This window comes from Hakea prostrata, chromosome 8 (genome assembly GCF_041222555.1).
Source record: "Hakea prostrata isolate BN-2017 chromosome 8, UWA_Hpros_2, whole genome shotgun sequence".
Classification (NCBI taxonomy): domain Eukaryota; kingdom Viridiplantae; phylum Streptophyta; class Magnoliopsida; order Proteales; family Proteaceae; genus Hakea; species Hakea prostrata.
Genome location: NC_142607.1, coordinates 51,455,969 through 51,600,147, shown reverse-complemented (window position 1 = coordinate 51,600,147; position 144,179 = coordinate 51,455,969). Strand labels below are relative to the sequence as shown.

The window sequence follows — 144,179 nt, the reverse complement described above, 5'->3', positions numbered from 1 at the left end:
TTATCTGAAGCGGAGAAAACTCATGATCCTTATGAATGGAAGACATGTGAGACTCTTCAGATGTACCAGATAAAGGAGATATGAGATCAACCATAATTGCAAGGAGAAATTAAAAAAGTCCCCTAAAATTGTTGCAAATTGCAAAAAAATCCCTAAACTGTTTTTAGAATTACGAAAAAGTCCCTGAAATATTTTCAAAATTACTCCCACTAATTCACGTGAAAAGTATCTCCTCAGGTTACCGCCAATTGGTATATTGTTGAATCAAAGTATACCAGGAAATTTCCAGGAAAAACTAGAGGGATACAACTGGTCCGCTTAAATACCAGACTCCTCAGACAAAATTTTCCTAGACATGCACTTAATCACCCTATATACAGTTTCAGGATACCCGAAAAGAAAACAAACACGTGAATAGCGACTTCAAAAAAAATTTCTACAGCGCCTCTGTAGGATGAAAACAAAACCTCGCTCTAATACAATGTTGTAAAGTGAGGAATTTCTTGTCTAAAAGTATATTATTCACAAGACCCCAATAGGGTATTTATAGTTACAACCTAGTTAAGTCCTATACTAAGTAGGAAAAGGAAATATAGAAATAAAACTCTAGACTTATGAGGAAACATAATCCTATTCTAATTAGGAAACCTTAGTCCATGTTTTCAACAATAACAAAATTGCTACTATTTATTGCTCTATCAACTCTCTCCCAAAATTCAAATCAAATGGCTCTAGTGATTATTTATTGGGTTTTATGGAGATTAAGGGAAGAGACACTTTGTTTGAGAAATTATAGATGTATCTTCCAAATCCAATTCTTGGTTTCTAGAATGGCTTGGTTGTGATGCATGACTTCTCTAAAGCATGGAGATTTGTTAGTAGTTGATGCGTCCAAAATCTGCTCAGCCCTTAGATCTCCTTGTGATGACTTGCAAAATGAAAGCGTCAGATGTGGCCCGACCGCTGGGGTCGGGAGTCCACCTCCGAAGGCTAAGTCAGTTGATGAACTTAATCACAAATGGCTCTGTTAGATGCATAGAGCTAAGGAATGAAAAACTGGGAAAGTGATCTAGATCGTAAGCCTATGATAGTTTACGTCTACCAGTGTGTATATGGATCTGAGTCCTCTTTACCTCGTAGGTAAGTAAGGTTTATATAGAGTGTACCTTCGAATCTTCTTCGTTGGATGCATTTGAGCCTTCTTCGGATAGTCGTTGGATCCTAACAATTAGATCCGTTGAGTGATAGACTTCTACTAGTTTGAACTAGTAGAGGACTCCTGAGATAACCTCACGGTTATTCAATGATTATCCCTTCAATAATGATAAGTGGCAGCCGCCAAGTTGTGTCTACCATCATTAGGGTAACTAACCTAATCCATAAGTCGGATTAGGGCGTGCCTATTGCCGATTTAGTTTTCTTCCTCAGCAAGCTATCTTCTGGACCCAGCTCGCTCGAAAGCGAGTCGATTCCCTCCGTCTCGACCGAGGTCGAGGGTCAAACCGAGTACGAACCAGGTTCGATCATATTTCCTCCGTATCACGAGCCCCCTAGACCAAGCGTTCAGTCGATCCCGAGGGCTTGGTTTTTAACTGGGTTCTTCGTCAGGCAATAGTCTCTGCATATCCCACTAAATGTCATATCACATTTAATGCGGTGGTCACTTTTCCTCGAGCGTTGTGAGGGCAATGCCACGCGTCTCTTTGCAGGCGATCGATCATGGCTCACGTAACCCAAGCGACGATTTCCGAATGCCTGTTTCGGATTCGTGAGTTCAAACTTTCAAAGCGTCTTCAAATCTCGACCGTTGATGCTGAATCAATCTCGATCGTTCAGGTCCTCGAACACTCGTGTGGGTGCTTAAAAGCGGTTTGTTGTCTTCGTAGGTTTCATTCTTCTTGTTTGGAATTTGAACCTTCGTCGTCTGCTTCGCGCCTTCTCGCTCTCAAGCCTTTGCTTCACTGAATCAGTAAGTTTGCTGATCCTTTTGCAAAGTTTAAACCTCCTGTCTCCATTTTTTTTGTACCTTACTGAAACTAGTAATGGAGGATAATAGGGTTTCTTCTTCCCTGGTACCCAGTGTCAATAATAGTAGTGGTAACGAAGCTTTTGCTTCCCTTCCTTCCGAGCAGCCTAATAGTGATAATAAAACCCTAATTGCCCTCTGGCGTGAAATCGCAGAAGTTTCCCATAAAAGTTTAGAAAGAAAGGCCGAAACTCCTTCTGCCTTTCCTGAGTCTGGATCTTCCAAGACTCCTAGGGTGACTGTCGAGTCCTCTAGGCAGTCAAAACAAACTTCCAGGTCCAATGGCAAACTTGGTTCTTTTCCCTCCTCTTACAAGGAGGAAACCCTTCTTTCGGCAATCCAAGGTTTTGATTTTCCTTCTTCTTATCATATTAGGGCTCCCAATCCTGATGAGAGGGTTGATTCGACCCTTCCGGGCAAATTTTCCCTATACATAGATGCACTGGAAAGCGGGGTTTGCTTTCCTTTTCTCAATCCTTTGTTCTCAGCCATTCTGAATCACTGGGACATTTGCCCTGGAATGCTCCTTCCCAATAGCTGGCGTCTCATCGTCGGCTTCTTGGGTTTGTGTTTTGAACTTGGCGTTACGCCATCTCTTGCTCTTTTTGTGCACTTTCATTTACTTTCTATCTCCCATCCTCCCGGCTGGGTTGTACTCTCCAAGCGTAATAAGATTGAGCTTGACTGGAGGGGCATCATTCTTGCCAAAGGAACTTGTCCTTCTAATCACAAAGGATGGTGCGAATGATACTTTTTCTGTCGTGCGCCTTAGTCAGATCTCAACTTCCCGATCGTCTGGAAACAATATACTTCATACTCTGAAAGTAACCGGGTCCTCCCTTTATCAAAAGAAGATGAGACGGCTGTCAAGACGATCAAATCCTTTCCATGGTATTAGGAGATACATGGTCTTGAGGTGGAGTACAACTCCATCCTTCAGTATTGGGGCTTGGCTCATTGTGAGCCTCTTAACCATCATCCTTCAAATTTACAAGAGTGATATGTCTTTTCATAATTCTGATTCTTGTTCTTCTTTTTAGTGCCTCCAAGAATGAACCCTGAGCATCTTCGGGCGAAGGCTTCTAGGGCCATTGTGACAGCTGAGCAACGGTCGCCCCGAGCCCTAACTGCTGATCAAGAGGCTTCTGTTCCCTCTCCTGACCCTTTTTACAAGGGTATTAGGAACATCAAGCCCGTGGTTGACGCTTCGGGTAAAGGGAAGAAGCCAATGGTGGAGAGGTCAAATATCTCCTCCTCCGCTCGGACCAAAAGGAAGCACGATACAGTTGATGCTTCCTCCCACAAAAAGTCCAAAAATACCGAGGATTGTGAGGAGGTCTTCATACCTCAATGGACATTAAAGCAGACTGATAAGGTGACACAAGACCCTAAGAAAGCTGCAAAATGGAGCTCCCTCAATCTTCTGCCCTCCGATCGTCAGGATTTTGAAGCCCTGAACGATGATGCCCTTGTTAGTCAGCCCACAAGGTATCGGTCTTCCTGATTTTTCAATGATTTTTTCATAATCTCTTATGACTTCTTCTGAATATCTCCTCTTCCCCAGGAATGTTGTGTTGAGTATTTATCAGCACATGGAAGCATTGAGCCGGGTTGGTCGCAACGGCTCCTTACTGCAAAGCTGTGAAGAGAATTTGGCCAAGGCCAATTCCAAGATAGACCGGCTGACGGCAGCTGCCAAGGAGCTGCAGATAAAGCATGACGAGGAGATGAACTCCTTAAAAAGGGCTCTCAACTCTTCAAAGGCTCGCGTTGTTGCTGCGGAGCGCGAGGCTAAGAAGCAGAAAGCAGCTGCCACATTGTTCGGTGACAGACTTGAGCTTAAGTGCGCAGAGAACGAAGATATTCTGAAGTTGGTGGTTCCTAGCAAACCTGAGCATATCAAGCCGGAGCTTCGAAAGGATTGTGTTCGGAAGTACCTGAACAGCGTACCTTTCTCCAAACTGCTTGGTGCCTTCAACATCCAAGCTTACCGCTTGGGGTAGAATGACGTTTGGGAAAAGATTCTTGAATCCATCCCTTCCTTCAATACAACTCCCTTTCGTGAGGTGTGTCACAGAGAGGTCTTCGGGAAGTTAAAAATGGATCTCCCTGACTGGGCTCTAGAAGAGGATGATCCTTTTCCAGCTGACCCAAAATACGAGGAATATCTTGCTGACGAACCGCCTCTCCAAGAGGAAAAGTCACAGGCTGCTGTTGAAGAGGATTCTGATAATGACAATCCTGAGGAAGGCTCTTCTCAGGACCCTGAGAAAGGCTCTCTGTGCAGGACTCTTCGGGCAACAATGAGGAAGAAGCTTAGGGAGTTACCTCTTTTTTTTTGTTTTTTGTAAAGGTTGATCGTCCTCATTAATGAAGATACTTCTTTCATGTTTGCCTTAATATTTCCTCGTCTCCTATCGAAAGCTTGTCTTGAAAATCAAAATATAAATGATAATCCTTATCACTTAACTTCGTATTCCTCGACGAATGATAATCTTGTAAAGATATCATGAAGAGATGTTTTGGAAAGATGCCTTAGCCTTTATTCTTCCTTACTCCTTCATTTATTGCAAAGTCCACACGTTTCCCTTCATTTCCTGCGAAGTCCAAATGTTTTCTTGCCTTGGTACACCATTCATTGTTTTCAATGAATTGGTAATGCAACCATTATTTAAATGGTGGTGCGATGGTTAGAGGTATTCTCGTATCAGATGCCTATTTCCACGTGGCCTCCCTATGACCGTTGATCTTGCTTGTTGAGGATTTCGAAGCGTTTTTTCGATCTGGGCCATCGGTTGCCTTTGGCTCTCAACCATCGTCTTAGTACCTGAGGCTATTTAAATCCTTCGAGGGTACTCTCCATCTATCCTGCTATCTGCAAGTTAGATTTGCAAAAATGACATTCCGTCTTCTTGCTCTACTTCCATATTCCTCGTACTCCAACAATAATATCTGAACAAGTGAGCTTTTTTGGCCTCTCCTTCCCCTTGAGAAACTCCACAGTAGTAGTACTTGGGGTTTACTTAATGGGTATTCTGAGTAGTTCATTTCTGACATAGAACTAGGGTTTTCCTTTGTTCATTGTGTTGTTGGTTTTTTGTACTGATACGGCTTTTTCTGTGTATACAGTGGCTCCCAGAATAGATCCGAACTTTATTAGGGCAAAATCTTGTAAGAAAATCGTTCCAGTATCGGCGGCGGTTGGGGCCAGCGAGGTGGTTTCATCTTGTGAACCCTCTAAGCGTAAGGCGACTGCTGTTGGTGAATCTTCAAGTCAGATTCCCACAGTTTCTACTGATGCCACTCCTACGCTTCCTCTGCCTGAAGAGATCGCTCATTCTTCCTAGGAAGATCTTGATCACTCCGTCGCTGATGGCGCTGCTTATGGTGCTGCTGATGCCCCTGCTGTAGAGACCGTTCGTGCATTCCCGAAGGAGACCCTTCGGACATCTGAGGCAACTATGTTGGCATCTGATGAAGGTGCGGTCCCAGCAGGTGCTGCCTCTATTTCCAACTCTAATGCTTGTTTGGCATCCTCTTCCTCTCCTTTGGAATTGGAGGATTTTGCCACTAGGAAGCGTCATCGATAGGCAAGTGATGCAGCTCATCCTTCTCTTGATGTAGCTCATCCTTCTCATCCTTCTCATCCTTTGCCTGAATTAGTGTCAAACGAGTTTGACAAAGCGTTGGAATGTTGTACTGCTGCTCGAATGACTTCTGAGAGCACAGCTCTTTCCAAACTTCCAGACGAGGACTTTATGAAGTCAATGGTGATGTAAGTCTTTCTTCATTATCTTTTGATTCTGAAAGTTACTCTTCTGCTCCTGTTTAACTCGGAGTCTTACTGGTAACTTCCACAACCAAGTGGAAGCAGCCTCTAGGCTCAGTAGACTGACGAATGAGGTTTCCAGGCTTCGGGAAGATTCCAAAGCCAAGGATGCTGAAATTGCTCGCCTTAGGAAGCTAGCCTGGGAGGTTGTAGGAGAAAAGAATTCGGTGATCGAGGGTCTTCGTTTAGACTTGGATGATGCCAGGGAGAAGATCCGGCGACTGGAGCGAGAAGCAGGAAAGTCAGGAGCCAAAGGATCTGAAGCGTTACCTCAAAGGCAAGCTGTCATTCCTTTGCTCGAATCCCTTCCAGCTGACGTTCGCAGAGCTTGCATCTTCAAGTATTTACACAGTAAGCCCTTTGTTGACATGCTGAATGCTTATAACTTGCAGGCGTACCGGGATGGTGAGAACGAAGTATGGGAATCAATACTAAGGAAAAATCCTCATTTTGATACGACTCCCTACAACACTGTTTGCCATCCTGAAGTGTTTACCAACCTGGGTCTTCCTTCCCCTGACTGGACCAAAAATAAGACTGATCCTCCGCCTTCTGATTCAGATATTATGCATTATCTGGAAGATTCTCCTATTTATTCTCCCCTGGAAGGATTCAATTAGAGCTCGCCTTCAATGCAAGTTTGGTCGAGGACCATACTTCTTCTGGACAAGCTGGACAAAGAGTATGAAATTGCAGAGGATTTTGTACATACTGAAATGCTTTTGTAATCCCCGTTTCTCCTCTTCTTTTTATTGAATCCATGCTTCTGCTGCTTGACTCTTGTGTTTGTTCTGGCAAAGCTGTGCTGATCTTGTATGATTTCTTAATGATCACCGGTGATGACTTTCTTTTTTGACCGAAGATTGTATCCCAACTCTTGTAATCTCATATGTATGTTTGATATAAAGGTTGGCCTCTTTCGGTCTTTTGGAGAAATAAGAAATTAACTTCATCTTGAACTTTGCTAGTCACAATGCCTTTACTTAAAGATTTCCGGAGAAATACAATAAGTCCGAGAAGGAACTCACTCGGGTTTTAAACTGATGCCTTTACTTAAGGATTTCCGGAGAAATACAATAAGTCTCAGAAGGAACTCACTCGGGTTTTAAACTGATGCCTTTACTTAAGGATTTCCGGAGAAATACAATAAGTTTGAGAAGGAACTCACTCGGGTTTTAAACCGATGCCTTGTAGAAGGAACTCACTCGGGTTTTAAACTGATGCCTTTACTTAAGGATTTCCGGAGAAATACAATAAGTCTGAGAAGGAACTCACTCGGGTTTTAAACCGATGTCTTGTAGAAGGAACTCACTCGGGTTTTAAACCGATGCCTTTACTTAAGGATATTTCGAAAATTCAATAAGTCTTGAAGGAACTTACTCGGGTTTCAAACCGATGCTTTGTGGAAGGAACTCACTCGGATTTTCATCCGATGCCTTGACTTAAGAAATTCCGAAAAAATTCAATAAGTGTTGAAGGACCCACAAGGATTTTCATCTGATGCCTTGTAGTTGGATCTTGTGGTGTATGATGCCCCCAATCAAAAGATAATTTGTTGAAAACCAATAATTGCATTGATTGAGTTGAAATTGGTTACATCACGAACAAAATTGAAATCATCATCAAGGATAAAAAATTTTGAGATGCCTGGCATTCCACGAACGATCCAACTCTTTCTGGGTGTTGACGTTCTTCAGCTTGTAAGCTCCTGAACCGAATGGTTTTACAACCATATAAGGTCCTTCCCAGGAAGGGTCCAGTTTTCTTTGGTGGCGTGGATCTGAAGCTAAGGTATTTCTCAACACCAAATCTCCCGCTAAGTACCGAAGATTCTTTACTCGGGTATTACAATGTGACGCTATCCTTCTTTGATAATGTTGAGTTCGTGCTATTGCCTTTGCCCGAACTTCGTCCAACAAATCAAGACTATCAAGCAGTCCTTGCTTGTTCACTTTTTCTTCGAACTCTCTGTCCCGTAATGTTCCCGCCATTATCTCCACAGGTGCCAACGCTTCGGACCCATATGCTAACCTAAATGGAGTTTCTCCTGTGGGTGTTCGAACCGTAGTTCGATAAGCCTACAGTACATTATGTAGTTCTTCGACCCATAAGGCCTTGTCAGCCTCAAGTCTTCTCTTTATCCCCTCAAGCAGCGTTCGGTTAGTAACTTCTACCTGTCCATTGCTCTGGGGGTATGCCACTGAGGACATACGATGCTCGATCATGTATGTTAGACAAAATTGCTCGAATTGTGGACAGTCGAACTGGGTGCCATGGTCAGTGATGATAATCTTTGGAATCCCAAAGCGATATATGATTGACTCAAACACAAATTTCTCCACTTTTTTCTCAGTGATTGTTGCCAGGGCACTGGCTTCAACCCATTTTGTGAAGTAATCAATTGCTATTATCAGATATTCTCGTCCGCGTGACGCCTTGGTGAATTTGCCCATGATATCAATTCCCCACATCGCGAAGGGGATGGGATCTAGAATCGAGGTCATGGTTTCCGCTGGGCGCTTTGATACTGTAGCATGAATTTGACAATTGCTACATCGACGAACATACTCCATAGCAGCTTCTTGGATCTTAGGCCAATATAACCCAAGTCTTAGAATCTTGTGTGCCAGGGCTCGTCCACCCATGTGAGCTCCACAATTCCTTCATGAGCTTCGGCAAGAGCCGAGTCCGCTCCTTCAGGGCCTAAACATCTCAGAAGGGGTCCAGAATAAGATCTTTTGTATAATCTCCCATTTTGCATGACAAATCTTGCTGGTCGTATCTTGATCAATCTTGCCTCTTTCGGATCCTCAGGTAGTTTGTCATCTCTCAGATATTCAACTATCGGATCCATCCAGCAACGCTCTACTTCAATATAAAAATTTCTTTCTCATGATAACTTGGAAATGTTATCTCTTCAATGTAGACCGAAGGGTCTAGATTTTTTTCTTTGGCATTGACTAATCGGGATAGCTCATCTGCCACTGTGTTTTCTGTCCTCGGAATTTGACATACTTTCAAACTCCTGAATTCTTTTTGAAATGCCTGCACAATCTCTTGATACTTTTGCAAGCGAGGCTCTTTAATACCATACTCCCCTTGGACTTGGTTGACTATAAGTTGAGAGTCACTATAAATAGTAACCTCTACAATTGCCAATGCTTTTGACAACCTATGTCCAACTATCAGGGCTTCATATTATGCCTCGTTATTACTAGCTTCCAATGCAAATCTCAATGCATATCGAATGATAAATCCTGCTGGACTTTTCAATAGAATTCAAGCTGTGAAACCCAGCCCTAACCTTGACCCGGAAACCTTGTTATTTGTAGGTCCGATGACCCGAAGTAAAGTAAGAAGTAAGCTTTGGGCCATCCCAGTAGAGGACTTGGTGTCTGGCTTTGAATCCATGAAAGTTGATGATGAGGTTCTATTTATGGAAACTGAATCCTGATGAAGATCTGATTAGTTGATGGACTTGGAGTGCTCTCTATCTTGGTTTGAAGGCATTTCTACCTATTAGGTAAGTCACTTGACTTGTGTGCAAAACCCCTTTAGGATTGGATTTGATCTGGACCTTCAATTCCCTGTTTTGGTCTTCTTGTTGGTCGCATTGGTCGATCGGGGCCAGTCGACCAATCCACTCGACCAATGAGTGCTGTCTTTGGCAATTAGGTTGTTCTTGCTCTATTTAAGTCCAATCTCGAGTCCACTTCGTATTTGCTGCCTCCAAACTCTCTGGAACGAACCAAAGACCTCTGCAAGTCATCTCTCTTGCATCCTTGGTGTTTTCTTGACGGATCTTCGTCGAAACTCTTCTTTTTGCATCAAAAGGTATGTCTACTCTCTCTTCTTCTCCTCCATCTTTGTTTTTCTTTCCTTTTTGAGTTGAGACAGTAGAAGAGATGCTGCATTCTCTGTTGCAAACATCTCTGAACATGTTCTCATGATCATCCTAAGGATTTGAGGCTAGAATAATGATCTTAACCATGATCATTGCAAGCTTTTGAAGGAATCATGATCAAACCATGATCTAATCTTTGTTAAACTTCTAATCTGAATTCTGATCTCTTTGGATCTTCTATGTTGATCATGTTAGTAGTTAATTACTGTGTTTTCCTTCCATGATCCATAATCTATCAATTTCTAGTTGTTCTCTTCTACCTTACTATGTGTTCTTCATGATGCATGGTAGTTACATATATGGTAGGTTTTATTTCCTTATTTAGATTTATGCTTCTAAGCCTTATTCCATGAAGATCTAAGTATGTTTTCATGATACCTTTACCTGAAGCAATGATCCATCCTCCTATTGTTCTTGTCTTTGTTTTCTATTTCAAATTCATCAAGATCCATGGTTGATTTAATTATGGTAACTTTTTGTTTCCTAATTTGGATCTTGATATCTTGATTGGATTAGTGTTTTGAGGTCCCATATATGTTAGAATACTACTGATGTAGTCTACCCCTTGATTAGTACCCTTTTGAACCACCAAATTCGGATTTCATATCTTAAAACTCTGTTTTTTTAGGTTATCGTCTCGCATTGGTCGACTGATTGGTCGACTGGACCAGTCGACCAATCCACTCGACCAATGAGTACAGCAACTCCGGAATTGGTCTATGTTGGATGTTTTGGTATCTTTTCTGTTAGGGATCTTTCCTAATATGTTGTATATACTTGTTTAGGACCTTCTTCTCAAGTTTGCCGAGATCTTACTTGATTTCTTAGGATTCCTTTGCGAGTTATAAAAGGTAAGGATGGTTATTTCCTTAATTACATAGATAGCATGAATCTAGTTTCTATATTTGAATATCATAGATATGATTCCTAAATTAGATTCTTACAATGATATACTACTGTTGCATAACTTTGATTACAGTAGCATTACTTATTCATATTAAATTGATTCATGTATGATTTACTTACCAATGTTATAAAAGTGATTGTAATTATTGATTTCTTTCCATATATGAAGTTACCATATATGTGATGATATGAATTGATGCATGTGTATGCTTAAGTATGGTTTGGAAAGGAGAGGTGTCCTTTTGACACTTCTGTTCTTGGACTACTACGGGAATATTATGGGATGTTTCCGGAGATGCCCTCTGGACACCTTCCTAAACTGTTGGATGACATATCTAGGATTGTCTAGTAGTGTTTGGCTAGGATGTCCTGTTATGTCGACCCTAATCGGAGGGGTATTGAGACCGAACGACCCGTGGTAGCAATGGGGATTCATGGGCGCTCAAGACCGGTAACCAACCCGTGAGAGGACAGGAATCACATTGTGGGGGCCATTTATTGGTAGGGTTGCATATGGTTAGACTTGGGCTCACGGGCGCTTAAGACCGGTAACCAACCCGTGAGAGGACGTGAGAGCTTCCCGTTTACCATATGTGGATGATCAATAGGGTTGGTGAGTTCGTAGTCAGGGACTATGAGGACTCTAGTGTGAAGGATACCGGAAAGGATCGTCAGGGACGAGGAATGGACGTATCTCTGGATCCGACTTGATGTAACTAAGTAGAAGACTTGCATTTGGCTAGGTTTTACCCCGACATGCGCCAGTATTTATACCAAATGGTTGTGAGAGAGTGTGTTGACTTAACCCCCGCCAAGGTTTGTCCCGAGGGATGAAGGACCCATTACCAATCGGCTGCTCAAGACCGGTGAAATGATCCGTGAGAGAATCCAAGATATCTTAAATGGTTGAGGATGTGAGTGGACTTTCCTAAAGAAGTACGGTGCTATGACTTAAAGCATGTCTGCGCAATAGAGACCAGCATACATAGAGTTAGATTCATTCATTCATTGCTTGTCTCATATCATATTGCATTCATGATTGTTCCGGAATCCCGCCATTTATGTTATTATGGATTTTTAATCGCCTTACTGAGTTTCTTTGAAACTCATTCCTTTATTGTACAATGTTGTTAGACTATCCCGCAGTACCGAGTACTATGACGGTCCCTATGAAGAAGCGCAAGGCGAAGAGGCATATCTCCAGGAAGGTGATTGCGGTTACCACAATTACTCTGAAGATCCCGCGAGTGGTTATGCTCCGTACGATGCTTAGTCCAACCATTGAGTGGAAGCGTCCTTGTGCCATTTATGAGATTTACACTTACAAGGATGTTGTCTATAAAGTGGAGAACAATTTAGTTACCCAATGTACTTGCTACTGGGATTAGGTTTTGTCTAGTTTATTCTTTAGAGCTACTTTTCCGCTGGTTGTAAAGTGGGATTTTTGCCTCACTCTACTTATCTGTTTGATACTCTGATTATATCTATTATTCTGATTCATTTATGATTCATTCTTTCTTTATTGGATCTATGATTTATCTTCCACACTCTTGTTATGATTGTTCATGATTATGTTATTGTTTATGTGGGAGGTTGATCACTCGATACCTGATCTTCGGGCTGTGGATCACACTCTCGGGTATGCCAGATAGGGTACCGGCTGGGAGGGCGTGACACCAGCTCCTGCTCCATCCATATTACTCGAGCCATCCACATATACTTCCCAAATGGTTGGTATTATGGGATCTTCAATAGTGGTCTCCATTGGTGCAGTAGTTTCTACTACAAAATTAGCTAACGCCTGAGCTTTGATTGCCGTTCTGGGTTTAAAGCTCACTTGGAACTCACTGAGTTCGACCGACCAGGCTACCATCCTTCCAGACAATTCAGGTTTATTAAGAACTTTACTAAGAGGGAAAGTCGTAAATACCTCTATTGAATGAGCCTGAAAGTATGGCCGTAGCTTCCTGGCTGCTGTCATGAGAGCTAAAGCCTGCTTCTCGATCTGCAAATATCGTGTCTCCGCATCAAGTAACACATGACTCACATAGTAAATTGGCCACTGTTTCTTATCTTTTTCACGAACAAGTACTGCACTGACCGCTGAAAGGGACGCCGCTAGATATAGCTGTAAGATTTCCCCCTTCTTTGGTCGGGACAAAAGTTGTGGCTGTCCCAGTGCTTCTTTTAACTCCTCGAAAGCTTTCTGGCACTCTTCAGTCCAATTCGCTTCCTTGCTGCCCCTCAAATCTTTGAGTGGTTTGAAGAATGGTAAACATTTCTCCCCAAACTTGGAGATGAAACGATTCAAAGCGGCAATTCTCCCTGTTAAGCACTGCACATCACGAACAATTTTGGGAGCTTCAATGTCAATTAGAGCTTGTATTTGGCTGGATTAGCCTCAATACCCCTCCATGATACCATGAAGCCCAAAAATTTGCCTGAAGAAACTCCAAAGGCACACTTTTCTGGATTCAGCTTCATTTGATATTTTCGCAGCACTGAGAATACTTATGTTAAATCTGCGATATGACTTGCTCTTGTAAAGCTCTTTACTAGCATGTCGTCAACATAAGCTTCAACATTCTTCCCGATTATGTCCTTGAAAATCTTGTTGATGGCCCTCTGATATGTAGCTCCTGCATTTTTCAAGTCAAATGGCATGACTTTGTAATAAAAGCTTTCACGATCAGTCATGAAAGCCGTAAACTTTTCATCATCCTTATTCATAAGGATCTGATTATACCCTGAGTAGGCATCCATGAAACTCAAAGTTTCATATCCTGCAGTCGCATCTATCAAGAGATCAATCCGTGGCAATGGATAGCAATCTTTAGGGCAAGCCTTGTTGAGGTCTGTGTAGTCTGTACACATCCTCCACTTCCCATTCGCCTTTTTGACCATTACCACGTTGGCTAACCAAGTTGGGCATTCAATTGGTTCTATGAAACCAGAATTCTTCAGTGTTTTGACTTCGCCCCAAATGGCCTCGTATTTTTCAATGGAGAAATTTCTCCTTTTCTGGATAACTGGTTTCACCTTTGGATCTATCTAGAGTTTATGCTCTGCGACAACCCGATCAATTCTTGGCATGTCTTCGGCAAACCATGCGAATACATCACTATTTTGTTGAAGAAAAAACTTCAACTCCTCCTTGAACTCCTCCAGCTGCTCAGACCCGATATAAGTAATCTTTTTCTCATCCTCGGTACACAGCTGGATTTGCTCCAGCTTTTCTACTGGCTCGGGCCTTTGCAATTCTGCTTCTTCCCGATCTTCTCAAACTTCTATAGGTAGGGCCGTCACCTTCTTCAGGCCCTCCTTGTCCTTTAAGTAGGCAACATAACATTGCCGAGAGATCCTCTGATCAGAGGAAACTTGACCAATTCCCATGTCAGTCGGGAATTTTATCTTCAGGTGTTTCGTCGAAACAATAGCACCGATCTTGGACAAAGATGGCCGTCCAAGGATAACATTATAAGCTGGAAGTTCCCGAACTACCAAAAAATTGATTCGAATGGTAGTCTCCTTGGGAAAACTTTCAATAGATGAATCTAACTGGACAGATCCTTCCGCTATTGCAGATGATCCTGCAAAGCCATATAAATGCGTGGATGACGGTTCCATCAAATCCTCATCCACCTTCAGCTTTTGATACACTTCCTAAAAAATTAGGTCAGCCGCAAACCCTGTATCAACTAAAACTCTATGTACCTCTCGGCGCGCAATCTCTACCTTGATGACTATGGCATCATCATGAGGTAGACAAACGCCTCTTTCATCCTCCTCGCCAAAGGTGATAGAATCTTCACCATTTGGCCTCTTCCGCTTCTGCGTCTCTCCGGTTCCAACAAATTTAGATTTTGTCTTTAACCTCCAGAGTGATTCAGGTTCTGGGCCTCCGAAAATTGTGAGGATCGGTGATCGAGTAGCATCAATCACCTCCTTACCTTTTTTAGACTCGGAGCCTCCTTCGGTCGTTCTGAACTAACCGAACGATCTCTTTTAGGGGTAGCTTCACGTGGCTCCTCCCTTCTTCTGCTAACAAAATTGGACAAATGTCCCTGAGATATTAATCTCTCAATATCTGCTTTTAAATGACGACAATCATTAGTATAATGACCATATCCTTGTGGAATTGACAATATTTTTCTCAATCCTGTTGTTCCAGGCTTCAAAGGAATTTTGGGTGGCCACTTCAAAATATTTCTCTTTTTGATGATATTTAGAATATCAGCCCGAGGAGTATTCAATGGAGTATACTCACTTTTACCGGGAGATCTCTGCCGCCAAGCCTGAGGCTTTCCAACCCGATCTCGAACATTTTGCTTTGGCTTCTGTTTTTGCTCAGGAGCCTTTTGTTCTTTAGTGGAGGCTTTGTTGTCTCCTTGGCGCGCATCTAAGATCTCCATGACTTCAACCTGCTTTTGGCATCTCTATACCAACTCAGCATAAGTTGTAGGCATATCCTGTAGTAATAGCTCCAGGAGTCTTCGGTTAGTGAGTCCAGTGAATAGAGCAGTTTTAGCTACTTGCTCATCCAAATTCTCTATCTCCATTGTTACTCTATTGAATCTTTTCAGATACTCTCTGATCGATTCACTCTTTCCTTGTCTGATGGTAAACAAGATTTCTTCTGTCTTCTTGACTTGGATTCCACTCTGGAATCGCCTTATGAATTTGCGTGCCAACTCATCAAAGTTTACGATCCTTCCAGATGGGAGGTTCGAAAACCACTTTTTTGCTGCTTCGGTTAAAGATGAACCAAAAACCCTGCAGAGAATTTCATCAGAATTACCTGCAACTGCCATGGTCTGCTGATAATAGCCGATGTGGGCCGTAGGATCTTCGGAGCCATCAAATGTAGAAAAGGTAGGCAAACGGAAGTTGTGGGGAAACTGATATCCCGCAATTGGCTCGGCAAAGGGGGTTTTCCGAATAACTGAATAAATATCCTCAGTTATTCTTCCTCTAGCCAATTGTCCTAGTTTTTGATTGATATTGGCCAATTCCTGACCAATATGAGTCGAGTGATCTTCTGCATTACGATCACGACCTCGAACAACATGATCATCACGAGCTATCCGATCATCACGAATGGCCCGTCCGTCACGAACATTCCGCTCATCGCGAACTGCTCGATCATCACGAACGGTTTGTCTAATAGTCGGTGAGTGAGTCCTCACTCCTGTATCCAACCTTGTATTTGAATCGGTCGTACTTTCCTGTGGTTTGTCAAACCGATCGTCCCGCCTAGGTTGATCGTCGATTCTCCTAGGCCCTCGGTCACCTTCGCGAAAGTTCTGACCGATATTCTGATCTTCAGTAAATCTTTGATCCCGTGGCAATACACGCCTCCCTGAATCGCGATGATCAGGTTCTTGTGGTAATACCACTCGTCTGGTTAGCACACAGAGTGCTTGGCTCACCTCCAAAAGTTGAATCTTTACCTGATTCAATTGATCTTGGAATGTCCCCAGAGGATCATGTCCTCCTTGACCACCATCTACCTCAAGAGGAGGTAGACTTCCCTGGGGAATATCTGGATTTTTCTCTCCAGGAATTTGAACACCAGTATCACGTTGTGCAGCAGCGGCTGCGGCTGCTGCCGATCTAGTCACCATAGCTTTATAAGTCTTTCCCATAGACGGCGCCAAATGATGCGTCCAAAATCTGCTCAGCCCTTAGATCTCCTTGTGATGACCTGCAAAACGAAAGCGTCAGATGTGGCCCGACCGCTGGGGTCGGGAGTCCACCTCCGAAGGCTAAGTCAGTTGATGAACTTAATCACAAATGGCTATGTTAGACGCATAGAGCTAATGAATGAAAAACTGGGAAAGTGATCTAGATCGTAAGCCTATGATAGTTTACGTCTACCAGTGTGTATATGGATCTGAGTCCTCCTTACCTCGTAGGTAAGTAAGGTTTATATAGAGTGTACCTTCGAATCTTCTTCGTTGGATGCATTTGAGCCTTCTTTGGATAGTCGTTGGATCCTAACAATTAGATCCGTTGAGCAATAGACTTCTACTAGTTTGAACTAGTAGAGGACTCCTGAGATAACCTCACTGTTATTCAATGATTATCCCTTCAATAATGATAAGTGACAGCCGCCAAGTTGTGTCTGCCATCATTAGGGTAACTAACCTAATCCATAAGTCGGATTAGGGCGTGCCTGTTGCCGATTTAGTTTTCTTCCTCAGCAAGCTATCTTCTGGACTCGGCTCGCTCGGAAGCAAGTCGATTCCCTTCGTCTCGACCGGGGTGGAGGGTCAAACCGAGTACGAACCAGGTTCGATCATATTTCCTCCGTATCAGTAGTGAATTCTTCACTAAGAAAGGGAGAAAATTGCCTCTCAATACTTGTATTAATTTACTTCTACGTTGTGTTTATGGATTCCTATATCAAGGAAATGGCAGAATAAAAGATTCAGTAGGAAGTGGTGAAGATTGCCTTAGAGGACAGTAGACAATACTAGGGAACTCAGTGTCCATCAGATGAATCGATACCGATCAATTACATCACATGGATCAATTCAAACTCTAACTCCAAATTCACCACCCAGACTCCTTGAATCACGATAGGTTGTGGTTTTGGGGCAGGCATGATTGTCGCTCATCTTTGGATTGATTCCCTCATGCTGCTCTATTTCTCTTAGATTCATATTAAAATTTTCCAAGGAGATTGATGCTTCTACCATTGATATTTGCGTTGTTGTCATTGCCTTCAATGTAATTAGGATCCTTATCTATATTGTCATTACTATTCTTCTAATGGTCATTTCGTCTATAAGGGATCCTTCCTGCAATTTTTTGTTCTTTCAACTAATTATTCAGATTCAGTGGCTAACTGACCTTCAAGAAGATATCCACTGCTTGATAAAGGTCGTCGTCCACCTTCCTTGCTACCTTTGGCACTAGATTGGTGATTTCGATAAACTTGGATATAATGAGTTCCCCATAAGTTGCAATCTCACCAAGATAAGCATCCACCGTCTTCACAACCCTTTGAATGATTGGATCAGATCTCACTGAGATCACAGGTGTTGAAAACCTCCACACTCCTTCTCAACGAAACTAGAGATAATCCTGCGAAGCTCTGCAAATCAAACAAAGTCTCTCCATCATAATTGAATGTCAAGACCAAAAGATCGTCTACAATGACATGCTCCATAATAGCAGAGATTACTTTTTCCAAGTCATTCCTCCAACTGATTGAAGTGCTCAAGAAAATTGCAGAGCATAGCAGGTGGTAGAGGAAGTTCACAGGAAAGGCCGCTTTCTCTTGCAAAAACAGAGCGACGATGGATCCCAAAAGATCATGTTGTTGATTCTAGAGTTCCTGATCGTTTGGATCAGACAATGAGAAGTTGTCAGTATGGTTCTATATGAGATCCGGAAAAGATCTTTCATGTTCGACCAGATCGAAGCCTGACTGAGAAAAACTTAGTCCCTTGGCCCGAGCACAAAGCTATCGAGACCAAGTGACTGGGGGCTTATGTTATGGACAATTCGTAATAGACCTACCGAGGTCGACCAAAGAAGAACCGGACCGATCAAACCTTGGTTGGACCACGAATAAACATATGAAACAAAGGCACTAAGCAACATCAACAATATGAATCATATCCAACCTCCTTAATGATAGGGATAAGGATCCTGAGTAAGTCTAATAGTTTGAATTGCTATTAGAGTCCAGATCAAACTCCATGACTACAATCCAACTCAGCGGATAAGATTCCTCCTCTCCTCTAGGAAGTTAACAACAATTATAGAGTTTAAGTTGAACTCCATCACCGCATACCCACCTACTAAGCTATAAATACTCATACCTTCACCATTATTAGGTATGCACTGTTGGGTTACTCTATTTAGCATTGAGAGCTCTACAAGTTGTTTTCTTTTTCTAAAGCTATGTGCTTCCACTGACTTGATTGTCAGAGACGTTCCTCAACCAACTCGGTCTAGCAATTTTTTTGCAGGTTGTTTACTTGCGCTGCTGAACAAATTTTTGCAACAATAGATAGGTAAATCTATATAAACTGTAAACCTATTTTAACCAAAGGTAATTGAGTTCAACCCACTTCAATAGGTGTAAATCATCTTCTTCTTTAGCTCTACAACTTTTTGGATCAGGGCCTTGAATATCACACCATTTGTCTTATTGAAGGTGCGGATTTGAATTAAAAGGTTAATCCCAAGTTAACTTGGATGGTCAATTTTGAAGCAATAAGTTTAGAGTGATCAATGTTTACAACAACGACAATAACAATATGCCTTGTCTCAACTAAATCCGGGTTATATGGATTCTTGCCCTAAAATCAGTTCTATTTGAGGCTATACTGGATACAAGGCCTAAACTATTCATATCCTTCTCACCATTTCTCCTAAGGTTATCTTAGGTTTGACCCTAGCTTTTTTAGTTCCTTCAATTTGGATTATATCACTTCTTCATACAGGGGCATTTATAAGCCTACTTTTTCAAAGCTTATCACTTATGAACTAAAATAAGACATATGTAGATAATTTTAAGGGGCATAATTTAGTTCCTTTTTCATTTATATTATTTTTTTGGGCATTCGGTTTGAACTTTATTTTTCTAATTTGATAATAAGACATAGGTATTAATTTTTTTTCAAAAATTATTTTAAAAGATATAAAATAGAAAGAAAGATAATACAATGAAATGATGGCTAAAATGAGTTTGCAAAAAGAGAGAATTTTTAAGAGTTGTTATGAAAGAGATATGACAGTATTGGAACAATAGATTACCCAAAAAAAAAAGGGGCAATATTGGACAATAGAATAGATGAAGGAGAGGAACATTAATAACCAAAAACGTTGAAAATCCAAGTGGCAGTCATTGTTGATGATGTGTCTACGGGTTACCACTTTCTATTCATCATCATCACCCAAAACTTAGTGGTTCACAACCCTAAGTCACGGTCGGGATATTACATGCATAATCATTGTGTGATTCTTCTATATCTATGTATAATATTTCATTATCATTGATGCGTCACAGTTATATTTCTGATTCCGACTAAGCCTCCTCTTGATCTCGGGACAATGAGTCCTGTTAAAAAAGTTAGATGTAGGCCGGCTCGTGTGCCGGGCAATCGCCTCAGATGGCTAAGTCAAACAGTGAACAAGTTAAGATCTAGTGCAAGAGCTACACAAGATTATGTTCAGAATGTATTCGATGCTTACTGGAGGGGTGAGTCCTTGCTTTTATACTGTGTGTATTACCTTTTCTATATTTGGTAAGTTTTCCTGATGAGGGCTATTGTCTCTCCTGAGATTGTGCTCCCCTTTTGTTGGTCCCACACAATCATCCCTTAGTTGACCTTCCATCTTGAGTGTTGTTGCCAAATAAGTCCTGTGGACGTAGAGCCTTGACTCTGCCGGTCGGCAACAGTCCCGACCGAGAGTCCCGATCAGCCTCAGACTGGGCTTAAGCCAGTCGGGTAGAAATCTCCCCGTATCACAAGCCCTCTATCCCGTACGGTGTTTGCACCATGCGAGATAGCCTTTGGGAGATTCATTGTTGGGTGCATTTATTACCCTTGTGTGAAGTGACTAGCCATTATGCTAACGTTTTCCTTAAAGTTCGTGTCTAGCCCGATGTTGCTACATCAAATATCAGAGCTTATTGTCATTATGGCGGCCTCAGGAAGACGAAACATCCCCTTTTTTGGACCATTGATCTAGTAACGCCGCAACCGTTCGATCGAGACTAATAATGCCTCTTCCGGTAGTATAAATACCCCCTTCTTTGTTTCAATCCATCGTTTTCATAGCTCTCGATCAAGATTTGCTCCTGATTAAGTTTCGAGTTTCTCCAATCTTCTAAAAGTAAGTTTTCTATCCCAACTATGGTGCCAAAGAAACCCAAGTCGAGTTTGAGAGGTTTTAGGTTTCAGCCTCGTGTTCCCGTCCCGATCCATCGTGAAAGAAAATGTCGTCGGGATGAGGGTTACTTGAGTGAAGGTGATAGTGATCAAATAAGGGGTGTTAACTTAAACGAGGACTGTCTAAAAGACTTACATGAATAGTCCTCGGATGATGAGCGAACCCATGACTCGAGCGAAAGTTCTCCCGATGATGACCTCAGGGCCTATTATGAGATATTAGACATGAATCACGCCCAAGATACAGTCCCAATTGCTGAGGCCCGAAGGGATGAAGTTTTGGGTGGAGGGAATCAGGAGGCTTTTGTCTGTTGTTGCCTCTGATTCTGCTACTCTTTCTGCCTAGAGTGCTCTAAGGCCAGAATCCACGGCCACCTCTCAGGATCCTCCTGCTTCGTCTTCCTGCGTCTTCCTAAGGCCAAAATCTTCGGCTACCTCTCGGGATCCTCCTGCTTCGTCTTCCCATGTCTTTCTTCCTAGAATGAAGGGCCCTCCCCGTCCGCCTTTTCAACGTCCCAGTGGTTTCCAAGGGGCCATTCCTTGTAAGCCCGATAGAAGGACCTTAGATGAAGATGTGTTAGCCTTGGCGAAGTCACAGCCCCTGACTCCTTGGCATGTGGATTTTGTCCAGAATTCTTCAAGACCCGAGTTTTATCCCTGCTCTCTTTCTTCTGCCGACCTAGATAGGTTTCTTTTTAGTTTCAATATACCTGAGGGTTATGAAGTTATCATCCCGAGGGGTCATGAGAGGGTGAACAGTCCCCCGACTGGTTTTTACCCTTTGTATTATGATGCCTTCATTGGGGGGCTTCGTCTTCCTTTGCACAAACTTTTTCTTGACATACTGAATTACTATGCCATCAACCCGGCCAACTTAAGCCCCAATAGTTGGCGCAATATTATTGGTTTTGTTGGGTTCTGCCATAATATTGGTGTCTTCTCGACCTTCGGTTTATTCCACCACTATTATTCTTTGCACCCTCACACCCAGTGGAGCTGGTTTTACTTTGCAAAGAGGGTGTCCACTTCCCTTGAATTTCAGGGAATTTCATAAAAAAAAGATAGTCTCCCCTCCACGACCAAAAAGTGGAGGGAATTTTTCTTATTCTTTCGTCCTCCTTCTCCCGAGCCTTTTATTACTGATTTTCAAGAGAGGTCAAGGGATGATATTGAAGCTTTGAATGCCCCTTTTGACCTGGATCCCGACAAAAGAAAGGGTCGGTATTATTAACCAGGTGGAAGGGGACTAGTTTGCAGTCCATGGTTATTCCATGGAGTATGTGTTTGTGCTCCAATTGTGGGGCTTTTCTCTGGGTGAGCTTTCGTTTCATTTGCCTTTACTTTGTATTCCGCGTTCTAACATGATTATATTGCTTTGTTGTGCAATGTCTATAGACGTCCCGACTGAGGATCTCTTGAAGATGGCGACCAGGGGCATGGTTGAGGCCCAAAGGAGGAAGCCCCCTTCCAAGACAAAGCCCTCTGCTCAAGGTGTGGTTGTGGCCAAGCCTTCTGTAGCTGCGGCTCAGCCTTCTGCTGCGGCAATCGGGACTGTAAGGAGTCCCAAGAGGAAAGTGGCTCCTGCTCCTAGTGGGGGAAGAGGGGCAACAGTGGAGATTCCTCGCCCCCCGGCAAAAGAGTTCGGATTCTCAAGCCCGAGTCTCGCATTGAGCCGACCTCCACTTCACAGATGGTCGAGCTTGACTCAGTTTTTGGTGACCCGAGCGTCGCTGAGCGGTGGGTCGAGGGTGCCACCCTCTAGGCTGATCGGGAGTATTTGAAGAATCTCCTGAATAAAGAGTTCTTTGCAGATGGATACAAGTGATCTTTCTTCCCTTCTGATTTTGTTTTTTGCGTTTTAGCTACTCTTGACTAATGCTTTTTCTTCAAGTATCTGGTCGGGGCAGCTCATTGCTTTGCCGAGGCCCTAAGTCAGGCTCGTGATCAGTCCGAATAACTGAAGCTTTCTGAGCAACTTCATCAGAAGGCCAATAATAGCTCTGCCTAGGCGAAGAAGGAGCTTGAGGAGGCTTGGGTGCAAATTGCTAAGCTGAAGAAAGAGAAGAACGACCTTTCCAAAAGTAAAGGAAAATACAAGGGAAAGGTCAGTATGCTCGAGAAGAAACTCGGGAAAGCTACCGAGGACTTGGTGAGCTCTCAGGCTCTCCTGGCTGAGGAGAAGGAGAGGTAAGCTCATATGAGCAAGGCGTTCGAGGAATTGAAGGCCAAAGAGTCTCAAAGTTCTAAGAGGGAGGTGATGTATTTCGTGAGTAAATAGTTCAAAGATTTAACATTGGCTCTTTCTGCTTCCGCCTTCAAGAAAGGATTGAGACATGCCTTCAGGTTTACCCTCGAGCAGACTACACTCCTGGATCCCAAAAAGTTGCAAAATATTATGGATCCGAAGTTTTATGACAAGCTCCATCTTCCCTGGCCAGAAGATATTCTCGAGCTTCCTGTTCTCGAGTATCCTGATCCTGTGGATTATATTGATCTTCTTCCCGAGAAGCAGCCTGAGGATAAGACTGAGGATGAGGCCAAGGATGAAGAGCCCGAGAATTCTCAAGCTGGGGATGAAGTTAGAGGACCCCCGACCAACACCATTGTTGACACTAACGTGTCAAATGAAGGTTTGGTCGAGCAGCCTGCTGAGGGAAGATCTTCCCCAAGCCCATCCGTCAAGGATGACTGAGCTGTTCGGGATAGAATGCGTGTGACAATCCAAGATGGCCATCAACTCATTGGTAAGTTGATGGCTTTCGATCAGCACATGAACCTTGCTCTTGGCGACTGCAAAGTGTTCGAAAATGCTTCAATATATCAATCACTAAGTTTCGAACTTTGCCGGTGTGATCTTGTTGAAGTCTTTATGTCCTGAGGCATGTAACTCCTCATTCATGAGTCATGTAACTAGCTGTATCCCGATCGATGTAACTCCTTGTTCCCGAGTCATGTTATTAGCTGTATCCCGAGCCATGTAATTTCTAGAAGCATATTTTTTAAAGAAATTTAACTTACTCTATAATTGTTGCGTTAAATTTAACTTATTTTGTCTTTTTGAAATTTACTCGGGAGTAAAGCTATGGATTTTTGTGTTGTCTTTTATTTGCCTTAAAAAAGTACCAAGTCCTTAAGAAAGGTGCAAGGTGGCCGGGTTAGGCCCAGAATCCTTTATTTGGCTTAACAAAGAATCAAGTCCTTAAGAAAGGTGCAAAGTGACTGGGTTAGACCCCAATCCTTTATTGTCTTAACAAAGAATCAAGTCCTTAAGAAAGGTGCAAGGTGACTGGGGTAGACCCCGAATCCTTTATTTGTCTTAAAAAAGAGCTAAGACCTTTAAGAAAGGTGCAAGGGGACTGGGTTAGACCCCGAATCCTTTATTTGTCTTAACAAAGAGCTAAGTCCTTAAGAAAGGTGCAAGGTGACCGGGTTAGACCCTGAATCCTTTATTTGTCTTAACAAAGAGCTAAGTCCTTAAGAAAGGTGCAAGGTGGCCAGGTTAGACCCCGAATCCTTTATTTGTCTTAAAAAAGAGCTAAGTCCTTTAAGAAAGGTGTAGTTCCGAATCCTTTATTTGAAAAGATACAAAACTACTGATAAAATCTTCTCAGGCTGGTGGAGTTCCATAACCGATCAATCAGTTTTCCCGTTATTGGCTCTTTCAATCGGTATGCTCCCGATTTTGTTTCTTTGTCAATGATGTATGGCCCTTCCCACGTTGGAGTTAACTTTCCTTGATTCCTGGGGTCGGAAGCCCCAGTCCTTCTTAATACCAAATCTCTCGATCAAAATCTTCGGTCTTTCACTCGGGAATTGTAGTACTAAGCTACCCTCTTCTGATACATTTGATTTCTTTGTTGAACTCTTTCTCGGGTTTCCTTTAGGAAATCCAAATTTTCCCTTAGACCCTGGTCATTTTGCTTTTCATCGAAGGCGTTGTAGCAGAATGACCCGGCTAAAACTTCTACGGGAGCTAAAGCTTCGATTCCATATGCAAGGCAAAGGGTGTTTCTCCTGTTGGGGTTCAGGTTGTGGTTCGGTATGACCATAGGACACTCGGAAGTTCTTCAACCCAAAGTGCCCAACTATCATCTAATTTTTTTTATCCCGTCTAGCAGTGTCCTATTCGTGACTTCAACTTGTCCGTTGCTTTGTGGGTAAGCTACTGAAGCACACCGATGTTTAATGTGGTACCTTTCACAGAAAGCTTTGAAACCCGACCCTTCAAATTGTCTTCCATTGTCAGTCACAAGGACCCGAGGTATTCCAAACCTGTAGATTATCTTCTCGTCAAAGAACTTCTCCTTTTGCTTTTCTGTGATAGAGGCCAAGGGTTCCGCCTCGACCCATTTCGTAAACTAGCCAATGTCAACGACAAGATATTCTCGGTTTCTTGAAGCTTTTGGCAATTTTCCAATCAGGTCCATTCCTCACATTGCAAAAGGTGTCGGGCTAGAAATGGGTGACAGTGGCACTACTGGTACTTTCAGGACAGTTGCATGCCTTTGACATTGTTCACATTTGCGAACATACTCATGAGCGTCTTTTTGCAAGGTCAGCCAGTATATTCCCGAACGTAGTACTTTTTGTGCCAATGCCTTTCCGCCTATGTGAGTGCCACAAATATCTTCGTGGACTTCTGCCAAGGCATAAGAAGCTCGGGAAGGTCCAACGCATCTTAGGAGAGGCTCAGTGAAGGATCTTCTGTATAATTGACCATCTATGATGGTGAAGTGGATAGCTTAATTCCTAATCCTCTGGGCTTCTTTTGGATCAGCCGAGAGCTCATTATCTTTTAGATAAGTAATCAAGGGTGTCCTCCAGTCGGGATCAATGCTAACCTCAAGGACTTCAGATCCTTGTGTGCTCGGGTAGTCTAATTCTTCAATGTAAACTGTTGAATCCAAATTGTTGTAATTGGCTAAAGATAGCCGGGAGAGTTCATCTGCCCTTTCATTTTCTTTTCTGGGTATCTGAAGGAAAGTTACCCGATCGAAAATGTTTGGAGTTGCTCGACCTTTGCCACGTACTTCGCCATTTGCTCATCTTTCGCATTGTATTCTCCCTTGATTTGATTTATAACAAGCTGAGAGTCACTTCTTACTTCTAACTCTCGGGCTCTAAGTGCTCGGGCTACCCGTAGACCTGCAAGAACAGCTTCGTATTTGGCTTCGTTATATGAGGCCGAGAAATTAAATCTCAATGCATAGCAAACCGTTAAGTCCCCAGGACTTTGAAGAGTCAAGACCTGCTCAGAACCAAAGCTGCTACTTGATCCATCTACATGTAAAATCCATAGGTCTGACATCGCAATTGCTATCCTTTGGTCTTTGCCTTGTGGTAAGCTATTTTCCATAATGAAGTCAGCCAAAACCCGAGCTTTTATGGTTGTTCTCGGTTTGAACTCGATCTGATACTCGCTAAGCTCAACTGCCCACCCGACCATTCTTCCAGCTACATTGGGTCTTTGTAGAATCTTCTTGAGGGGGAAGTTGGTTGGGACTATGATTGGGTGAGCTTGAAAGTAAGGCCTCAGTTTTCGTGAGGCTACCAAGAGTGCCAAAGCCTGCTTATGAATGTCCAGGTACCTTGTTTCTACATCGATAAGTACGTGACTCACATAATAAACTGGGTTTTGTGTTGTTTCTCCTTTTACCAACACAGTGCTCACTGCAATAAGTGAAACAGCAAGGTAGACCATCAAATTCTCCCCGGTTACCAGTTGCGCTAAGACAGGGGTTGTCCCAAGTGAATTTTTTAACTCTTCGAATGCCTTCTAGCATTCATCCGTCCAAGTGATTTCTCCTAAGCCTGTTGTGGCCTTTAATGCTTTGAAAAAAGAATTACATTTTTCTCCCGCTCGGGATATGAACCGGTTTAGCGCTACCACTCTTCTAGTTAGGCATTGAATTTCTTTTATCGTTCTGGGAGGTTGCATTTCAATCAGGGCTTGGATCTTCTCGGGATTAGCTTCAATTCCCCTCTGGGAAACCATGAATCCAAGAAACTTCCAGGATGATACTCTGAAAGCACATTTCTCGGGATTCAGGTGCATTTGATATGTCCTTAAGACATCGAAAGTTTCTTCCAGGTCTGTTAAATGCTATGCCTGAACTAGACTTTTCATGAGCATATCATCAACGTAAACTTCCAAGTTCCTCCCAATCTGGTCTCGAAATATTTTGTTGACAACTCTTTGGTATGTGGTGCCTGCATTTTTTAAACCGAACGGCATCATCCGGTAATAGTAACTCTCTTGATCAATCATGAAGGAAGTATGCTTCTCGTCCTCCTGACTCATTAGAATCTGGTTGTATCCCGAATAGGCGTCCATGAAATTGAGAACTTCATGTCTGAACGTTGCATCGATCAGCAGGTCAATCCTCGGCAGAGGGTAGGAATCCTTCGGGCAAGCCTTATTCAGGTATGTGTAGTTAGTACACATCCTCCATTTCCCGTTCGCCTTCTTGACCATTACAACATTTGCCAACCAGGTTGGGCACTCGATTGGTTCAATGAATCTTGATTTCTCAAGTTTCTTAGTTTATGCTCTAATGGCCTCATGTATCTCCTTCGAGAAATTTCTTCTTCTTTGGATGACCGAGGTAGCATCCTTTTAAATCCAAAGCTTGTGTTCTGCCACTGTGAAATCCAGCCCAAACTTAGCTAGGGCACCCTATCTGTTTTGGGTAAAGAAGGGTTTGTTTAAATGTTGACTTTGAAGTTGGACCGTGATTTCAGTTTTGTTTAAATGTTGATTTGAAGTTTGACCGTGATTTCAGTTTTACTATCTTTGAAAATCTTAGGAAGCCATGTCAGACCATTCTCTTAGGGTTGATCCAATGTCCCAAAATGAGGGATGATGTCTTTGTGGGCCATCTCAGTAGAAGATATGGTGTTTGACCCAAAACCCATGGATATTGATGATGGTGTTTCCTTATGGAAACTTTAATTGATTTGGTGTTGAACTACTCACTAGTGAAGAAGAACTTGGTTGATGGACTTAAAGCTTAGTTGGACCTGGTTTGAAGACATCCCTCCATACTAGGTAAGTAGTATGATGCGTTGAAAGAAGCCCATCCAAAAATATTGAAGTTAGGCCCATTAAATCCCTATTTTTGAACAAGCTGTCTAGGCAGTGGCATTTTCGTAATTTTCTGTTTTGAAGGTTTTTAAAAGCTTTATTTCTTTTAATTTCGTGGTAAACATTCCCACTAGGTTTCTAACTCTCTATGGAACGTGGAAAGGACCTTAGACCTTCCTTTTTGGCAACCAATCAATCAGCAGGGTCAATTTGGTCAGTTTGGTGAAATCCTAGTAATTCTTGGACTCTGTGTGCTATTTAAAGAGGGGGAACTCCATGTTTTTCAATCCCAATCTGTTCTAAACCTTTGGAGAACGTGGGAAGAGCCCTAGGTCCTCTCCTTCGAAGCCAAGAAAGACCCTCAAACATCTGTTCAGATTTCTACATCGGTTTCTCTTCTAAAAGGTTAGTATTCAATTCGTTTCTTCTTTAATTCATTCTTTCTTCACTACTTCTGATATTCTGATTATGAGAAGCGTATTACACTGCTGTAATGACCTCTTCTCTAATTCTTTTAGCCCTAGAGTGAATTCCCCAATTCACTCTATGTTCTTGAAGCCATATGGCGATGATTCTTGAATTTGATTCCACCAACAATCTTGATGATACTTTCCCTGAATTTTCTACCTATCTTTATGATTGTGGGGAAGGTCTCATACAATTACCATGACCTTCCCTTGTGTCCTCATGATTGAGGAGTTGATCCTTGTTTTTCCTTGGACCAATTGGCAACCCTTCTATTTTCTATTAATTCATTGGATCCTCCCCAAGACTTTCTTTATTATGAATTCTTTATCTTTATTCCCTAGGGTGAATCCTTATTCTCCCTAGTCTTCCCATGAGATATTAGGATTTCTTTCCTTTGAATTTATTTACATTCTTTTCTCTCATTAGTACACCCTTCCTATTTCCATTCTTGATTTTGAAATATTAATGAGATGTTCCTTTATCTATCTTGGGTTGTTTTTGTAATAGTTAATTATGGGTAACTCTCATGGGAGGTAACCAACTCTTATGAGAGGTAACCATACCTGAGACCCTAATGTTCTTTTATCTGTTGGAAACTTCCCAACACCTTTTCAGATTGTGCATTCTTTGTTTCTCTTTTCCTAGGGTGAATCTTGATTACCCCTAGCCTTTCAATGAGAGCCATCAGTTTTGTTCTGAATCTGCGCACCGAAGAAGGGTGAATTAGTTGAAATAGCTAATGAACTCTTCTGCTCAATCCGAATATATTTCCCAAAACTAGACTTCTTGATGGACTTGTAGGAGAAAACCTCACTCAATTTGACCCCATATAACCTTTCAAATCCATGTCCGAAGTTGCTGAACTATGTCTGTCAAATCCTGCTTGCGCATCAAAGAAGATGAGCTTAGTTGGTGGACCTAATGAACTCCAATTCTTGATCTGAAAGTATTTCTGGAAACTAGACTTCTTGATTGACTCGTAGAAGAAAACCTCACTCAATTTGACCCTGTATAGCCCTCCGAATCCCTGTTTGAACCTTGCTGTTCTGATTGGTCGATTCATTGGTCGATTGGACCAACAGACCAATCAATCGACCAATGGTGTCTGAATTTACCAATTTGGTCCTATCTCTTCTATTTAAGTCTAATCTCGGGAATACTCCACCTCCTATGCCTCCTAAGCCTCTGGAATGAGTTAGAACCCTAATCTAATCAAATCCCTTGCATTCCTTGGTGATCTCTCTCAAGACTTGAAGTAATCTTCTTCCTCTTGCATCAAAGGTATGATTTCACTCACTCTGTCTTCTATCTCTGATTTTCTTTCTTTTATTCTATTCTTCATTGAGATCAGAAAGATGATGAAGCATTCTTGTAATCATCAATTCTCTGATCTCATTCTATTCTTTGAGATCTATGATCATCATCATGATCTCAACCCCAGCCAGTTGAATTCTTGAAACCCTAACCTTTGAAACCCTAACCTTGTGTGGTCATCCAGAGAACCTTTGGTAACCTCCCATGGGAGGGAAACCTCATGGGTAATATTTCTAGTAACCTAAACTATAATTTCTATGATTTTCTTGTTATAATTGGCAAATCATTAATTCCCTTTCATTCTATGATCTCAACCTTTTTATGGGAACCATAAGGTTGAAACCCTAATTTCTTGGGTTAAATCAAGAACCCATCTTTTGACCATGACTTGATGATTTTATCTTCCCATATGATTCTAATACATCCTAGGAAGTTCCCCTTCGAATTTCGGATCAATCCGACTTCAAACGAAGAAGTTATGGCCAAAACAATTTTCATTATTCCGTACTGACTTGATTGGTCGACTCATTGGTCGACTGGGTCACTAGACCAAGGCAATCGACCAATGAAGTCAGTAGCTTCAATTTTCACTCGATTTGATTCGTTTGCTCTCTGATCTTTTAGGTATCTTTCCTAATGTTGTATCTATGCTTGTTAGGGGTTCATTTGCCATGTTTGGTGTCTCTCTCTTTGATCTTTGGATTATCTTCGGCGATAATCAAGTAAGGACAGTTGATTCCTTAACTACATAGATTGCTTGTTCTCTGGTTTCTACTTTATGAAACTATGAGATTACCTACTGTTATTGTATTTTAATTCTGATCTCCTACTGTGGGAACAGTAGCACTTGTTTATATCATCTTTTTCATTATTTATGTTATATGAATTACTTATTACTTCTTAATCTGATGTTGCTTTTACATTCTCTTTTATATGATGAACTACTGGTTGTGTATGTCATGACTGTTTTGAGAATGTGTTTGCTTAAGTTTGGTTTGGGATTGGGAAGTGTCCTTTTGACGCTTCTGTCCTTGGACATCGGAGGGAATAGTATGGGATGTTCTCCTAAGATGCCCATCGACGCTTTCCCGAATCAATGATTGTCATACCTAGGGATGTCTAGCAGTGTTTGGCTAGGATATACCCCTGTTATATCAAACCCGATTCGGAAGGGTATTGAGACCGAACGACCCGTGGCAGCAATGGGGATTCACGGGCGCTCAAGACCGGTGAGTTATATCCGTGAGAGGACGGGAATCACATTGCGGGGGCCATTTATTGGAGGGTTGCATATGGCTAGACTTGGGCTCATGGGCGCTTGAGACCGGTGAGTTATATCCGTGAGAGGACATGAGAGCTTCCCGTTTACCATATGTGGATAACCAATAGGGTTGATGAGTCCGGTGAGTAATATCCGTGACTCTAGTGTGAAGGATACCGGAAAGGATCCCGAGAGGCGAGGAATGGAAGTATCTGGAACTGACTTGATGTAACTGAGTAGATGACTTGCATTGGGCTAGGCTTTTCCCTGACATGCGCCGGTACTTATGCCAAATGGTTGTGAGAGAGTGTGTTGACTTAACCCCCTACCATGGTTTGTCTGAGAGGGATGCCCGGACCCACTACCAACAGGAGCCGTATGCGTGACCTTCCCAAATAAGTACGGTGCTATGACTTAAAGCATGTTTGCCATAGAGACCAGCATACATAGAGTTTAGATGCATACATACATTGTTTGTTTCATATTGCATTGCATCTTGTTATGGTTTGCTTCCATGTTATTTATGTTGTTATGGATTAACTTGCCTTACTGAGTTTCTTTGGAAACTCATTCCTTTTTTTTGTACAATTTGTTGTTAGACTTCTCTACAGGTTTGGATTTCTTTGACGGCCCGTATGAGGAAGCGCAAGGTGAAGAAGATGAAGACTGAAGAACAAGAAGAGCTGACTGAAGATGTGGATTAGATATCTTTTGTTTCTTCTAGACTTATCTTTTACTTTACTTGTATTAGCTTAGAGCTTTACTTAGATTTCGATCTACCTTCCGCATATGTTTGTGGAGTATAATTCCGCTATACTCTACAGTTGTCTTTTGATTTGGTATCTTGTTGTTCCGCACTCTGATATTCTATAGTGATCCTTCTGAGATCCTTTCTTGACTTTTATTATAAATTACTTGAACATTATGATTTGTTCTTGCTTTTGATTATGTTATTGTGCAAAATGGATATGATCGTTCCTAAACTTGATCTTTTGGGCTGTGGATCACACTCTCGGGTATGCCAGCTAGGGTACCGGCTGGGAGGATGTGACAGCCACCCTCCTGTCTTTCCAGGCACGTCATTTGCCAACCATGCGAAGATGTCAGAATTGTTGTACAAGAACTTAGTCAGTTCCTTTTTGAAGTCTTCGAGTTGTTCGGATCCAATAAACATCCCCTGGTCGGGTAGATCCTGACTTAGTTGGATTCTTTCCAGTTTCTCGACCGGTTCTGCTCTTTGCATATTTTCTTCATCTCGATCGTCACAGACTTCAATGGTTAAGGCACTTCCTGAGCTTTCTAACCTCCGTTTTTGCTTTAGATAATTCACATAACATTGTCGGGAGGTAGATTGATCAGAATTGCACTCGCCCACCCCAGCATCAGTCGGGAACTTAAGTTTCATGTATCAGGGGGACACGACCGCCTCTAGTGCATTAAGGGTTGGTTGTCCCAGAATCACATTGTACGCAGATAGGTCTTTTACAACCATGAAATTGACCCGTTCAAGTGTGTCCTGAGGTGACGTCCCAATATTTAGATCCAAATGGATTGTTCCTTCCACTATCGTTGAAGATCCTACGAAGCCATAAAGAGGTGTCGTGGACAGGGTGAGAAGGCCGTCAGCCAAATTTAATCTTTTGAAGGCCTCATACAACATTAGGTCGACTGAGGAACCTATGTCAACTAGGACTCGGTGAACCTCCCGATTGGAAATATTCACTTTAATAATGATTGCATCATCATTAGGTGCTAGTACCCCGTTCAAATCATCATCAGTGAACATTATAGGTTTTGGGCACATTGGATTTTTCCTCTTTTTTGGTAAATGAATAGCTCCCACGAATTGGGCCTTCTATTTTGCCTTCCTGATTGACTCCATAGTCGGGCCACCCATAATAACATAAATGGGTGACTCGTCCCGACCTTCCTTCTCTTTTCCCTTATTAGCCTTTTTGGCAGTTTCTTCAGGACTGGTCGATCGGGCCCTTTTTCTGGGTTCGAGTGACCTTTCCCGGGTTTTTCCTGATCCTCGGACATACTGTCCAAGTTTCCCTTCTTGGATCAATTTTTCGATTTCTGACTTGAGGATTCGACAGTTGTCAGTGTGGTGGCCGTAATCTTTGTGGAAACGGCAATATTTTGTCATATCTCGATCTTCCGGTCAGGAATGTAATTTCCCGGACCACTTCAATGACTTCTTGTCCCGGATGTTCATCAAAATTTTTTATGGTTTTGCATTGAGTGGGGTAAAGCTTTCCCGTTTCTTATCATGTTTCCAACGGCTCTTTGATCCTTGTTCCCGATCGTTGGAACTGTTCTTCTCGTTTTCCTGATCAAGTCTTCTCTCCTGGTCCACCTTAACTCGAGCATTTATCACTTCATAAATGCTAGCTTGCTTTTCGCACTTTTGTAACACCATCCCGTATGTTTTGGGCTTGTCCGTTAGTAAGACCTCCAAAAGTCTCTGGTGAGTAATGCCGCTCCAAGTGCGTTGTACGCCACCTGATCATCAAGATCCTCAATCTCAATGGCTACTTCGTCAAAACGCTTCAAGAAGTCCCGAATGGACTCACTTCGTCCCTGCCTTATAGCGAATAGGCTGTCAGACGTTTTCTTGCTCCCGATTGTGCTTCTGAATTGGGCTATGAATTTCCGGGCAAGTTCCCTGAAATTGTGAATGGATTCTGGTTGCAAGCTACTAAACCATTTGATGGTTGGACCCTTCAAAGATGCTGGGAACATTCTACAGAGAAGTTCATGTTCCCGACCGAGAATAGTCATTACTAATTTGAAGTAACTTATATGCTCCTTTGGGTTGGTTTCCCCTTTGAACGGGGTAAAAGTTGGCATGATGAAATTTTGGGGGAGAGGCATATTCATGATTTCGTCTGAGAATGGTTCTCAATCAACCACCTCTAGATCCTCATCATGATCTCGATCCTTTAGTTTGCGCTCGACCTCTACCATCCTTCTTCAAAGGCGATTCTGCCTTACCCCATTCCATCTTATTCAACAATGCTTTCTCTTCTGGATTGTGACGAGCAACTGATACCCTCGATCGGGTTGCTTGTGGATGGCTTTCTCCTTGATGCTCAATCTCCTCCCCGACGACTTCTTTGAGGCAGAGATCCGGTTTTAGAGGGTACTGAGATTCGGTCAAGGACACTAACCCTTGTTCCATTTGGCTGACTTTGAACACGATCGGGTTCAAGTATGGATGGATTTTTACCCTCAGCCTATCTTCCTCTCAAGATTCCTCTCCTTTGTCGGGATCTTTTGGTATTTCGGGAAGGCTCTCAGTAGCCTTCCCGTCTAAGTGTTTCTTCTTGTCCCTACTTGACCTGATCTGATGGACCAAGCCCCGTAGCACCCCCTGCATTTCGAGCATTCCCTTCCGGAGTTCATCTTTGTAGTAGCATGCCCCTGGGGGCCTTTGGACGTGCCTTCCCCATTTTGATTTTCAGGGACCAGATTATCCTCAAGAGGATCCTGTTCTACTAGGGTTGAGCGTCCGGCCCCATTGTCTTGACGTGTTTGATCATCTAAGTTCAAGTTCTCACCAGCAATTTCTTGCCAAGAGCACCCATTATTAGCTCATCGTCTTGCCATGACTTGAAGATTGCCTTTCCCATAGATGGCGCCAAACTGATGCGTCACAGTCATATTTATGATCTCGAGACAATGAGTCCTACAAGAAAAGTTAGACGAGGGCCGGCTCGTGTGCCAGTCAACCGCCTCCGATGGCTAAGTCAGATAGTGAATAGGTTAAGATCTCATACAAGAGCTACACAAGATTATGTTCAGAATGTATTTGATGCTTACCGGAGGAGTGAGTCCTTGCCTTTATACTGTGTGAGTTATCTTTTCTGTATTTGGTAAGTTTTCTCGATGAGGGCTATTGTCTCTCCTTAGATTGTGCTCCCCTGTCGTTGGTCCCGCACAATCATCCCTGAGTTGACCTTCCATCTTGAGTGTTGTTGCCAAATAAGTCCTATGGATGTAGAGCCTTGACTCTGCCGGTCAACAACAGTCCCGACCAAGAGTCCCGATCAACCCTAGACCAGGCTTAAGCCAGTCGGGTAGAAATCTCCCCATATCAATCATAGTCCCATCTCTTTGAGAGCCTTGAAAGGATGAAGTAATATAACAATCCTAGAGTGCAAACAAGACTTGCAAATTAGTAGGACAATCCTCACCGTCAAGGCTCTTGATAAATGTAAGATTCCCATCATGTGGGAGTTGGTTAGTTTACACAATAAGTTAACTTGTTTAGACAGCGAAGCTTCCTTCATTTAGTAAATCTGGCACAATAGATCATGTTCGAGCTGGTGACAATCATAAGTTGCAATCGAATTTTGTTGATGGCATTCCCAATCAGTTTGGCTTGTAATTTTGGTTATGGGATTGTTAAACCTACTGCCAAAAACTGGGTAAAACTTTTTGAAGTATCTTCTTAATTACTAAGCTTACTCACTTACCCAAATGTGTAAACTAGGTTAGAATACTTATAATGTATTTCACATAAGGTGGGCTCCATTGATTGTGTTACATTTTGATTCAGTTTCTTTGTTGGTAATGCATGGTATTAGAACTCTGATATAAACTGGTTAGTGTGGGCTAATAGGAACACTTAGATGTTGATAGACGATCTAATGAGTTTGCCTATATAAAGGATGCTAGGTCCATCTTTTAAACCCTAATGCATCATATTATTCTCTGTACATAAAATGTTAGTTTAGAGAGGTTGTTTCATCGAGCTAGTGAATAAGGAGGAGTCTAGAGGAGAATATATAACATCAAGTTGATCATAGAATCAACTATAGGTTCATTTTTCGTGGGAGACTAAACAAAAAATTCCGCAGCGTTCCATCTCCAATGGATCCCAAAGAAGGTATCTTCAACATATTGTATTATTATTATCTAAACGTATTTTTTATCAATCTATTTGACAAGATTTAATCTTACATGTGGTATCAAATCATGCATATAAATGTTGATTGATGAATTTAGGGCTCCAAAATCAAACTATAAATTTTGTGAATTTTTCTCCCCTAGGTTTCTCTTGAAACGGTACGAATTTTTTTCCTATAAATTTTTTTTCTAGAAGACCATCACTTTATAGAACTTGAAAAAAACGAAGAAATCGATATATTATGGACCACCATCAGATGCGCGGCCATGCACTACAGGTATCCAGCAGGTCAATTTCAATTTTTTATATTTATTAATTTTATTTTAAAAATGTTGATGTGTCAATTTGACCGAATCAACGGGTCGGGTCCAACCTGACCCATGACCCATCTGGATGACCCAAAAACTGACCAGTCAGTGGTTTGACTGGATGTTTGTATCGGTTCAGGTGGACCCGTTTGATACTTGGTTTACTATCTTGCCCAACCCTGTTGTGACCTAGCTAGTCCACCCGCTAGTATTGTGAGTCAACTCATTTGACCAGTCAATGCATTTGATTTTGATTCGTTGGGTTTGGTCTTATTCGGTTTGGTTTTGGTGAACCAATTTGTTTTAAAAAATAAAATAAAAAAAAGAATGTTATATATTTAGTAATTTTTTTTATTTCTGGCCAAACCGTAAAGAATTTGAAGCTTGTTTTTGGGGTTCTATGTTTTGGACTTTTCCAGACACGGTGGAACCATTTTCAGGACCAAATTCCACCCCTATATACGTGAAATATGTATATTATTTTTATGTCGTTTTTATCCTTTGTCGTTGGGTGAATTTTTAACATGGTTCTTTTTTTGTCCTATGGTTTTGTATTATGAGCATGTTTATAAAATATTATGTAATTGTAAGATGTATATCATGCATGCTATCACGTTCTAAATAACCTAGTAAATAGTTAAAACAAATAACTACCCATAAAACTTCCTGATATGGAGAGTTTATGATCAGACCGGGTTCATACCTGGTCCGACCCTCGACCCCGGTTTAGACGGAGAAAACCGAATCGCTCCCGAGCGAACCGGATCCGGAAGATGGCTTGCTGAAGAAGAAAGCTTATTCGGCTGCAAGCGTGCCCTAATCTTACTTATGGATTAGGGTAATCACCCTAATGATGGCAGACTCAAGCTGACGGCTGCGGATAATCATTATCGAAGGGATAACCATCGCATAACCTAAAGGTTATCTCAGGAGTCCTCTACTAGCCCAAACTAGTAGAAGTCTATCGCTCAACGGATCTAACTGATAAGATCCAACGAATACCCGAAGAAGGCTCAAGTGCATCCAACGAAGGAGATTCGAAGGTACACTCTATATAAACCTCACTACCATACAAGGTGAGGGACGGATCAATCGATCAAAAAGAATACTATCTGAGACTCATGTTCAGATACATACTGATAGACCTAAACTATCAACGATCTGCTATCTAGATCACCTTTCCCAGTTCTTCATTCCTTAGCTCTGTGCTTCTAGCAGAGCCGTTTGTGATTAAGTTCATCAACTGACTTTGTCACATCCTCCCAGCCGGTACCCTATCTGGCATACCCGAGAGTGTGATCCACAGCCCGAAGATCAGGTATCGAGTAATCAACCTCCCACATAAACAATAACATAATCATGAACAATCATAATAAAAGTGCGGAAGATAAACCATAGATTCAATAAGGATATAATGAATCATATATAAATCAGAGTACTAGATATAATTAGAGTGTCAAAACAGATAAGTAAAGTGAGGCAAAATCCCACTCTACAACCAACGGAAAAGTAGTTCTAAAAGAGAATAAACTAGACAAAATCTAATCCCAGTAGCAAGTACAATGGGTAACTAAATTGTTCTCCACTTTATAGACAACATCCCTATAAGTATAAATCTCATAAATAGCACAAGGACGCTTCCACTCAATGGTCGGACTAAGCATCGTACGGAGCATAACCACTCGCGGGATCTTCAGTGTAATTATTGTAACCGCAATCACCTTCCTGGAGATATGCCTCTTCGCCTTGCGCTTCTTCATAGGGACCGTCATAATACTCAGTACCTGCAGAATAGTCTAACAAACATTGTACAATAAAGGAATGAGTTTCAAAGAAACTCGAGTAAGGCGATTAAATCCATAATAACATAAATGGCAGGATTTAGAACAAACATAAATGCAATATGATATGAGACAAGCAATGAATGAATGAATCTAACTCTATGTATGCTGGTCTCTATTGGCAGACATGCTTTAAGTCATAGCACCGTACTTCTTTAGGAAGGTCTCAATCACTCATCATCAGTTGGTAATGGGTCCGGCATCCCTCGGGACATTCCATGGCTGGGGGTTAAGTCACCACTCTCTCACATCACCATTGGTCTAAGTACCGGCGCATGTCAGGGTAAAACCTAGCCAAATGCAAGTCTCTACTTAGTTACATCAAGTCAGATCCAGATACGTCCATTCCTCGTCCCTGACGATCCTTTCCGGTATCCTTCACACTAGAGTCCTCATAGTCCCTGACTACGGACTCATCAACCCTATTGATCATCCACATATGGTAAACGGGAAGCTCTCACGTCCTCTCACAGGTTGGTTACCGGTCTTGAGCGCCCATGAGCCCAAGTCTATCCATATGCAACCCTACAAATAAATGGCCCCCACAATGTGATTCCTGTCCTCTCACGGGTTGGTTACCGGTCTTGAGCGCCCATGAATCCCCATTGCTACCACGGGTCGTTCGGTCTCAATACCCCTCCGATTAGGGTCTGACATAACAGGACATCCTAGCCAAACACTACTAGACAATCCTAAATATGTCATCCAACAGTTTAGGAAGGTGTCCATAGGGCATCTCCGGAAACATCCCATAATATTCCCGTAGTAGTCCAAGGACAGAAGTGTCAAAAGGACACCTCTCCTTTCCAAACCATACTTAAGCATACACATGCATCAATTCATACCATCACATATATGGTAACTTCATATATGGAAAGAAATCAATAATTGCAATCACTTTGTATATAATTGGTAAGTAAATCATACATGAGTCAATTCAATATGAATAAGTAATGCTGCTGTAATCAAAGTTATGCAACAGTAGTATATCATTGTAAGAATCTAATTAAGGAAACATATCAATGATATTCAAATATAGAAACTAAATTCATGCTATCTATGCAATTAAGGAAATAACCATCCTTACCTTTTATAACTCGCAAAGGAATCCTAAGAAATCAAGTAAGATCTTGGCAAACTTGAGAAGAAGGTCCTAAACAAGTGCATACAACATATTAGGAAAGATCCCTAACAGAAAAAGATACCAAAACATCCAACACGGACCAATTCTGGAGTTGCTTTGTACTCATTGGTCGAGTGGATTGGTCGACTGGTCCGATCGACCAATCAGTCGACCAATGCAGATAAATAGCCTAAAAAAAACAGAGTTTTAAGATATAAAATCCGAATTTGGTGGTTCAAAAGGGTACTAATCAAGGGGTAAACTACGTCAGTAGTATCCTAACATATAGGGGACCTCAAAACACTAATCCAATCAAGCCATCAAGATCCAAATTAGGAAACAAAAAGTTACCATAATTAGATCAACCATGGATCTTGAAGAATTCAAGGTAGAAATCAAAGACAAGAACAATAGGAGGATGGATCATTGCTTCAGGTAAAGGTATCATGAAAAGCATACTTAGATCTTCAAGGAAATAGGCTTAAAAGCATAAATCTAAATAAGGAAACAAAACCTACCATATATGTAACTATCATGATTCATGAAGAACACATAGTATGGTAGAAGAGAACAACTAGAGATTGATAGATCATGGATCATGAAAAGAAAACACAGCAATTGACTACTAACATGATCAATATAGAAGATCCAAGGAGATCAGAATTCAAATCAGAAGTTAAACAAAGACTAGATCATGGTTTGATCATGATTCCTTCAAAAGCTTGCAATGATCATGGTTAAGATCATTGTTCTAGCCATTAATCCTTAGGATGATCATGAGAGACAAGTCCGAGAGATGTTTGCAACAGAGAATGCAGCATCTCCTCTACTGTCTCAACTCAAAAAGGAAAGAAAATAAGAGATGGAGGAGAAGAAGAGAGTATAAACATACCTTTTGATGCAAAAGGAAGAGTTTCGACGAAGATCCGTCAAGAAAATCACCAAGGATGCAAGGGAGATGACTTGCAGAGGTCTTTGGTTCGTTCCAAGGAGTTTGGAGGCAGCAAATACGAAGTAGACTCGAGATTGGACTTAAATAGAGCAAGCAAGACCTAATTGCCAAAGACAGCACTCATTGGTTGAGTGGATTGGTCGGCTGGTTCAGTCGACCAATCAGTCGACCAATGCTGACAGCAATTCCAAAACAGGGAATTGAAGACCCAGATCAAATCCAATCCTAAAGGGGTTTTGCACACATAACAAATGACTTCCCTAATAGGTAGAAATGCCTTCAAACCATGATAGAGAGCACTCCAAGTCCATCAACTAATCCGATCTTCATCAAGATTCAGTTTCCATAAATAGAACTTCATCATCAACTCTCATGGATTCAAAGCCAGACACCAAGTCCTCCACTGGGATGGCCCAAAGCTGACTTCTTACTTTACTTCGGGTCACTGGACCTACAAATAACAAGGTTTCCGGGTCAAGGTTAGGGCTGGGTTTTACAGACTTAGCCTTCAGAGGTGGACTCCCGACCCCAGCGGTCGGGCCACATCTAACACTTTCGTTTTGCAGGTCATCACGAGGAGATCTAAGGGCTGAACAGATTTTAGACACATCATTTGGCGCCGTCTGTGGGAAACGACTTGAAAAGCCATGGTGACTAGATCAGCAGCCGCAGCAGCCGCTGCACAACGCAATTCCGGTGTCCAGATACCTGGAGTGAATGATCCAGATATTCCCCAGGAAAGCCAAAATCCTATCGAGGTAGATGATGGCCAGGGAGGACGTAATCCTCCTCCTGATACAATCCGAGATCAATTGGATCAGGTAAAGATTCAACTCTTGGAGGTGAGCCAAGCACTCCGCATGCTCACCAGACGAGTGGTTTTACCACAAGAGCCTGATCAACGCGATTCAGGGAGACGTGCATTGCCACGTGACCAGAGAATGGCTGAAGACCGGAATGTTGATCAGAATTTCCGTGAAGGAGACCGAGGACTTCGGAGGATTGATGATCAACCGAGGCGAGGCGATCGGTTCGACAGACCGCAAGAGAGTACAACTGATTCAAACACAAGGTTGGATACAGGGATAAGAAATCACTCACCCACTGTCAGAAGAACCGTTCGTGATGATCGAGCAGTTCGTGACTAGAGGAATGCTCGGGAAGGACAGGTTGTTCGTGATGATTGAGTAGCACGGGATAATCGTGTTAATCGAGGTCGTGATCATATTGCTGAAGATCACCCGACCCAGATTGGTCAAGAATTGGCCAACATCAATGAGAAACTAGGGTAGTTGGCTAAGGGAAGAATAACTGAGGATATTTACTCAGTCATTCGGAAGACTCCTTTTTTTGAGCCAATTGCGGGATATCGGTTTCCCCATAACTTCCGTTTGCCTACCTTCTCAACATTCGATGGCTCCGGAGATCCAACAGCTCACATCGGCTATTACCAATGAGACCATGGCAGTTTCGGAGTAATTCGATGAGATTTTATGCAAGGTTTTTGGTTCATCTTTAATGGGAGTGAAGCACAAAAGTGGTTTTCAAACCTCCCCTCTAGAAGGATTGTAAACTTTGACGAATTGGCACGCCAATTCATAGGGCGATTCCAGAGTGGGATACGAGGTCAAGAAAACGGAAGAAACCTTGTTTCTTGTCAAACAAGGAAAGAGCGAATCGATCGGAGAGTTTTCGAAAAGATTCAACAAAGTGACGATGGAGATAGAAAACTTGGATGAACAAGTAGCCGGAACTGCTCTATTCACAAGACTCACTAATCGGAAACTCCTGGAGTTATTACTACGGGATATGCCTGCGACTTATCTTTGAGTTGGTACAGAGATGCCGAAGTAGGCTGAAGTCATGGAGATTCTAGATGCGCGCCAAGGAGATAATAAAGTCTCCAATAAGGAACAAAAGGCTCTGAGCGAAGCGAAGCCAAAGAAAAATGTTCGCGATCGGGTTGGAAAATCCCAGCCTTGGCGCCAAAGGTCCCCCGGTAAAAGTGAGTACACTCCATTGAATGCTCCTCGGGCTGATATTTTGAATATCCTCAAAAGAAAAAAATATTTTAAAGTGGCCGCCTAAAATTCTTTTGAAACCCGGAGAGCAGCAGGATCGGGAAAAGTATTGCCGATTCCACAAGGACTATGGTCATTATACTAATGACTGTCGTCATCGAAGGCAGATATTGAGAGATTGATATCTCGGGGACATCTGTCCCGGTTTGTTAGCGAGGAGAAGGGAGGAGCCACGTGGGCCACGTGCGGCTGCTCCAAAGAGGGATCGTTCGGTTAGTTCAGAATGATCGAGGGAGGCCCCGAAGTCTAAAAAAGGCAAGGAGGTGATTGAAGCTGCTACTCGGTCACCGATCCTTACCATCTTCGGGGGACAAGAGCCCGAATCATTCCGAAGTCTCGAAAACAAAATCCAAATTTGTTGGAGCCGGAGAGCGCGAGAAGCGGAAGAAGCTGAATGGTGAAGATTCTATCACCTTTAGCGAGGAAGACGAAAGAGACGTTTGTTTACCTCATGATGATGCTATAGTCATCAAGGTAGAGATTGCACGGCGGGAAGTGCATAGAGTTTTGATTGATACAGGGTCTGCAGCTGACCTAATTTCCTACGAAGTGTATCAAAAATTGAAGGTGGATCAGGACTTGATGAAACCTTCATCTACACACCTATATGGCTTTGCGGGGTCATGCGGTAGCGGAAGGATCGGTTCAGTTGGATTTATCCATTGGAAGTTTTCCTAAGGAAACAACTGTTCGAATCAATTTTTTGGTGGTTCGAGAACTACCAGCCTATAATATGATTCTTGGGCGACCATCTTTATCCAAGATAGGTGCTATTGTTTCGACAAAACACCTGAAGATAAAATTCCCGACCGATATGGGAATTGGTCAAGTCTCCTCGACTGAAGATCTCTCGGCAGTGTTATGTTGCCTATTTAAAAGACAAGGAGGGTCCGAGGAAGGTTACTGCCCTCCCCATAGAAGTTCGAGATGATCGGGAAGAGACAGAGATGCAAAGGCCCGAACCAGTGGAGAAACTGGAGCAAATCCAGCTGTGTACCGAAGATGAGAAAAAGATTACTTATATCGGGTCTGAACAGCTGGAAGAGTTTAAAGATGAGTTGAAGTTATTTCTTCAACAGAATAAAGATGTATTCGCATGGTCTGCTGAGGACATGCCTGGAATCGATCGAGCCATTGCAGAGCACAAACTCTGGATAGACCCTAAGGCGAAACCAGTGATACAAAAAAGAAGAAATTTCTCTATTGAAAAGTATGAAGCCGTTCGAAGCGAAGTTGAAAAACTTAAGAATTTTGGTTTCATAGAACCAATTGAGTGCCCAACTTGGTTGGCCAACGTGGTAATGGTAAAAAAGGCAAATGGGAAGTGGAGGATGTGTACAGACTACACAGATCTAAACAAAGCTTGCCCAAAAGATTGCTACCCGTTGCCTCGGATTGACCTCTTGATAGATGCGACTGCAGGATATGAAACTTTAAGTTTCATGGATGCCTACTCGAGGTATAATCAGATCCTTATGAATAAGGAGGATGAGAAGTATACGGCTTTCATGACTGATCGTGAGAGCTATTATTACAAGGTCATGCCTTTTGGCCCGAAGAATGCAGGAGCAACATATCGGAGGGCCGTCAACAAGATTTTCAAAGAGCCGATAGGAAAGAATGTTGAAGCTTATGTTGACGACATGCTAGTGAAAAGCTTTACAAAAGCAAATCATATTGCAGATTTGATCGAGGTTTTCTCAAGATCTTTGGAAACATCAAATGAAGCTAAACCCGGAAAAATGTGCCTTTGGAGTCTCCTCGGGCAAATTTTTGGGTTTCATGGTATCACAGAGGGGAATTGAGGCTAATCCTACCAAAATACAAGCTCTAATTGATATGGAGGCTCCCAAAACCGTTCGGGATGTACAATGTTTGACAGGGAGAGTTGTTGCTTTAAATCGATTTATCTCCAAGTCGGGAGAAAATGTTTGCCTTTCTTCAAGGCACTTAAAGACCCGAAGGGCGTAAGGAAGCAAAGTGGACTCGAAGAGTGCCGCGAAAGCTTTCGAGGAATTAAAAGAAGCACTTGGACAACCACCGATCCTGTCCCGGACCGCAGAGAAGGGGGAAATATTACAGCTATATCTAGCGACGTCCCTTTCGGCGGTCAAGACAAGACTTGTTCGGGAGAAAGATAAGAAACAGTGGCCGATTTACTATGTAAGCCACGTGTTGCTAGATGCGGAGATGAGATATTCGCAGATTGAGAAGCAGTGCTCGGCTCTCATGATGGCCGCCAGAAGCTAAGGCCATATTTTCAGGGCTCATCCAATTGAGGTATTTACAACTTTTCCTCTTAGTAAAGTTCTTAACAAACCTGATTTGTCCGGAAGGATGGTGTCCTGGTCGGTTGAGCTCAGCGAGTTCCAAGTGAGCTTTAAGCCCGTAACCGCAATCAAGGCTCGGGGCATTAGCCGACTTTGTAGTAGAAACTATTGCACCGGTGGAGCCCACCATTGAGGATCCCATTATACCAACCACTTGGGAGGTATATGTGGATGGTTCGAGTAATAAAGATGGAGCAAAGCGCTGGAATTCTATTAAAAAGTCCAGCAGGATTTATTATTCGATATGCTTTGAGATTCGCATTTGATGCAAGTAATAACGAAGCGGAATATGAGGCCCTGATAGCAGGACTTCGGTTGTCAAAAGCATTAGCTATTGCAGATGTTACTATTTATAGTGACTCTCAGCTTATAGTCAACCAAGTCCAAGGGGAATATGGCATTAAAGAACCACGCTTGCAAAAATATCGGGAGATAGTGCAGGCATTTCAAAACCAATTTCGGAATTTGAAAATATCTCAGATTTCGAGGAATGAAAATTCAAGTGGTAGATGAGCTATCCCGACTAGCCAATGCCAAGGAAAAGAATCTAGACCCTTCGGTCTACATTGAAGAGATAACTTTTCCAAGTTATCATGAGAAAGAAATTTCTTATATTGAAGCGAACGTTCTTCGGATGGATCCAATAATCGAGTATCTAAGGGATGACAAATTACCCGAGGATCCAAAGAGAGGCAAGGTTGATCAAGATTCGATCAGCTAGATTTGTCATTCGGAATGGGAGACTATACAAAAGATCTTATGCTGGACCCCTTATGAGATGTATAGGCCCCGAAGGAGCAAAATCAGCTTTGGCTGAAGTTCATGAAGGAATTTGTGGAGCTCACATGGGTGGCCGAGCCCTGGCCCACAAAATTCTAAGACTTGGGTTATATTGGCCTAAGGTCCAAGAGGCTGCTATGGACTACGTTCCTCGATGTGGTAACTGTCAAATTCACGCTACAGTATCGAAGCGCCCGGCGGAAACTATGACTTCAATTCTAAATCCCATTCCCTTTGCAATGTGGGGAATTGATATCATGGGCAAATCACCAAGGCATCAAGGCGGACGGGAATATCCTGATAGTAGCAATTGATTACTTCACAAAATGGGTAGAAGCCGAGTGCACCGGCAACAATTACTGAGAAAAAAGTGGAGAAATTTGTGCTTGAATCAATCATATATCGCTTTGGAATTCCAAAGATTATTGTCATCGACCATGGTACTCGGTTCGATCGTCCACAATTTGAGCAATTATGTGGAACATATCTGATCGAGCATCGTATGTCCTCAGTGGCATACCCCCAAAGCAATGGCCAGGTAGAGGTTACTAACCGAACGCTACTGGAAGGAATAAAGAGAAGACTTGAAGCTGACAAAGCCTCTTGGGTCGAAGAGCTACATAATGTACTGTGGGCTTATAGAACTACGGTTCGAACACCTACAGGAGAAACTCCATTCAGGTTGGCATATGGATCCGAAGCATTGGCACCAGTGGAGATAATGGCGGGGACATTACGGGATCGTGAGTTCGAGGAAAAAGCAAATGAACAAGGACTGCTTGATAGTCTTGATTTGTTGGACGAAGTTCGGGCAAAGGCAATAGCACGAACTCAACATTATCAAAGAAGGATAGCGTCTCATTATAATACTCGAGTGAAGAATCGTCGGTACTTAGCCGGAGATTTGGTGTTGAGAAACACCCTGGCTTCCGACCCGCGTCACCAAAGAAAGTTGGACCCTTCCTGGGAAGGACCTTATATGGTTGTGAAACCGGTCGGTTAAGGAGCTTACAGGCTGAAGAACATCAATTCCCAGAAAGAGTTGGATCGTTCGTGGAATGCTAGGCATCTCAAAAAGTTTTATCCTTGAGGATGATTTCAATTTTGTTCGCGATGTAATCATTTTCAACTCAATCAATGCAATTTTTGGCTTTCAACAAACTATCTTTTGATTGGGGAGCATCATACACCACATTCAAGAACAAGATCCAACTATAAGGCATCGGATGAAAATTCGTATGGGTCCTCCAACACTTATGGAAATTTTTCGAACTTTCTTAAGTCGGGGCATCGGATGAAAATCCGAGTGAGTTCCTTTTGCAAGGCGTCGGTTTGAAACCCGAGTGAGTTCCTTCGAGACTTATTGAATTTTTGAATTATCCTTAAGTAAAGGCATCGGTTTAAAACCCGAGTGAGTTCCTTCTCGGACTTATTGTATTTCTCCGGAAATCCTTAAGTAAAGGCATCGGTTTAAAACCCGAGTGAGTTCCTTTTCAGACTTATTGTATTTCTCCAGAAATCCTTAAGTAAAGGCATTGTTTCAGACAACTAAGACCTAATACAACGGCGATTCAAGTGGCTAGCAAAGTTCAAGATAAAGTAATTTCTTATTTCTTCAAAAGATCCAAAGAGGCCAGTATCAAAACAATTACAAGAGCTGGATACAATCTTCGATCAAAGAAGAAAGTCATTATAGGTGACTGTTAACAAGTTATACAAGATCGACGCGACTTTGCTAGAACAAACATATGAGTCAACCATTGGTGGGGATTCAAGGAAAAGAAGAGAAGAAATGAGGATTACAAAAATATTTCGGTATGCATAAAATCCTCCGCAATTTCATACTCTTTGTCCAAGCTTGTCCAGAGAAGAATGGTCCTCGACCAAACTCGCATTCAAGACAAGCTCGTCATAATTGACTTCTTCTAGCGGAGAATAAACAGGAGAATCTTCCAGATATTGCATAATATCTGGATCGGAAGGTGGAGGATCAATCTTATCCTTGGTCCAGTCGGGAGGAGGAATACCCAAGTCGGTAAATACTTCAGGATGGCAAACAAAGACCGTAGGGAGTCGTATCAAAATGAGGATCCTTCCTTAATATTGATTCTCATACTTCGTTCTCACCATCCCGGACGCTTGCAAGTTATAAGCATTCAGCATATCAACAAAAGGCTTACCGTGTAAATACTTGAAGACGCAGCTCTGCGAACATCGCTTGGAAGGGATTCGGGCAAAGGAACAACAGCTTGCCTTTCGGTAACGTTTCAGATCCTTTGGCTCCCCGACTTTCCAACTGTTCGCTCCAATCGCCGGATCTTCTCCCCGGCATCATCCAAGTCCGACCGAAGACGACCAATCATCGAATTTTTTTCTCCCCGCCACCTCCCAAGCTAGTTCCGAAGGCGAGCAATCTCAACATCTTTAGCTTCAGAGATCTCCCGAAGCCTAGAAACTTCATTGCTCAACCTGCTGAGCCTAGAAATTGCTTCCACTTGGTTGTGGAAGTTACCAGCAAGACTCCTGCAAACAACTTTCGAGTTAGCAAGGAGCAAAAAGAAATTTTTCAGAATCGGAGGATAATGAAGAAAGACTTACATTACCAAGTGACTTCGTAAAGACTTCATCCTGGAAGTTTGGAAAGAATTGCGCTCTCGAAGTCATTCGAGCAGCAAGACACCATTCCAACGCTCTGTCAAACTCGTTTGACACTAGTTCGAGCGAAGGATGAGAAGGATGAACTACACCTAGAGAAGGATGAGCTTCATCACTTGTCACCCGACGGCACTTCCTAGTGGCAAAATCCTCCAACTCGAAGGAGAGGAGGAGGATGCCAAACAAGCACTAGAGTTAGAAATAGGAGCAGCACCGCTGGGACCACACCTTCATCGGATGCCAACATAGTTGCCTCGGATGCCCGAAGAGTCTCCTTCGGGGTGGTGCACCAACAAGAGCTCACCAGGAGCACCATCGGCAACGGAGTGATCAAGATCTTCCCGGGAAAGACGAGCGATCACTTCGGGCAAAGGAGGCGCAGGGACGGCATCAATAGAAACTGCGGGAATCGACTTGAAGATTCACCGCCGCAGCCGCCTTACGCTTGGAGGATTCACTAGCTGAAACCACCACACCGGCCCCAACCACCACCGAAAGGAACGATTTTCTTGCAAGATTTTGCTCGATAAAGTTCGGGTTGATCTTGGGAGCCACTATGCAAAACAAAAAAAAAAAAACCAGCCGTATCAAGACAATAAATAAACGACAAGAACAGGGGGAAACCCTAGTTTTCTAAAACTTCCGACAAACCAACAAACTAAACCCCCAAGTATAACTACTGTGCGGTTTACTCGGGGGGAAGTGGGGAAAGAGATGAGTAATCAAAAAACTCACTTGTTCGAAGTTGATAGAGCTCGTTGTTGGAGTACGAGGAATACGGAAGGTGCCAAAGGACGAAAGGTCGCTTTGGCACTTTAGCAAATCTAACTTGCAGAAGTCGGGATAGATGGAGAGTACCCACGAAGGCTTTAAATAGCCTCGTGTATAAGATGACGGTTGAAGGCTAAGGACAACCGACGACCTAGATCGAAATGACGCTTCGAAATCCGCAAAAAGCAAGATCAACGGTCGAAGGGATGCCACATGGAAACATGTGGAAGCGAGCACCTGATGCAGAGATACCTCCAATCGTCGCACCGCCATTAAAATAACGGATGTATTTCCGATTCATTAGAAACAATGAATGGTATACAAAAGCGAGGAAAACGTTTGAACTTCGCAGAAGGGAAACGTGCGGACTTTGCAATAAATGAAGTAGTGGGGAAGATTAATGCATCTTCCCGAAACGCATCTTCACAATATTTCTACAAGATTATAATTCGGCGAGGAATGAAAAGTTAAGTGATAAGTTTTATCATATATACTTTGATATTCAAGGCAAGATTCCGGCAGGAAACGGGGAAATTTAGAGGCCAACATGAAAAAAGAAATGTCTATTCATTAAATTGAGGGTAAATCTTTACAAAAGGACAACTCCCTAAGCCTTTTCTTCTTTGTTGCCCGAGGGACCCCGGGTCGGGAGGACTTTTCTCGAGACCATGAGAAGAGCCTTCCTCAAGAGTGGCATCGGCTGAATCCTCTACAACAACAACTTGAGACTCGGCTTGTGATTTCTCCTCTGGAAGTGTCGGCTCGTCATTCAGGTATGCCTCATATTGAGGGTCAGATGGAAAAGGATCATCTTCTTCCTGGGCCCAGACCGGGAGATCCATACCAACTTTCCCGAAGACCTCTTGGTGGCATACTTCACGAAAAGGAGCAAGAGTCGAAGTCGTGGATCGATCCAAGGATTCGCTCCCAAACGTCGTTCTGCCCCATGCGATAAGCTTGAATGTTGTAGAGACCTAGCAACTCAGAGAAAGGTACGCTGTTCAGGTATTTCCGAATGCACTCCTTCCGAAGCTCTGGCTTTATATGCTCGGAGCTTGCTAGGGATCACCAACTTCAGATGTTCTTCGAGCTCCCTACTTTTGATTTCAAGGCTGTCACCAAACAACGTGGCAGCTGCCTTTTGCTTCCTCGGCCTCGCGCTCGGCAGGAAGTGACACAAATTTTCGAAGCTTCGAGGGCTTCCTTGAGGGAGATCACTTCTTCCTCATGCTTTTTCTCGCATCTCCACGGTAGCTGCAGTCACTGGTCTATTTCGGAATTGGCCTTGGCCAATTTCTCTTCACAAGTTTGCAGCAAGGAGCTGGTGCGACCAACCCGGCTCAATGCTTCCATGTGTTGATAAAAGCTCAACACAAAGATTCCCGGGAAGGCGGAAGATATCGAAGAAGTCATAAGAAATTATGAAAACATAAGTAAGCAAGAAGACTAGTACCTTGTAGATTGACTAACAAGGGAGGTGTCATCCAGGGCTTCAAACTCCCGGCGATCGAAGGAGCAAGACCGAGGGAGCTCCATTCGCAGCTTTCTCGGGATCCCGAGTAACCCCGTCGGTCATCTTCGGGGTCCACCGGGGGTGAAGACCTCCGCACCATCCGTCGAAGCTTTGGATTTTTTATTGGAGGGAGCATCAATTGTGTCATGCCTCCTCTTGGTTCGGGCGGAGGAAGAGACATTAGACCTCTCCACCATCGGTTTCTTCCCTTTACCCGAAGCATCAGCTACAAGCCCGATATTCCCGATACCCCTATAAGAGGGGTCGGGAGAGGGAAGAGAAGCCTCTTGATCTACGGTCAAGACCCCGGGCGATCGTTGCTCGGCTGCCACAACGGCCCTAGCGGCTTTCACCCGCAGCTTTCGGGGTTCATTCGGGGAGGCACTGCAAAGAAGAAGGACAAGAGTCAGAATTCAAAACATATCACTTCAATCAAATCAAAGGATGATGGTTAGAAGCTCACAATGAGCCAAGCCCCAGTACTGAAGGATGGAGTTATACTCCACTTCAAGTCCATGTATCTCTTGATACCATGAAATGGATTTGATCTTCCTGACGGCCGCCTCATCTTCTCTGGATAAGGGAAGGTCTCGGTTATTCTCAAAAGAAGAAGTACACCTCCTCCAGGTGGTTGGGAAGTTAAGATCTGATGGAGGCGCTCGACAGAAAAAGTATCGTTCGCGCCATCTTTTGTGGTTAGAAGGGCAAGTTCCTTTGACAAGGATGCTGCCTCTCCAATCAAGTTCAGCCTTATTGTGTTTGGACAGAAAAACCCATCCGGGAGGATGGGAGATAGAAAGAACATGAAAATGTACAAAAAGAGAAAGAGAGGGCGTAATGCCAAGCTCAAAACACAAACCCAAGAAGCCGACGATGAGACGCCAGCTATTGGGGAGGAGCATTCCGGGACAAATGTTCCAGTTGATTCAAAACTCATGGAGAACAAAGGATTAAAAAAGGGAAAGCGAATCCCGCTTTCTAGTGCATCTATATACAGAGAAAATTCACTCGAAAGGGATGAATCAACCCTCTCATCAGGGTGGGGAGCCCTAACCTGATATGAGGAAGGAAGATCAAAATCTTGGACAGCTGAAAGAAGGGTTTCCTCATTGTAAATGGAGGGAATGTGAGCCAGTGTCCACCATTGGACCCGGAGGTTTGAGGCTGCCTAGAAGACTCGACAATCTTGGAAGATCCAGACTCGAGAAGGATAGGAGAAGTTTCAGTTTTTCTTTCAAAACCTTTTTGAGAAACTTCAGCGAACTCCTGCCAGAGGACAATTAGGGTTTTGTTGTCACTATCCGACTGTTCGGGAGCAGGAGAAGCAAAAGCATCACTGCTATTACCAACATGGGGTACTAAAGAAGCCCTATCGTCCACCATTACTCGTTTCAAGAAACTACAAAAAGAAAAAGACCAAGAAACTTACCGATTCAAGGTGAGACGGAAGCTTGAGAGCAAGAAGGCGCGAAGGCGGACAACAAAGGTTCAAATTCCAGACAGAAGAATGAAACCTACGAAGACAACGAACCGCTTTTAAAACTCCCGCACGAGTGTTCGGGAATCGAACGATCGAGATTGATTCAAAATCAACGATCAAGATTGAAAGACGTTTTGAAAGTTTGAACTCACGAATCCGAAATAGGCGTTCGGAAACCGTCGCTTGGATGACGTGAGCCACGACAGATCAACTTCAACGAGATATGTGGCCTTACACTCACAACGCTCGAGGAAAAGTGACCACCGCATTAAATGTGATATGACATTTAATGAAGCACGCAGGGATTATCACCCGACGACGAACCCAGTTAAAAACCAAGCCCTCGGGATCGACCGAACGCTTGGTCTGGGGGACTCGTGATATGGAGAGTTTATGATCAGACAGGGTTCATACCTGGTCCGACCCTCGACCCCGGTCGAGACTGAGAAAACCGAATCGCTCCCGAGCGAATCGGATCCGGAAGATGGCTTGCTGAAGAAGAAAGCTTATTCGGCTGCAAGCGTGCCCTAATCTTACTTATGGATTAGGGTAATCACCCTAATGATGGCAGACTCAAGCTGACGGCTGCGGATAATCATTATCGAAGGGATAACCATCGCATAACCTAAAGGTTATCTCAGGAGTCCTCTACTAGCCCAAACTAGTAGAAGTCTATCGCTCAACGGATCTAACTTATAAGATCCAACGAATACCCGAAGAAGGCTCAAGTGCATCCAACGAAGGAGATTCGAAGGTACACTCTATATAAACCTCACTACCATACAAGGTGAGGGACGGATCAATCCATCAAAAAGAATACTATCTGAGACTCAGGTTCAGATACATATTGATAGACCTAAACTATCAGCGATCTGCTATCTAGATCACCTTTCCCAGTTCTTCATTCCTTAGCTCTGTGCTTCTAGCAGAGCCGTTTGTGATTAAGTTCATCAACTGACTTAGCCTTCGGAGGTGGACTCCCGACCCCAGCGGTCGGGCCACATCTGACACTTTCGTTTTGCAGGTCATCATGAGGAGATCTAAGGGCTGAGCAGATTTTGAACGCATCACTTCCTAAATAATTATTTTAAAAACTAATATAATGTACGTAACAAAAGAACACCCATGGAAAAAGTGGAAATTCTCAACCTCATGCAAACTTACCAAAGCTTCAGTTTGGATGTTTAGATTTAAAATGTTGGAACTTCATAGATTTCAATAACAATAAGTTCGACCAGAAAAAACAATAACAACAGAGTTTCCCAGTTACCAACCATGACTCTTCTCCTCTGCTAGTTAAATCCAAGAACCAATTAGCTCCTCTTGGAGGCCCACTCTCTTCGTCATTCAAGTAGGTGACAACCCATGTCTAAAAGTTGACAAGATGAGACTCCTTTCTAATTGTATGATGGTTGGGAAGTTTTACATTACCCCCAAAGGAAACAAAATGTATTGGTAAGGAACTAGCCTGAGAAACCCCCATGGTTGGGCTAAGCAAACAATCAGCCCAAGAACCCCCGTGGTCGAGTTAGGCCACGATCAAGACGAGATAAATATGAAGAATCCCTGTTGAGGTAGATATGAAAAACCCTTGTGAGGTAGATATGAAGAACCCCTAACAAGATATATATGAAGTACCTAGATATGAAAAACCCATGTCTAGGTAGATATGAAGGACCCCTATTGGGATAAATTGGAGAACCACTATCAGGGAACATATGAAAAACCACTGTCATAAAGAATATAGGTGAGGAGAACAAATAATCCAAATATGGAAGACCATGTCTAAAGAGTCTCCATGGAGAGACTAAGTCAAAGGGGTCAGTTACAGAAGTAACCACCCCATATGCCATAGCAAGATATGAGGGAGTGAATCTTGGAGTAAAGGCTCCATTAAAATCAAGTATGGGAATGTGCTCCCGAAGGAAACTCACGTCACTCTTTACTAAGTGAATGAAAATCACTAAGTAATTGCCTAGAGGTAACGTCTATGTAAACCCCACTTATGGGATTCATGAGGTACAAAAAACTATCAACTACAATTGCTTACATTCTGGAGAACTCCTCTCGAGCCTTCAACTCTTGTGTCTAGACTAAATTGATCATCGGAAGTGGTTCCCCGACCTACCCATGTCGGGCTGCCCTAACTCTCACTATGAGAGCAGGTCATCCTTCTCCTTGAGTAGAATTTGAGAAACTTAGAAGATGTCATCCTATTACTTGTGAAATCCAGCCCTAACCCTCACCCGAAAACCCATTTGTTTGTAGGTCAGAAGACCAGAAGTGAAGGAAGAAGGCAATTGTGGACAATCTCAATGGAAGACATGGTGTTTGATCCAAAACCCATGGAGATTGATGATGGAGTTCCATACTTAGAAACCTTGTCAAAGTTGGAGAAGAAGATGCACCTTGAAGAAGAAGAGCTTGGTTGATGGACTTGAAGCCTAGTTGGACATGGTTTGAAGGGTCCCTCAATGCTAGGTGAGTTGCTTGTTGAGTTGGGAGAAGCCCCATTGAGAATTTTGAGGTTTGGAGCTTCAATTCCCTGATTTGGGCTTGCTGTCAACCTGGGTCGACTGGGCCAATCGACCCACAGTGACAGAGGCTTATGCGTGAAATCTCTGATTTTAGGGTTTTTGATGCTCTATTTAATGGAACTAAGTGGTTTTCAGCCCCACTTGTTTCTAAAGCCTCTAGAGAACGTGGTAAGCCTTTCTCAAGCCTTTTGTTTTGAGTTGTGGAAGATCCTTTGCTAATTCTCAAGTTCTTCGACGAATCTTCTTCATTAAGGTTAGTAATCACTCATACTTTTCAATTGATCTACTCTTCAATTGATTTTTTTCTCATCTCTGTGATTATCAAGATGGCTTTTTACCATTGCAAAAACCTCTTGTGAGTTGTGAGTGAATCTCCATTCACTCTAATGCTTCTATGATCTACACAACTTGATTTTAAGAAGAGATCTTGTGAAATCTTCATTGATGTGTGATCATTCTATTGTTTTGATTTCTAAAGCATGTTAGATTCATTCCTATGTTAGTTTCTAACTATGATCTACTATTATTATTCTTCTAGAGTGAATTCTCATTCTCTCTAGCCTCTCCATAAAATTCACGGATTGTTTTCTCTGAAAACCTAGTTTTTTATTAATTTAGAATTCTATCATTTTGATCATTGTTGATGCCTAATCTATGCTAGGTAGTCTTAGACTACTATTCTAGAGTTACCCTTAAAATTTTGGAGTATTTTGAATCCTGGAAGTTGAGTTTTGGATAAAAAATCCAGGTTTCTGTTCGTACAGTACCTTGGGTCGATTGCCCAAGCGACCCAACCAACCTGCCCACAGTGACAGGAGCTGAATTATTAGTCTGTCTTGATCTGTTTGACTTCTGATCTTTGAGGGTTTGTTTCTAATGATTGAACTATGCTTGTTTAGGGCTTCTTTGCTAACCTTGGACCTATCCTCTTTGTTTCTCTAGAATTCTTCAAAGTTATTTAAGATAAGGACGATTGATTCTCTAATAACCTAAAATGCATGTTTACTTGTTTGGAATTCGGATTGCATGATCATACTGTTGTTCTTATATTTTCTTATAATTATATTGCTGCTATAAGTACTGTAACTACTATGAAATCCAGCCCTAGCCTAACCCTAACCCTTACCCGAAATCCTTGATGTTTGTAGGTCCGAAGACCCAAAGTGGAGGAAGGAGAGATCTGTGGGCCCTCTTGGTTGAAGACATGGTGTTGATTCCGAACCCATGGACATTGACGATGGTGCCCCTTACTTGAATGCAATGTCAGTGTTTGATAAGAAGCTACACCTTGAAGAGGGGGATATAAGTTGACGTACCTAATGCACTTCCGGACTTGGTTCGAAGGTAATTCTCTGACCTAGAGTAGTTGATTGAGTTGTAGGAGAAAGCCCAATTGAATTTGAGTTGATTTGGCCTTCCATTTCCTTAATTTAAGTTGTTGTTCTTGCTTGGTTGACTGGGCCAGTCGACCAGCAGATTATTAAATACGAAAATCCTGATTTTCTTGATTATTTTATGCCTACTTAAAGGAACCTTGTAGTTAGAACCCTATTCTATGCTGAGACCTCCTAAGAACATGGAAAGAGTCTCCTAAGACCTCTCCTTGGTAGTGGTGAAGTATTCTTGCAATAATCATAGTCTCTCTTCTCAAATCTCTTCTCCAAAGTATGTATTCTCTCACTCTCTCTCTAATCTACTCTCACCTCTTCTCTTTCTTGCTGTTGAGATTATGAAGATGGTGCTGCAACCTTGCAACCACCTCTTCATGTGTTCTCTCCTTGCATTTGTATAAACCTCTATCAATCTATCAATGCTATGCTCCCTATATTGATTCTTAACCTTGCATTCTCTTGATTTTCTTCATAGCAACGTGATTTCATCTCCTAAATTGATTTCTTTAGTATGCTAAGTCTAATTTCTTATTAGTAATTGATTCTAATCTATTGCTTATCATTCCCTTAATTGATTCCCTAATGTTCCTTGCATTTGCAATTGATTTCATTGAAGAAGATGATGTTTAGCATTTAGAAGCTAGGGTTTCAAATTGGGGATTCTTAATTTGACCATTGATTGATGTTAAATCTTTGCTAGATAGTCTTCATTTACTATTCCTAACATTCCTTTCAAATTCGGAGTGATCCGAGTCCTGGAAGATAGGTTTCGGATCAAAAACCTCAATTCAGCCACAACACTATTCACTTGGTCGACTGAGTTAGTCAACCAGCCAGTCGACTAGCTGAACACAGCTTTGCTGCATTTGCCCAATTTAACCGTTTGACCTCCGATTTGCTTGATTCTTCTTCTAATATTGCATCTATGATTGTCTAGGGTGCAAGTACCAAACTTGGGACCATTCTAATTGATCTTTGGATTATCTTCAATTCGATTTAAGGTAAGGACGGTTATTATCATAATTACATAGATTATGTGAATCTTGCCGCTATGTTGGAAACTTAGTAAATTCACCTTCTTTGTTGTATTCTTAACATCATATGACTGCTGTATGTACTTCAAGATAGTAGTACCATGTTTATATATTCTTTTGATTATCATGGTTATTCATTCTTGTTAATTACATATGTGGTTGATCATGTTCTAAAATATCTTTCTATATGATGAAGTATCATTGTGTATGATATGATGGAATTGGGAATGTGATTGGATAAGTATGATTTGGGATTGGGGAATGTCCTTTCTACATTTCTGTCCTTGGACATCAGCAGGAATATTATGGGATGTTTCCAATGATGCCCATTTACACTTTCCCTGATTATTGGATGTCATACACAGGATTTATCTAGTGGTGTTGGCTAGGATGTCCTTGTTGTATCAGACCTAAATTGGAAGGCTATTGAGACCGAACGACCCGTGGTAGTAATGTAGATTTGTGGGCGCTCCAGATCGGTAACCAATCCGTGAGAGGTCATAGATCACATTACGGATACTCGTTAGAGGCCATTTATTGGTAGGGTTGCAAATAGCTAGACTTGGGCTCACGGGAGCTCGAGACCGGTGAAATGATCTGTGAGAGGATGTGAGAGCTTCCCGTCTATTATTTGTGGATGACCAATAGGGTTGATGAGTCCGTAGTCCGAGTTGGTTGTAGCCATAGGATACGTGACTCTAGTGTGAAGGATATTGAACCGAGTTGGTTGTAGCCATAGGGAAGTATCTGGATCTGACTTGATACGACTGAGTAGATGACTTGCATTGGGCTAGGCTTTACCATGACATGTGCCAATACTTATACCAAATGGTGATGTGAGAGAGCGGTGACTTAAACCCCTGCCATGGATTGTCCCAAGGGATGCAGGACCCATTATCTACAGGAGCCGAGTGACTGGACTTACCCAAGAAAGTATGGTGCTATGACTTAAAGCATGTCTACCATAGAGACTAGCATACATAGAGTTAGATTCATACATGCATCGTCTGTTTTATATCATCTTACATCATGCTATGTTTTGGATCATGTTAATGTATTATGGAATAAGTTGCCTTGCTGAGTTCTTTTGAACTCATTCCTTTTTATGCAAATGTTTTGTTAGACTATTCCATAGGTACCGAAGAACTGGATGGCCAATTCTATGAAGCGCCCTTTGATGAGTCACACTACCATCAAGGTGCTGGCGATCACGAAGACTACTGTGAAGATCCCTCATTGGATTATGCTTCGTACCAGGACTAGATCTTCCCAGGAGCGGATTTGGCCATGCCTTGTGTCTCTTGTTTATGTTTTCGAGGACATTTTGTAAAAGACTAAAGAAACATTAGTTTAGATGTTTATCCTTTAATTTCTCTCTTTTGAGACTTGGATTGTAAACTCTTAATTGTTATTTCGAACTACTTTCCGCTGTGATTCAGGGAGTGATTTCCGCTCACTCTCTACATTCTGATTATATTTATGCTTGGGTATCATTTACTTTCACACTCTGATTATATTGTCTTCCTATCCTTATTTTAATCTCATTGTTTATATGACATAACATTGATTATATTTGTTCATGATTATGTTATCGTGTATGTGGGAGGCATGGTTCCTCGATACTCAATCTTCGGGGCTGTGGATCACATACCCGGGTATGTCTGGTAGGGTACCAGTTGGGTGGATGTGACAACTACAGTAGGACTTGTTCATGTAATTCAATTGTTATTTTGATCATGTATGAATGGTTATTTCCTTGTGTATTGGTTTATTAATTGTGTTTGTGAAGGACTGATTTGGGAATGTGATTGCTTAAGTATAATTGGGGAATGAGGGATGTCCTTTTGACATTTTTGTCTTTGGACATCAGTGGAAGTGGTATGGGACACTTTCATGTGGTGCCGTTTGATTCTTTCCTAGATTATTGGTTGACATACCTAGAGCTTGTCTAGTAGTGTTTGGCTGGGATGTCCCTGTTATATCAGACCTGATTCGGAAGGGTATTGAGACTGAGTAACTCATGGCAGCAATGGGGATTTGTGGGCTCTCAAGACCAGTAACCAACCCGTGAGAGGACATGAATCACATTGTGAGCGCCATTCATTGGTAGGGTTGCAGTAGTAAACTTGGGTTCATGGGCGCTCAAGACTGGTAACCAACCTATGAGAGGACATGAGAGCTTCCCATTTATTATTTGTGGATGACCAATAGGGTTGATGAGTCCGTAGTTCGAGTTGGTTGTAGCCATAGGATACGCTGACTCTAGTGAGAAGGATACCGGAAAGGATCGCGAGAGGCGAGGAATGGACATACTCAACTCTGACTTGATATAACTAAGTAGAAGACTTGCATTGGGCTAAGTTTAACCTTGACATGTGTCAATACTCAAACCAATGGTGATGTGAGAGAGCAGTGACCTAAACCCTAGCCATGGAATGTCCAAGAGGGATGTAGGACCCAATTACCACTAGGGAACCCAAGATACCGAGATGGTTGAGGGAGAGTGATTTGAGACCTACCCAGAGGAGTATGGTGCTATGACTTAAAGCATGTCTGCCACTAAAAACCAACATACATAGAGTTAGAATCATAGTTGCATGTTTGTTCATCATGTTGCATCTTTTATGTTTTGTTATCATGCTATATATGTTATTGTGGAATAAACTGCCTTGGTGAGTTCTTTTGAACTCACTCCTTTTTGCAAACATCTTTGTTAGATCTATTTGCAGGTGTTGATGATTATGACTTACCAGCATATGAGTTTGCCATATGACCCATACTACTCCCAAGGTGCTGGCTACAATGATTACGAGGTGAAAACTATCATGGTGACAAAGGAGCGTATTAGGATTAGTCAAACTCATGTGCTAGTACAATGATATTTGGATATAGAGACCTTTACTTTTAGAAGTGTTCTCTATAGACTTGAAGAAACATTAGTTTATATTTTAATTACTTCTTTTTTTTTTCCTTTTATTTTGGGAATCGGTTGTAATCTTTTTTTTAGTTTCGATCTACATTTCCGTTGTTTCTGTGGAGTGGTATACTGCGATACTCTACATTTGATTAATTCTATTGGTATCATTTTTCTGCACTCTGATTATATTGTATATTCTTTGAATCTTATCTTGATCTCTCAATTAATATAGTTTAACCTTGATTTTTCCTTGTTCGTGATTATTGTAAATGGGGGGGGGTGTTTTCGTTATTTTTTTTTTGGGGGGGGGGGGGACAAAAATTGGGTAGGAAGGGGGGGGGGGGGGGGGGGGGGGGGATGTGATATAAAAAAAAAAAGAACCTAAGTTGGGTAGGTTTGTTTTTTGTTGGTTGGTGGGTGGGGGGGAGGGAGGAGGGGGGGGGGGGGGGGGGGTCCTAGTGGAGGACTTGGTGTCTGGCTTTGAATCCATGAAAGTTGATGATGAAGTTCTATTTATGGAAACTGAATCTTGTTGAAGATCGGATTAGTTGATGGACTTGGAGTGCTCTCTATCTTGGTTTGAAGGCATTTCTACCTATTAGGTAAGTCACTTGACTTGTGTGCAAAACCCCTTTAGGATTGGATTTGATCTGGGCCTTCAATTCCCTCGTTTTGGACTTGTCGTCGCATTGGTCGACCGATTGGTCGATCGGGGCAACGACCAATCCACTCGACCAATGAGTGTTGTCTTTGGCAATTAGGTTTTTCTTGCTCTATTTAAGTCCAATCTCGAGTCCACTTCGTATTTGCTGCCTCCAAACTCTTTTGAACGAACCAAAGACCTCTCGCAAGTCATCTCCCTTGCATCCTTGGTGTTTTCTTGACGGATCTTCGTCGAAACTCTTCCTTTTGCATCAAAAGGTATGTCTACTCTCTCTTCTTCTCCTCCATCTTTGTTTTTCTTTCCTTTTTGAGTTGAGACAGTGAGAAGAGATGCTGCATTCTCTGTTGCAAACATCTCTCGAACATGTTCTCATGATCATCCTAAGGATTTGAGGCTAGAACAATGATCTTAACCATGATCATTGCAAGCTTTTGAAGGAATCATGATCAAACCATGATCTAATCTTGTTAAACTTCTCGATTTGAATTCCGATCTCTTTGGATCTTCTATATTGATCATGTTAGTAGTTAATTACTGTGTTTTCTTTCCATGATCCATGATCTATCAATCTCTAGTTGTTCTCTTCTACCATACTATGTGTTCTTCATGAAGCATGGTAGTTACATATATGGTAGGTTTTATTTCCTTATTTAGATTTATGCTTCTAAGCCTTTTTCCTTGAAGATCTAAGTATGTTTTCATGATACCTTTACCTGAAGCAATGATCCATCCTCCTATTGTTCTTGTCTTTGATTTCTATTTCGAATTCATCAAGATCCATGGTTGATCTAATTATGGTAACTTTTTGTTTCCTAATTTGGATCTTGATGTCTTGATTTGATTGGTGTTTTGAGGTCCCCTATATGTTAGAATACTACTGATGTAGTTTACCCCTTGATTAGTACCCTTTTGAACCACCAAATTCGGATTTCATATCTTAAAACTCTGTTTTTTTTAGGTTATCGTCTCGCATTGGTCGATCGATTGGTCGATGGCTCACGACCAATCCACTCGACCAATGAGTACAAAGCAACTCCGTAATTGGTCCGTGTTGGATGTTTTGGTATCTTTTTCTGTTAGGGATCTTTCCTAATATGTTGTATATACTTGTTTAGGACCTTCTTCTCAAGTTTGCCAAGATCTTACTTGATTTCTTAGGATCCCTTTGCAAGTTATAAAAGGTAAGGATGGTTATTTCCTTAATTACATAGATAGCATGAATCTAGTTTCTATATTTGAATATCATTGACATGTTTCCTAAATTAGATTCTTACAATGATATACTACTGTTGTATAACTTTGATTACAGTAGCATTACTTGTTTATGATTAATTGATTCATGAATGATTTATTTACCAATTATATACAAGTTGATTGTACTTATTGATTTCTTTCCATATATGAAGTTACCATATATGTGATGATATGAATTGATGCATGTGTATGCTTAAGTATGGTTTGGAAAGGAGAGGTGTCCTTTTGACACTTCTGTCCTTGGACTACTACGGGAATATTATGGGATGTTTCCGGAGATGCCCTCCGGACACCTTCCTAAACCGTTGGATGACATATCTAGGATTGTCTAGTAGTGTTTGGCTAGGATGTCCTGTTATGTCGACCCTAATCGGAGGGGTATTGAGACCGAACGACCCGTGGTAGCAATGGGGATTCATGGGCGCTCAAGACCGGTAACCAACCCGTGAGAGGACAGGAATCACATTGTGGGGGCCATTTATTGGTAGGGTTGCATATGGTTAGACTTGGGCTCACGGGCGCTCAAGACCGGTAACCAACCCGTGAGAGGACGTGAGAGCTTCCCGTTTACCATATGTGGATAACCAATAGGGTTGATGAGTCCGTAGTCAGGGACTATGAGGACTCTAGTGTGAAGGATACCGGAAAGGATCGCCAGGGACGAGGAATGGACGTATCCGGATCCGACTTGATGTAACTAAGTAGAAGACTTGCATTTGGCTAGGTTTTACCCCCGACATGCGCCAATACTTATACCAAATGGTTGTGAGAGAGTGTGTTGACTTAACCCCCGCCATGGTTTGTCCCGAGGGATGAAGGACCCATTACCAATCGGCTGCTCAAGACCGGTGAAATGATCCGTGAGAGAATCCAAGATATCTTAAATGGTTGAGGATGTGAGTGGACTTTCCTAAAGAAGTACGGTGCTATGACTTAAAGCATGTCCGCCAATAGAGACCAGCATACATAGAGTTAGATTCATTCATTCATTGCTTGTCTCATATCATATTGCATTTATGTTTGTTCTGGAATCCCGCCATTTATGTTATTATGGATTTTAATCGCTTTACCGAGTTTCTTTGAAACTCATTCCTTTATTGTACAATGTTTGTTAGACTATCCCGCAGTACCGAATACTATGACGGTCCCTATGAAGAAGCGCAAGGCGAGGAGACATATCTCCAGGAAGGTGATTGCGGTTACCACAATTACATCGAAGATCCCGCGAGTGGTTATGCTCCGTACGATGCTTAGTCCGACCATTGAGTGGAAGCGTCCTTGTGCCATTTATGAGATTTACACTTATAAGGATGTTGTCTATAAAGTGGAGAACAATTTAGTTACCCAATGTACTTGCTACTGGGATTAGATTTTGTCTAGTTTATTCTTTTTAGAGCTACTTTTCCGCTGGTTGTAGAGTGGGATTTTTGCCTCACTTTACTTATCCGTTTGATACTCGATTATAACTATCTATTCGATTTATTTATGATTCATTCTTTCCTTATTGGATCTATGGTTTATCTTCCGCACTTTTATTATGATTGTTCATGATTATGTTATTGTTTATGTGGGAGGTTGATCACTCGATACCCGATCTTCGGGCCGTGGATCACACTCGGGTATGCCGATAGGGTACCGGCCGGGAGGACGTGACAGATTGGTATCGGAGCCCAAGGTTCGAGGAGATCCTAACCACAAAAGACAATAATCGAACATTCCCGAGTCATTGATCTAAAATGACTCTTCTACTCTTAGAAGTGAATAATAGAACACCGAATTAGAAACTTGACCTTTGAGGCATAACAGTAACATTTCCGAATAACATACCATAATTATACTTGAACAAATGTCACTAATGCAAGGAAAAGAAAGGTGCATAACATACAATAATTAAAGGGAAACAAAATGAACTTCATTAATTTCAAAAGTTTTTACAACGATTACATCCGAAATGCATAAATGGAAATCCTAAGGTACAGCCTATCTAGGTGATCTTCTCTCGATCTCTCGTATGCTCCGAACTCCTCCGCTAGCCGAGTCACCCGATGCTCTATCCTATCCCGTCGTGACTCCATCCTCTCGTACATCTGCTCCCCGTCCGACCTCCATCCTCTCTAGCATGGAAGTCATCGATCTCATCCGTGCTCCAAGATCCGAAGTCTCCGGAACCGCATGTGAAGGGCCACCCGCCTCGAAGTGTGATGAAGGAAACTCGTGATGCACAGTGCTCAGCCTCGTGCATATCCGCATCATCTCCGGCCCGATCATCACTATCGAGACCGATATCCTCTCCTCCATCCTCTCGACCCCCGATCCTCATCCTCCGATTCATCATCATCCTCACCCTCCGGACCAGGAGATCTCTCCGATCGCCGTAGTCTCATCCGACGAATGGTCCGAGTCCCAATAGAGTATCCCCGTGGAACCAGTTGTCCACCGGTGTATCCTCGAAACTCACCCCGAAATGCCCGAAGATCAAAGTCGTAGCCTCCCATAGCAAAGGTTCCGCATGCTAGGCCGCAGAACTAAGTCCAAGCATGACCCGCTGAATGATGTAGGAGAGATCGATCTCGAAGCCCATGTAGATGCGGTAGATGACTAAGGCCTCCATCACCGTGACCCGATGGTGATGTCCGGCTTTCGCATAATGTTTCGGCCGACTATGCGACCGATAATCCGTGCAGAATCCGTCATCCGTCCGCTGGTCCACGGAGTGAAGCATCGACGGCTATCCCATAGCGTAGAGCATATCTCGCGTAGCTCGTACGGCATCGATGGCTGTCCAGATCCGCTTCCCGCAGTATCCACACACACCGCCGTGGATAGTAAGGAACCCGCAAGATCTCAGCCGTTGTCCGGGTAGAGAAGCGAATCCGAGTCCGGAAGACCCCGCTCCCGAGGACAAGTCTAAGCGGATGTCCTTGGCCTCGAGCCTCCTCTCGTGTAGGTAAGGTTGCCGAAGAACAACCTCACTAGTTCCCGGTATACCGGCAGATCCTCGGTGAAGAGATGAGTCCACCGCAATGTGTCGAATCTCCGCCGAATCCTAAAGGCTCCGAGCTGGCGTAAGTGAAGTAGACGTCCCATCTCGATATTGCAAGAATCGAAGTAGGCCTCAGTACAGAACTCGGCCCGAGGTGTGTCAAACATGTCCGGTCTCCTAACCTCCCGTCTAGGCTCAAGGAACCCGACCTCTCCGCCCCTAAGAGCACCTACAATGCGACCACGACCTCTACCTCGTCCTCGCCCTCCCCTCTCGCATAGTGGGTATCCGTGGAAAGAGACAAGAGACAATTCCAGCTTAGTGCTACCTTAAGATTTGAGCCAAAAGGGTATTTTCGTAATTTTTTCGGAAAATTTCAAATTTGGGGGAAATTTGATTTGAACATACTAGCATGTGCGCAATACTTGGAATTTCATGTCTATGAAGTTTGTTTGATGAAAATCGATCGAAAACTTGGATTAAAGCGAAAAATTCAGCAAGAAGGAAATTTGGGGATTTTGCAATTTAGGTCAAAATTGGATTTTTGAAAAGTTGAAATTGGTTAAATCAAATTGTATGGACCTATCTACAATGTCATCTTGAGCATGTAGCATTTGATCTCGTGCGAAAATTTCAAGCGGTTTGAGAGAAAACGGAATTTTTCTAAAAGATATCGATTTCGGTATAAAAACATTGCGAGATGAACACCAATATGTTAAAACTTGTTGTCTATGCATGGCATTGTGTTTAAAACCTAGGGAATATGTTTCTAAGCATTCCTAAGCATGATTTCTAGCATTGGATACAAGTAAAGCATGGTTTTATTGAAATGCAAGCATGAGAAGATGAAAATGGAAGAAAGAATAAGAGATTTACCTTGTTTGTGAAGATTGTGTGTTGTGGTGTTGTTGTTGAAGCACCAAATCACCTCAAGAACACTTGTGAGAACTCTTGGAGACTTTCCCTAGAGCTCTCTCACCTTTGGAAGAAGTTAGAATGAGGTTGGAATGTGAAAATGAGGCTTATAATGCGAATTTTCGCATTTCGTCGCATTGGTCGACTCATTGGTCGTCGACGGGTCACGACCAATCACTCGACCAATGGTCACAGAGACCTCATTTGCTGTTGAATTTTTGGAAAATGTGATTTTTGCCTTATGGATTATTGTTTGATGACTATATGGATATATTTGAGCATGATTTAAGTTTTCAAATCATTTGGACTTGTGGTTTATGTTGAAACTTCAAATTCGGTATTTTGATGTTCTCGGTTTTGCAGTAATGGTTACTCCGAGAAGTGGGCGTGGTGAATCCAAAGTGGTCATGGAGGTGGTGAAATACCTCATGGTGGAGGTGGTGAAATACCTCATGGAGGTGGTGAGATACCAAATGTTGATCGTGGTACTCATGAGATACCCGGTGCCCCGAATGTTGGAAGTTTCCGAGATATTGCCAATATTATGGGCAATATGATGCAAAGCAAGAAGCAGCTCAATTCAACCAGATGTTGGTGGGTTTCATGACTCGCATAATGAGACCCGGGCTGGTGCTAATGTGAATCCTCATGCCGCAGCTCCCGAATGCGGGAGGTTTAGCCGGAACTCCTCATACTCGCCCGATGGAGAGTTTTCTCAAGATGCAAGTACCCACTTTCACCGGAGTTACCAAGGACCCCTTGTTTCCTAACAAGTGGCTTCGTGAGTTGGAGAAGGCTTTCCGACATCCGCAATGCTCGGAAGCTCGAAGATTCCCGTTTGCCGAATGTGGTTACAACAAGAAGCCGATGCATGGTGGATCTCCACTCGGCCTGTTTTGGAAGGTTTGCATGCAGGAGTTGTAACTTGGGAGCTGTTTAAAGAGGCTTTTTGTATGAACTACTTTCCCGAGGCGGTAAAAGATGCGAAGGAAGCCGAGTTCATGATTCTTACTCAAGGATCTCTCGTCTCGTGTTGGAGTACCAACAGAAGTTCGAGGAGCTTCATTTCTTTGCTCCGCATTCTCTCAAGGATGACCTCGCCAAAGCAAAGAAGTTCTTCAAAGGATCGCGCCCGCCATTAAAGCTTACCTCACAGCCCCAGCCTATAGTGAGCTATGCTCAAGTGGTGCAGTAACTCGAAGAAGTTGGAAGAAACCGAGAAGGAAAGTGCTCGTGTGCAAAAGCCCCGGCAGCCAAGGAATTCTGGTTTGGTGGATCGTAATGACCGTCGTTTTGTGAGACCCACACCCTACCCCACTCCTACCTTTCGTGCTAAGAGTGTAGGTCGTAACACGGGTTTTCAGCAGCCCGGCCAGCTTAGACAAAGATGGCGGAAACCGACCACCAGCAAGGCAAGTGCAAGTGCAAGGCCTATTGTTCGGAAGCCCTCTCGTTGCAGCCACCCCCGTTGGATCCAAAGAATCCCGTTTGCTTCTACCGCAAGCAAGCTGGTCATTTTGCTCGTGCTCGTCCGGGCGGCCCGCCCAAAGCAGCCCGCCCCCTGGTGAAGAGTGCTCCCGCCTCCTCCCTCCGGTAGAGTTTTCAAGATTTCCAAGGCCGAGCAGATCCAAGCCATGAAGTGATTACAGGTGTACATTGTTAGTTGCTTCTATTTCGCATTTGTCTTATTTGATACGGGTGCATCTCATTCGCTCATGTCATCTCGCATTCATCAAGAAGACTAACCTAATCCCCGAGAAGTTGTCTAGTTGTTTATTGATTAGTACACCCACCGGTCCTCGTTGTGAAACTAGATAAGGGGTTATCTAAATGTCCCGTGTTGATTGGTGAGAAGAACTTGGAAGCCAATTTTGTAATTCTTGACATGAAGGACTTCGATGTTATTTTGGGAATTGATTGGTTGACAGCCCACAAAGCCGTGTTCCTTTGTTCCTCAAAGAAGATTCAGGCCCATATTTGTGGAAGTCCGGTCTTTGAATTTCTGTGGTGAAAAGAGAAGGGTTTGTAAGAAGGTGCTGTCTCAGACCGATGCAAGTCTATGCCCTAGTGGATGATGCTTCATCCGAAGGCAAGGGTATAGTGGAGAAAAGAGTCGATGAAGTCGTAGTTGTCTGCGACTTTGTTGATGTCTTCCCCGATGATCTATCGAGAGTGCCTCCGGACAGTGGATGTCGAGTTTTCTATTGATCTCGTCCCCGGTGCCGCCTCCGGTATCTAAAGCTCCGTATAGGATGGCTCCTACCGAGTTGAAAGAGTTGCAAAATCAGTTGAATGAGCTCATTGATAGAGGTTTCAGTACAGCCTAGTGTGTCACCTTGGGGAGCTCCGGTCTTGTTTGTCAAGAAGAAAGATGGTAGTATGCGCTTGTGCATCGACTACCGTGAGTTGAATAAGTTGACTATCAAGAATAGATATCCGCTGCCCGTAATTGATGATCTCTTCGATCGCTTGAAGGGTGCAGTTGTGTTCTCAAAGATTGACTTAAGGTCCGGATATCACCAATTGAAAGTGAAGTCTAGTGATATCTTCAAGACAGCTTTCCGAACGCGGTATGGTCACTACGAGTTTAGAGTCATGCCCTTCGGATTGACCAATGCTCCCGCGGTGTTCATGGACCTCATGAACCGAGTATTTCATGATGTGCTTGATAAGTTTGTGATTGTTTTCATTGATGACATCTTGATCTATTCGAAGAGCGAAGAAGAGCATGCGAGTCATCTAAGTTTCACTTTGCAAAGGTTGCGAGAAAAGAAGTTGTTCGCTAAGTTTAGCAAGTGTGATTTCTGGCTTAAGAGAGTGGTATTCCTTGGTCATGTAGTTTCAGCCGAAGGTATTCGTGTCGATCCTGAAAAGGTCCAAGCTGTGGCTGATTGGGAAAGACCGAAGTCAAGAACGGAAATAAGAAGTTTTCTTGGATTGGCGGGTTACTACCGAAGGTTTATTGAGAACTTTTCTCGGTTGGCTGCTCCTATGACTAAGTTGACCAGGAAAGAAGAAAAGTTTGTTTGGTCCGACGCCCGTGAGAAGAATTTCCAAGAGTTGAAAGATAGATTGACAAGTGCCCCGGTTTTGACTATACCCGATAGTTCCGGTGGTATGACAGTTTATACCGATGCGCCAAAGATTGGTTTGGGTTGTGTACCGATGCAACATGGCAAGGTCGTAGCCTATGCTTCTCGGCAATTGAAGGATTATGAGCGGAATTACCCCACTCACGATCTAGAACTTGCCGCCGTTGTCTTTGCTTTGAAGATTTGGAGACATTACCTTTACGGTGAGAAGATTGCCATTTTCACGGATCATAAGAGTTTGAAATACTTCTTTACCCAAAAGGAGTTGAACATGAGACAAAGGAGATGGTTGGAACTAGTCTCCGATTATGATTGTGATATTCAAGATCACTCCCCGGGAAAGCAAACGTTGTTGCCGATGCTCTTAGTAGGAAGAACCGAAGAAGACTTTGGATTTGAATGCTTTGAGTTTACCATTGTGGTCTTCTATTGAGAGTTTTGATTTGGAAATCGTCCCCGAGAATTCTGATTTTATTCTTTCTCGCCATGACGGCAAGATCTGGTCTTAGAGATAAGATTGTTGCTCACAGAGTTCCGATCAAGAGTTTTTGATCAAAGTTGAGAAGATTTCTTCGAATCCCGAGTCGGACCCCGACTTTGGTATATCCATGGATGGTGCTTTGTTGTTTAGAGGAAGACTGTGCGTGCTCGCAAATGAAGAAGTTAAGAAAGAAATATTGAAGGAAGCACACCAATCACTTTTACTATACACCCGGGAAGCACCAAGATGTACAAGGACTTGAAGGAACATTTTTGGTGGATTGGTCTCAAGGCTGATGTTGATGATTTTGTTGCCAAGTGTGAGACTTGCCAACGTGTGAAAGCCGTTCGACAACCTCCATCCTGGATTACTTCAGCCTCTTCCTATTCCTAGTTGGAAGTGGGAGGATATCTCCATGGACTTTGTGACTAGCTTGCCTCGGACAAGTAAAGGCAATGACACCGTGTGGGTGATTGTTGATAGGTTGACCAAATCAGCCCACTTCATTCCTATGAAGATCACTCATACCTGGATAAGCTAGCAAGGCTTTATGTGGATAATGTGGTTCGTCCGCATGGTGTGCCATTGAGTATTGTTTCGGATCGTGATCCTAGGTTCACCTCAAGGTTTTGGAATAGTTTGCAGAAGGCCTTGGGAACCCAATTGAACTTGAGTACAGCCTCATCATCCACAAGCCCGATGGACAATCCGAGCGGACAATTCAGACATTGGAAGACATGCTCAGATCTTGTGTGGTGGATATGGGTGGTAATTGGGATGAACACCTAGCTTTGGTTGAGTTTGCCTATAACAACAGCTTATCAAGCAACAATAGGCATGGCTCCATTCAAGGCTTTGTATGGCAGTACTTGTAGGACACCTTTGTACTGGATCGAGACAGGTGAAAGAAAAGTCTTAGGTCCCGAAATGATTGAAGCTACGAGTGCTATGGTAGATATGATAAGAGAAAGGATTAAGTCCGCCTACCAAGACAGTAAATCTTATGCCGATAAGAGAAGGACCGATTTGGAATTTCAAGTTGGAGAGAAAGTATTTTCTGAAGGTTTCACCAATGAAGGGTGTGATGAGATTCAATGTTAAGGGAAAGCTTAGCCCTCGTTACATTGGACCTTTCGAGATTTTGGAAAAGGTTGGACCCGTTGCGTATCGATTAGCATTACCTCCGCCTCTTGCTGGTGTTCACAATGTGTTTCATATTTCGATGCTCCGAAAATACATAGAGAATCCGGAACACATTTTGCAGCAAGCACCCGAAGGACTTAGTGCTGATTTGACCTACGATGAAGAACCGGCTGAAATCTTGGATAGGAAGGACAAGCAGCTGCGGAATCGCACCATCCCTTTGGTGAAGATTCGGTGGAAGAACCATACCCCTCGAAGAAGCTTCTTGGGAGAAGGAAGAAGACATGAAGGAGAAGTTTCCTTACCTCTTTGGAAGCACAGTACGCTTTCAATTTCGAGGACGAAATTTCTTTAAGGGGGGGAGAATGTAAAACCCAGCCCTAACCTTGACCCGGAAACCTTGTTATTTGTAGGTCCGATGACCCGGAGTAAAGTAAGAAGTCAGCTTTGGGCCATCCCAAAGGAGGACTTGGTGTCCGGCTTTGAATCCATGAAAGTTGATGATGAAGTTCTATTTATGGAAACCGAATCTTGATGAAGATCGGATTAGTTGATGGACTTGGAGTGCTCTCTATCTTGGTTTGAAGGCATTTCTACCTATTAGGTAAGTCACTTGACTTGTGTGCAAAACCCCTTTAGGATTGGATTTGATCCGGGCCTTCAATTCCCTCGTTTTGGACTTGTTGCCGCATTGGTCGACCGATTGGTCGACCGGGCCACGACCAATCCACTCGACCAATGAGTGCTGTCTTTGGCAATTAGGTTTTTCTTGCTCTATTTAAGTCCAATCTCGAGTCCACTTCGTATTTGCTGCCTCCAAACTCTTTGGAACGAACCAAAGACCTCTCGCAAGTCATCTCCTTGCATCCTTGGTGTTTTCTTGACGGATCTTCGTCGAAACTCTTCCTTTTGCATCAAAAGGTATGTCTACTCTCTCTTCTTCTCCTCCATCTTTGTTTTTCTTTCCTTTTGAGTTGAGACAGTAGAAGAGATGCTGCATTCTCTCGTTGCAAACATCTCTCGAACATGTTCTCATGATCATCCTAAGGATTTGAGGCTAGAACAATGATCTTAACCATGATCATTGCAAGCTTTTGAAGGAATCATGATCAAACCATGATCTAATCTTGTTAAACTTCTGATTTGAATTCTGATCTCTTTGGATCTTCTATATTGATCATGTTAGTAGTTAATTACTGTGTTTTCTTTCCATGATCCATGATCTATCAATCTCTAGTTGTTCTCTTCTACCATACTATGTGTTCTTCATGAAGCATGGTAGTTACATATATGGTAGGTTTTATTTCCTTATTTAGATTTATGCTTCTAAGCCTTTTTCCTTGAAGATCTAAGTATGTTTTCATGATACCTTTACCTGAAGCAATGATCCATCCTCCTATTGTTCTTGTCTTTGATTTCTATTTCGAATTCATCAAGATCCATGGTTGATCTAATTATGGTAACTTTTTGTTTCCTAATTTGGATCTTGATGTCTTGATTTGATTGGTGTTTTGAGGTCCCCTATATGTTAGAATACTACTGATGTAGTTTACCCCTTGATTAGTACCCTTTTGAACCACCAAATTCGGATTTCATATCTTAAAACTCTGTTTTTTTGGTTATCGGCTCGCATTGGTCGATCGATTGGTCGACTGGACCAAGCCGACCAATCCACTCGACTAATGAGTACAAAGCAACTCCGAATTGGTCCGTGTTGGATGTTTTGGTATCTTTTCTGTTAGGGATCTTTCCTAATATGTTGTATATACTTGTTTAGGACCTTCTTCTCAAGTTTGCCAAGATCTTACTTGATTTCTTAGGATCCCTTTGCAAGTTATAAAAGGTAAGGATGGTTATTTCCTTAATTACATAGATAGCATGAATCTAGTTTCTATATTTGAATATCATTGACATGTTTCCTAAATTAGATTCTTACAATGATATACTACTGTTGTATAACTTTGATTACAGTAGCATTACTTGTTTATGATTAATTGATTCATGAATGATTTATTTACCAATTATATACAAGTTGATTGTACTTATTGATTTCTTTCCATATATGAAGTTACCATATATGTGATGATATGAATTGATGCATGTGTATGCTTAAGTATGGTTTGGAAAGGAGAGGTGTCCTTTTGACACTTCTGTCCTTGGACTACTACGGGAATATTATGGGATGTTTCCGGAGATGCCCTCTGGACACCTTCCTAAACTGTTGGATGACATATCTAGGATTGTCTAGTAGTGTTTGGCTAGGATGTCCTGTTATGTCGACCCTAATCGGAGGGGTATTGAGACCGAACGACCCGTGGTAGCAATGGGGATTCATGGGCGCTCAAGACCGGTAACCAACCCGTGAGAGGACAGGAATCACATTGTGGGGGCCATTTATTGGTAGGGTTGCATATGGTTAGACTTGGGCTCACGGGCGCTCAAGACCGGTAACCAACCCGTGAGAGGACGTGAGAGCTTCCCGTTTACCATATGTGGATAACCAATAGGGTTGATGAGTCCGTAGTCGGGGACTATGAGGACTCTAGTGTGAAGGATACCGGAAAGGATCGCGGGGACGAGGAATGGACGTATCCGGATCCGACTTGATGTAACTAAGTAGAAGACTTGCATATGGCTAGGTTTTACCCTCGACATGCGCCAAGCATTTATACCAAATGGTTGGGAGAGAGTGTGTTGACTTAACCCCCGCCATGGTTTGTCCCGAGGGATGAAGGACCCATTACCAATCGGCTGCTCAAGACCGGTGAAATGATCCGTGAGAGAATCCAAGATATCTTAAATGGTTGAGGATGTGAGTGGACTTTCCTAAAGAAGTACGGTGTTATGACTTAAAGCATGTCTGCCAATAGAGACCAGCATACATAGAGTTAGATTCATTCATTCATTGCTTGTCTCATATCATATTGCATTTATGTTTGTTCCGGAATCCCGCCATTTATGTTAGTATGGATTTTAAATCGCTTTACCGAGTTTCTTTGAAACTCATTCCTTTATTGTACAATGTTTGTTAGACTATCCTGCAGGTACTGAATACTATGACGGTCCCTATGAAGAAGCGCAAGGCGAGGAGACATATCTCCAGGAAGGTGATTGCGGTTACCACAATTACACTGAAGATCCCGTGAGTGGTTATGCTTCGTACGATGCTTAGTCCGACCATTGAGTGGAAGCGTCCTTGTGCCATTTATGAGATTTACACTTATAAGGATGTTGTCTATAAAGTGGAGAACAATTTAGTTACCCAATGTACTTGCTACTGGGATTAGATTTTGTCTAGTTTATTCTTTTTAGAGCTACTTTTCCGCTGGTTGTAGAGTGGGATTTTTGCCTCACTTTACTTATCTGTTTGACACTCTGATTATATCTATTATTCTGATTTATATATGATTCATTCTTTCCTTATTGGATCTATGGTTTATCTTCCGCACTTTTATTATGATTGTTCATGATTATGTTATTGTTTATGTGGGAGGTTGATCACTCGATACCTGATCTTCGGGCTGTGGATCACACTCTCGGGTATGCCAGATAGGGTACCGGCTGGGAGGACGTGACACCACTCGAGTAGCTCCAACAAACTGTGGACACAACATATTGGCACCATCTGTGAGAAACTAACAAAGAGCTATGGTGAGACGAACAACAACCAATCGAATAGCTCAAAATATCAATCAAGCTACTAATCAAACGGGAGGAAGTCGCATCGAGAAAGAACGCAATCAAGAAGGCGTGCAAGAGAAAGTTCCCATTCTCCTAGATTAGAAGAATAAGGAGGAGGTTCCGGAGAACCCCTCTCGAACCTTGGCGAAAAAAGAGACATGGAACAACAAATGCTTGAGCTCCAAGGAATGGTGAGAGGTCTTGTTCACTAAATCGGCATACCATCGGAACTCGGTCAAAATGCTCAAGAAGGAAGATTACGAGAGCCAATTCAACTTGTACATGACAAAAGACGTCTGGACAATGAGGTTCAAGAAGGATAGGACCAGCAAAGTAGGTCCAAGCAGCCAAATGAATGTGATTGAGAAAGGAATCAAGGGGTCCAAATCTGAGAACAACTACCCCAAGATATTTGAGCTCAAGAAGTACTCAATCGCTCATCCAAGATCAGGAAAACTCAAGATCTACTAAGGAAACTCCAATGAGAAAGAAGTTGGGAATGAGAAGGAGAAAGTCATGGAGCTAATTGAGGTGTGATTAGGTCAGGGAAACTAAGAGGCTCAGCTAATAGAACCCAATCACCAACCCCACCATCTTCTCATTACTTAGATCGTGAGACCATCCGATCACCCCAGGAAGGGCACTGCAACATGAATGGGCTTGGAAGACAGATGGACGAGTTGGAGAAGAAGCTTGACGATTGGGATCATGATGATAACTATGATGTTGTTGATCGAGAACCCTTCTCAGAAAAAAATTATGAGACTGCCACTTCCACTTAACTTCATTATGCTGACATTCATTCCTTTTGAGGGTAAGTCCAATCCTCAAGAACATATTAGTTATTTCATATCAACAAAGGCGGTAATTGGGAGATAGCATCTCTTGAAGAAACCTGCAGGGGGCTTCTCAACTCGTCAGCACAAAATCTAGAAATAGAATTGAAGTTCAGGCATGAAAGGTGAGGGAAAGAAGAAGAGAAATTGAAATAAATACAGAAGATAGGGGCACTCAGCAAAGTGAGCATTCCATCCACTCGAACAAAGTCGACCACATGGAATGAGGGGCTCATGTAGTGGTAAGGAACCAGCCTGAGAACCCGCCCCCCCCCCCCCACAATGGTCTAGCTAGGCAAGGAATCATCCTGAGACACCCCTTGTTCAGGCTAGGCCATGACCAAGTTGGGATAAATATGAAGAAACCTTGTCAAGGTAGATATGAAGACCTATGTCAGAGTAGATATGAAGAACCCCTATCAAGGTAGATATGAAGAACCCCTATTGGGATAGATGTGAAAAACCCCTGTGGGGAAGATATGAAGAACCCCTGTCGGGGAAGTTACTTAGAACTGTTGTTGGGATAATATGAAGAACCACTATTGGGATAGATGTGAAGAACCCATGTTGGGGAAGATATGAAGAACCCCTATCAGGAAGAACATAAGTGGGGAGAGCAAATACTCCATATATGGAAGACCATGATCAAAGAGTCTCCATGGAGAGACTAAGTTAACGGGGTCAATTATGGAAGTAACTGTTCCGTATGCTCATAGCGAGATATGAGGGAGTGATTCTCAGAGTAAAGGCTCCATTAGCGTCAAATATGGGAACTCCTAAGAGTGGGAACATGCTCCCGAAGGAAACTCACGTCACTCTTAACTAAGTGGACGAAAATCACGAAGTAACTACCTAGAAGTGACCTCTATATAAACCTTACCCATATGATTCACAAGGAATGAAGAACTACCAACTACTATCGCTTACGCTCTAAGAACCCCTCTCAAAGCCTTCAAACTGTTGCGTCTAAGACTAAGTTGATCGTCGGAGGCAATTCCTCGATCGACCCCACATTGTGGGCTGCTCTTAACTCTCATTGTGAGTGCATGTCATCTTTCTACTTGGGTAGTATTTGAAAGCTCCGAAGAGGTCATCCTACTACTCGGGTAGTGCCAAGAAGTTCTCAATGCAACACAAAAACTGGACTTGTTAAATCTGGTCCTTGAGTTGTTTCCTTGTCTAATCAGTATAGGTGCTCCCATTGATAGAACCATGACTTGGTGGGTCTTACAAGTCATTTATCTGTGGAAAGTTTTCAGCACCACCCCTTGAGATATCACCTAAAGTTAATGCCACCCCAGCACCCCGTAAGATTAATACCATCCTCCGAGTTATCTAATTTATCAATAGAACCCCTATGGGGTGAAAATATATAGACCTTTAACAATTATATATATATATATATATATATATAGACACTCCTGTCATTTCTAACTAAAGAAGTTAAATTTTTCAAGAAGATAAGAATAATAGTGAATGAGAAACTTTAGGTTTCATTTCTTCTTCTTCCTCTACCGTCTATGACTTCTTTCTCCCCCAATTGTAAATCCTCACAAAGTTTTGGATATACGATCCATGGGAAGTGTTTTTAAACTTAAGATGTTGAGTAACATTAAAAATTGAAAAATAAAAACCAAGTGAAACTAATGGTGCTAGTGAGGCCTGGTTGATAAATTGAATCACTCAGGGATTAACTCAAGGGGCTCGATTGGTTATGATTTCGACTCTCTAAGATTAAAATTGTTTCTTGGGCAATTAAAATCTCACTCGGAAGACGAGTTCAAGTTTTTAACCTCTCGCTCACAAAATTCTCCATTAAAAATCTCAGTGACAAGCTGATTCCACTGTTGTAAGAACGGATGTTACCCAACTTCCAATCATGGAAATTGAACTCCTCATAGTTACGGAATAAGACGAGTGGAGTTTTTGAAACAACGAAGTTAGACGAGTGCCGCCTTCTCCTCTGGTTAACAATTTAATGGTTATTTGGTCTCGTAGCTAACTCTATAACCATTACCATGAGCTCTGGTACTTTCTTTAATTTCAAAACTACCAGTAAGGAAACCTGCTGTTTTCAACTTGAGGTGGAAAAAACACAGCCATAAATGCTAGTCTCCTGAGAATCTATTCGTAAGAGATTCAACTTCATCACTACAGAACTCGTGAAATCTCATATTCAGACCTAAAGTTAAATCCCATATGGCCAATGTCTCCGTCCCTCCCTCCATGTGTGCATGCTTGTGTGACCCTTCTGATTTACGCCCACAACAATGACAGGTTAAACAAGGCTTCATTGGGATAGTATCCCCTGAAAAAAAGGCAAAAGTTCAGGGCCTTCAGGCAGAGAAAAGTGGAAGTTCTCAAACTCATGCAACTTCAGTTGCTTTGATGTTTAGATTTAATTTTGGAACTTCAGACTCAACAATTAGAGTAGAGTCAACAAATTACTAAGACCACCCTTGTAGACGCCAACAGGAAAAAAAACAAAAAAATCAATTGAGAACCTTAGACTAGGAAGAAGTATGATACATTATCTTTGAAAATAAACAAATGAAAAAGTTGATTGCAATTTAACATTGCTTGCTAGACATTAATTTCTGTTGATTTACACTACTTGCATCGCTCTCACAACTGAACCATCTTGCTTAGAACACCAAATATCAGTGCGTATTATATGATAAGAAAAACAAGGAGAATGACCACCACTAATACGAAAATCACCAGCACCCACCAACACTGTTTGAAAAAACAGAGACAAGGTAAGTAGGATGAGAAACAAAGACAAGTACAAACTGTTAGAAGAACAGATATCAAAACATGCATTATGCTACAGAATTCATTCATACCTAATTTGTGCATTTACCATGTAGATTCGAGGTCTAGAATTGACTAAGAAAATCAGTTTCCTAATGGCTCCTCAATCATCTCCTTGCTTTTTTTGTCCAGATTCTCATAAGTATTCACTATGCATTCTACTATTTTTCCCATAATTCTATTTGAGTGAGAAATTTACAATAGAACCAAAGGTTCTTATTGCCTTTTCTAACTGCATTTTGCTTATGTGTATACATACAGGTAATCTAAAATTGACAAACTTCATTTATCCCCCCCCCCCCCCCCCCCCCAAAAAAAAAAAAAGTATTATTATCCTTCATAAGATTCGTTAATATCAGGAGCGAGTATCTCCCATGCAACTGTAGCAGCTTCACCAGGGGAGAAAATCAATAGATAAAGCTTTAGAGCAACCCCCCGAAAAAGGAAAACATAAATAAATAAATTTGAAAAGGACCAGGGATTATCTAAAGAAAGACTCTAGAAACAATTTCTTACTTGACATTACCATTTCCAAAAGGGTGGGCTTGCAGTACAAGGGTCTATTAGCATTTGTATGTGCAAGTTGTACAGATGGCATAAGCTAGCATTACTAGTGCTGACTCTGTATTCCACACTATTTTCACCTTTTCTTTCTTATAATAGCTATCTTACAGTTCTCAGCAAGGACATAAAAGCATCTAACAGTCCAGAGAGAAACACATGCTCAGAAATAAAGCAATCCTGTTCCAGATGCTACATTATATTTGATGCTTACCCATGAAGATCCAGATTTAACATTCTTGTAGGCCTTTGAGAGTTGCCCTTTACCTTGCGTTGTTGCAGCAGATGAGGATTCAATGTTCGATTGAATGTCATCTGTTCCAAGGACATACAACATCATAAGCAAAAGTTCAAATCTTTTGGTTGAAGGGGGGGAAGGGCAGTGTTTCTGGGCAACAGGGAAGGGTTTCTAGACATTTAACAAGAATTACTTCAAGAAGCTTCCTGTCTTTACCTATCACCACTCCTTGCTCATGAACCAGAACAGCAAGGTCTCGAAATATCTCATTTGCTTGTCCAATTTCTTGTTGTATATCTTTAATTCCCTGCTCCCTCTCTTCTATTATAGCTTCATTGAATGCAACTTCATTACCCAGCAGTAGTACCTCTTGTCTGCACTAATCAGAATCTCAGCTCAAAGAGAAATAGGTCGTGAGCAAAATTTCATTCCTAACCATCCAAAGCTAGAAAAGCATGGTAAAAATGGTTTTCAAGAGACTCAAAGTTGGTTTGCAGATCCAGGGACAATGAAGATAACATACAGTACCAATGTTAATATAATTGAATAATCTAACTTATAGTATGCTTTGATATTGTTTTTCTAACTTTCTGGTGAAGTGTTTTGATACTGTTAAAACATTGTGCAAGGGTGCACAGCTCTGGTACCGTGAAGGTATACTTTTGGTCGTGGAACTTTAGTTTATGTATGGTTTATTCCTTTTACTTTTTTTCACTTGTACTTAAAGAGTCCAATTAACCTGTCATAGGCTCTAAATTCTCTAATATTCTGTCTTGACCTATTTCTTATTTTGTAATGTTTTCGGTTAGGAAACTTCTCCTAATCTGAGCTCTTTATATAAAGGCATTCTGGGGGAGAAAGCTGCTGCATGTTGCGCAACTCTCCCTCCCTTCCATTCTCTTAATTCTCTTCGTCTTTTCTCTTGCTCTCAGTTCTGGTTTCACAGGTGTGCTACCGTGTTATGGTATCAGAGCAGCGGACTCAGATCCAAAGTGCTCAAAATCAAAAACTTTCTATCTTGAGCATCTCTTTTGGTGTTCTCTCAATCTTTACTTTTTGTAGCTATTGTACAATCTAATTGCTGATTCTTAAATCAGATTATATCTGAGATGAAGAAGTAAATCTTCAAGGTCTGATTTACAGTGCTCAATTGCCAGAATGGAATTTCAGGGAATTTCTTTTCCAGAATTTTGTATTTCTAGTGTCTGCTGTTGCTGGCACTTAGGCTGTGTTTGGTATGATTTTTCTTTTTGGTTTTTGCCCAAGAAATTGTTTTTGGCTGTGTTTGGTACCATTTATGGCAACTATTTCTGTTTAAAAAGGACTGAAAAAAATAGAAAACTGAAAATAGGTAAAAATCTGTTTTTGATTTTCTATTTTCAACTCTTTCTGCAGTGGGTTTAAAACCCACGTGAGATTATGAAAGGATAAAATTGTGAATGTGCAATGTTTTATAAAACTACTTCTCTTCTCACTTGTCCGGTCGTTTCTCAACACCACGAACAGGGCTAGTGAACCTAGGGTGAGGTTCATGGCGATTGAAGGTCATGGAGTTCACATCAGGCCACCATGGGCAGGGCGAGAAATGCAAGTATGAATCAATGCCGAGTAACCCCAACAGTGTATGGATGCCAATTTTAGCTCTGACCTCAAAAGATTCATTGGGTGGCTTCTTCATTGATTACTTCCTCTCCAGAATCCCTGTTGAAAAGGAGAAGAGCTCAGGAAAGGCAGATGCGTGTCCCTTTGCTCATCATGTGGTTGTGGATGTGCTCAATAGTCCTCGTTAGAGAAGAACTCTTCTCTCATCTTCCAACTTTATATTTTCCTGAGTAAATCTCTCCATAAACCCTATGGTCACAGCAAATATGGTGCCACCCATGTCATGAGACATTCTCTATTTCATAATCTTTACCAGAAACATTACAAGTTCAAAATTAAATTGTTGGCTATCTCTGCATTTCCATCTGGAGTCCAATATAATTTTTATAATATTTTCTATTGTGTTTGCATTACCCTCTTGGTCTATCCATCTCTTCTTCTCTTGCACAGACCGAGACGCAGCATTTCTTCACGAGAAAAATTGTTCTTGGTGGAAATAGACTCTCAACAACTCAATCAAGACAAGATGTAGTATAACATATAAAGATCGCTATGGTGAATATATATTTTTCTGGGTTTGTGTGATCTTGGATATTGTCTCTAAACAGAGATTAGAAAATTCAGAGGGGAGGAAAGGAAGGGAAGACGAGAGGTTTTTGTTTGCATGTGAAGGGAGGAAACAACTTGTCAGCCACTCGGGCTCTAAGTTGAAGATGAGACTATTCCGACGGTGATTGTCATCGTCTTGGTTTTATTGTGATTCTTTAAAAGAACTGAGCTAAAAGATGGGTGAAGAAAGTATATATTCACCACTCTTTTAAAATATTACTGAAAGGATTTGTAGTTAGGTGATCACCAGAGGTTTCCAAATAATTTGAGTTTCAGCCAAAAATGGTTTTCACTATTGATTTTCGAAAAATAGGTAAAAATCAAAAAGAAAAACTATGCCAAACACAGCCTCAATAATGCCACTATTACTTTTAGGGCTTGCTAAGCCTTCCTAAAAGAGACACTTGACCCAAGTCTGGTGCTGTTTCAGAGGTCTGATTTGACCTACAATTTTTCTCCTCAGAGATTGTTGCAACCTCTGTTTCTGGAATTTTTTTTTAGTATCACTTTGGTACCAAGCAGGTACTTCTATTCCATCTACTTGTTTTGATTATTTGGGGGTTTATTTTGACAATGGGTTCGATAATTCCACTGCTAATATTCTTCTGAAATTGAGTTTATCTCAGCTCTTGTTCTGGCTCTGTGTTGGACTTGATGTAGTCTTATTCGCTGCCCCTGTTATTATCAATATCTGAGTCCAAATATACCAGTGATGTACTTCATGTTTGAATCACCAAAGTTAAACTGAATGGTGTGTCAACTTACTTACAGGCACGAGCAGTGGAAGCTCGCTAAAGTAAAAAGAAAACATATTAAGGAAGACACTTCCAAAGTTAATTTAAGGATCCTACTACTGCTATTGCCCATAATGAAGGATGACTGAGAATTCAATTGTTAAAATTTGGTTGTGGAATAGTGTTGATTCTGTTGAACCCCCTATTGCTGCCAATGTAATGTTTCATACATTGGCTCAATAAGTATGGGGTGATCTTGCTGAACCTACTCCCAAAACAAAAATATTTCACATATGAATTGTATGAGAGACTTCCACTTTCTCCAAGGGGACAAATCTCTTAGGCACCATTTGTTTGTTGGAATAAAGGTAGGGTGGGAAAAGTTTGAAAAAACAAACTTTTCCATGAAATCCTAAAAGTGTGGTTTGTTTGGTTCATAGGGTGGGAAAGCTGGCAAACAAGCTTCCTTGAATTGAGGAGCTTGTCTTATGAGGTGGCATGCTAACTTTCCCATCCCATGCCTTTTCAAAACCCCACAAAATAGGTGAAATTTTGTGAAAAAAGTGTGAAAAACAACAAAGTGGGACCCACATTTAACACTTGTCTACAAAATCCTTCATTTCCTTTCCTTCTCCCTCACCCCATTACATATGGGGCCCACATGTTTTTTTCCCCACCCCACATTTGCAAACAAACGGTGCCTCAATGATTGCTTCAGTACTTAGCTATCTTGAGGAGCCATAGGTAGGGGTGCAAGTTTGGCCCTGGCGGCCCGCCCCCCCCCCCCCCCCGGGTTAGGGCCAAAATATTCTGGCCCTGAACTAGGGCCAAGGGCGGGCCTGGGATTACTCTCTGGCCCGCCCAGCCCATCCCGGCCCGTCCCTGATTTTTAGCCCTGACCCAAGCCCTGATTTTGGCCCTGATTTTAGCCCTGATCTTGGCCCCGATTTTGGCCCCGATCCCGTCCCCGATTTTGGCCCTAACCACCCAGGCCCCGATTTTGGCCCCGATCTTGGCCCCGATTCTAGCCCCCGATCCTAGCCCCGATCTTGGCCCTGATATTAGCCCTGACCCTGATCCTGACCCTGATTTGAGTCTAAAGACTCTGGACCCTCCACCCACATGGAGAGGAATTAAATACATATATGTGGATACTTGACACGTGTCAAATTTTAAAAACATGATCATGTTTTGTAGAAAATTAATAAAAATAAACTATAACCTCATTACCATTGTAATAAGCATCTATTTGATTTTGGCCCTGATCCTGACCCTAATTTTGGCTCTAATCTTAATATTAATTTGACGATGATCATGTACTACAGTACTAGATTTTTACCCTGATCTTCATACTAACATTGATATGAGTCTTGATTTTGATATTTAGTCACTTTGATCATATTAGACTATAAATTCACTTTTTATATTATTTTTAAGGTAATTTTTATTTTTCCAACAAAGTCATTTTTAGTTCAATAAAATATGGATTTTGTTTTTTGACTAAGGCGAGATAATATATTATAAATAATAAAAACTATTACATAAAGAATTAATATCTAACAAATCTATACCCTAACTTCTCATCATGAATATCTAACAAATCTACTGTGATATTTCAAAAAAAATTATTAAAAACATATAGCTATGTTTGTAACTAAAACATTATTTTCTTTAACTATGAAAAAAATACTTTTTTTTTGTTGAATACTAAATTATTGTCGATTTACTTGTTAACAAGGTTTTGAATATGATTTTTTTTGTATTGAATAAAGATATCAATTTATTGAACAGTTGTGAATGAAAACACACCTACCTACGGCTTAAATTCTTGACTTTGAAGATAAAATTTTCATTTATCAGATTCCTTTTGAATTATGAATCTATGATGTTTCTAAGTTTACAAAAAGAGTTTGTGTGACATTCTCTATAATTGACTTGACTTTCAAATATGCCTAAATTTAATTACAATTCTTCTCTCTACTTATTCTATTTCATGAATAATTTTAACTCTTTGCTGCTGGAGAAAAACCAAAGGAAAAAAAAGAATAAGAAAGAGAGAGAGAGAGAGAGAGAGAGAGAGAGAGAGAGAGAGAAATACATAAATGGGTATAAATAGTTAAATACATATTGAATCTAAGTTTTGGATTATTTGTTGACATCTTTAATATTTTATTTTCCAGAATTGAGTTTGGAATTTAAGTATTTAATTACTTTAATATGTATTTTAATTACTACCTGTCTTACATTTGATATTTACGACCAAAGATATGGCCAATTAAAGCTAGGGACAAGGCCAATTAGGGCCTGGGCCAATCAGGGCCAGGGACAGGGCCAATCGGGCCGGGGCCAATCGGGGCCAATCGGGGGACAACGGGGGCCGGGGCCAATCAGGGCCAGAGATAGGGCCAATTAGGGCCAGGGACAGGGACAGGGCCAATTAGGGCCAGGGACATGGACAGGGCCAATTAGGGCCAATCAGGGCTAATCAGGGCCAATCAAGGCCAACCCATCCCGACCCGGCCCAATTAGGGCCAATTAGGGCGGGAATGGGCTTGGCTTGGCCCTGTAGGGCTTAGGGCCAGGGACAATAATTATTGGCCCTGAACTAGGGTCAGGGCGGGAATGGACTCAAATTATACCATATAGGGCTGGGCTTGGGATGCAGGGGCCGGGGCCGGGCGGGCCCGGGCGGGCCCGGCGGCAAGAAAAAACGCCCACCAAAAAAAATTATAAAAAAAAAAAAAAAAAAGGGTGCCAGTTCCATGTGACAAAATTTGTAGCCAGCCTTCATCCTGATTCTTAGGCTATTAACATGGTTTGAGTACTCAAGAGATATCTTGGTTTTTGAAAAACTGAGACGATTAGGTCCTAGTTGAGATCCGGTTCAATCTCGGTCCAACTTCTGTTATAAATATCCCCCAACTCTCGACTCGATTAATCTCTGTCATCTCATTCTTTTCCCCTGCTACTTTGTTTGGGGGCGGGAGTATTGGTCGACACCTACTAGACTTCATCAATAACACTCCTACAACATCTATATCAAATATTTAAGGAGTTTTCAACCAAAACTTTCAGGAAAGGTGAGATTTCATCCCTTTGGCACGAAATCATGACACCCCCCCCCCCAAAAAAAAAAAAAAAAAACTCGCAAACCTTACAAATAGGTCCACAAAACTCAACACCATCCCCTGGCTGTTAATGGCTGAGGGGGATTTTACCCTGTTAATAGATAGATTCAATTTACTAAATGAAATTCCTATTCTATCCTTATCCCTATATCTTCTTTAAACTGTTATTTTTAAGAGATGGATGAAGAGAAACTCTCTTCACTCATCTCTTCAATTCCCAAACAACAACCCTATCCCTCAAGAACCAGAGGAGACTGCAATGTTTGAAGATTAAAGAAGACAACACATTAGAGAAATCTGATGGTATAATTAGGAAGAGAATCACCTTTCTAGTTGATCGGCGTGTCATTAGAGTAGAGAGAATCTTCTCTCCCTCCTTCACAACTGAGCAAAGCTTTTCCATGCAAGCTGCAAAACCATTTCAACAAACAAGCACTAAGATCTAAGTTTGCCAGTCGAATTTATTAGGATTTTCCTTCAATAGAATCAGCGCTTGAATTATCCAAGCACTCCTCCCAACAGATCTCCTGAACTGTCTCCCAGCTTGTTACCGGAAATCTCAGTATGAACCGAACCCACCACCACTTCTCCGAAAGCCTCAGCCTCATCAATGTGAAATGCGCTCCACTGAACCTCCATCACACTTGTACCCTTGCACCCACCGCTCTTTCTGGTTTTGGAACCCGGTGCAACATCTCCCTCAACAACATTGTTGTTCACAATTGCATTTCAGGAGCAAGCGGAATAGAAGATACATCCTTTTCAGGTGCATCAGCAGAAGACAAAATTACAGCTTTGGAATGCTTTTCTTCTTTATCATCAATCCCACCTCCATCAGTAGAACCATCCAGGGCAATACGCAGGTTTGAGGAAGCTTTCACCTCATTAAAGTCCTCACCTTCGTTGCATTTCATGGATCTCGAGATGGGGGTAGAGGAGGAGACATCTGTCTTCTCCCAATTTTCAAGAACTGGCTGCGAGATCATATTTAGGGATCGATAGTGGGAAAGTGAAGAAGGTCAATGGCGGTGGTTGCCGGTGATGGAGGTGGAGGGAGGGGGTTCTCATGTGGAACAAAGGAAGAAGAGAGAGGGAAGGGTGAGGAAGATGGTTGATGGGATTCTACCTCATGTGTAAGTTCAACTTTGGAAATAGGGTTTAAGGGGCATTTGAGTCATTTTAATAAATAGGGGGCATTTTGGTCATATCAAAAAATGTTTGGTTCCAATCATTAACTGGAAACGGTCCTAAACGGTGCTAAAGTAGTCGACTTATTCGTAAGGTTTGCACAATTGGAGGGGTGTCATGAGTTTCTCTGTTAGAAGGTCAAAATTGGAACACAAGAGAGCCATCGTGAGTTAGCAGCAGGTGCTGACTCACGATGGGAAAATAGGCAAATCTGGGAGTCCTAGATTGATGAGATTAGGTGTTCTATTCCTACTTAAAGTTCTATAATGATTCTTATTGGGAACCTATTGTAAACAGCTTATAAATAAGAGATTTGTAAAGAGGAGAGCTCACGATTCTCACTCTGAGCCTCCACACCAAGCCTAAAACGATCTTCTTATTTCTCTCTTTTCTCTCTAATTCACATGGTAACAGAGCCATAGGTCCTCTATAATACCTTCGGTTCAAAACTTTTGAAGTTCGGAAACATACATGTTATCTTGAAGACCATCGCTGCAAGTTTGAAGGCCTTCTTGGCATCAATTTGGAGGGGCAGCAGCACCTGACGCTGCATTCTCTTGATTGAAGATTCGATGAGACAAAGAAGCTCTAAAACTTCTATTTCGGATTGAAGAATGGTTGTACAACTTCTAGTTTTTTTATCCCTGAGAGGTTAGTACCTCGTCCGAATGACTTGTTGATTGTTATCTTGAGTTTTTGGCTTTTTGCTGCTGCAATTCCTAATGGGTGTGTTTGTCTTCTCCGTGCTTTACACCTTGGAATTGATAAACTTTCCCCTTGTGCTATGAAATGTACTTCTCTTTGCTATTGTTGCACACAAAAAGGTTACCGATGTTTTGATCCTATCTCCAATCGTCAGTTTGTTAATGCCAATGTTACATTTTTTTGAGGACACACCATATTACTCTACTCCAGAAGGGTTTGTGTTGGTTGAGTCCTATTAGGAGTTCAATTTTCTTAGAGTTTTAGTTTGTGTAATTTTCTATTTCTTGTTACCCAAGTATTTATGTAATAGTCATTTTTCCATTTTATTATAAATAGAGGGCTTAAGATCACACAGATCGATTAAGTCATTCTACCACAATCGTTTTTCTCAACATGGCATCAGAGCCAAAAATCGATTAGAGAAAAAAAGGAAAGAAAAGCAATGATCGTGTCTCTCTCTCGATTCTGCAACTAGACCTGCTACCACTGCAACTACACCACTGCTGCCCTTCACCTCTTCGCCATACCTGCAACCATCGATTCTCTTTTATTTTCTTTCTTTTTTTTGAAACCTCAAGACTCCATCGCTTCTTCTTTTGGAATCGCAAGAGTCCATCGCTGCTGTTTTCCCATTCCCATCACCTTCCAGCAGTAGGAACTTTTTGTTTCTTCTTTTTTGGGAATCGCAAGAATCAATCTTGCAAGAGTCCATTGCTTCCTTTTCCCATTCCCATCGCCTTCCAGCAGCAGGACCTTTTTGTTTCTTTTTTTTTGGAATCGCAAGAATCAATCACTGCCTTCCAGCAGCAGAATTCACATGGCCAGACCACCTCAATCCTGGTAGAACCATGTCTTGGTTTTTCCCTTTCTAACCTACAGTTCTATTAGCCCAGAAAGAAAGAAAGAAAAAGAAAAAAATATATAATGATGTTTCAGGGGTCTCTTTTGTAAATTTAAATATTCTCAGGGACTTATTTTTTGCGAATTTGCAAATTTTTAGGGATGTATTTGTAATTTTGCATACTCTCAGGGATCTATTTGTATTTACATATTTTCAGGGGCCTATTTGTGATTTCACATATCTTCAAGGGCCTGTTTGTGATTTTCCATAACTTTAAAAAAAAAAAAAAGGAAAGAAAGAAATGGTGTTACTTACCCTATGCACCTTTTGAGTCCTATAACTCCCTAAATTTGATTGTTTCAGTTGTTTTGAAAGGGTGAAGATAGAAGAACTGCAAACAGTTTTTTTTGGGATAGCAATCCCTGATAGTACTACTGCCTCCACTAGCTCCAAACATTACCCCACTCTTCATCCTCTTTCGGTACGATTTAATAGAACAAATTATTTGATTTGGTATTGATATGCCTACCTTACTATTGCTGGAAGAAGACTTGTTGGACACCTTACAGACACCACTATCAAACCTCCCACCACAGGTGTTTCATAGGATAAATGGATCTCGAATGACTCTCTTATTATATCATTCATTTTGAATTCCATGACTTCAAATATTGCTCATGGATACCTATTACTTGATATTGCAGCCCAAATCTGGAAAGCTACTACTGAAACATATGGACAGTTGGGGAATGTGCACAGGTTTATAAGCTACAAAAGAAGCTTCATGAGACTACCCAAAAGGAATTGATTGTGGCCCAAAATTATGCTAAGTTGTGATCTCTTTGGAAGGAGTTGGATTATTATGGGGATTATCACCCTACTAACCCAAATGATGTGACTACAAGAAGCACATTGATAACATTCGAGTATATGACTTCTTGGCAGGTTTGAGTGAGGAGTACCCATCAGATTAGAGTGCAAGTATTGAGTCGTTCTCCCTTTCCTACACTAAAACAGTCTTATGCCATTGTTTAGTGTGAGGAAAGCCGTTGATTTGCCATATTTCACGCTCCTATTGTGGAGAAATCAGCCTTACAGTCTGTTAGCACTAAAACTGATTCGGCTAAGGAGATTATCAAGTGTGAGCACCGTCACAAACCATATCATACCAAGGCCAATTGTTGGAAGCTCCATGGGAAACCTGCTGATTTTGAGCAAAAAATAGCACAAAGAAGGGGAAAACCGAAAGCTAATCTTTTTGAGACAGTTTCCATAACACCCCCTGCAGACATTGGTTTTTCACAAGAGGAGTTAGCTACTCTGAGACATATTTTGTAGTCTTCTATTGCCAGTACAGCCTCTACTACTGCTTCATCCACTACCCATACCAACTCCTACCTTGCTACTTCAGGTAAGACTTATATTGGCTACCATGTTTCTTCAGTTTGTGCTCCCTAGATCATTGTTACAAGAGCACAAATTATATGACAGTTTCATCCTCCTTTTTCATACCTTATGTTCCAACTTCCAAAAAAGATAAAATGATGCATGTTTATGAGCTACAAAAGAAGCTTCATGAAACTACCCAAAAGGAACTGATTGTGGTACAATATCATGCAAAGTTGCGATCTCTTTGGTAGGAGTTTGGATCAGTATGGGGATTATCACCCCACTAATCCAAATGATGTGGCCACCTATAGGAAGCATGTTGATAAGATTCGGGTATATGACTTCTTAGCAGGTTTGAATGTGGAGTATGATCAGATCAAAGTGTAAGTATTGAGTCGTTCTCCCTTTCCTACACTAGAACAGTCTTATGCCCTAGTTCAGTGTGAGGAAAGGCGTTGATTAGCCATGCTTCATACTCCTATTGTGGAGAAGTCAACCTTACAGTCTGTTAGCACTAAATCTAATTCAGCCAAGGAGATTGTCAAGTGTGAGCACTGTCACAAACCATATCATAATAAGGCCAATTGTTGGAAGCTCCATGGGAAGCCTGCTAATTTTAAACAGAAAAGGGCACAAAGAAGAGGAAAATCGAAGGCTAATCTTTCTAAGATGGTTTCCACAACACCATCTGCAGACATTGGTTTTTCACAGGAGTTAGCTACTCTGCGACATATTCGGTAGTCTTCTACTGCCGGTACAGTCTCTACTACTGCTTCCTCCACTACCCATACCAATTCCTACCTTGCTACTTCAGGTAAAACTTTTACAAGCTTCCATGTTTCTTTAGTTTCTGCTCCTTGGATCATTGATACAAAAGCCACAGATCATATGACAGGTTCATCCTCCTTTTTCTTACATTATTCTCCAACTTCTGGAAAAGATATAAAGTTCGAATTGTTGATGGCTCCTATTCTTCCATTGCTAGAAAAGGGACCATTCAGCATTCTCCATCACTTTCTTTATCTAAAGTTTTACGTGTACTCTTTTTCTCTACTAACTTGTTATCTATCACTAGTCTTACACATGACTTGAATTGTAAAGTGACATTTTCCCATCCCTTACTTGTGTCTTCCAGGATCTAGTAACGGGGAAGGAGATTGGACGTGGTAAACTAGACAATGGACTTTATCTGCTGGAGCCGATTGGAGGATTTACTTATACTCTTATTGCATCTTCTAATTAGGTCCATTTAGTAATATTAGACCTTCATCAATGGCACCATAGGTTACGTCACCCCCTCTAGGAACTCTTAAGAAAGTATTTCGTGATTTAGTTTCTTCTTGTAACAAGGATGAATTTTTCTGTGAAACCTGCATTTTTACAAAGCAGACTTGTTTTACTTATTTACCTTCTCTTCATAATAGAAAATCTATTCCTTTTGTGCTAATTCATACTGACGTGTGGGGCCCCTACTGACGTGTGTCTGTTACTGGCTATAGGTACTTTATTGATTGTCACTCTCATTCTACATGGATTTATCTTTTAAAACAAAAACATGAGGTCTTCCGATGTTTTCGTGATTTTCATAATATAATTAAAACTCAATTCAATGCCATTGTGAAGATCATTCGCAGTGACAATGGCACCGAGTATATTGATGGTGAATTTCAGAGATATCTCTCTGACTCTAGAATAATACACCAGACTAGTTGTGTTGATACGGCTGCCCAAAATAGGGTTGTCGCTTTTAAAGATAGCCCGTTTAATTATGATTGCTATAAATGTCCCTGACCGATATTGGAGTGATGCTATATTCACTATCTCTTACCTTATGAATATGATGCCCAGTTGGATACTTAATTTTAAATGTTCTAACGAGATTCTCCAAGGAGCCTCTATTTTGTTCTTTCCCCAAAGGTATTTGGTTGTGTGTTATGCCAGAATTATAGCCCACCAGAGTAAGCTGGCTCTCCACAGCCCATAATGCATATTTATGGGGTATTCTGCTACTCCGAAAGGGTACAAATGTTATCGTCCTCCTTCCAGAAAGACTATTGTGTCTATGGATGTAATTTTTAATGAGTCTTGCCTTTACTATACACCTCTCTAGCGGGAGAGTCTTAGAGAAGGTGTTTTTTCCAACTTTAGACCTTCCTATCACACACAATGACTCCCACACACCACCACAACACAACTTAGGAGTTAAAGAAGAGTTTCTTAACCAGGGGGAGACTTCGGCTAGTATACTTGAGGACTCTAATTCTCCCCCTCCGTTTTCTGAACCATGAGAAGAACTTGCCGAATCACTCATGTTATGATCTTCTACATCCTAGGTCTCCTTGTTCTGTCATCTGGCTTATGTTCTTCATGTAGTATTCAAACTGAATGACTTTATAAAATTACGCCGATACTTCCACATTACGAGTAACGTGGGAAACAGAGAAGATGTGTACGAATGAGATATCCAGCAACAAGAAGAAGGAAAGGGATTGAATAGAAGAACTCCCGAGCATTTGGTAATCTCAGATGTGTCCATATCAACGGAACGGGTGACGCATTATTTCGATGAATGGTCAGGGGGAGACCACTCCTGTGAGGCACACTATTGAGGTCTTTCAAAACAAGATTGACCATAATAAGGAGGTGCAGACTTATCAGAGGAAGAATTATAATCAGCCAAAGCAGGTGGAGAAAAGTGACATGGTACCACTTCAGTCCCTTACTCCAGAATCAGGTTCTATTGTTCCCCCTCAGGTATCTTCTTCTAATCTTCCTATTTCCATTAGAAAAAAAGTTCGATCTTGTACTCAACGTCCTATAGCTAAATATGTTTTTTATGAAACTTTGTCTAACTTTTATTGTGCTTTTATATCCTCTCTATTATCTATTTCTGTTCCGAAAAATTGGAAGGAAGTCTACGCTGATAAGAGATGGAAGGCAACTATGGTAGAGGAAATGCAGGCAATGAAGAAAAATGATACTTGGGAGTTGGTTACACTTCCTCCAGGAAAAAAACCTGTGGGCTGTAAATGGGTGTTTGTGGTTAAACAAAATTGTGGATGGATCCGTTAACAAGCTGAAGGCTAAACTAGTTGCAAAGGGGTTTACCCAAACATATGGGATTGATTATCAGGAGAGTTTTGCCCCTGTTGTGAAACTGAACACTGTCAAAGTCTTGTTGTCTATAGCCATGAACAAAAACTGGAACTTACACCAACTAGATGTAAAGAATGTCTTATTGCATGGGGAGTGCGAGGAAGAAGTCTATATGGAAATCCCACATGGTTTCTCTAATAACAATGCTGCAGGGAAAATTTGTTAGTTGAAGAGGTCAATTTATGGGTTAAAACAGTCTCCTAGATGCTAGTTTAGATGCCTTCAGAAGGCAGTGACCTCCATTGGGTACAAACAAAGCAATGTTGATCATACACTGTTTGTTAAGAAGTCAGGTACCAATATCACACTTCTCATTGTTTATACGGACGATATTGTCATCACAAGGAATGATGGTAAGAAAATTCAAAGGTTGAAGGATATTATTAACAGAGAGTTTGAGATAAATGATCTAGGGAAATTACAATACTTCCTAGGGATTCAGGAGGCTCGTAAAAGAAGGGTATATATCTATCCCAGAGGAAGTATGTCCTAGATTTATTATTAGAAGTGGGAATGTTGGGGTGTAAAATAGTTAATACCCCTATTAAGGCTGGAGCTAAACTTAAGGAAAAAGAGGGAGAACCAGTGGACAAAGGAAGATATCAACGGTTGGTAGGGAAGCTTATTTACTTGTCTCACACTAGGCCAGACATTGCTTATGCCGTGGGGATAGTTAGAGAATTTATGCATGATCCATATTTAGCTCATATGAAGGTTGTTACCAGAATACTTCAGTATTTGATGAGAACTCCTAGAAAAGGAATACTTTTGCCACCCACTGATAATCTTAGGGTAGAAGCAAACATTGATGTAGACTGGGCTGGATCTCCTGACAGGAAGTCAATTTCAGGTTACTGCACCTTTGTTGGAGGTAATCTTGTTACTTGGAGGAGTAAAAAACAGAATGTGGTAGCTTTATCCAATACTGAAGCTGAATATAAAGCCGTGGTTCATGGAGTTTGTGAGCTACTATGGTTGAAAGGCCTACTAGAAGATATCGGAGTCCAAGTTCCAAATCCTATGATTCTATAGTGTGGCAATAAGGCTGCCATTAGTATTGCCAATAATCCTGTACAACATGATCGAACTAAGCACATTGAAATTGATAGGTTTTGTGTCAAAGGAAAGTTGGAACAAGGGCTTATCTGCATGCCTTTTGTGAGGTCCAGAGACCAAGTGGCAGATATTTTCACCAAAGGTTTGAAGGAAGGAGATTTCCTTCCTATTGTAGGCAAGTTAGGCATGACTAATATCTATGGCTCAACTTAAGGGGGAGTGTTGGTTGAGTCCTATTAATGTTCAATTCTGTTAGAGTTTTAGTTTGTGTAATTTTCTATTTCTTGTTACCCAAGTAAGGGTATTTATGTAATAATCCTTTTTCACTTTATTATAAGTAGAGGGCTTAAGATCACACTGATCAATTAAGTCATTCTACCACAATTATTTTTCTCAACAGTTTGTCAGAGGGTTTCCCTGTGGTCCAGATTGCTGCCCTCTTATTCCTTTGCTTCCATCAACTGATGTGGAGCTTCGGACGATGCTTATGTATAAAAGGAGGCAGCCCCCAAAGCCCAGTCCAGCGCTTAATGTTACCACAGCCCCTGAACAAGTTCATCCTGATCAACTTGTTGATTCAGCAAACCATCCGAACTAGCCAGTTGCTCTCCGTAAAGGTACTTGCATTGCACATCCAATTGCTAAATCTATTTCTTCTGCACTGTGTAAGTCATTTATCACCTCCTTACCTATTGCTATTATCCCTAAAACTCATCATGAGACACTCTCATCCTAGGTGGAAAGCTACTATGACATTGAGAGGCATGCTTTATTATTAAGACAAACATGGTCTCTAATGGATTTGACCTCTAATAAAGATGTTTCCTGGTGACATTGGGTCAATACTATCAAATATCTTCCAAATGGGTCAATTGAATGCCTTAAAGCAGGTTGGTTTCTAAGGACTATACTCAAACATACGGCATACGGCATAGACTACTTTGAGACACACTATCTTGTGGTTAGAGTGGATCCAGTTTGGGTTCTCATCTCCTTGTTTGGTAGTTAATCTCAACCACTCAGCTGGTAATTAATCTTGATTGACCACTCAGCTGGATGTTAAAAAACTTTCTCCTATATGGTGATCTTCAGAAAAAAGGAATAATTAGAGCAACCTTGGCGAAGTGCATTAGGCGAAGTGTGTAGGCTTCACAAAGCAATCTAGTGTTATAACCTCATGAAGTCAACACAAAATATATATTTACAAAATACTCGATTCCAAAAAAATATATATATATATATATTTGTTTTTATGAAAGTATATATTGGGAAAAGATGTTCAACATACATTTAATCTACATCTAACACCTAATGTTAGGGCTGCAAAAGGGATGGGCTGGGCCAGGCTTTACCAAACTTGATCCTTACCCTAACTGTTTATAGGTAAGCCCATTCCCACACTGACCCTAATTCAGGGCCTAAGATCCTTGTCCCTAACCCTAAACCCTAACGGCCAAGCCCGTCCCTATGCTGCCCTAATTGTCCTTAAAAAGGCTGGAACAGGCTGGGTTGGTCATGTCCGGGACAGCCCTATCCCTGACCTTGGCTGTAGCCAAGCAACTTTAATATAGAGCATACCATAACTAAATCGAAATCCAAATGGAACTTCACAAAATGAAGACCAATTAATTTTAAAATGAAAAATTAAAGAAAACAAACTTCCAATAGTAGGATAATACCTTATTAGATGTACAATAGAAAAATAGAACATCCATAATCTAAGCTTTTGTTAAATCCACACTGTTTGATATAAAAAAAAGATAAATTAATAAACAAACAACACATCTTCCAAGCTTTTGATTACAATCTATATTCTTCTCCCGGGAAAAGAAAAAAAGAAAGAAAAAAAAAAAAAAAGAAAGAAAGAAAGAAAGAAAGCTTACTATCTATATCCTTGATATTGATATCAATAATATCTCACTTATATGAACAATAAGAAAAACAATCTTATTTTATATATATATATATATATATATATATATATACACTTAGGCAAACTAAAAATAAAATGCATAGCATATCAAACAACTCAAACTCTATATTGTTTCCTTGTCCATGAAACAATAAAACAATTTTTAAAGGGCCAAAATCAAGGTCATTAAAACCAGGGTCATGATCAAGGCCAAAGTCAGGGATGGGTCGAGACGGGCAAACACTAATCCCAACCCAAGACCAGAATATTTCTTAGGGAAAAATTCTTAAGCCCAAGCCCTATTTGTGCTTAGGGCTGGACAGGGTGAGTCAGGGCCACCAAAGCCAAACTTGCATCCTTACCTAAAGTAGAACATAGTTTTTGAAGAATAAATTGAATTTTGAGAAGAACACTCACCTTACTTGAAGAATGGCTTCAAAATCACTAGATACTTATTGATTAGCTCTTGTAGTTAAGCTAAATGGAGTGTTGATGGAGCCTCGCGGGAGATCCGGGTACTTTCTCAATGAAAGATCTGGCCAAAAGACGAAAAATAGCAAGGTGGGCAGAATTCGAGTTGAAACGGATGTCTCAACTTGATAAGATCTGGTTGGACCGAGATCTCAGCCGAGATTTACAAGTTTCTACATTTCGTTTCAAGTCTCATCTCAAGGTCTCACAAAACCGAGATCTTGCTGATGTAACCAGGCCCAACCACATAAAATCCATCTAGATTTGGACCACAAAATAGACCCCAAAAGGTGCACCAAGGGATAGCCAAATTCTGTCTAGGGGTATTTTGGTCATCTTGACATATTTTGGGTGTCTTAGGTTTAGTTCCCATTGAGTCTAGTGTGTTGTCTAGACCCTAGATCTATTTCTATTTTATTTTTCTGATTATTATTTTGCAAAATACTTGAGAGTCCTTGTTTAGGTGAGATTCCCAGTTAGGTTGGGATCCCACAATTTGAGTCCACTTTAATCTCCTTATTTTTAGGACTCCATATCTACTATTAAAATTTGGATTAGAGTCTTCTATAGTTAAAGAGTTTTTTTATGACCACCCAAAAAAATAAATAATAAAATAAAAAGGTTAAAGGGTTTTATGATGTCAAAGTAGTTGAGTAGTAGTTGAAGTTAAGTTAGTTTGGATAAGCCAATTAGAGTTCTAGTTGGTTTACCAATTCAGTCCTTTTCTATTTCTAATTTGAAGGCTATAAATAAAGCCCTCCAGCTATGTAATTTTCAAGTTGAATTGAATACAAATCTGAGTTTGGAGGAAATCCAGGTCGTGGTCTTCTTGGGACGGCCACGGAGGAATTTGGAGAGCCACGGAGGAATTTGAGAGTTATCTTCCTTAAGTGTTCATCAAACTACAGTAATCATTCAACACAACCAGCAGCCTTCTTCCTCAATCAGATAAGGATAGCCCCTCCCCTAGCCTTAGTCACCCTTCCAAACCCCAAAACCATAAAACTAATGCTCCTATCACCCTTTTTCTATTTTTCTGGAAATTTTCTGCAATTTTCGGATTTGTTTTTAGACCTTAAATTCAAGATCAAATCTATATCTAACTGTTAGATCTGTCCCAAACTTTATGAACATAATTCCCCAAACTCTAGTGACATTCCCTTCCAATTTCAGCTCAATCGATCAACCCAAACCCTAGTCTAATCCTAATCCTAGTTTTACTATAACTCTCATAACTCCCAAACCCTAAACCCTTTTGGGATTACCTTCTCTACCTCCCCTCCAAACCCTAGTCCTAACTAAGAGTCCTAAGCCAACTAGGAAACCTAGTTCTGAACCATAGCTTGACGAATAATTCTGCAAACTAAATTCTGATAAAAACAGAACTATTCTCTTCAAACTCCAGACCTAAAACTAACATGGCCGAAACCTGAAACCTTCCCCACTTAACCCTAGACTTCCCTATTCACATGTCCAAGGTTTGGAAGACAAAACACTTGAACCGTAGGTCATTTTGAGTGCAAATTAGCTGCTGTCCTCAGATATCTTAACCCCAAACAGCACTGGTTTCATCCCTAAAACTGCCGGTTCTATTTGAGAAAATCTTGAAGACTGGCCAAGACGCTTGGTTACATCAATCGCGAGACCTTGAACCATGAAAAACCTATCTTCACCAACATTTCCAAATGAGGGACTTGGGTCATCTCCAGTATTCTTTTGGGAATCCAAGTGCTTCACATCCCAATGGAAATATGTTCTTGATCTCTTAACTGTTACTGGCCTTCTTGCTGCCAAAACAATAGATATACTTGTGGATCCCCATCAAAAGTTTGGTTCCATTGAGTGAAGAGTTTGAAGAACTTCCTGATGTAGACAGTAAATTGATTTATCTCACCATCACAAGGCCTGACACTTTAGCAGCAGGACTGGTCAGCCAGTTTATGTACTCTCCAAGAAAATTCATTGGGAAGTTGTATGCCACATCCTACATGTTCTTAAGAGAGCTCCAAGTAAGGGACTGATCTATTCTCCTCACCACCACATTGATATTGTAGGATACTCTGATGGTGACAGACGATCGACTCGATACTGTACATTTGTGGGAGGAAATCTTGTCACTTGGCCAAGTAAGAACCACACTATTATTGCTTATTCAAGTGCTGAAGCTGAATATAGATCTAAATGGTTCACACTGCTGCTAAGTCTCCATGGCTATAATCATTCTTGTGTGAATTGGGTTTTACAATTGAATCACTAACAAAGAAGCTTTGTGCAATCAGACTGCAATCTACATTGGCAGTTAATGTTTTTCATTATTTCATAAACACAACAAGCATGTCAAGGTTGATTATCATTTTGTTCGAAATGCTGTCCTCAAGAAGATGACTGTCACTCCATATGTTTCTTTTTCAGAACATCTTGGTAACCTATCCACCAAACCTTTGTTTGATCCTGCCTTCAGGAATGGTTGTTGCAAGCTGGGCATGGTTGATTTATGTGCTCCAGCTTGAGAGGGAATATTAAAACATCATGTTAGGGTGCATGGCCTTGTGTACCGTGAGGGTACACTTGGTCATGTGCACTTCAGTTCAAGTAGGGTTTCCCCATTTTAGGTTTATTTTTTACCGTTGTACTTACAGCCCAAGCAAACTTTTGTAAGCTCTAGATTCTCTAGTATTCTGTTTTGACCTATTTCTTTATTTTGTAATATTCTGGTTTAGGAAACTTCAAAACCCAACTCTTGTAAATACAGGTTTCTTTGTCTTTTGAGTTGCGCGGGGGAAGCTGCTGCATCTTGCACGACTCTTTCTCCCTTCCATTCTCTTAATTTTCTTCTCTTGTGCTCAGTTCTGGTTTTGCAGGTGTGTATTGTGCCAGACCCAAAAGAAAGAAAGTTGTGTCCTACAACAGAAGCTATTATGTTGCTTGTAAGGGTACCAATCTTCATACATGGAACACATAAATAGAATGAAGGTATATATTAGAAATGTTCCTGCTAGTGTCACATTTCCGAGATTTCCATTTCAGACCACGGCCATCATTCCTGAAGAATAATTGGAAGTCTTTATTCAAGCATTCTGAAACCAGGCCATCATTCAAACTGTTTCGAGTTCTGGGTGGCTAGCTACTATGTGGACACGTCACTCACTGTATTAAACTGTACTTAGTTTTAAGGAATTCAATTCAGAATTATTCATATTGGTGGACTTCAATTAAATTGAGCTTATTTCTAGAGTAAATGCATGGCAATTGGAAAATAACACTAGGAACCAGCTATCTAAAGGCTGGGGCTACAAACACCACTCAAGGCATAGAGAAACACAGTTTTGGCCCTAAAACATTTTTTGGCTTGATCAAGGGGTTGATAGTAACCAAGACTAACAAAGTTCCCAACCCCCCCCCCCCCTTTTCCCACCTTTTTCCCCCAACAAATTACAACGAAGAAAGGAAGAAGAAAAGTTAACCTTCTGAGGTGGAATACTTCTAAGGTGTTACATTTGGAGATTGCTCTTTGAGTCCATCAATAAGTGTTCTTTTTGATAGATTTTCTGATGCAGTTGAAAGTTTTACCGTAAAAATAAACTAGATTGAAGTAAGCACAATTTCTTCTAAAGCTGGTAAGACCACCCAGCCTGCTGGATAACCTGGATTGGATATCACAGACTTTATATCTACCATCAAGACTAATATTTCACTTAAATATTTAGTCTTTTTTTTTTTTTTTTTTGGGTGGGTGGATGGAGGGAGGGAATGACTACGCTCAAGATATTTTACGCAGCTCAAAGTTTCTCTAACTTTTAAATATTTGATTTTGTTAAAAACCAGGACCCAATAATCAGAACAAAGCAAAGAGAATAGAGATTTTGGTCTTGTACATGTTCCCCTATTCGCAGTAGAACTCTTTCACCTTATATAGCCAATGAAAACATTAGTCCCACATAAGAAAACATTGGATTCTTAACAAACTCACCCACCTTAGACAATGGAAGAGGTTGCCACCTACTTTGACAAGGAAGAGAGCCTCCTTTTGTTAATGGACACTCTGCATATACCAATACCTTTTTCTTTTTTTTTGGTTCAAGCATATACCAATACAAGATACACTAATAAGACAACAATATATGTGTATATATATTTCATCTAAGTGTATAAACCGTCCATATGTTCATGTTTTAAGAATAAATACCACAACAAATTCATCTAAGTGAACATTCTATAAGCCCTAAATTAAATTATTAAATAAGTGAACTGAGTTGACTCCATTCAATCAAATCACCAGTGGACCCAATGAAGACATTAGTGCAAACACCACACATATTCTAAGAATATCTTAACCATGGGAAATCAATGCAGTTAATCAATAAGTGGAGGCAATAATCCAAGAGTTGAAGACAAGTGTTTGATTCCCCTCTCAGAAGTCTAAAGAACATATTTAATTCAGTGGATAGCTTGCTACACGTTCCCTCTTTACAGTCTTCAAACATATAGAAGAAGGTAAGTAGCTTTGTAATACTCTTATCTGCTTGCAACCTAAAATTATAGACTGAAGTGTACTAAGGTTAGAATAAGGTATATAGGATGAAACATAATTGTGGCATTAATGTACTTGCCTCCTCTGTTCACTGAGAAAATATTGACTCTCCTGATCCCTATCAGAATCTACATTCTCAGCAGAAGTGGAACTGTTTGGGAAAGCATGAAAACAACTGCATTAGTAGCAGAAGATATACAGAATCATGTCAAAGTACACTATTACATAATATGCCAGCCTAAAATTTTAGGAAATTAACCATTAAAAAATGTATACCTCGCCAGTAAAGAAGATGATTGGATAGAAGGCGCATAAGCTGTCTCACGCTCTGCTGCAAGTTGTTGTGCTCTCTGGAAATCTTGCAAGGTAGCTTGAAAATCTCTTGCAAGCTTAGCATCTTCTACTTTCTTCCTTGGCTGAGAGAACAACATTTTAGGCATTCAGCAGGACAAAAGAAGTAGTTATAATGTAACTGGGAAGACATCTTCCACTTCAAACAGAAAATCAGGTCACTAAATAAGATGCCATTTCATGTACAATAACCAATATTTCAGCAGGAATAACATTTGGATATAAATCCATAGATCATAGAACAGATTTTTCAGTTGACTAGCAATCACCATGTTTCAAACATGTGAAAACAAAGTGAAATATATCACTTGACAAGCTCAAAAGTTGTGTAAACAGAGGTCGTCAAAACATAACTTTACAATGAGTGAATTACATTCGGAGAAAGACAAAAACAAAAAAAGGTAAGATTGTTCGAAATTATGGACTTCAGAACTTCTCCTTTTGATGGTTTAACTCAAACAGTAAAAATGCAGAAGGAAGACCAGTAACTGACATTAAATCCTTAAAAGTTTGTTGGTGCACTGAATCAGAATATATGTACAAGAATTATCCCTAGAAAAGCATTCCTTCATAACATGGAAATATGTAACTATAGAATTTAGAAAGAGCACTGTTTGTGAAATTAAAAGTAACCGCAAGCGCACGGTATCGTGTAGCTAACGGGTCGATCTCAAGGAGATATGCCACTTTAGAATTAACTTCTTAATGATAATGCGAGAGTGCAATGATTCAAATTTGTTAATTACTTAATTAAACTAAACGAACGGTCCTAATCCATACATCTAATGCGATCGAATTGAGAAGAAAAATAAAGCAAACATAACCAACACATAATTAATAAAGACAGGAAAAAATGCAAATAATAACTAAATAGAGATAAAAGGGAAGTGATCCGAGTCTCAGCTCTGGATCTAGGGAAGGGGAGTATAATTATAATGACTTTGACCGTGGCCCCTTTGCCGTAGCTTACAGTCCACCGATCAGGGGAACGGATATTAGAGAAAAAGAAATTGCAGAAAAGAAATAATCAAAGCAATAAAAGGAAAGGGAAACCATAACCAAAGAGAGGCACGACTGTAGGCATCTCTGATCAAGGACCCAGGGGAAAGAAGAACAATAAATAAATGCTGAAAGTAAATTGCAAAAAGTAAATGACAGAGTAATAAAAGGAAAGGGAAACCTTAACCAAAGAGAGGCACGATTGTAGGCATCTCTGATCAAGGACCCAAGGGAAGGGAGAACAATAAATAAATGCTGAAAGTAAATTGCAGAAAGTAAATAACAGAGTAATAAAAGGAAAGGGAAACCTTAAACAAAGAGAGGCACGACTGTAGGCATCTCTGATCAAGGACCCAGGGGAAGGGAGAACAATAAATAAATACTGAAAGTAAATCTTAAATTAAGAATATTGAGGGGTAGATAGAAGTGGGAATGGAGGGGGGAGAGAAGATTATTGAAGAATGTTACTTACTTGCATCTTTGAACTTCAAACAATAAAAAGAAATGAACAAATGATTCGAATCTCAACCAACCCTGACAACCAGATCTAGATCTAGAATGATCTAGATCTGCAATTGCTAGACCCAGAGAAAAACGAATCTTGAAACTTGAAACTTGAACTTGATCTTGAACTTGAAATTGCATTACATTACATAGAAAAATTAAATTTAAACATTCAATCTAGAAATTAGAATCTAACAAAAGTAATCAAGGAAAACTAGAGAAAGTCTAAATAAATGAAAGAGGAAAGAAAGAGTGCTTCTACTAAGCTCTAAAACACCTTCTCCCTTGATGGAGTATGCTCTCCTTTTATAGAGTTTACATGGGATATGAATCTTGACAGAATTTGAATCAAACTCGGAGTTCCTATCTGACTTAACCAATTAGGGTTTTGGCATACTAATCGGATTGACTTAGAGAGATCAAATGCCCAATTCCACCGTTCGATTTGAAGATCAAGAAGTCGTGAAGCTCTCCTCCAAAAATCAGCTCGATCGGACACCGGATGACTGTTCGATGAAGGGCTTGATCGAAATTGAACAGAGACATTCAAAAACGGGATTTTTCCTTCTTCCTTATCTGAATATAATTCTTTTTCCTCTTTATCTTTCTTTAATCAAATCCCAAATAGGAAATAAGATATTGAAGTATGCAAGGACTCTTTCTCTATTTGGACTCTCTCAATAATATCTCTGTAGATTTGATTGATAATTTATAATCTCAGTCGTAGATCAAATTTGCCTTCTTTGTCTCTTCAATATTTCGGAGTTGGCCCATATCACATCTCTAACCCATCATGCTCCAAATCAGGCCCATTTTTGCATTTGAGAATTTGAATGGAGCTTTTGACGTGTAAAATTGCATGATTCATACCCAAAACTCCAAATATTTGCTTAAATCTTGAAAAGTAATAAAATCTGCAAAAGCAACAAAAAACCCAAGGTAGCTCCACTCTAAGTGTGTAAAATGCATACTTTATGCCCTAAGATTTCACACATAAATGTGCTCATCAAGCACCATCCCCTTTTAGTGACCGTTTCTCATTGATCAATATCTAGTAAGCTTTAGGACCAGTATGATATTGTTCTGTATGATTAAATCTGCTCTTGGGGAGTACTTCTGCGAGTTGAAAAAACATGTTCGTCAACATGGTGTAAGAAAAACTTCTTTGTTTTCTCCTCTTTTCTTAAAGCACCAAGTGCAGAAACTAATGCATCATCCAAAGAAAAGAAAAAAAAATAATGCAATCCGGTGTGTCCCGACACGCCTAAGCGGGCCTCTAAATGAAAGATAAACTCAATAAGTAATGGCTATAACCCATAAATAGTCGAACAATTTCAAACCTATTGGAAGGAGTGAAGGACCTTAAGATAGAAGAGTGGGAAAAGTGAAAATGACTTTTGTAAGGGCTTTTAGGCGATTGGCAATTCCAAGCCTCATTATATCCGGTGACTAAGGCAATGGATTTGTTGCAAGCTTTCCAAACAAACTTCCCAAGAGCTCCCAAGAGTTCCTTCATCATCGATTAATATTGAAAGAGTAGTGTTCTAGTCAAACATTTTGTGTGAGCAAGGGGGGTGCAAAGTCACTCTAAATAAATAAAAAATTATACATCAAAATAAAATGAATATTTTCCTACAGCTTTTGGTGTTTTTTTTTCCCTCTTTTTTTTTTTTTTTTTTTTTTCTTCTTCCCTCTTTTTTAATGAATTTTACAAATATAGATCACCGAAGGAGGGATTAAACCTCCAAAATCAAGTACCTACCCTTTGATATTAGAGAAAGATTACACCTTCTATTGTTGGGATTCAAGCCTTCCTTCTAGCACAAAAATTGCTAGAATGCTTTACCATATAAAATTTATTAATTTTTCAAATTTGAGAAAAACCCCAAAGGTTAAAAGGTTGAAAATAGTACCGTCACGAAAACCGGAGTCCCAAAAAAACACCCAAGAGAAAGTAACGGGGCCCAGCACAAAAGTAGATGTCTATAAAATTTATTAATTCATGGAAACCCCAAGGTTAAAAGGTTGAAAAAATGGTTTTTAACTATTTTTATTGGATTCAAATAGAAGTTATTTTCTAATTTACCAATAATATCTTATTCTTAAGCATGGGACAAAAAAAGCCAAAAGTTCAGTGAAACTAGGCGATATTTTGGTGTTTCAATAAGTGGCGATACGAAACCCAAGTCGAAAACAAAAAGTCTCTTCGGTGAAAAATCTCAAAACTTTCAATGAAATTTTGAAAATTCCAAGGGGTTGTACCACATAGGGCTTATGGCTATGGATATGGTGGAGCATATGGTGGTTCATTTGCTGATTATATTAGCATTTGTGCATACGAATATGGAGATGGATCAGGTGCAACATTTGTGACTCCATCTTTGGATATCCATTAGGACCAGTACAACTAGTTATGCAACTAACAAACTATATGAATAAGTTTATCCGTACCATGTCATGGCATGCTTATATTAAATACTCAAAGTACTCCTCCATGACCAGGGGATCGATCCGACTTGACACATACTTGTATATTAAATTCTACTTCTTGTATGTCTTACATTTTAATTAAAATCTTAGTGTTATCCTGTATAATATCCATATTCCAATGGTTTAAATTCATATTCCAAAACACCAGTTTAGGATAGGTTTTAGGCAAAAATAACACTCTCAATGGGTTTATTGGCCTCAAATTAGGCTAGATGCCAAAAAACCAGCCCAAAATGACCTCAAATAACCCTCCAAAACTAAGGGGCAAAACTTCCACCAAAATTTTGGGGTTTCGGTGGACGAAGTTTCAGCGAATTTTCATATCTTGTTCTTAAAATATATCAGCCATAATTTAGCGCTATCCTTTTTTTCCAGCCAACGCCCAAAAACAATGCATTAGTAAACTCTAGTCAAACCACAGGTATTGTTTGACTTTCTTTTCCACATGAAAATGGTTCATGCGTTGTGAAAAGAAGGTCAAAAACAGGCTATATCAACAAATCAGATCACCACAATCTTGTGATGGCTGGGAAAAAAATCCCTGATTTGACTAAGATTCCACCATATGTTGGTTTCTGGCTGGTTGAAACCCCAGATCTTGAATGTTGAGTTGGCATGTGTAATGTATCTAGATACATCATAGTGTCTAGGCACATGTTAAACATCCTACATACGGATTGAGTCAACATTCCATATTTGTAACATCTAAAATAAGAAATACAGGGGGCATGGCTGCTGTCAATTTGACAAGCCAATATTCTCTCAACTCTCTTCTCTCTTCTCTCCTCCTTATATTTTCTACTTGGTAAGGAGCAGGATTCTTTTAAAAAATATATTTTTTGCAGAAGTCAGCCCCATTATAGAGGCTTTGGCCTCCAACAGCTGAGCACGGTAACATAAAGTCATGCCATCTGCACCACTAACTACTAACCAAATCATCATGTTCACCGCAACTGCCGCGTACACGACACTATCACCGCCACCGCCAGGGCATCACGCCTATGAATTATAGGGGCTCAGCCTTGCCACTTCTTGTGAAATGGAGGGTCTGTTAGGACAAGGGAAAAGTCGTAGGGAAAAGCAATCGCTCAATCACACACTCCCAAGAGTAAAAAAGCTTCTACACATTTCATTGTTTATTGCTGGATTACATGCAAGTATTCAAAAATTATTAAAATAATAGTAGTAGTTGTTATAATATAATAATAAGCCAAAACTAGCAACTTGCAATTTAAACTCTTAGAGAACTCCTAGGTATGAAGGCTGAAATAAAATAAATGCTAGAATAATTAACCTATTAAATATTTTATTCAAAACCTCGTTGGACCAAAATCAATGGACCAGTTCATTTTAGGTATGCGTCTCGAAAGACTATCATGCTATCCAACCAGCCAAGTGATACTGTATCACATAGGCTGCTGCCACCTATTTCCACTTCCTGCCATCTTTCTCCAATGCTAGCATGCACTACCGGCCTCTTTGTTCTCATAGCACAGGTATAACATCCCTTCTGCTGGCACCGACAGGGGCTCTGCCCTTTTTCTGCAGTGCCACAGAGCAAATATCATGCTGGAATAACCTCATTGATTCTTTGCACTTATCGGAGGGATATTTAAACCAGTCATCAGTCTCCCTTTTCTTTTGTTCTTATTTCATCAGTCCCCTTTGTTCTCATAGCACAGGTATACCAGCCCTTCTGCTGGCACCAAGAGGGGCTCCACCCTTTTGCTTCTCTCTATGTCTTCATCGATTCCTAGTTCAAATATCATTCTGCAATAACCCCATTGATTCTTGGCCTTTCTGTAATCGTGTTGACAGTTGCTGTGATCACCTTCCCATTCAAGTTAATGTGGTCTTCTTTTCTTTATTATGCAAGAAAGTTCAGCAACCTCCCCAATGGAAATTGAGGGTAGTGCGCTGGGACATCTTGCTTACCCATGTCCTAAGGGTGTTTAACAGTCTGATTTTGTTTGGTTTGAATGCTTGAGGTAGAAATGGTAACCAGACCTACCAAACAATCTCAAAATCAAAACCATGGCCAGATAATAAACAGTTCCGATTTAAATGATTTGTAAACAGTTTAAACAGTTGTATTTAGTCTTTGACAGTTTCAGTTTGGTTTAGACACCCTTACCATGGCCATAACCCTACTCTCCAACTTGGTCCTACTAAGCTGAATGGATTGATCTATCCCACTTGGTCTTAGCCTTGTATGGTCACAATTCATGGTAAGAACTTTTGGGGATATATAACTGGTGATAGTCCCAAACCATCTGAAACCGTGGCTGCTAATTCTTGGTCGAAAAATGACACACTTGTGATGTCTTTTACTGAACTCTATGGAATTCACAATCACCCCTAGTTTTGGACCTTTGAACTTTGCCAAGAAATCTTTTGTGTTCTGGTACTTAACCAAATGGGCACAGCTATGTGGGACATCATTATTCTTTCTATTTTTAAATCGTTTATTTCCTGATTTAATAATATTGTCCACAGGAATATTTTTCTTCTGACCATGTGTGAGCTTGCAAGTTGCAAAATACATTTGTTCTTCATATTACCTTAGTGATAATAAAAACAGTATTGCTTTTTCCTGCTATCTACTCTGATTTATGGAGACCTTCTAGCGTTATTGCTCAGGGTGGGTACTGATGGTTTAATAACTGCATTCGTCTGACATGAGCATATCTCCTTCGTATCAAATTTGAAGCTTTTTCTTGTTTCCCACTCCTTTCACAATGGTTCGGACTCAATTTAGCACTTGAGCTTGTATATTGGGAAGTAATAATGGAACAAAGTATTTAGATGGTCCTTTTCTCAAATATCTTGATGACCATGGCATTCTTTACCAAATTTCTTCTGTCCAAAATCTGAGGCAGAATGGTATTCCTGAAAGAAATTTTAGCACCATACAGATTTTGCTCGTTTTCTTGTTTTCACCATTGACATCTCCCAAATTTTAATTGGGGCAGGTGGATGCTGCTTTTACTCCACTCTTCCCCATTAACTGTGTTCCCTCTGCTCTTTTGGATCTCAAAACAGCAATCTGCCAGCTTTGCAACCATACTATTGCCCGACACCTCCCATCCAGGGTGCTTGGTTGTATCTGCCTTGCCCGTAACTCCTCTCAAACCCATTCTAAGCTGGACCCTTGGGCCTTTTTGAGTGTTGAAAACATGGACTGAGGTTTTCTAATTGGAAAAGGATTATGTTTCCTAATAAGTCTAGAGTTTTATTTCTATTTGTTTTATATTTCCTTTTCCTACTTAGTATAGGACTTAACTAGCTTGTAACTATAAATACCCTATTGGGGTCTTGTGAATAATATACTTTGATGAGCATATTTTCACATTCCAACATGGTACAAGAGCCTAATTTCGATTAGGGAAGAAAGAGAGAACTAGAGAAACTTTCTCTTGATTTCCCGCTACCGCTACTGCTGCTGTTGTCTCTGCCGCTACCGCTGTCATTGTTGCCGCCGCTACTGCTGCTGTTGTCTCTGCCGCTGTCGCTGCTCCTTTTTTTCTTCTTCCATTGTCACTGTCGCTGCCCCTGCTGTTGTCGCTACCGCTGCTGTTGTTCTCCTCCAGTTTAAGGTCAGCCACCTGTCCACTGCTGTTGTTCTCCTCCAATTTAAGGGGCTGAATAGAGTATGAGACAGTTTCTGAACCTCTATAACACATGCAGCAAACATTTTGGATTAATTTCCTTCGATTCACAGGGGCAGCCTTTTTGTAAATTCGAATAGTACTGGGGCTGTTTCACAAATTTGAATAGTTCCAAGCACCTTTTTGTAATTTAGAAAACTTTGAGGGACTATTTGCAATTTCAAAATTTCCAAGGACTTTTCTACAATTTCAAACAATTTCAGGGAGTTTTCTGCAATTTCAAAAACTTTTGGGAGTCTGTGTAAATTTGAAAGTTTTCAAGGAGCTTTATGTAAATTCAAATAGTCACAGGGAGCTATTTGTATGTTTGAATGATTTCTCCTTGCGATGGCTGATCCCATATCTCCCTTATCTAGTACATCTGAAGAGTCTCCCATGTCTTCCATTCATAAGGATCATGAATTTTCTCCGCTTCAGATGACCACTGTGAAACATAATGGGACAAATTATCTTAGGGCCTGTTTGGTTACATGAATCCAGAGATTTCAAATCTTTGGATTCATGAATCTGAGAATTATACCCGTTTGGTTGTAAAAATCTCTAGATTCATAAAATTTAGAGATTCAACTTTTTACACTAAAAACGTGAATCTGTAGATTTATGGGTAAGGGGTGAAATCCAGAGATTTCAAAAAAGCTATACATTTGCACATTTACAAAAATCACGTCGATCAAATAGTTTTTTAGGATGAATCCACAAATTTCATTCCACAACCAAACATCTAATTTTATAAATTATAACTCCATAAATTTGAAATCTATAGATTTGAAATCTCTAGATATTTGAAATCTCTAGACTCATGTAACCAAACAGGCCCTTAGATGGTCTCGTTTAGTTTCCCTTGCTGTTGGTGCTCGTGGTCTTATTGGCCATCTTGATGGGACTTCTACAAAACCTTCCACACTTGGTCTGCACCTTTCCAAGTGGTATACAGATGAATGCTTGGTCATGGTTTTTCTCATCAACTCTATTGAATCTAGCATAGCAAAGAGTTATCTCCTCCTTCTTGATGAGGCAACTATTTGGAAAGTTGCTAAAGATTTATACTCTAGAGTCGGCAATGATGCACAGTGCTTTGAAATTAGACTAAAAATCAATCAGTTACAGCTAAAGAACCTTACTCTTTCTCAGTACAATAACACTCTTCGGGGATATTACCAGACTTTAGATTTCTATTGAAAGTTTACACCGAAGAATTCTGAAGATGCTATTGCCAATCAACAATGGGAAGATAAACGGAGAATTTATGATTTTTTTGCAGGATTGAATATAGAATTTGATCAAATTCGTGCACAGATCCTTTCTAGAAAGCCTTTCCCTTATTTGGCTCAAGCCTATGCCATGGTAGATACAAGAGGACGTCGAAGGACGGCAATGTTACACACTCAAACATCTGATAGATCTCCACTAGTGGCTGGTTATGGAAATAATAAATCTAGTTCGGTGATTTTCGCCCTCCCAGTAAAGTGTGAGTATTGTGGAAAAGAGCGTCATACAAAGGACAAGTGTTAGAAGTTGCATGGACGTCCAACAAATTCTCGTGGAGGAGGTATGAATGGAATCAAGACCAGCAATCAAGCATCTGTAAATCAAGCCAGTTCTGACAACCCTGAGTACTCCAACACCTCTTTCCTCAAATGAGCTCTAGCACCTTCGCCAGTTGATGTCTAAACTTGACTCATCTTCTCTAATACCGACTTCCAGTGCGAGTATAGTTTCTGTCATTGTTCCCTCTGTTGATCCACAATTCCCCACAAGTATTTTTGGTTGTCACAATGTCAATTTGACTTATCCCTCCTAGGTAATCGACTCTGGGGAAACCGACCATATGACAGGCTCATCTACTTTGTCTCATACTTATTCATTTGTCCCTTTTGCTCAGGATGTTCGAACGGCTGATGGGTCTCTCTCTCTCCAATCTCTGGGAAAGGATCTATTATCTCTTCGCCTTCTCTTACCTTATCTAATGTCTTGCATGTTCCTAAGTTTTCGGCTAATCTTTTATCTATTAGTAGCCTTACTCGTGATATGAACTGCAAAATAACTTTCTTTCCTTCTCACTATGTGTTTCAGGACCTGGAAATGGGGCTTACGATTGGTAGTGGTAGACAGAAAGGGGGGCTCTACTTAATGGATGGGTCCCCATCTGCTCTTTCTACAACCTCTAGTTCCACCTCTCCAGCACTTTTTACCTTATTGCAATGGCATAGTCGTCTTAGCCACGTTCCTTTACCTATTTTGTCCAAGTTATTTCCTGATCTAATTAAAAGACGTAATTTGAATGATTTTTATTGTGAGGCATGTATTTTGGCCAAACAGACCAGGCATTTACCCTATTTCAAATAATCGTAGTAAAATCCTTTTTTCAGTCATTCACTCTGATGTGTGAGGTCCTTCTCGGACCGTGTCTGTATCTGGTCATAGATGGTTTGTTAACTTCACTGGCTGTTGTACTAGGACCACATAGGTTTACTTACTTCACCAAAAAAGTGACGTTTTCTCGTGCTTTCAAAATTTTCATAGTATGATTAGGACTCAGTTTGGGGCGACAGTCAAAATCCTTCATACAGATAAAGGAACTGAGTACTTAGGTGGCACATTCCCTTCCTACTTAGCAAATCATGGCATCATACATCAAACTAGTTGCATCGACACTCCACCTCAAAATGGGGTTGTCGAACACAAGAATAGACATCTACTTGAGGTAGCACGTTCCCTCATGTTTACTTCAGTTTTGGGGTGATGTCGTTCTTACTGCGGCATATCTAATTAACTGAATGCCTTCCCGAATCTCAGACCAACGCTATCCCCTTGAGGTTCTTTTAGGGATAGCAGCCTTTACGTCACCTAAGGTTTTTGGATGTGTTGCCTTTGTCCGGAACCACCATGTTCATGGAAAGTTATATCCTCGTGGGTTATAGTGCATTTTTCTTGGGTTATCCTCCTACACAGAAGGGGTATAAGTGTTATCATCCTAGTTCTCGTCGTTTTTTCGTCTCTATGGATGTTGTGTTCCAGGAACAAATTCCTTATTTTCCCCCTACACCTCTTCAGGGGGAGAGTTTTTGTGAAGATGTTCCAGTGTTGATTCCTCCTTTCGATATTTCTCCTGAGATTTCTGCAAGATGATCCTCCTTTGGAAAATGGAATGACCGAACAGGAACTGCAGGTGGATGATATACAGGGGGAGACTAGACCTCTAAACACCTATCAAAGAAAGCAACAAGTGACCCCTTCTAAACCAAGCCAGTTAAAAGCTTTGGTTCATGGCCCTGAACAATCCGTTCCTCTAGGTGAGTCTGTCTTTGACCCTTCTTCTAATCCTACTTTGGACTTACCAATTGCATTAAGATAGCAACCTCGAACTTGCACGAAACATCCAATTTCCAATTATGTTTCATATCAGTCACTATCTCCATAATTTCAAAGTTTTATTTCCTCTTTGTCCTCTACTTCTATTGCTAACACTTGGCAAGAGGCATTATCTCACTAAAACTGGAAATAAGCTATGGATAAGGAAATGCAAGTTCTGGAGAAAAACAAAACGTGGGACTTGGTGACTTTGCCCATAGGAAAGCAGATTGTTGGGTGCAAATGGGTGTTTGTGATCAAGCACAAGGTAGATGGGACTGTTGAAAGGTACAAGGCAAGATTGGTGGCCAAAGGCTTCACTCAGACTTATGGCATTGACTACCAAGAGACATTTGCCCCTATTGCCAAGATGAACACAGTTCTTACTATTATTTCATATGCAATTAATAAATGGTGGAGTTTACGACAATTAAATGTGAAGAATGCCTTTTTGCATGGAGAACTCCAAGAAGAGGTATATATGGATATACCACCTAGGTATTCTACTGCAGAGACTTATAGGAAAGTGTGCAAGTTAAAGAGGGCTTTATATGGGTTGAAGCAATCTCCAAGAGCGTGGTTTGGAAGGTTCCATAAGGCAATGATATGTAATGGCTATAAGCAGAGCAATGCAGACCACACTTTGTTTATTAAAAGAGATGGTTCCCACACTACTATACTTTTAGTATATGTAGATGACATTGCGATCATAGGCAGTAGTGAGGATGAGATTTCAGCATCGAAGACCTTTTTGGAAACTGAATTTGAGATCAAAGACATGGAAAAACTCAGATATTTCCTAGGTTTAGAGTTGGCATATTCTACTAGTAGTGTATCTCTATCCCAGAGGAAGTATACATTGGATCTTCTTGAGGAAACTGGGATGCTAGGATGTAAGCCTGCTGAGACTCCTATTGAGCCTAACTTACACTTAAAGGCAAAGGAAGGAGAACCAGTTGACAAGATAAGGTATCAGAAATTAGTGGGAAAGTTGATCTATCTATCTCACACTAGACATGACATCACATTTGCAGTTAGTTTTGTTAGCCAGTATATGCATGATCCCTACTCCTCACACTTGGATGTTGTATATCGGATCTAAAGATACTTGAAGACTACTCCAAGAAAAGGGAATTTAATTTCAGCTCATGGACATTTGAAGATTGAGGCATATATAGATGCAGATTGGGCAGGATGTTCAGATGATAAGAGGTCTACCTCTAGGTATTGTGTGTACGTGGGAGGTAACCTTGTGACTTGGAGAAGCAAGAAACAAGCTGTGGTTGCACGGTCCATTGCCGAGGCCGAGTTTAGGGCGATTGCTCAAGGCATTTGTGAGGTACTATGGTTTAAAGGGCTGCTTCAAGAGGTTGTGACAGATTTGGAGGTTCTTATACAGCTATACTCAGATAGTAAGTCAGCAATCAGCATATCTCATAACCCAATACAGCATGATAGGACTAAGCATGTGGAGATTGACAGACATTTCATCAAAGAGAAGGTTGAGGTTGGGTTGATCCATATCACCTTTGTTACTTCAAACAAGCAACGGGCTGATGTGCTCACAAAGAGCTTGAGCACGAAGGTATTCAATGACATTATGAGCAAGTTAGGTATGATAAATATCTATGCTCAAACTTGAGGGGGAGTATTGAAAACATGGACTGAGGTTTCCTAATTAGAATAGGATTATGTTTTCTAATAAGTTTAGAGTTTTGCTTATATTTGTTTTATATTTCCTTTTCCTACTTAGTATAGGACTTAACTAGGTTGTAACTATAAATACCCTATTGGGGTCTTATGAATAATATACTTTGATGAGCAATTCTTCACATCACAACATAGAGTAACATACATCTCAAAAGGGTCACCACTGTCACTCTCCTGGAAATTGTCCATCACCATGGATTTTTCTTTCCTGGAAGATGAACCCTTCTATCTGTCCTTTTGAAGGGGACAAATTTTTCGAGCAAGAAATGCCCTTTGATGCAGGTAATTCAAATCCTTGTAATACTCATACTGTTCTTCTTTATGGGGAAAACAAAATTAGTGGAGAAGAGACCATAAATTGTTCTAATCGTGAAGTGAAAGCTGCTTGTATCTTACCATGTCGTCCTACACCTCCAAAACCAACTTCTGAGTCATCATGATGGTCCCTTTATTATGTTAAAGGGAGTTGGATCTTGCACCCAACACCCTTTTCTAACTTTGATTCTATAAATCATTGTCTCGCACCTATCTCGCATTTATTTACTCTTTATCTTCTGTGTCTATCTTGCAAGGTTGGAAAGAAGCTATAAGTGACCCTAAATGGAAGTATGCCATGATAAGAGGAAATCAGGCCATGAAAAAACATGATACTTAGGAGCTATAGTCCCTCACCACTGGGTTGGTGTTCACCATCAAACAAGATGTTCACTGAAATATTTCTAGCCACAAACCAAAGCTGGATGCTAGAAGTTAGACCACCCGATCGATAAGGAGATCAATACACTATCGACCGCCTTATCAACTCAGTTGATAAATATAAACATGAGGATAGATTTGGAAAATGACTCTTGAACCCCTGTGATAGCCCCTAATACATGAATTAGACATTTCGTTTCATTTAGAACAGAAATGAACTTGAGAGAAGGGGAAGAAGAGGGGACTAAGGCCCTAGAGATTTGTCCAGCCAATTTGGGGATTAGGAGGCTGTTAAATTGCAAGGAAAACAGTGAGAACAAGTAAATCTCACTCTCCTCTACCTCCCAAGTATGCGTTTTGTTAAAGTTTGGCTAAGTATGAGCCCACCAATGGACCTATTGATTCTAGAAATTGGGGTTTTTAGATCTGATTATTACTGCATGTTTACCAGGTTTAGAGTAGACTGCTGATGCATTTCAATTGAGTTTACAACAAGGAATGGATCCCTAATGGGATTTAACCCAAAAACAGGTGATTCGGAACCATAGGTAAGAGAATGGAAAAGAGAATAATTAGAGGGGAAAATACCAAAAGAATGATGTAATTGCAGGGAACCTTCGCTGGAAACACACTAGAACTTGAGGAAGAAAAGCCCCAAAATCCGGATTGGAAGCAGCATAGGTGGTCGATGTAGCCGGTCACTGCTGTAACAACCAGCTTCTTTCTAGGTATCAACCAGGTATGCTTCAGGACAGAAACAAGGGCAATTTTGGGTAAATGATTTACCCCACAGGACCAACAACTTGTGCACATTGTAAATAGGGAATTTGGCTGAAGATAGGATTCACAACCTAATAATTGGAACATCATTTGGATAGGATCAAACACCAAAGCAAGGTGAGAGGAAATTGGATGCAAACTTCAGGCTTAATTATGCATGCTATTTACTTTTACTGAACTGTATGTTTTGTTGCATGTTGAGATGTTATGAGCATGGTGGGAGATCTCGCGAGATCTCACGAGATATCTCGCTATTTTGACATAGCGAGACGAGATGAGCGGCGAGATCTGCGAGATGGGAGATCTCGCCACATCTCGCCATATCTCGCCGAGATTTCGCCTTATCTCTCGCTGCAACCATAAAAAATTGCCAGAAACTTGATTTTTTGTCAGAATTTGTTGGGGATTCAACTTCTAAACATCTTTAAAACATCAAATTATTATCATTCAAGCCTATTTCAACTAGATCTACAACAAAGGTAAGATTTTCCCCCAAATTTGAATTTTTTTTCAAATAGAATATCCTACAATGGGTGTGTGAGTTTAGTGTAAATATATGTTGATCCACAAGCTTTGATCTAACTTTCATGGAAACCAATTTAATGTGACATTTAAACCTATATGTGACATACTATAGTGATGAGTTGACTTGGGAGTCATATGTGGCCACTGTTCAGAATCAATTGATGTAGAATGTTGAGTGATACTCTTGCTGTCTTGTAGTCTTGTAATCTTATTACTCACATACTCTTGTGATTGTGATTGTGAACTTATGGACTATGATTTATGACTTACTAAAAGTCTAAAACTTCTTATGGTTGTAAAATTTTGAAGCCATTTAAGTTCTTTGATAGTTTGATGTGTAATGTATTTAATACTTTATAGTTGATAACATGAATTACTTGATATCTCTACATTTCGGTTTTATACATAGGGTTGACTTAGAAGACATAGTTAGGATTATTTTCTCACAATTCTAAGGCCACCAATGTGTTCAAAAGGCTTTAAATAGACTAAATACCAAATTTCAGCCCAACCGGGGCCCTAAAACCCACCGAGATTACGCCAATTTTTTGGTAGATCTCGACCGAGATCTCGCCATCTCGGTCGAGATCTCTCTATTTTGGAGTGGCGAGATCTCGCTCATTCTCCCACCATGGTTATGAGTATAATAGGTCATGCGTTCATGGGGTGCATTCATGCAAAGGTTGCAAACTTGCAATATAACATATAATGCATTATCTCTACTATACTTGCCAAGTTATTTTCAAAGAAGAATGATACAAGACTTCAGCTTTTGGAGAGTGAACTCATGTCAATAGCACAACGTGACATGACTGTTGCTCAGTATTTTCACAAGGTGAAGACATCATGTCAAGATATTATCGAGTTGGATCCAAAATCTCCAATTGACGAAACCAGAATGAAAAGAACAATCATTCATGGTTTGAGGCCTGAATTATAGAGGCTTTATTGCTGCTATACAAGGAAGACAGATCAGCCTTCGCTTGTTGAGTTTGAAAATCTGCTTGCTGGTCAAGAAGCGTTGGCTAAGAAATTGGAGGGGTTTTACTCAAGACTGAAGAGGAAGCCCTTTATGCAAACAAAAGTAGATGGAGTTCGAAATCACATGGCTTCAGATAGAATAAAAGAAAATAGGACGAAGCAAAAGGCCAGCAAGCTGAATGAAGTGCACGTGTCAAAGGAGAATGGAAGAACTTCACCAATAATAAGAAATTTGAAGGGAAGTGCTACAATAGTGGGAACAAAGGGCACATGGCAAAAGACTGCTGGACCAAGAAGAAACCCCTGGAGAGTAATGCTACCATCTCCAAAATTGAAGAAGAATGGGATGCAGAGACATCCATTGCTATACTAGAAGAGACAGCTTTTACTACAACAACAACTGAGCAAATCAACTATTAAGAGTACTAGATCGTTGACTCAGGATGTTCACACAAAGATAAATTGCAGAATTAGGAAGAGTACAAAGGGAATCATGTGGTGGCGACTGCAAATAATTCAAAGCTACCTATAGCTCACACTAGTAACACTGTAGTTTCTCCCCAGTGTAGTATTGATAATTTTTCACTTAAGAATGTTTACCATGTCCCCAGTATGAAGAAAATTTTGCTTTCACTAGCACAGTTAACATCCTTAGGGAACTTTGTCTTTTTTGGGCTACAAGATGTCAAGGTCTATCCTGATCTTGAAATTTTAGAAAAGCCAGGGATGAAGAGAAGGAGGCTGGAATCAGTTTATGTGCTGTATGCAGAGACTGCTTATATAGATAAGACAAGGAAGAATGAGACAGCAGACTCATGGCATACGCGTCTAAGTCATGTTAGCTATTCCAAGCTGATGGTGATGATGCAGAGGTCAATGTTGAAGGGACTTCCTCAACTTGAAGTGAGACGAGACAATTTGTGCAGGATGTCAGTTTGGGAAAGCACACCAGCTGCCATTTGAAGAATCAAGATGGAGACCAAAGGAAACATTAGAGCTTGTAAACTTTCTCAAAGTTCCAAGAGTTTAAAGACATGGCAGAAGCAGAGGTTGAGAAGAAGATCCGATGCTTATGTACCAACAATGGAGGGGAATACACCTCAAATGAGTTTGATAATTGTCTTCGAGATTGTCATATTCACCATCAGTTTACATGTGCCAACACAACGCAGCAAAACAGGGTAGCATAGAGGAAGAATAGGCATCTAGCAAAACTTGTTGTAGCATGCTCCATGCTAAGAATGTTCCTGGACGTTTTTGGGCTGAAGCATTGAAGACAACAGCCTTTTTTTATCAATAGGCTCCCTCAACAAAGATTAAATTTTCTTTAGCCCTCTAAGAAAATATGGAATATGAAGCCTACAATTGATTATTTCAGAGCATTTGGTTGTGTGCTATGTGTTTGTACCTAACCATTTTCATAGTAAGATGGACAAAAAGACCATTAGGTGTATGTTTGTAGGGTATGACAGTCTAAAGAAGGGATGGAGGTGTTGTGACCCTACAACTAGAAGATGCTACACTTCTAGGACTGTAGTTTTCAATGAGTCATCCTCTTGGTGGTCCTCAGAAAAGGACTAAAGGAGAGCTCACCAGATACAGAAGTTTTTAAATAACAGTTACAAACATGCTCAAATTCAGTTGAGCATTCATGGAAATGGAGATGCTGATGATGATCTTGAGATGGTGAAACAAAAGATCCTTGGGAAACTAGTGTATATGAACAGCCAAGTGAAGAAGGTGAGACCAACAGAGAGGGGTCATCAGTTTCATTGAGAAGATCAACTAGGATCAAGAAGCCAAATCCCAAGTATACCAATGATGCAATTATTATAGGAGTAGATGCAAAAGAACCTGAACTTTGAAGAAGCTTCTCGTCACTCAAATTGGAATAAAGCTATGAAAGTAAGAGATTGCTGCCTTGAAAAGGAACCAGACACAGGAGCTTGCACCAAAGCCAAGAGACGTGAAGTCTATTTTCTTGGTTATGACTTGTTCACAGGAGATGTGGGGCTTAAGAGTTTGCCTTCCTTGTGGCTACTTTCCTGAAGCTACTTGAACTAGAGTGGATGAGAACCTTGCATAGAACTGAACTAGCAACAATGTACGGACACAGACATTTCATATTTCCATTTCAAAGGGGGCTACCTTTGTTCCAGCCTTTTTGCCATTTCAGTTGAATTTCATCTTACTCCCGCTAAGCAATACCCCTCATGCAAGTGGGTTTATAAGATAAAGAGACGAATGGGTGGGTCAATCGAGCGACACAAAGCTCGACTAGTAGCTCGTGGGTTTTCTTAGCAATATGGACTGGACCACAATGAATCGTTTTGTCCAGTAGCAAAACTCACAATTGTTCAAATCCTACTTGCACTGGTAGCAAGCTAAAGACAGAACTTGTGGCAAATGGACGTGAAGAATGCCTTCTTGCATGGAGAGCTGGATCGAGAGGTCTACAAGGATCAACCAATGGGGTTTCAATGCAAAAATCATCCTAAGTATATGTGTTAGCTACGAAAAGCACTCTATGGATTAAAGCAAGCCCCAAGAGCTTAGAATTGTAAGTTTGCTGAATTTCTGATTCATAATGGTTATTCAGTTACATCTACAGATTTGAGCTTGTCTGTTAAAGATAATGGAGGGAAACTAGCTATTATGCTAGTATATGTAGATGACTTGATCATAAAAGGAGATTGTGCCTAAGAAATCCTTCAAATCAAGGAGAACCTATCTATATGATATCAGATGAAGAAGCTTGGACAGCTTAGGCATTTTCTTGGCTTAGAGATTGATTATACTCAAGACGGAATGGTTCTCCACCAGCAAGAATACTCCAGAGACTTATCGAAGAAATTTGGGATGATTGAGTGCAAGCCAATAACCATGTGAATGGAGCCAAATGTCAGAATGTGTGCTCATAAAGGAAAAGACTTAAACAATGCAACAATGTATCATCAGTTGGTGGGCAGCCTGCTTTATTTGACTCTTGCCAACCCTGACGACATTGCTTTTGTGATTGGAGTCTTGAGTCAGTTTATGCAAAATCCCAAGAAGCCTCATCTGGAGGCATTGCAACAAGTATTAAGATGTGTAAAGCACGCACTTGGATATGGTTTGGTCTATAAGAAAGGTGAGGATTGCAAGTTAGCTGTTACTGTGATGCTGATTATGCAGGATATTATGATACACTTCGATCGAGTGTTGTTTCATGGTGCAGCAAGAGGCAAACCATCTCTCTGTCCACAACAGAAGCAGAGTACCGAGCTGCAGCAATGGCAGCTCAAGAAAGTACATGGCTTGTTCAACTGTTGAAGGATCTACATCAACAAGCAGATTATGCAATAGCTTTGCATTGTGATAATCTCTCTGCAATACAGTCGGCAGAGAATCCAATCTTTCCATGCTTAGAGCAGATTATGCAATAGCTTTGCATTGTGATAATCTTTCTGTAATACAGTAGGCAGAGAATCCAATCTTCCATGCTAGGATTAAGCATGTGGAGGTAGATTATAATTTTACTAGGGAGAAAGTCCTCAAAGGAGAAGTTGAGTAGAGGCAGATTGGAACAGAGGGTCAAAATGCAGATTTGTTAACAAAAGGATTGAACAATGGCCAGCTTGAAAGTTTTCGTTGTCACCTTGGCATGATGGAAAGTACAGGAGCTGATGTTGAAGGAGGGTGTTAACTTATCAGCATTAGCAATGGTGGACTGGTTCTAAGAATCAGTGGGTGGTTGTATTACCAAATTTGCTTTCTGTTGCAATTTCTTCCTTGTTTCTAGGTGTAACATTGTGGTTAGTTAATATTCTCTATTGTTTAGAAGTAGCTGAGTTATGTAGTTATTTTTCCTATTTTTCTAGCAGTAGTCCGTCATGATTTTCTGTTAGAAATGAGTCCCTTATTTGTATGCCTCTTTAAGGCCGATCTACGTTGTTGAATAAAGGTTAACAGCCCAAGAAAAAGCTCTAGTTTTCCTGCTGTCCAGAATACTTTGTTTTGCCGTAAAATTCAACATTGGTTATTGAGTTATCCCTACTTGCTCATGCCCCCATTTGACTACATAATGAACCTACGCATTTGAAGCCATTTACTTGAATAGTTTGCAGAGTTGCATGCATGCACACTCATGAACAAAACAGGGCAGCAGAAAGAAAAATTCACCACATTGTAGATATTGAGTTATCCCTACTTGCTCATGCCCCCATTTGACTACATAATGAACCTACGCATTTGAAGCCATTTACTCGATAAATTGGCTTCTAAACTTGATTATTAATAACTACATCCCCATACGAAAAGTGTCCTACATCAAATCAAGCTACTCATTTCTCAAAGTGTTTGCATGTTCAGTATTTCCTTTAATCAGCTCTTCAACTCTAATAAATTTGTCTTAAAGGTCAACCACATGTGTATTCTTGGGTTGCAGTCGTCTCCACCATGGTTACAAGTTTCTAGGTCTTGAAACCAAATGTTTATACGTTAGTAAATAGTTCAAGTTTGGTCAAAAGACTCAAAACCAACCGGCATTTCACCAAAGTCTAAATTTCCTAACAAACCAAGACAAGATTGATGCATACGAAAAATTGACCAACTTGGTCGAGTTGGTCAAAAGCTCTGTCAAGAGGGACTCGAGTTGGTTGAAACTTGAATTTAAGTGATTAAATTCACATATTTGGATCATATCTTGCCAAATCTTGATGGTTTCAACAGTATGTATGGCCTCCAAGTTTTGACATTTTCCTCCATATCTTGACACAACGGCTTAGTTTGTTGGGGGAAAATCTAAATCTAGATTTCTTCAACTTTGAAGTATTTAGTGTGCATCTTTGACTCTTAGAAATGGATTGAGAGAATATTTTGGCACTAAGAAAAGCAATTGTTTATCCCTAAATTCAATCCATAGGCACTAAACAAGAAAAGCAATTGTTCATCCCTAAATTCAATCCATTGGCACTAAACAAGAAAAGGAATTGGTCTTCCCTAAATTCAGTTTTCTGTACAACACTTATAAATACATGTTAGACATTGTTGAATTATTTATTTGTTTTAGAGGCTAATCTATGATTGTATAAAGATTAAAATCTTTTTGAGCAATTATACTATCTTTTTAATCTCCTACATAACCTAGTATTTTAAATTTTTATCTTTTTCTCCGACACTCCAGTTCCCATTTAATGGCATTCAGCAACATTGAGTGTCTGGCTGACCTGATAATCACCATTCTACAGGAGGCTCTGCAATTTTTGTGGGTGCTAATTTGATCTCTTGTCTGCCAAAAAGTAATCCACCACCGCTAGTTCCTCAACAGAACCCAATTACAGGAAATTGCAGATACAATTGCAAAATTGGTTTGGTTGATTCTACTACTCTAGGAGCTCCAGAATTCTACCACCCAGAAGCCAATTCTTTGGTAAGACAACTCAGGTGCTAGTTACCTGGCACATGATCCTCTGTTCCACGCCCGCATTAAACATATCACAGTGGATTTCCACTTTGTCAGGCACCTACTGTCATAGTGAAAACTCCATGTCAAGTGTCTCAACACCAATGCTTAGGTTGTGGATGTTTTCACAAACATGGAATCCAAATTCAGATTTAGCATTCTTAAACACAAGCTGAAGATTCAGCCAAGATCACCTTCATCTTCAGGGTGGATTTTAGGTGAACCCTGGTGATACGAGTAAACCAGACCCAACCAATTTCGATAAGATCAACCAGGTACAGGCCGGTCCGACCACAAATAAACCAAGAAACAATTAACAGCTCAATTTCCTTGAAGTTAGGAATCAGTATCCTGATCAAACTGGAAAGGATAGATTACTCTTAGAATCCGGATTGAATTCAACTATCATCATATGAGTAAAACACTTCTTCCTTCTAAGGGATAAGATTTGATCATGAAGTTCGAGTCGAATTCAATCACTGCACTGCCAAGGTAACTTCAACTATAAATATCCAAGCCTTGGCTAGAAGGGAAGTAGGCCTTTTTTCGGAGAGAATCACTCCAGCTAATTGTTCACTAGTTGCTACTTTGCTTTCTTCAACTGACTTGATCATCAGAGACGTCCCTCGACCAATCTGGTCAGGCACCTTTTTGCAGGTACGCTTGGCCGAGCCGTCAAGCAGGATTTTGTAACAACAATTGGCACCGTCTGTGGGAAACTGATCAAAAAGCCATCATGCATACTAGATCAGGAAGGATAGTAGGAGATGATTCAAGTGAAGGCAAATGAGAGATTAACAAAGAGGATGCGCCCCCAGGAATTGAAAAAGTTCCTCATCATGATGCCCCAACCGACCTATCTAATCAGTTCGTAACAATTGGTCAATTTAACGAATGGCAAAAGCAAATCTTAGACCTAAATGAACTAATTAGAGCAAGCATTCATCAACAAGTAGCAATGCGAGGATTGGCCAGCAGGTCAATCCTATTAATCTTGACGACAATGGAGATTGTCAACCCTTGAGGCGAAAGGACATACAAGCACCTAAAACCGACCACTCATCACGACCATCCCAGAGAAATCGTGAGAAAGGAAAGGAAAAGATCTATGAGAAATCCCAACCATCGCGAGAGGCAAGCGTCTAAAGACCCTCCTCCAGATGACAATGATGAGGATCAAGGAAGTAGCTCTCATCCAACCAACGATCCACAAGAAGAGGGCAACAATGGAGTTCCGACCAAACACACTGATTATGTAAACAAGCGGTTCAAAGAACTTGATGAGAAGTTGAAGAAGTTAAAAGATTTGGGAAAGGATGCATTATATTCTGTTTTGAAAGAAGACTGCGATCTTGAAAGAAAAGATGCCAAGGAATTTAAAATGCCCAACCTTCACAATGTTCGACGGGACGAGATGCCCAAGACATCACATCATGCACTATAAGTCTGTCATGTTTTCATACAGACATAGTGAAGTGACCAGGTGCAGAATTTTCCCTGCTTCGTTGATTGGAGCCGCATCTAAATGTTTTCTAGGACTCCAAAATGGCTTGATAGAGAAATTCGATCATCTTGGTCGAGTGTTCCTATCACACTTCCAAAGCGAAGTGAGTACAAAGAAAAGAGAAGACACCTTGTTCTCCATTAAACAAGGTCGCACAGAATCAATCAGAAGCTAACTCCGGAGGTTTAATAATCTAACCATTCAAATCAAGAATTTAGATGAGAAGATAGCCTTTCATTGCATTTTATCAAGGGCTTAACCATGAAGGACTGCTCGAGCGCCTCTTGTTGGATATGCCTGAGACGTATGTGGATCTGCTTAAACGGTGCCACAAGCAGGCTGAGATATCAAAGACCATAGAGTCCCGGAAGAAGGAGCCGACCATAGAAACAAAAGCAAGTAAAGAAAAATTCTAACAAAGTAGGAACCTAACCACAAATCCGAGCAAAGGTGGTCGGTCAAATCCAACAAAGCAGTCAGAGGAGGCATATACTCCCCTGAACACTAGAAGGTCAGAAATCCTGATGCAAGTCAAAGGCCAAGGGCTATTAAAATGATCAAACAAGCCCCAATCCCGACCAAACAATCGCGATAGAAGCAAATATTGTGAATTCCATAGAGATAACGGTCATTGGACTGACGACTGTAGGCAGTTGAAAGCAGGAATTGAGAAATTAATCTCTCAGGGGCAATTGAAGAAATATGTTTGAGCAAAACAAAGGGTTCATCAACCACCTGATGAAGGCAGGAAGAGAGCTAGGTCGACCAGCAGAGAAAGGCATCAAAGCCCTAGCAGAAACCGACCAAAAAATGGGGACGATAGCAAAAAGCGATCCCCAATTTATATAGTGTTCAGTGGCCCCACAAAAGAATTAACTCGACGGGCTAAAAGGCAAGCTCGATACATAAGGAATGTTGAACTCGAAAGATCAGACACGAAGATAGTATCAAAGCCAATTACCTTTTCTTCCAAAGATATGCAAGGTGTAAAGACTCCCCATGACGATGCACTCGTAGTAAAAGTCATCTTAGCCGGAACTGCAGTCCACAGAGTCTTAATAGATATTGGTTCTTCAACGGGTATATTATCTCTGGAAACCTTCAGGAAAATGAAATTAAGTGAAGATATGTTTGTCCCATGCGGAGCTCAGTTATACGGATTCACAGGATATTCAACTCGAGCAAAAGTAACCATCAAGTTAGAATGTTAGATCTTCGGATAGGCGAAGATCCAAAGGACAAGGTCGTCCAATCAAACTTCATGGTTGTTCGGAATTTGTCGGCATACAATGTCATTCTAGGTTGACCAATTCTCTATGTTATAGAGGTAGTGGTTTCAAACATTACACGTAAAGATGAAATTCCCGACCAAGAATGGTATAGGAGAATGCAGTGCCGACCAGAAGTCTAGTCGACAGAATTATATTAATTATACGAGGAAACGGGAAAGAACAATTTCTACCATAATCAAGAACAATTAGAGATGATCAAGATGAAGAAGCTATGTAGAGGCCGAACAAGTCAAAAAGCTCGAAAGAATTTGTCTCAATCCCGAGCAACCAACTCAAGGGACAATGATTGGAGCAGAGTAAGAAGCAGACTTCAAAACCAAATTAATTCAGTTATTAGAAGAAAACTCAGACGTCTTCGCTTGGTCGGAGAATGATATGACAAGCATAGATAGAAAAGTGGTTGAGCACAGACTGTGCATGAGGCAATCCGAACAGAGGTTCAAAAACTAAACAGTCAGGTTTCATAAGATGGAGTGACCATCCAACCTGGCTGGCAAATGTAGTAATGGTCAAAAAAGCCAACGGCAAATGGCAAATGGCAAATATGCACGTACTACACCGACCTCAACAAAGCATGTCCCAAAGATTGATCTCCTACTAGATGCAACTGTTGGACATGAAATGTTTAGTTTCATGGACGCATATTCCGAATATAATCAAATCCTAATGCACCCAAACGATGAGAAGCATACAACCTTCATGACTAACAGAGAGTTACTATTATAAAGTAATGCCATTCGGTTTGAAGAATGCGAGAGCAACATACCAAAGAGTAGTAACAAGATTTTTGCCAATCAGATAAGCAAAAACATAGAGGTCTATGTAGATGATATGTTAATTAAAAACACCTCAAAGGCCGACCACATAACCGACCTAGCGGTGGTGTTTGACGTACTCCAAACATACAGAATGAAGCTCAACCCTGAGAAGTGTGCCTTTGGAGTATCATCCGAAAAAATTTAAGGCTTCATAGTGTCTCAAAGGGGAATTGAAGCTAATCCAGAGAAGATCAAAGCAATTTTGGACATGAAGCCACCAAGGAATATCAGAGAAGTACAATGTCTTACTGGTCAGGTAGTTGCACTAAATAGATTCATTGCTCGAGCAAGATAAAGGTGCATGCCATTCTTCAAAGCGCTAAAGAGTATATCCAACTTACAGACTGAAATTTGGAACAAGAATGTCAAAAAGCTTTCAATGAACTAGAGGAACTGTCACATCCACCTTTGCTCGCTCGTCCGATCCCTAAAAGGGAACTACTTCTGTATTTAGCCACATCCTCAAATGCCGTCAGTGTCGTGCTCATTCAAGAGGAAGGTAATATTCAAAAACCAATTTATTACATAAGTCATGTGTTGGTTGATGCTAAAACTAGGTATCCTGAAGTGGACAAACAAGTGTTGGCTTTGGTGACTGCTACACGAAAACTCCAACCATACTTTCAGTCACATCCTATCATTGTCTTAACCAACGTCCCTCTAAAGAAGATATTGCACTGACCTAACTTAGCCAGATAACTCGTTACTTGGGCAGTCGAACTCAACGAGCACCAAATTAAGTTCCGACCACAACCGACTGTTAAAGGTCAAGCCCTATACGATTTTATTGTTGAAACCCAATATTCCATGAATGAGCAAGACGAGCATAAACTACTTCTCGAGCAAGTCAGAAGAATGGACTCTATCTGTCAACAGATCTAGCAATGGCAGGGGAATGGGGCAAGATTACTTCTACAAAGCCCCAAAGGTGTTGAAATAAAGTATGCACTCCACTTCAAATTCAGAGCATTTAATAATGAAGCAAAATACGAGGCATTACTAGCCAGAATTAGATTGGCAACAGCCCTAGGGATCCATAACCTAGAAATCAGAACTGATTCCCAATTGATTGTGAATCAATTGAACGGGGTGTATGAAGCAAAAGAAAAGAGGATGAGCAAGTATCTAAGCTTGGTCGACCAATATAGACAACTTTCACGGACTTGCTAGTTAAGCAAGTACCCAGAACAAAAAATGACCATACAGATGCACTTTCTTGACTAACAACAGAAGACCTGAACATTACAAAGACAACAATTTATCGGAAGGAGATGATAAGTCCGAGCATCTGTGTGATTGACCATATGCAGATACTAACTAAGCAAGGGTGGATGGATTCGATCATTCGATACTTGGAACATGATCAGCTTATGGAAAATCAAAAAGAAGCCCAAGCAATTCAACAAAGAGTTGCTCGGTACCCCATCAAAGATGGCCGACTATACAATAAATCAATAATTCGACCACTGCTTTGATGCTTGGGATCCCAAGAAGCTACCAAAGTCCTGAGGAGATACATAAGGGAATTTATGGAGCACACATTGGTGCTCGAGCTCTTGCAGATAAAGTATTAAGGCAGGGGTAATTTTGGCCCACTATACAAGAAGACGCAAGAAGTAATGTTCAAAAATGCAACAAATGTCAAGTTCATGCCAATATACCTCACGCCCTACTGTACCATTAACATTAGTACTATCACCAATTCCTTTTGAAAGATGGCGGATATATCTAATTGGGAAGTTACCAAAAGCTTCAGGAGGTAGAGAGTATCTGGTGGTTGCCATTGATTACTTTACAAAATGGGTAGAAGCAGAACCCCTTGCTTCGATCAAAACTGATCAGACGAAAAAGTTCATCACTCACAGCATCATATAAAGGTATGGAGTTCCGAAAATCATCATGTCCAACCACGGAAAGCAGTTCAAGAACCAAGAGTTCAAAAGATTTTGCAAAGAACAGATCAAACGAAAAAGTTCATCACTCACAGGATCATATAAAGGTATGGAGTTCCGAAAATCATCATGTCCAACCACGGAAAGCAGTTCAAGAACCAAGAGTTCAAAAGATTTTGCAAAGAACAGGGGACCAAGCCTCGGCTATCCTCAGTAGCATATCCTCAGAGCAACGGACAAGTCAAAGTAACCAATAAGACTATGCTCGATGGATTAAAGAAAAGGCTTCACCAGCTAAAAGGGAGGTAGGTTGATGAACTGCCAAATGTCCTTTGGTCATACCGAACAACCCAAAGGTCGACTACTGGAGAGTCACCTTTTAAGCTTGCCTGCAGCGTCGAAGCACGTGTACCAATTGAAGTCCAGGTCAGCTCCCTTAGAGAAGAAGAATTCAACAAAGAAGCAAACATTGAAGGCATGAAGGTCAATTTAGACATCATTGATGAAGTAAGAGATAAGGCACAATATCGTTTAGAAGAGTATCAAAGGAGAATTGCTACATACTACAACAAAGTAAAGATGAGGCAATACGTCCCCGGAGACTTGGTTCTATGCCAAACAACAACATATGATCCGACCAACCAAGGAAAATTAGCTCCAAACTGAGGATTGTACATATGAATCCAGCAGGTTGCTCCTAGAGCGTATCGCCAACGTGATCCAGAGACCGAGCAAGTGATTTCTCGGTCATGGAATTCGAGCAACCTAAGAAAGTATTATCAATAGTCTTGATTTTAAGAATGGACTTTATCTTAATTTTGTTATATCCATCAGCAACATTTTCTCTCACTTTTTCAAGCAAAAATGTTCCTTTGTAAGAAAAATAATGCTAATATATCATCTTCAAAGTTTCCGAGCTCGGAGGTAGCAGCAAAATATCTGTAAACCATAACATATATCGACCACACAAAAGCCTGACAACTCAAGAACAGATCGACCTGACATGCTCGGGTAAAAGTGGTCTAGATATCTCTTAGCCTGGTAGCTTAAGGAAAATGGTCCAGATATCTCTCAAAATATCTCGACCACAAGTAGATGACAAACTTAAGAGAAGATGGCTAATCTCAAGCAAGCGATAGTAATTTGAAAAGAAGCAACAATACACAAGAGTCAATCACAGAAAGAGTACCATTACAAATGAAACTGATCAAGTATTACAAAAAGTAAGAAAGATCTATTACAAATAAAATTGTTCCAAAAAGGTCAAAGATGACCATACAACTGAGCTAGAATAAGTTAAGAAGATTAAGTAGGAGCATCTTTGGCAGCAATGTCCTCCTCGCTCGAGCTCTACTCACCATCTTCCAAGCTTGATTGGTCGTCTCCTTCACCGACTTCTACTTCCTCTAGGGCTGGCTCCTAATTTAAGTCTAAAAAATCATTCACCTCTACTGAAGCACCCCCAGGGAAAGTTTCAGCTCGTCAAAAAGGCCTAGGTCAACGAAGTCTTTGAAGCCGGACACGTCTAGAGTCGGGTGATGGGTTATAACATCCTTGTACCCATACCTCCGACCGTAGTTAAATCCGGGCCTAGCAACTTCGGCCATGAAGTCACAACACTTTTTTGTTCAATCCTAGCACCTTATAACTTCATGTCGAAGTTCCTTGGAGAGATCCTCGAAAGAAGCTGGAGAAGCTCAAGAAAAACAGGATTGAGATCTTCTACTTCAGCACGAGCAGATGCTTTTTATCCCTTATCATGGCTTCAGCTGGCTGGAAGTATCTGCCAACAACTTGTCTTTTTCTTTCAATTTATCTTCTAACGACCTGACAAGTTCAGTCGATGCTTTCTCTAAGCTTTCCAACTCAGCCACCTTTACAAGAAGAGAAGTTTCTTTCTCTACCAAACCTTCAGCTTGAGATTTAAGGGTCGAGACCTCAACCTCGTTTTTCTTCAAGTTGTCCTGGAAATTATGCATCGACAGATGATCCCGTCGAGCAGTTTCTAGATAAGAACCCAAGGCTGGGGTAAGGTTGCAAAGCATCCTGAAGAAACAAAGCCATAAAAGTAAGCTCCGAACAAAAAGAAATAAAAAGAATAGAAAAGTTAAAAATAAATAAAAACGCATACTTGGTGGCAACGTCATATCTTCTTAATGGAGTCAAGCTCTCCATGAATTTCTGATCAATCGGCGGGAGGATGTTCAAGAGCCACTCCTTGGCCACTAGAGTTCCTCCCTGATTGTTGCACAACACACTAGACTCGGTTGTCAACGACCAGTTCGGAAGCAGCAAGGGCGGTCGAGCTTGAGACGAGCTAGGGGGAACTAAACCACTAGCCCCAACTCGAGCAAAAGAACTTGGATGCTCTTTAGAAGGGCGAACATTAGAAACAGCTTCTTCTCTCTGCTTCACAGAAGAAGTCTGCTTAGTCCAGAGACATTTCTCTTGGTCCGATGCAAGTTCGACTTCTGCCGAGTTGAACTCGTTCTCTTTAGAGCTCAAGGTGAAGGACCGAAAGCTGCACTGGGTCGACCTTTCAATCCTCAGGCCTTCTCAGGTTTAGTCGGGTGTTTTCTCCTCGACCTCCTTAATCTTAGTGGCCCCAACCTTGGCACAAGCAACGGGATTTAGCAAAATTGCAAGAAGAAAAATGAAAGAGGATAAAACCCGACCAAAGAAAGATGCAAATTTTTTCATTAAGATTATACGAACACTTACCAGGTAAGAAACCCCAAACACTCGGAATATCTGGGTATTCCGGGCAGTAGTCATTCACCGCTCAAAAGGTTTTTGTCCTCAGTTGGAATCTAGAGGATTTTGTCGTTGGTTCTGCTCTCGGGAGGAGAAAGAAGAGGAGGGTCTTTTGACCCTTTGACAGGACCATTACTTCAAATGGTCGGAAATGGGGGTGTGTTGGGTGGTCAAACATAAAAAAAACTTTGGGCGCTAACTCTTGGTGTTGGAAGGGAGTGTTCTATTGCCGACGAAGTTCCTGTTCCACCCTGATTGACTGGACGGCCTCTTGGATAAGTAGAACCATCCACTATGTTCCATCCTTTTGGCAATAAAGAAATGAAGGAACAGAGCCAAAGAGGGTCAGACCTTAACCGACTCTTGCTGACAAAATCCCCATAAACGTATCAAGTTCCGCCAGCTGTTCGGAGCTAGCATCCCCGGGCACATCTCAAAATGGCACAAAATCTCAGCTAAAATAGGGTGCACGGGAATCCTAAACCCACTCTTCAAGATATCTTCATACCATAGTTGTCACGGCAACGAGGCGATGCGAGGCGGTTTTAGCTAGTTGGGGTGATGAGTCGACAAGGCGCCCTCCGAGGCGCTTTTGAGGCGGTCGAGGCGTTTTAAGTGAAATTTTTAGTGTACATCTCATACACTCTAATTCTCTAATTCATTATAAATGTATCATATCTTTTATAATCAGTAGACTATAAGCTAATAAACTGGTCTCGGTTATACTTAATAAGTTATAAGTTACAACATGGTTAAAACATAGAAAATAAAGAAGAAAAAAAAGAATGCCCGGCGACATACCGTCGCCTGAGAAGATGGTGAACAAAATCACCGGAGTTTACTGCTGTTAGTGTTAACAAAATCTGTTAACAGAGAATAAAAAGAAAAGCAAAAGAAAGAAGAAAAACAATATCGCAAAGTTGAAGTTGCCAACCTTTGCCTGAGACGCTGCGATGCAAGAACTGCCGGAGTGCCGCTGCTGCTGCAACTTCAGATTTGAGGGTCGCTACAACTGCAAAAGCATTTGTAGACTTTTTAGGAAAAAAAAAAAGCAGAAGAAAGAAGAAGAAAGTAAGAAACAACAGCGGAACCTTCGCCTGAGATGCTGCTGCCGCTGCAAATTGTACCAGACTTTTTAGGAAATGAAAAAAAAAAGCAGAAGAAAGAAGAAGAAAGTAAGAAACAACAGTGGAACCTTCGCCTGAGATGCTTCTGCCAGAGTGCTGCTCCCACCGCCTGAGATGCTGCTGCTGCTGCAACTTTGTACCAGACAGAAGAAAAAGAAAAGAAAACAGCAGAAGAAGTCGCTGGAGATCAAAGGGAATGGTCGCTGCAACAAATCATTGCCGTCATCACTGTCGCCATCATCGTTCATCGTCGTCTCCGTTGCCATCGTCGTCGCCAGTGTCAATCAAGAGGAAGAGGAGGCCAAGAGATTTAGGGCTTTAGTGATTTACGGTGGAAGTTTTGGTTTTGACTCGATTTGGTCGAGTTTAAATCTCCAACTTCTTGCTTTTTTTTCTTTTTTTTTTTTGGTTAATAATAATGTAACAATGATCCCATGTTACACCTTAAGTATTCAACCATTAGTTGATTCTCAATCGGAATCTAATTTTCAATTCCTTTTCTACCTTAGATTTGGAATCATAAATGTTGTTATTTTTTAAATACACAAAGGCGATCGTCCAGGGGTCTAAGGCGTCCAAGGCGCCTGAGGCGTCACCTAGAGCCCGAGGCGACCGCCTTATGGGTTACAAGTGAGGCGACACTCGCCTCAGGGGCTCCACAAGCGCCCGGACGCCAAGGCGACGCCTTGACAACTATGCTTCATACAAGACAAATTCTCCCGGACGACATTTATCAGCTTGCTTAGACTTGTCCGGGACCCTAAGACCATAATCTTGCGGAATGTCATATTTGTTTCTCAAGTACTCTAGTCTCTCTTTGGTCATCTCCAAAGTTTGGAATTTTGGTCCTGATTTTTTTGGATCGAACTCAATATGGTGGGGAGAAGGATCTTTTGCCTGCTCGGCCTTATACTCTTCAACTAAGAGACTAGCCACCCATCTCTTCCTCTTAGCTTTGAACTTGGCCCGAGCACTACAAGGGACTACTTGTGGTCAGGATTCGAACTCAAAATCTTCGGCCTCATTTCCAAAAGATTCCTAAGCAGAGATAAATGGAGTAGGTAGTTCTGACTGATTACTGGAGATAGGTCCGAGGTGCCCTAACCTATTAGTCTCCATAGAAGAATATTGGATGATTTCCATGGGGACCGGTAAACAGCAAGGTTTTCTTGAGACAGTTTTTCTTCCAACCATAGGAAGACCAGAGGGCGAGCAATAAACACTATTGAAGCTTAACCATTCCTAAAAAGACATAAGTGGACCAGAAAGGAAGATACACCACGCATACTCAAACGCAAACAAAAAGAAAGAGAAGAATTACATTTACAGACAAAGGAAAGCCAAGTTCCTAGCAAGAGCAAAATAAGGGGAAAAAGAAAAGAAAAAAAAGATGAACATTCATGTTTTTCACAAAGGAACAAAGCCCAAGCTCTAGCTCTTCAAATCACAGTGGCAAGCACAAAAAGAAGTTTGCTAGCACAAGCAGATGTAGGGAGTGTAAAAGGATCAGTAGAACTAAGGGAACGGACGAGGTTTCAAAGCTTTGAGAAATGGAGGTTCAAGCAGCTTTGCGCGAAGAAGAAGATGAAGTGAGAAAGAAGTAAAAGGGGGTTTTTATACCCCAAAGGTGGATTCCAGTTGAAGGGATCAGATAAAAGTCAAATTTGAAGGGTCATACTGAACGACCTTATGAATTCCTTGAAGATTCCAATCAAAGGATCCATATGCAATCTGATCTCACGACAGAAGACGTTCTCATGTAGATTTCTGATTTCAAATCAAACAGCCTTCAAGATGCAAACTTTTGATATTCCACCAAATTCTCATCTAAGGGATCTGATCTATGACATGTGAATAGAGGAGATTAAAAGAAAAAAAGAACTTTTCGAGAAAAATCACCATCAAGTCACGTTTCACATCATGGCCACGTGGCGTCTTGTGAGCAAATTTTGAAGAACGTGCGCAGCCTTTTCACCTGCGCAATGGTCATTCACAATAAATGCTTCAAATGGTGTCAGTTCAAACACTAGAAAATATCATACCAAGATCTTGTTCGGTATAGTCTAGCTCGAAAGAAAGTATTCAGTCCCTAAGCCCGAACAGCTGGATGCTGCGACCTAAGGACTTGAGGGCTTGTGATATGAGTAAACCAAATTGACCAATTTCGATAAGACCGACCGGGTACAAGCCGGTCCACCACAAATAAACCAAGAAACAATTAACAGTGCTCGATTTCCTTGAAGTTAAGAGTCAATATCTTGATCAAACTAGAAAGGATAGATTACTCTTAGAATCCGGATTAAATGAACTCAATTATCATCATACAAGTAAAACACTTCTTCCTTCTAAGGGATAAGATTTGATCATGGAGTTCGAGTCGAATTCAATCACTGCACTACCAAGGTAACTTCAACTATAAATATCCATGCCTTGGCTAGAAGGGAGGTAGGCCTTTTTTCGGAGAGATTCACTCCAGCTAATTGTTCTCTAGTTGCTACTTGCTTTCTTCAACCAACTTGATCGTCAGAGACGCCCCTCGACCAATATGGTCAGGCACGTTTTTGTAGGTACAATTGGCCAAGCCGTCGAGTCGTCGAGCAGGATTTCGAACAGGATTTTGTAACAACACCTCACATGTTTACGGTAAGTTTAGTTTAACATTCAAGTTACATATTCACCAGTTCAAACTCTATTAAACTTGAGAGATAGAGTTTGAACAGGCCACTCGGTGTCTATGTAATAAAAACAGCTCACCTCTAAAATACTAAGCAACCAACTGAGAATGGTAAGCTAAACACGTTCAAAAATCAGTGTTGTGCTTTCACAATTATTTGTAAATACCTAAATAGCTAGTAATCCTAGCAAGTCCCTTTAACCATTGCAAGTATTCAGCCACAAGTGCAAAAGCCGCCCGACTTGGTCATCAAGAGAACTCAGAGTTTTCAAGAAGTGTTCAGAATGAACCCCCAGTTCCCCCAAAAAAATATTTATATCAATCTATCTGAAGAACACCTAATTCTGCCAATGTAGTATCATTTTTATTTCTTATTTTTGTAAAAGAAGAAGCTATATAGCATACATTAACATTGCTAGCATGATCTGAATCGCCTAGTAATTTCAGCTTTGCAGAAGTTTCCTTCACCAACTGCCCGATCCTTTGCCTTGAATTGTGCCTGTGGAGCAGATGAAAGTTAATCACTTTAAAATCAGTATAAGATCACTTCAAAAAATGAATGCCTAAAGAAGAAAGAATGTTCACTGACAGCTTCTGACGGTGCTCCGGAGTGTCTTTGGAAGTTCCAATACCATCAACGAGTCGCCGGAAGCCGGCGACGGCTGTGTTGATCTGAAATATGCCAGCTGCCACCGCCTGAGAAGGGCTCTGAGAGGAAATCCGGCCGACGGACGAGGTTTTGCCGTCATTCTGAAGATCCTGGAAGCTCATGCGAACTGTGTGGGCGTGGGACACTCGAATTGACCAACGTTGAAGAGAGATCTGTCGAATAGAAAAACCAGACTATACTTGGAGGGTGGGAGACTGGGAGAGTGGAAGAGACCGCTTTGAATGTCCGTTATGTGGATATTTGGTGGGTTTTATTGGGGTTGGGTTGGGAGCATCTACCCTGTCGAGTTTTGCCCATCTGTCCCAGCACATATGGTCCAATTTATTTATCAATATTAAATGGAAACAGTTGGGCACCCTTGTGGTGGAACTGCGGAAGGGTGTGAGAGAAATACTTTCCTTAGCCTTTTTATGTCCAACTATTTATAAAAGGGAAATTTTCTCTCTCCCTGTTACTTTTCTCTATTTATTCTTATTTCTCTCTCAAAAGTTTAATATCTTTATAATTCCCGTCTCAAACCTTTCTCAAGAAGATTCATCTCCCCCCTTCATGGGGCTTTTGTTTTTAAATGCCAAATTTATGATAATATAAGTATTGCTCATGAAATGTTTCATTGTTTGCAACACAAATGCAGGGGGTCACAAGGTCTGTAGCTTTTAAACTTGACTTATTCAAAACTTATGATAGAGTTGAATAGAACCTACTTTTGAACATTTTTCATTTTTTAGGATTCAGAGCCTACCGGATTTCTTGTATTCAAACTATCCTGTCAACCACCTCCTTCTCAATAAAATTAAATGGATCACCCTTTCATTATTTTTCATGCACCAAGGGTTTACGTCAAGGTTGCCCCCTTAGTCCCTATCTTTTTCTCTATATTATGGAAGTTCTCTCTTGTATCCTGTCAGCTTTTAGGAAAGCAAATGCCATTAGAGGGATAAAAATAGGCGAATTTACACCTGAAATGACACATGTTTTTTGCCAATGACACGTTCTTATTCTGCCACGCCACTAACCCTAATATGAGGGCTATCAAAGTAACATCAGACTTATTTTCTATTTTATCTAGGGAGACCAATAATTCTCTAGAAGTGGATTGTTTTTTTGCACTAATACTTCTCCTCAATCCCATGCTTGTCTTAGATATTGGCATTCCAAAAATGGATATTTCTAGTAAATATTTGGGACCGTTCTTATTTCATTTCTCGTTCTTGAACAAATGATCTGCAATTCCTGTGGGATAAAGTGGCCCACGACTGGCCACTTGGAAGTCTCATGCTCTCTCCTTTGCAAGTAGACAAGTTCTGGTTCAACTTGTTTTATCCTCTGTTAGGTTTTTTATTAAAATCTATATTATCTATATATTAAGTTTCAAAATTATTTTTTGCATTTCTTTTATTTAATTGTTTTGTTTGTGTGTGGGACCCTTGTGGTAAGGGTGGTAATGAGGCACCATGAGGTAAGGGTGGTAATGAGGCACCATGAGTAAAGAAGGCCCTTCATGACCTTGGTTATGAGGCTCTTCATGACATTGGTCATGGGTCTTAAAGGTCTTGATCATGGTGATGAGGTGGACTTACTTCAATGGTGGAATTACTCAAATTCTAACTCTTGCCCTTCATTTTTCATTTCAACTTCATGACCATTCATGGCCATTACCATGAGTGGGGGTTAAGGTCTTTGAATGGGTTAAAGCCTATTCATTCTAAAGAAGTGAATATGAGAATTACTTCCCCAAGTAGTGGGGAGGTTAGGTCAAGGGGGTTTATTCACATTAGTGGAGGAGGGACAAGCCATTGATTCTCCATTAGTGGAGAATTGATTCTCCCCTTGTGAGGAGGTGTGGTTTGGGCCTATATAAACCCAACCCTTCCTTGCATGTGGTGTGCAATAGAGACACTCCTTACTCACATTGTTTGTTTTACAAAGTTCATTTCTTTCTTGAGTTGTCTAAGTGTTGTGCTCTAGCTTTTGGCTCCTTGAAGGGACTAGAAGAACTACCTCATCTTCTAGTTGGAGGTTGCTTTATCTTGGAGATGGTGGTGCGAAGAACCCTTGGTAGTAGGGTGCATCAATTACCTTAAAGACAGCATCAAGGTGTGACTCAACCTCATCGATCGGTGGTTCGTTTGGTTGCAACTACAAGCTCTTCGGATTTGCTAAAGATCTTCATCTCTCAATTGTATTGCAATTTCATTCTTGTATGTTTGAAGAATTTGTAATACAATTCCCCCAACAAGTTTAAGGTAATTGATCTAGAAGATCCAATGGCAAGTCTTGGAGATGGCAACTTCAACAAAGACGGAGACAACAACATTGAGGTTGTTGATGGAATTAACACCGGAGGAGATCCTTCAAACAATACCGTTGAAGGGAATGTCAACAAACAAGGTGACGACACATTCGTTGCTATAGATGGTATGAAATATCCATTCCTTCCTACTCATGATTCAATCCCCACTAATGTAATTCCAACAGTGACAGATCTTATCCCGGATTTGGGTAAGATGAGGATTGTCACTGAGTTCAACAAAATCGAACAGTTTGGAGGTCAAAACTTCAAAAGGTGGAGGCAAATGTTGCTATTTGCCTTAGCCCAAATTGGGGTGGCATTTGCCTTGACTGAACCCATGCCAGAAAAAAGTAATGATCCTATTAAGGAGGGCAAAAGGGTGGCTTGGATTCAAGCGGACTACCAATGCAAGAATCGAATTTTGAATGCATTATCTAATGACTTATACCATGTGTATAGTTCATTAGAATATGCCTATTTGATTTGGGATGCTTTGGTTAAAAAGTATTCTCTTGAAGATGCTGGTTCAAAGAAATACTTGGTGGCTAGCTTTCTAAATTTTACTATGAAAGATAGTGACACAATATCAACCCAAATTGATTTATTTCAAATTGTGGTTGGAAAGTTAGCAAAAGAGAAGATGGTCTTACCTGAAGAATTTGTAACCGGTGCCTTGATTGAGAAACTTCCACCTTCATGGAATGCTTTCAAGATGTCTATGAAACATAAGAAGACAGGATTGACCTTAGACCAGTTGGTTGTAAGGATCAAGATTGAAGAAAGGAACCGGTTCAAAGACAAAGGTGAAAAAGACCTTAGAGAAAGTTGCCTAAAAGCAAACTTGGTGGAAACCAACAAGCAAAACAAGAAGAGGAAAGGTCATCAAGAATATGATGAGTCTTCTAAGAAGAAGAAATTGACTTGTTTTGTTTGTGGAAAGGTTGGTCATTTTAAGATAGATTGTAGGTTCAAGAAGAAAAAAGTTGAAAAGGTGAACCTAGTTGAAGATGATGTGTTTGTAGCTATGATCACAGAAGCCAATTTGGTTGAAAAACCAAAGGATTGGGTGTTGGATAGCGGTGCTACAAGACATATCTGTGGTGATCTCAAGATGTTTTCCTCCTATTCCATGGGCTCAAATGATGAAAAGGTATTTATGGGAAACTCCCAAAGTGCCCCTGTTATGGGAAAAGGTAAGGTGACTTTGAAACTTACTTCGGGAAAAACTATTGTTCTCACCAATGTTCTCCATGTGCCGGATATTAGGCGAAATTTAATTTCAATTCCTTTGCTTAATAAAGTAGGAATGAAGTTGGCTTTTGAAAGTGATAAGGCAATTATCACTAAAAACAATGTATTTGTGGGAAAAGGATATCTTAGTGAGGGATTGTTTGTACTTAGTATTTCCAATGTTGTAATTGAAAAGGCTAGTACCTCTTCTGCTTACTTTGTTGTTTCGTCTAATTCTTTTGATTTGTGGCATGGTAGGTTAGGTCATAGTAGTGTAAAATACATCACCAAACTATGCAAGTTAGGGATTATCACCGAAAAGGTGGAATCTCCCAAGGACAAGTGTAAAACTTGTGTGGAGGCTAAGTTAACCAAAATGCCTCACAAGACTATGGATAGAAAGAGTGATCTCTTGGAATTGATCCATAATGACTTATGTGACTATAAGTCATATGAGTCAAGGGGAGGAAACAATTATGTTATCACCTTTATAAATGATTATTCTAGATATACCATGATTTATTTGCTCAAATCAAAGGATGAGGCCGGAAAGGCATTTATATCTTACAAAACGGAAGTTGAAAATCAACTTGGCAAGAAGATTAAAAGACTTAGAACCGATAGAGGGAGTGAGTATTTTAATCTTGATAAGTTTTGTGAGGAAAATGGAATTATCCATGAAACGACGGCTCCTTACCAACCGGAATCAAATGGGGTAGTGGAAAGGAAAAATAGATCTCTTAAAGAGATGATGAACTCCATGTTGTTGAGTTCTAATGTACCACTTGATATGTGGGGGGAAGCCATGTTGACTTCATGTTATCTATTAAATAGAATCCCACATAATAAGACCGGTTTGGTTCCATTTGAAAAATGGTTTGGTAGAAAAGCAAGTATAAAACATTTACGTGTTTGGGGCTGTTTGGCCAAGGTGTTATTACCGGATTCCAAGAAAAGGAAACTAGGTCCCAAAACATGTGATTGTGTGTTCTTGGGGTATGCGATAAATAGCACGGCATACCGATTCATGGTAATTAAATCCATGGATGATGTTATTGAACCAAATAGCATCATAGAATCAAGGGACGTTGAGTTTTTTGAAAGAATATTCCCCTTTAACTCCGCCTTACCTATAAGTAAGGAGAGCGAATTGATCAATGGGGAATTGGATCCAATTGAAGAGAATATCAATCAATTGGGTATTAGTGATGGGAATCAATCAAGAACGAGCAAACGACTCAAAAGACCCAAATATAAGGATGATGAGTGGCTTGTTTACCTGGTTGATAAGGATCCTCTTAATTATAAAGAGGCTATCACATCACTAGATGCCATTTTTTGGAAGGAGGCAATCAAGAGTGAACTTGATTCAATCTTGGCGAATAATACTTGGGAATTGGTAGATTTACCAATTGGCTCTAAAACTTTGGAGACCAAGTGGATATTTCGAAAGAAGTTAAAAAGTGATGGGTCCCTTGATCGTTTCAAGGCTAGACTCGTTGTCAAGGGATTTAGGCAAAAACCAAACATCGATTATTTTGACACATTTGCCCCTGTGTCAAGAATTGCCTCAATAAGGGTTATGTTGGCAATAGCGTCAATACATAACTTGGTCATCCATCAAATGGATGTAAAAACTGCTTTTCTAAATGGGTGATTTAGAAGAGGAAATTTACATAAAACAACCAGAAGGTTGTATTGTAAAAGGACAAGAGCAAAAAGTTTGCAAGATTCGAAAATCCTTATATGGATTGAAGCAAGCGCCTAAGCAATGGCATGAAAAATTAGACAAGTCTCTAATTTCAAATGGCTTTATCATCAACAATGCCGAAAGGTGCTTATATAGCAAGTTTCACGGTGGTAAAGGCGTATTTATTCTATTATACGTAGATGATATGTTGATAATGGGAACGAGCTTGGCAATAGTGAATCAAACTAAGCATATTTTGATGTCTAATTTTGACACAAAAGACTTAGGGGAAGCTGATATGATTCTTGGGATCAAGATCATCAAGCAAGGGAATTGTATTTCACTATCTCAAGATCGTTATGTGGAAAACATACTTACAAAGTATGGCTACCATGAACTTTCAGCAGTCAAAACACCTTTTGAGGTGGGATGTCATTTGAAAAGAAACTTGGGTGAACCAGTGAACCAGAAAAGGTATGCACAAATCATTGGTTCAGTTTCATATCTTATGAATTGTACACGTCCAGATATTGCTCTTGCGGTAGGAAAGTTGAGTCAACATACTCAAAATCCAAGTAAAGAGCATTGGAGTGCAATTGATAGATTACTAAGGTACCTAAAAGGTACTATAGACTATAGTTTACACTATAGTGATAAACCAACAGTTTTAGAAGGGTATTGCGATGCTAATTGGATTTCGGATACAAACGAATCCTTAGCCACTAGTGGGTATGTGTTTACACTAGCAGGCGGTGCAATATCTTGGAAGTCCACAAAGCAATCATGTGGAACAGGCTCTACCATGGAAGCTGAGTTCATAGCCTTAAAGAAGGCAAGAACAGAAGCCGAATGGCTTAGAAGTTTAATGGCGGATATACCATTGTGGGAAAAACCGACGCCATCGGTATCACTACATTGTGATAACCAAGCGGCTATTCACTTAGCCAAGAATAAGGTGTACAATGGTAAAAGGAGGCATATATGCCTTAGACACAATCTTGTGCGACAGTACTTAGATGAAGGAATGATAGCTATCGATTATGTGAAGTCAGAAAGGAATCAAGCTGACACGTTCACAAAGGCTATGTCTGTCAAAAACTTGTGTATTGCATCTACAGGAATGGGGTTAATGCCTAATCCTCGGGTCACATGATGGATACCCTACCTATGTGAAGAGGCTAAATACCTAAATTAGGTTCAAGGGGTACAAACGAAGTCATGGGAAGACCGGTTCTATACTACTATTTATAATTATTCCATTCTAGGGTGTAGATGAAGGTAATAGTACTACCACAAGAGTAAGGTTGAGCAAAGCTCTTAATTAGTCTAATCCCAAGGAATGTGGGGGTGTGTTAGTTGTGGTGCACATCAGAGACTAACCTAAGTGGATGTAGGTGGTTTGGCCGCCGCTAATGAGAACTTATAGGCGAGTTCTCTAAACATTCATGAATCCAGGATAAGGGACATGGCCAGTTCAAAAGTCCAATGTGTAGTATAAAAGGTAGCTCCAAAAGTCGACCTTTAGGACATGGATGATGGGGCGGTCAGCTACACTAATGAGGAAAGGTTCAAGGAGTCTGACTCTACCCGTACTCTGTAGCGCGACTCATTAGACCTAGTGTAGGTTCAAGTCCGAAAGACACCTACAACGATGTGTCCTTTAGTGTCTAATAAAGTCACAACACGAGTCCTTTTTTGCAATTTTGAAACTTGTGGGGGATTGTTAGGTTTTTTATTAAAATCTATATTATCTATATATTAAGTTTCAAAATTAGTTTTTGCATTTCTTTTATTTAATTGTTTTGTTTGTGTGTGGGACCCTTGTGGTAAGGGTGGTAATGAGGCACCATGAGTAAAGAAGGCCCTTCATGACCTTGGTTATGAGGCTCTTCATGACATTGGTTATGGGCCTTAAAGGTCTTGATCATGGTGATGAGGTGGACTTACTTCAATGGTGGAATTACTCAAATTCTAACTCTTGACCTTCATTTTTGATTTCAACTTCATGACCATTCATGACCATTACCATGAGTGGGGGTTAAGGTCTTTGAATGGGTTAAAGCCTATTCATTCTAAAGAAGTGAATATGAGAGTTACTTCCCCAAGTAGTGGGGAGGTTAGGTCAAGGGGGTTTATTCACATTAGTGGAGGAGGGACAAGCCATTGATTCTCCATTAGTGGAGAATTGATTCTCCCCTTGTGAGGAGGTGTGGTTTGGGCCTATATAAACCCAACCCTTCCTTGCATGTGGTGTGCAATAGAGACACTTCTCACTCACATTGTTTGTTTTACAAAGTTCATTTCTTTCTTGAGTTGTCTAAGTGTTGTGCTCTAGCTTTTGGCTCCTTGAAGGGACTAGAAGAACTACCTCATCTTCTAGTTGGAGGTGGTGGTGCGAAGAACCCTTGGTAGTAGGGTGCATCAATTACTTTAAAGACAGCATCAAGGTGTGACTCAACCTCATCGATCGGTGGTTCGTTCGGTTGCAACTACAAGCTCTTCGGATTTGCTAAAGATCTTCATCTCTCAATTGTATTGCAATTTCATTCTTGTATGTTTGAAGAATTTGTAATACAATTACCCCAACATCCTCCCTCCCCTCTTTTCTTATGGGATGTTTCGCCTTCTCTAAAGCGTTAAGTGATAAACTTGATAATGTTATGTTTTTTTTATTTTGGGGTTGGATCTATGGCTAACCCAAAAAGTTTAGATGTATTAGTAAATCCTTATTCTTTACTTCTAAACTGGAAGGGGGCTCGGTTTGAGACCATCTAAGGTCCACAATCAAGCCCTATTACTTAAACAGTGTTGGTGTCTTCTTTCCAAACCTAGCTCCATGTGGGCTAGAGTTCTCAAGGGTAAATATTTTCCTAATAATTCCCCTTATGATCCTAAAATATGGTGAAAGAGAACTTCCTGTATATGGAATAGTCTAGCTCTAACTTTCCCTCCTTAAGCCATATGTTACTAGATAAATAAGGGATGGACACCACACTGACTCTTGGTTGGATCCTTGGATCCCCGCCATTAGAACCCATTGCCTTCCAGAAGGTCTTCACAAATCCTCATCAATCAAATGGGTGTCTCAAACATTGAATTCCACCTCTTCTTTCTAAAATTTTAACGATTCATTTTGTTTTTGAGATTGTCTTCTAGGGGATTTGGTGAAGAAGATAGATGGCACTATTCTCTTGGTCAAAGTGACACCTTCTTTGGTAGGAGGGTTGCTTTACATCTTTCTCCTCATCGTAAATTATTGGAGTAAGTATCTAAAATGGTGGCGATATTTTGTTAAAAATTTCTCTTTGCCCCCAAGGTATAAATGTTTCTTTTGATGAGTTCTTTCAAATGCTCTACATGTTAAGTCCCTCATTGGTAAGTGGTGCTCAATACCTACAATATCCCCTTTATGTGGAACTAAAGAGGAAACTACTTGGTATTTATTCTTTAGGTGTGATTTCTCCAAACACATCTTAGCTTGTGGGCCTCTTGGTATTCGAACAAAATATATTACTACACCATCCGTTCTTAAGGTATGTTTGGATTGGAGCAATAGATTCCAATGGAAAATACCACAATTGAATAGGACCTTAGTTTTAGCAATAAAATTCTATAATATCTGGAAAACTAGAAACCAGACCCATTTTTAGACTGCTAAGCTAAATCCCACAAAAACACTGCGAACCATCCTATTCTGGATTAGTGCACTTCAACTACAACCACCACACAACTATTTAAGTACCCCCCACCCTCTATTCCTAATTGTTCTACTCTAACTGATTCTACTTTAATGGTCGCAGCTGTTCATGCCTCAGGGCTAAAAACTTTGGGTCTGGGGCTTTGCTATGACTACAGCCAGACAACAACCAAGCAGCAACCAAAGACAGCGTGCAAAGGCCAGAATTAGCCAAACATTATAGCCACGTCATTCTCAGAGGATGGGGAGGAGACCTGCTTACCTAGATTATTATGCTTACTAGAAGCCAAAGCACATGGGCGTTCTATGCCAATTTTCTTTATGTTTTGCATTCTGTTTTGATTTGCTTTTGCTATTTTGTGATTTGTTGTTATTCTTGACATTCCCTTATCCCAAGGCTTAAGTACCATTTGGATGTATAAAAGGCATGACCGGTGCCCTAAAGAGGCAATGAAAATTATCAATCATCCCCCTGAGGTCTCTGTTTCTCTGGTTTCTACCGTCATCTCCTCTGTTCTTATCCCTTTCTGATTGAAGATCACAACAGACTCTTTTTTGATTCATCAGGGAGACTTGTAAATAGAGTGGTGGATACTTTCCATTTTGACTCAAAACTAGAGTTATGTTTAGAAGGGATATTAGCAGGTGATCCATTCATGAAGGCTAATGGATTGTGCATACAATATATTTGGACTAATTCTAGATCAATTATAGATCCTTCCTCCCCCTGAGCTGTCGGTCCCACTGTTTGGTTTTTTATTTGCGGCAGCGGCTGCCCGCTGCTGCCAATGGTCAGGATTTGGCCAAATAAATCAGATGGTTGTAAAAAATAATTGCGAGGGTATATGTGTGAATATAATTTTTGTTTTTAACATCTAAAGGTTTATAAGTTTTGAAATTTACAAAATTAAGTCCTAACTCCCGACCCAATCCCCAAATTTTCAAACCCTCTATGCTCCTCCTCGTTGTTCCACCACCACCACCACGTGCAGACCTTTGCCAATTCCAACCAAATCCCATCGAATCGTAACCCTGGATGTCATCATCAAATCCCCAGATCTGATCTGTTTCGACCATCTCCGATGTGAAACCCAACAAGTCATTGTTGCCTTCCTCATCACAGTCCCCTTCTTCGTTCTTCTCTTCTTCCCCAGAAGAAGAAGTGGAATGGCGGAAGGCCAAGCTCATCATCTGATGCTTCTAATAAATACCCCAAATCAGGTTGATCCACCAAAATTCGACAAAGCAGTTAGGAGTCGAGTCACCAAATATACCTTCAAACAACAAAAGATCACAATTTTCCATTAATCAACCACTATTGACAAACCGGAAAAAAAAAAATGAAAAATGCTAGGAAAAAATAGAGGAAAGATAATACCTTAAACCTAAAAGAGAAAAGAAAAGTCATAGAGTGGATCTGAAGAGCACCAGAAGTGGAATTTCAAGCTTGCATTGGAAGAAAGCCTCTCGTATACTCAACCATGCATTTCCCCCCCCCCCCCCCCCCCCCATTTTTTCCCCTTTTCTTGCTTTGTTCTCTCTTTTTGCCGATTCATGTTTGCAAGATCTTGGTTTGGTTACAGTCGAGGATGAGGTCTGCGTTGTCGAGGATGTCAAAGAGTTAGGAATTGATTTTGTAAATTTCAAAACTTATATATATATATGTATATGTATGTATTATATTCACACATATGCCTTCACACTTTTATTTTACAACCGTCTGAT

At 40.9% G+C, this 144,179-nt stretch overlaps 2 protein-coding genes across 2 annotated transcripts; both read right to left on the bottom strand.

Annotated features, from left to right (window-relative positions):
• Nucleotides 1–25,560: 25,560 nt before the first annotated feature.
• Nucleotides 25,561–26,277, bottom strand: LOC149008486 (uncharacterized). The gene has a single exon (XM_089167244.1). It carries the CDS (start codon nucleotides 26,275–26,277, stop codon nucleotides 25,561–25,563), a length of 717 nt encoding a protein of 238 aa, XP_089023370.1.
• A 50,553-nt stretch (nucleotides 26,278–76,830) lies between these two features.
• Nucleotides 76,831–133,841, bottom strand: LOC149008485 (syntaxin-22-like). Its single transcript, XM_089164767.1, has 7 exons — nucleotides 133,464–133,841; nucleotides 133,280–133,373; nucleotides 99,592–99,731; nucleotides 99,395–99,466; nucleotides 78,210–78,367; nucleotides 77,970–78,070; nucleotides 76,831–77,116 (listed from the first exon to the last, which is right to left on the bottom strand). Exons 1-7 carry the CDS (start codon nucleotides 133,643–133,645, stop codon nucleotides 77,051–77,053), a joined length of 813 nt encoding a protein of 270 aa, XP_089020893.1. The 5' UTR covers nucleotides 133,646–133,841; the 3' UTR covers nucleotides 76,831–77,050.
• Nucleotides 133,842–144,179: the final 10,338 nt, after the last annotated feature.

What these genes read in the sequence shown, in the direction of transcription:
- LOC149008485 (XM_089164767.1), bottom strand. Translation starts at nt 133,645, where the DNA reads ATGAGCTTCCAGGATCTTCAGAATGACGGCAAAACCTCGTCCGTCGGC. An exon ending in TTTCTCAGTGAACAGAGGAG is followed by an intron (nt 78,368 to 99,394) that starts GCAAGTACATTA and finishes TGATTAGTGCAG; the next exon opens with ACAAGAGGTACTACTGCTGG. An exon ending in TGAGCAAGGAGTGGTGATAG is followed by an intron (nt 78,071 to 78,209) that starts GTAAAGACAGGA and finishes TCCTTGGAACAG; the next exon opens with ATGACATTCAATCGAACATT.
- LOC149008486 (XM_089167244.1), bottom strand. Translation starts at nt 26,277, where the DNA reads ATGGTCTACCTTGCTGTTTCACTTATTGCAGTGAGCACTGTGTTGGTA.